The 144179-nt window shown below is 38.3% G+C and overlaps 1 protein-coding gene and 1 long non-coding RNA gene across 17 annotated transcripts in view; one reads left to right on the forward strand and one right to left on the reverse strand.

Moving 5' to 3' along the window:
- Positions 1-16128: 16128 nt before the first annotated feature.
- ERCC6L2 (ERCC excision repair 6 like 2) lies at positions 16129-93836 on the reverse strand. Of its 16 annotated transcripts, XR_008233350.1 has the most exons (20): positions 93505-93836; positions 89098-89522; positions 85897-86016; positions 84214-84407; positions 81795-81956; positions 80376-80583; positions 78818-78958; positions 76023-76136; positions 74391-74510; positions 68065-68136; positions 66309-66454; positions 61050-61145; positions 59591-59690; positions 56154-56306; positions 54942-55022; positions 52043-53228; positions 49033-49187; positions 42437-42800; positions 35437-35606; positions 34074-34261 (listed from the first exon to the last, which is right to left on the reverse strand). XR_008233350.1 is itself a non-coding variant. In XM_052775845.1 (19 exons), exons 1-19 carry the CDS (start codon positions 93521-93523, stop codon positions 31170-31172), a joined length of 4656 nt encoding a protein of 1551 aa, XP_052631805.1. In that variant the 5' UTR covers positions 93524-93836; the 3' UTR covers positions 30899-31169. The 16 variants fall into 16 exon arrangements, 11 of the variants coding, with proteins under 11 accessions (XP_052631809.1, XP_052631805.1, XP_052631806.1 ...); XM_052775845.1 differs by lacking the exons at positions 35437-35606; positions 42437-42800 and adding an exon at positions 30899-32145; XR_008233349.1 differs by lacking the exon at positions 42437-42800.
- A 14876-nt stretch (positions 93837-108712) lies between these two features.
- Positions 108713-144179, forward strand: part of LOC128137267 (uncharacterized) — a 69566-nt gene continuing 34099 nt past the window's right edge. The window contains exons 1-2 of the long non-coding RNA XR_008233645.1: positions 108713-108808; positions 137350-137509. This is a non-coding gene — a long non-coding RNA (uncharacterized LOC128137267). The remainder of the gene's footprint in view (positions 108809-137349; positions 137510-144179) is intronic.

Genomic DNA, 144179 nt, shown 5'->3' on the forward strand with positions numbered 1-144179 from the left:
TCAGCTAGTCAAACAAAAAAATTGTATAGAGGGGAGAGGCAGAAATTTGTCATCTGCACATTGAACAGTGTTCAGACATGTCAGTAGGGTCCTAGTCCGTGTGTCAGTGTGGCTGGGTGTAAACACTGGAAAGTCCTTATGCATATGAAGAAACTTCAACACCTGCTTAGTCCCAAGGAAGCTAAAGGAACCACTTGGGAGTTTAAAGTATGCATGGAAGTCCCTTGTCAACCAGCGAGAGTGGAATTTCTAGGATGAAATCCTGCCACTGGGGATTCATCATATAGAAGCAAATACTGGAGGTTCACATTCATGTTGATTTTCTTTTTTTTTTTTTAAAGTCATATACTGTTTCTGACTCTTCAGTGTCACATTTTAAATCTTGGTCATATTCAGTCTTACAAGATGTAGTTTTTCATCTGGAGATGTATTTTACATGCCCTTATGTCGTACTTAGTGTTTGAAGGCAAGCTAATACTAATGCCTTTAAACATTTACTCTCCCTCCAAATGAAAGACAGTGAAAGTGCAAGTTCTAAATGGACCCAAATTTGGAACAAGACCTCTCTTCTGTAGCTGAACACCATCTGTGCATCAGTTGCGTGCTGAATAGGAATAGGAAAACCACACAAAGATTACCCTAAAAGCCTTGTATTTCCTCGTGTTCTCCAGGCTACCTGTCTGTGGCTCCAGCCTTCCGATCTTCCTGATTGAAGACTTTATTCAAAGCCTGCTCTGAGGCTGATGGAAATCCTTCTGTTGTTCTACCAATGATTTCAGCAGGCACTGGATCACACATAAAGACTGGGAAGAACAAAGACTTCATCCTTTTTTAAAAAATGTAATTATGCAGAGACTGCATAATTGTTATCAAATCAGTTGGGTCACTGGTGCATTTTCAGGTATTTTAAAGCTTGCTTTTATCTTTTTCGAGTTGCTGATGCATGATCTTACCCAGATCCTCAGGATATTTGGAACCTCTTTCTTAAAGCTTCAAACAGCTAAATTGCTGAATCAAGTTTTTTTGTGACTAGTGTCTGGACTCCCTAACTAAAGCTTGGAAACTGTGGTGCAGCCATAAGCCTCAAAGAAAGAAAAATAAAAAGAATGTGACTTCTATGATTATATATTTTTTAACAGTTGATTTAAGGTAGTTTCACAAATTTTTGAGGTTTGATCCATTATCACTTAATTTTTGGAACTGGCAAGAACTGTAATTTCTTCTCTAAACTTCTGTTGTCTAGTCCTCAGCAATACTAGTAATGTCTTCCCTAACTACTCACTCTAAACATCATGCTTAGTGTCTTTTCTGCTAATATCAAGCAACCACATCTCTTCTTCACATCTTCTCAAGGTGGCTTTCAAACTGCACACTGAATGCTGACCTCCTAGCTCTGTCATGTAAGCAGTAGAAGCTATAGGTATTAAGCACATGTGAAAAGGTGCTGTATCGATAGACATGCGATTCAGAGTATGGTGTTAATCAATGCAGGCAACACTTGCAAAAGGAGAAGAAAAAAAAAACCCAGATGATTTGCAGTAGCTGCCTGACCATAAGCCATTTTGTACTTCAAGTCTGTAACGAAGAAATGTTGTCATGAGACTCTGCATGCCACCATCTCCCAGCATCATACATGGAATTCAAAGGTTAGGAGCAGCGGATAGTGGAGGGTTACAGATGTACTAAATTGGGTTTATTAAACTGTCACAGACTATTTATACAGGATGCTCAGGGGAAAACAAAATCTAGTATCTAATGTCACAATGGATGCACCGCTTGCACAGCAGAAATTGGCCAATTCAGATAATACTTCTATTTATCAGTCATATATCATAGCCATTTCAGCATTTCCCGGCAACATAAAGGGCTCTGTTCTCATCTCCCTTGTAAAAATTTGCCACAGATGTAGATGCAGAAACAGCATGTGTCTTTTCTGCTCAGCCAGTAATAGATCACATATGGGAAGACAAACTGCTTTTGTTTTTGTGACTTTCATTAAAATAATGTGATGCTCAAAAAAGGCATTCCTGAAGGCCATTTGATAAACAGCAAGCATTCTAGGCTATTGCCTTGCCAGTGAGATTTAAAGTCTACCAATCTTCTTTGGGAGGCTCAGTGTAATTTTTGCTTCCATCTGCATGGCTACTGGAAAGGGCATCTGTTTAACATCCCATGCAGAACATCATTACCTTTAAAAGAAAATGACCTGTCTACAGCTACGTTTCAGTGTCAGTACAAATACAAGGCCAGCTCCTAACGTACAATCTCAGCTACGTTGCCAGGTGGCCCAGAGTACCTTGCATGAACACATTCCCATGTTTAAAGGGATTTTTCTTTTTCATAATGACGCAAGCGATACATTAACAGAGCATCTGCCTATGCTGAGGGCTGAGTTTAGGACAGTCTCACAGACGACAAATACAGCAGGAAACTCTGTCAGTAAGTACATTAACATAGGAGGATTGGTTGAGTCTGTAATGAAGAGGTGGCACACCTGGTCTGTGAGACTTTACACACTGTCATAACAGGTAAGTTAAGAGCCTCTGGAGCAAAAACAAGGCAGCCCAACCTTTCCACACTCTTGAACTGGTTAGGAAGATTTCGGGGCTGTGGGTATAAAATGCATATGGAACAGAGGAAGGGGGCAAGGGAACTGGGAACAAGAGATTAACTAATTAGAAAAATATCAGAAGCAAAGACTCACATGTGAATATTATTTTTGGAAAAAAAGATTTTGTTAAAGAAATTTTTTTTATAAATGGAAAATGCTTCAAGTTCAAGCCATGCTTAAAAGCATAACCATATGGGACAAGAGAGCAACAGCTGCACTTGAGTATTTTCTTAAGAGATGAACATTCATACTCACTCTGTGCAATATCAAAATAATATTTCTGTATATCAGCTTAGTTCACAAGTGCTTTTGAAAGGGAGTCATTGTTTGTCCTTTCCAAAGCCATTTTTAGCTGGAGCCATTATTGCTCACTCTTCCCTGGTGAGGTACAGTATGCTGGGTCCTCATAAGCAGAGTAAAATATCCCTTTTCTGGCAGTAATGAGGGCATTGGCCACTCAATATTGCCTGAAGAAGAAGAAAGTGAGGAATATGTTCTGCCCACATTATTTTAATATTTATCCATCCTTGAAATAAACATTCAAGTATAATGTTAAAAATAAAATGTTCAAGATCTTGCTCATAAATACTTTATTTATGGCTTTGAAAATATAAGTTGGAATGTCAAACTGAAATACGTCCTGCACTTATCATCATAAATTACACAGCACCATAAATTTACTGGACATTTTACAAATACAGATATTTCCCCTGTCCCAAAGAATTTAAATGTAAATCAGGCATGACAAACAGAAGGCATGGCAGAGGACAATAGTTCAAGACAGGAATGATGAGAAAAGAGTAAACATTGTCTGAAGTGATGGGTTTAAAGGAGAGAGAGAGAAGATGAGGTAAAGGTCTTCTTTTACATGCAGGAGAGTTTTAATTTTAAACGCATATCTGTTCCCCAAAGAAGGAAAAAATACAGCTCTGGAGGTCGTCATTTACGTGCTTACTGATAAGTTCGCTTGCTGAGTTTTGAAGGTTTGGTTGGAACTTGTATATGTTTTGATTGTTAATAGATTATTATTCTAAGTATACTTACAGAAGGACACTGAATTTACACGTGACAGCTTTTGGCTTAGTAACAAAGTTAAAAAGCTCAGCCAGAGGTGGCAGAGGGCTTTGTTTTGCTCTGTGTTCCCAACAGGGAGAGCCTGTGCCAAGTGCAGAGAGGAGCCACAGCCATGGTGCAGAGCTGACTTCACAGCAAGGACGGACAGAGTCAGCAGCATCTGCGCAAAATTGGCTACGCGGGAACCTAGCTGGTGGCAGCCACCCAAAGCTAATTTGTTGCCGTTTCTGGCTGAGAGAAGCAGGGCTGATATCACTGGACAGTATGGGGGTACTGTGGGGTGGGACCTAGCAAAGGGGTGCTGGTAGACCTCAACGGATCTGCAGAGTGCTGCCACTTCTCTCGGTCCCTCTTCTACCAAGGAGGCAAGAATGGGGTTTTAGTGCAGTGGTGGATTAAATCTGTGGTGGGACTAAGTGATCTGGACCTCAGAAAGCTGGGCAATAAATACTTAGAGCTCAAGGCTCAACAAACTCTGTGTGCAGTGCTTTGAAGCAGTCACTTCCCCAAACATGAGCTAAAAGCACGGAGAGTTATCCAACCTTTCTCTGTTGGTCTTTTCATCCCTCTGCAACAATACATGAATCTCCTTCACTTAATAAATGCTTGGGACTGGTAAAAAGCCAGAGCTATTCCTCTACACCACAGCAGGGGTGTTATAGCTAAGGTACCTCATGGGAGACATAGTCCAACTGCAGCAATTAAGCCAACGGCAGTTGCTTCAACACAGGAAACTAGTGTGATTTGAGATACCCTCAGACACCTTAAACCCTTGTAAAGAACTTGTGGGAGCTCTGCAGCCATCTGGGACCACAGCTGCTGGTAAGGTGTGATACCCCATAGCACCTAAAATGACATTAGACATCTATGTTTAAGCAACTGAATTTCTCCCATGATGTCAATCAAAAGCAAAACAGGGGTAAAGCAAAAAATACTGTAATATATGGAGCTGAAATGATACTTTACTTCGGCCATTGTTTCCTGGCTACCAGGAAGCAGTGACGAAACTAGATGAATTCTCAAGCTACAAAATACCCTGTTTATCTACCAGCAGCTGAAGTTGCTGAACCTTTTGAAAGGGCCTCTTGCACCATCATACCCACCTTGGCTTTAGATAAAACCAGCCTCATTTTGTTGGTCTGCAGCAGTAAGTAGAGTAGTTGAGTGATGAAAGGAATATCAAGTTGCCAGAGGTGTGCAGACCAGTCTGAGCCTTGGTGGTCTGACGTGTCTCAGAGAGGTGCTGGACAGATGTGGAGCAGGACACCCGATAAGATGTTGTGTAAGGAGCTCTGGCAATAGATACATTTTGGCAGCAGAGAAATTGCTCACCTCTGCTGACTGAGTCTGACTACATTTCATAGGCTGTCAACGAGGCCAAAGCTCCCCCAACACTACTTGTTCTTCTTCCAAGGAGGACAGCTGTGCATTGCTGTCCGTATGTAGACTGGCTTGGGTGTGCTTGTAGTACAGGGGACACTTACCCCTCTTGACAGCAAGACATAGCCATTGCTACTGCTGACTTGATTAAATGTCCTAGTCTGAAATCTGCATGTAAAGGGCTCTATTCACATTGGTGGATACATACGAACTGCAGACTGTTTACTGCTACCAAGAAAGACATGTTGGACAATTTTTTGACACGTACAGATTTCAGTGATATCTTGTGACTTCCAGTGGGAGACCACAGCCATTTATAGCATATGCCCCTTTTAAAAATGACATTAAGTATGCAATTACCAGCGCAAACATGAGCTCCAGTTGCAGATCCAGGCTACCTTCTCTTTCCTGAAGGGACAGAATAAATTTACACCTGGTTGATGAAATTGCTGTTGTCCTGAGTTATTATCTTGTTTAGATAGAGAGCCTATGCTTAAGGCTGTTTTAATGGTTTATCCAGGTCTCTATCTTTTCTGTTTAGTTCTAACCAAAGATTAGGACAGACACATATGATCTCTCATTACTGCCTGCTGGGAATGCAAACTAGCCAATTTGCTAAAAGTCATGGGGCCGAAGCATCATCGCCCCACAAATATGTCTTTGCACAAAATTATGGTTTTCATTTTCTTAATTGCTGGATGCAGCTGCTGGTTTTGAAAGACATGCACCAAGGTGCCCCTGAGCAAATCAGGGACGAACTGTGCTTTACAGGAAATTCTTGTCATGGATTGTACAACAAAATTTAAAAATGTATCAGGGATAACTAAATTGCTATTCTGGTTACAGTAAATCAGCTTTGCCTATGACAGTATTGGTGTTACCTACAACAAGTCTAATACTGGTTGTACCTAGAAACAAGCAGATTAGAAAAGGCCACTGCCCTCTGCTGAGGTGGAGTGATGAAGCAGATGTCCGATCAGGCAGCAGTGCCACCGAAACTGCCTAGAACTCAGCACTTCTTCGGTTTCCCAAACTGAAGAGAAGAAGGAAAATCATATGAAAACTGCTAATATGCTAAATCCTGGTCTATAAACCTGAATACATGGGCTTAGCACAACAGTGCTGGATGGGGCTATCAGGACAGCTCTTGACCTCCTACAGATGGTAGCAAAGGAACTGCTTCCATTAGGCCACAGCCGTAACATGATAGGTGCTGATGTCCCCACTTAGACGAGTTAAAAACATCCAGTTTGTCAGTATGAGAAAGCTTTGTGGGAATGGGTTGGCTTCCACAAATTCATCTGGAAGTGGTTGGAATATGTAACCTACATTTCTCCATTTTGATTAAGCTTTAGTTGCTCAGATGGTAACAAATACGAAGTTTATATAACACTGCAATATAGAGAGAGACAATGTTAAATAGCTACACATTATGGACATTATCTATCACATAGGCTAATTGAATTTAATTTCTGAAGTTCTGTAGAACTAAAACACTAATACCAAAACAAATTTTTTCTCAGTACTACCACAGTAATCAAACCCTGTCAGACTTTTGTTTGATGGGAGCATGTTAGCATTTTGTTCTGTTTTGGAATAAGCTTTGTTTCAAACCATTGGAATTTCCTTTAGAACAGAAGTCCCAATTCCCAACCATTTTTGTTCCCATTGTTCCTGCATCCCAGATCCCAGCACCCAAGGGCTAAACTTCTTTTTCAGTGCATGTCCCCGTTCCACCTCCCCATGCCCACAAGTCCTGCTGTGTAGTCTCACAGGCTCTCTTTTTGAGAAACAGACTCTGCAGACAGCACAGGCACACAGCCCACTCTTTGGAGAGCAATCGTATTGTGTTAGATTCCTGTGCCTAGGGCTCTTTGTAGCATAATCTCTCACAGCACTAACGTTAACCATCTGGTACTGTTTACCCCAAGGAGAGGCCCTGTGGACTACATTACCCAGAATCCTTGTCAGGGGAGTGGATGAGTAGCTAATGAGTGAAGCATAAATCATGCTGAGTCACTGTGTTCCTCAAAGTCATGCTGTTTTTCTTGCATAAAGGCTACCGGTCAGATGTACACAATGGATGAGGGTGACAGCAGGTAAAAATGTAAACCAGAAACAGGTTGCACTTAGATTGATCTCAATAACAAGTGAAAAATTCAGACCCAGTCTTTCTATTCAGATCCATGTCCCCAGCCATAATGTGAAAAACTTATTTTTGCTATGTCCTGATAGAAATATCCAAAAAGTCACAATTATTGTAAAATTCTAGTAAAAAAGCCCAAATTCTATAAACAAAACACCGAATGAAATTAACCAAAATTAATCCCACTAGGATAGTGGGAGGCAGTGGTTAAACACAGATGACTCTCCAGATGCTGTAGCAAGACACCCCTAATGATTTCATCACAGGCACAGCTGGAGAGATGCCAAACTTCCTCACTGCAACCGCAGCAGGTGATGGGGAATCTCTGGTTCTTCCCTAAGTAGCCACACCACTGACAACTTGGCATTTGCACCCTCTGCTACCAGCTCTTTCAGATCAGAGCACTGCTGCTTTCAATGTTGACAGCAGGCATCCAGTTTCAGAGATGGATCACTATACTTTAAAAAAGCTTCCTTAAAGTTTATGATGGTGGAGATGTCACATAACATTTGGCTTTTGATGTGATGCAGTGTAAATGCTGTAATCATATTTACAAGACATGATTGATAACATGCTGCACATGAATTCCTTCCTTTAAACTTTCCCATAAAACACATTCATTTGCCCTTTCCCAATCTCAACTACCAAAAGATCCAAGTGAAAAAAGAAAAATTAAATAGGTCCAAGCAGGGCAAATAGGTCCTGAACGACTGTTCAGGAGCAGGAGATGAAAGTTCAGCTCCGAATTTGAGTTTGCTGCATTATTATGCTCTTCCTTTAAAAGTCTGTGCAAATTGGGGGTTTGGGGTTTTTTGCTTCTTTCACTGAATGAACTAGACTCACACCACATGTAAGATTAACATGAGATCCCAATGAATGCTAAGTCCCACTGCAAAACTCTCCACTTGATCACCAGTACAATTAATCCTTTTTTTCAGCAGTGTGATCTCACTGATACAGAAAGTTACTCCTGACATCCACTGCTGTACAGGGATCTATGTGAGATGGTGTGCAGGAAGCTATGGAATTCTTGAGCTGCTCTGCTGCCTGATAATACTCTCCCCTTAGCAGCAAACTACAGTAAATCACCCTAAGTGACTGCTAGGTTAACATACCCACCTCTGCCAGCAGGGAATCAGGGAGCACTCTGTTATCAGTCTGTCTCCGGTGATAATCTCTGACACGGGGCAATTGAAAACGGTAGCAGGGAGTAGCCCTGTTAGCTACTAAAGACTTCCACTGCAGCCTTAGGCACTGCAGTCTGCATCTGGGGAGGGAACATTTTACAACTGAGTCAATTAGCTGTGGTCACTTACCTTGCTTGAAACTCTCCTTCAACACCCATACAGGTAAAGTTTGACTCCTGTAGAAGACCATGAATGTAATCAGCTCACACAATAGGAAAGGCATTAAATTCTTGTAACTAGATTATGATGGAACAATTAAACCAACAGTAAAAATGCAAATTTGTCATAGTGAAGGAAGAACATGGTAAATAACCCCAACTGCAATGGAAGATCTTAAAATACATTTGTGTTGCACTAGACTTTCATATGATTCTGAGATTAAGGATACCAAGTAGCATGTGTTAAAAATCTCCAGTTGCGAACAAATCAAATCCAATTTTTGTGTCATACAGAAATGTATTCTTTTGCTATAGCACGTTTGAATCTACAGCCAAGAATGTCTAAAATATGCCACAGACATTTGGGCAAATAGGAGATGAGGTTAAAGTTGAAGCAAAATCATACTCCCAGAAGTCTGGCATGTGGTAAAGTCATGCTGGAATCATTTAAGTTTCTCTCATGTAGTAGTGGAGACACTTCGAATGGCAGAAGGACATCCAGTCCTGCAGATGTTCAGATAACAAATGTTTTCAAGGCACTTTGAAGATGAAGCACATAAATAAAAGGTTTCATTATTAGATATTAGGAGGAGTAATAAAAATAAATACCGTTCATACTAAAGAACATCTGAAGGCTTTTTTATGAGACACAACATAGGGGTCTTTCCAAACTAGTGATTTATTTTTTCACATTACTTCTTTTCATTAGCAGAGTTCAGAAATTAATTTGAAAATTTCTGTTTCATTCAATCCAGCAGTGTCAAACATTTTTGCCAAAAAAAGACATAACTACTAAGACAGCGTAAAGAAGCTTGTAAAAAGCTACTAGACAGAGAAGTTCACTCAACCACTAGCAGCACTGATTGGATCCAGAGCCACAATAAAAACAGATAGACATTATATGCCCTTACCTTAAACCATCTCAAATACCACACAAAGGAAGGGGGGACAAAGGAGCAAAAGAACGTACTGTAGAAAAACAAAATGAAAGCCATACACCTAATATCTCAATTTTGAACAGTTGTGTAAAAACATCTGGAAGTTGCAAATCCTGAAGAACCCAGCAGTCCCCTGGTCTCCTGTTTCACCCAAGGACACCATATTTGGTCTCTATGAACTACAGAACAGGAACAAAAAGAAGCATAGCATGTCAAATCTAGAGATTTGTTGGCTTCATTACAAAATAATCAATTTTCTGTGTGATGAATGAGAAAAGTCCTACAGATTTGGGCTGTGAGAGCAGTGTACTGCAAAATTCCTTTGTTATATGGATAGGCATTGGAAGGGGATCTTACAGCCTGAGGCTTACATCTGTAAGCGTGGTCTTTCAGCCATGTCCCTATAGTTTTGTAAACTTATACTGTATCTAGTCAACCTTTTGCTTTTCCAGTGATGATTATATGTAATGACAATTGTGATGAATATATCTTCAAGAAGGGAAATACCAGTGAGATCACAGAAGTGCCTTTGAAGTAAGGAATATACTGAATGATAGCCATTAAAAATTTATGAGGTTTCCTTTACTGGTAGAAGAGAAAGCTCTGTGGTATTTGGTAGACCTAAAGTGAGACATACTGCCAATTTAAGTACCACTTACAAGAAAAGATGAGAAAGCAACTCATACTGTATTAGGAAAAGAATGTACAACCTTGTGCATAGTATGAGGCAATTTTTGTGAATGTTAATATTATCAGGGAAATCCTTTCATTCAAATAACAGACAAGACATCCTCACAAAGAAGGACAGGGCAGGTAGTAGCGAGGTAGGAACAAAGCAGATGCTAAATAATTGTCAACTGGATAAGTAAATGACCACTTACAGAACTGAGAACCAAAATAGGTAAGACAGGGCAATCCTACAGAATATAAAGCTTTTGATTTTCCTTGTAATTCTGGAGGGAGGGAGAGTGGGTGTGTCTGTGAACAACTGTGTGTCTTATTTCTCTGATTCAGAGAGATTACATGATGTAGAAAACCCACAAGTAGCTTTCTAGTGAAAGAGAAGCCTGGGAATATAAGGAATATTTTAGGAACCTCCAATTACGGTTAGGATTATAAAGGTCCTGAAAAGCAAAGCTATTAGGGACAGCAGTATTTTGCATGTGTGGTGCACACATGTAGAACTAAAAATACACAATGAAGTTGCAGATTCAATTCTTTAAAATTAAGAACACCAGAACTTCCCCCACCCATAAAATCTTCCTTGAGTTCACTTGCATGTGTGCCTCAGGGTACGGTGAGGGCTTACAGACCGGGCTGCTAGTCGTCGGCGTGTCCCATCCCCAATGTTCTGCATGTGCCTTCTGCATAATTCGGACACAACTTTGAAGACTGAAGTGTTAAGTTGCTTGCAGGTCTCTCTGTTTTCCTTCTTATTATAATACTTGAGTGCTTCACAGACTGCATTTATAACAAGCCTATGAAATGAGGAACTAGTATAAAAGACGGGAATTGAAGCACAAACAGACTAATGTCCAAGGGGCCCACCTCTTTTGGATGCCTAAATGAAGGCTCTTAGGATTATTTTTTTCCCAGACTTTTTGGCACTAGCAGCCACTTTACGTTTTCCAGACACCACTTCCATTGACTTCCATGGCTCTTGTGAGTAGTCTGCAGTTCTGCAAGTGAGACCCCTGCAAACAGTGAGCAATTACCTGCTAAATTCTCGGCGATATGCTGCACATTAAATGTGTTAGAGAGAGAATTCAGTTGTCAGTGGCAGCATTCCACCAGCCGAGCTCTGCTTCATTCAGTAAATACCTTCCAGTTTCCTCAACAATGAAGGCTAAAAAAAAAAAGATAACAAAGTCTTTCATTAAAGGGTCCTGTCCCTTGTGCTACTGCACTCAGTGTGCTGAATAGGCCCACTCAGATAGTTGCCGGAAAGAGTGTCCCATGCAAACTGAAAGTAGCAGTTTTCTCCTATTATTCCAATGAGTTTCTTCCCTTTCTTAAAGAATTTCTGAAATCTTACTGAGGAAAAAGAGTCCAGTCATGAAAGATGAACTCCATATTGGAGTTCCCATTGGAAATCCTATTCAACAATTTCAAACTTAAGCAAGGTAGTGGGATGGAGTCTGGAAAATATGGATCCCTGTATTCTTGTTTCCAGGGAAAAAAACATAAAATTAACCGGTTTATGGAAATGAGTTTTCTTGGTTTTGCCATTGTGTGCAGATGAGTAAGAATGGATGATGGAATCGCTCCCCTCAAATCTTGTGTTCTTGATACAGCAAAATAATATGGAAAAATTTGCTGGCTTTTGGATACTAAGATTTGCTAATTATAATGAACATCTGAAGGCTATTTATGCATATGTTGCTCTGGCCAGTCTTGAAAGTATAAAGCACAGTGAAAGCTGTTTAAAGTTCCTGTATTGTAAGTACACTTAATGCACTAATAGCAAATGAAATTCAATGGTTGTGAAAGAAGCTAATGGTCCCTTCTGGCTTCAAACTCTATGAATCTATAAAAAAGATATTAAAAAGTTACAGAAGCATTACTATCAATAAAATAAAATAAAATAAAATAAAATTTCCCGCTTAGCTGTATATGAGTACCTGGCTACCTCTTTCAAAAACTTTTGATTCAGCATCTTCCTAAGACCCTGATGTTGCTTGGAGCGTAAAAGACCCACAATTCACAGGAACAATCATCTGAAAAAACAAGTGAGCTACTCCGGCTTGTTTTCAACTAAAGAAGGCTACAAACAGTTGTTTCTGTATGAGAGTCAAACTTTTTGCCATAACACACTACAGTTTAGCCAATGTGGGGTCATATTAAATCTTGCCCCATCACATCAGACTATGCCATAAAATGACTGTCTCCAGGTCCTTGTCACTATTGCTGCCTCCTGCTTCCACTGGCAAGCAACCAACACTTGCAACTTGATTGATAGCTTGAAATGAATATCGTAACAGCTGGTGCCATAAACGACCACATTTCTCTGTCATTCTCATAAGACCTTTACATGTAGTCCTAGAGCAAGATTTAGAAATTGGTTATTTGCAATAGGAGAAAATAATTTCCTACCCAGCAGCCCTTAGTAGCTGCTAAGTTCCTCTGTCAACACGAGCACAGTGACATTCGCTGATGTGGAAGACTGAAATGCAAGGACGGGAAAGACCTTCCAGCACACGGTATGCCTCTAGTCCATGTGGGAAAACCTACCATGGGTTTCTTGGACTTTGTGAAGTTTTGATCCAACACTGACATACCTGAAACTGGAGCTCCATTTTTATTTGGGTAGGAATTATTTTCTTTTCCTCTTTCTTTCTAAGCCCTTGGGCACTCTGGGCCATATTCACTGACACTGTATGCCTGTTACAGCCTCCAAATTCAAGAGCATAATGAGTGATTCAGACCAAAGCTTAAGCGGGGGGGAAGGCAGTGAGATTCACCTAATTTAGGCTTCATAGAAAGCTGTCTGGATATTCTGTACTTCAGTAGATCAGATGAATATCCTTTTGCCGCTCTCTGCCAAAGAACACAGCACTCCTGCACTTCACGAGTTTTAGCCTCAGCTTTTTACAACTACATGTGAACCTTACTGTAATAACACCCAAGAGAAAGAGATGGATTTCCCCTGTTTAAATTGCTCATAGCATCAAGATTTTTTAAATAGTCATCCCTCTGGGTTGTGATAGTCTAGCTGTGAAGTTAGAGGAAGCATGGAGGATATACCAAGCTCTGTTTTAACTCCTGTTTAATAACGTGGTGATTATTGTTGCATCACGTAGCAGTTGCAGAATTGCTACAAGATTTTCAGCCATTTCTGTGCTGTCACCTGCAACCTGATGAATCCAAAATACCCTGGCATTGTCTTCCTGAAAGGCTCACATTGACCTGCATATTTTTTGAATTTGTTCCAATTTCCAGCAGTTTCTTCAAGGTTTGTTTGAACAAATAAGCATTTGCATTTGAGGCTGTTTCCCACAACAAAAGGACTCAGTCTCTGAATGTGGTCTTTGTGCTTTCTCTTTGACCCCAGTTATTTGTTGCACAGACGACATGCCGCTGTTGCAGTTCCCTGGCATCTGCAGTTACTGTCGCCACTAATCCAGTAATTTCTAGTGCACATTTTAGGGCCATGCCAGCCAATCACTGCTTTTTGATTGCCTGCTTTTGCACACCACACAGTAACCAAGCCTGCAAAACAACATTGAAACTCTACAGCTCTACACAGCTCCATTAATTTTCTTAATTGAATCAAGCAGTCAGAATTTCCTTTGTTTCACTCATTCTCTATTTGGAGACATATTTTTTTACTAATAATACATACGAACTACATAGATTCACCATGATCTTTGATAATTGTACTTAGTAAATACACAGCCTCATGAAGATTAGCTTTTTACAGGCTATCTTGTCTGGCTTCTCAAGTGGGACACAGCAAGCATCAGTAGCCATTCAGATAATTTTAGAAAAGTTCTCACCAAATGTTTGTATGTCACTACACTATGCTTCAGTCTTTTGACCTGACAGCTTCCTGTATGTGCTGAAGAGTATATGCAAATTTTGATAAATAACTGAATTTGTGGTACTTTGATGACATATCTGTAGAACAACAGCACAGAGAAGGAATGACAGGAAATTTTTGCACAGGAGACAGGCATGCTGGAGTGGTGTGGGATCGTTTGTTTTTCCACACAAGACTGGAAGCCTAGCCCTCCTGAAGTCAAAATGAGTTTTGCTGTAGATTACAGCTACAGATCTTGATTATTACAGCATTTTGCTTCCTTCAGTGTTTTTCTAGAATAAGGCTCAACAGAAGCAAATCCCATGACAGATGCATATCCTACCACAGAGGCCTTACTCGACATTTTGCTGCACCCAGTAATATTTGCCATACATGTTTAAATAGTACAAAGGACTTTGTGGGAGAAACTGGTCAACAAATATGTCTTTAACTTAAATGTTAAAATAGCATTTGACGTCAGGATGATCTCCAGACGAGGCTCTTCCCTACACTGAAAGCTCCTGATAGTCACCTGAAAGAGAAAAGGAGAAGCTAATATAAGCATATTCTACAATTATCATATCATTAGGCACAGAGGAATTAAAGATTAGTTTGGGTTGGGTTCCAGCAAGCTGACCTCTCTCCAAGTAGAAAACTGCCAATAGGGTGGTAATGGAGATATCCTGAGGAGACACTTCAACTGGGAGAGAACTGGCCATCAGGAATGGAGGCAAAGGGCCAGAATGAAGCTGAGGACCTGGGGGACATATGCTGTTGGTGTTGGATAAAGGGTATAGATGACTTTGGAACAATAACTCAGGCCTTCACATAGATGTACCAAGATGCCTGCCATGCTCTGAAGTTACAGAAAGGTACACTTTAAGCATTAAGAATATATTAATGTTGAACAAAGCCACAATATTTCCTGAAAACAGTTACTGCTTACAGACCATTATCTATCTTCTGCAGAAAATTGTCAACCTTTCTGTTCAGTGTTTTTCTCAGATTTAATACACATATCCTGAAAAAAAAAACCAACCACAGGGTCTGAGAATGAAGTAGAGAATACAGCAAACCCTTGCAGTGAGTAGAGAAGCAGAAAGCAGAAAAAGCCAAGGAAGATGTGCTGTCTTTCGGGGATTTCAAAACAATGATTTCTTTTTTTTTTTTTGGCATGAGGTAGTTATGCTTTTCAGTGAACATAAGAAGATTCAGGAGAAGAATTCTCAGCATTTAGGAGCCTTTAAATTATGGATAAATGTTATACATAGAATGCTGTATTCTTTTTTCTGCACTTCTCTCTCTCACTCACCCCTCTGGCACTTGTTCCTCAGAGCTTCTCACTTCAGTGGTTGAGAGGCATTTATTGCCAGGATCTTCTACCCCTATTTATTTGAGCAGAAGAAACATACCTTACCTCTATTGCCCAGAGAGAAGGAAAATCATGGAAGTGAAAAAAAGTGTTTCCAAAGAGCTACAAAACCTCACTACTTAAAGGCCTTGCAAAATAGAAAAGAACTACCTGGCAAGAAAATCGAAGAGCAGGCAGTAATGCTTAAAATCCCTAGGTTACTGCTTCAGCCTGCGTATAAATTATCCCTCTAGAGGCCAGCAGAGTATCAAAAAACAGTTACCATGAACTAGACCATAAAACCACTGTAGACCCAACTCTTACCCAAATTATTAACACTTTAAACTTCTTCCAGCTGTCCAAAGGCTGCCTTTTGCATTGAGGCTGAACTGTCCTGCAATTATAGTAGGAACATAGGAAGCATGCCATAGTATTACCTTTATCATGGATCTAAATTCCTTACATGGGGTCATGGATGTTAGTAGAGAGTGCTCACCAAAACAGATACATTGCCTTCATTCATACAGGGAAGATCTTCTCATTTAAACAGTGTGTTTGACATTAGTGCCTACTTAGGAGAAACAGCGTGTATTGTCAGAGTCAAGAATGGGACTCTGCCATATGCTGGCATGGATTTGCTGTCTCTGAACTTTGTGTCTTACCATCTGTAAAACAGATACTGTAATACTTAAAATGCACAGCTGACCTGGCAGAAACACCTCCTGCCCCATAGAAGTGATGGAAACATTAATGACTGTAATCAGTTACATGGAAAAGCTTCAATAAAAAGTGCAATGGGAATGCAAAGCAATGAGACATTTGGCAAATGAAGCAGGTATACGCATGCCTTGGTATTTTTCTTCTAATGAGTGCACTAATCTAGTGCTTTCACTTTGGGCAGGTCTTACTCTAAGGCTTGTTCCTGCAGCCCTCACACAGCCACATTCCCACAGAAGTTTGCTTGAGGAAGGCCTTGAGATTCAGCTTTGTGTGTTTTGTCTTGGTGCCAGGAAATATTATCCCTTTAATTAGCAGGTCCATTTCTTTGATAAGTGTTTAAGTGGCCTCACTGCAATTTCATCTCTTCAGTTGTCATCCAGCACCTGGGAGGTAAGAAAAAAGGAAGCAAGCACTGAATTTTTCCATCAGTTCTACAGAGGCATATTTCTGAGACACTGTACTTGTGTGGGTGGGCGGATGGATGGATAGACAGATGGAAAAGGGAGTTTCCTTTATGGGATTCCAATAATTGGTATGTGGTTTACATTCCATTCATCTGAAAGACTCTTATTTTAATCAGAAACAGGCCTGGGCTACTAAACTACCTCTAGTGTTCAAAACATGCCCCTGCTTTCAGCTGGTGACTTTTCTCACATGCATCTTTTCTTTGACACCCACAGCCCCAAAGAGTAATGTGGTCATTTACCACCAAGAACTCAGCGTCAGGTCCTATAATAGGAGTTGGTTCAGAGCACTCTTCCAGGCAGAGGTTTTCTGATTGCTAGCTTCACAAGCAGAAGCACTTTAGAGTGTGGTATTTGAAGCTGGCATTGATTTCTCGAAGAGGGTTTTGGTTTTGGTGTCTTTTTCCTAGGCTCATCCAACTCTGGAAAAGCCTTGTCTGGACAGTGTCGTGGAGGTCTGGCAGCACAGCTTGGTCTTAGTAGCAAGATGCTAGCACAGACAACTGCTGAGAAAAGCCCCATATTCAGCAGCTGGACTTGCTGCTGTGCATTAAGCACAAATGAATGAGGGGCTAACACCTTGTCCAGAACTAGTCAGACTAAATAAATACCACCACAAGACAAATTTCAGCTTTGGAGCTGGTGAAAATGTAGAGAACTTCAACATCAACTGCTGCCATCCAAGAGCAGGGGAAACATACAATGACTTTTATAGTGCATTGTTATGCTGTTATTCAGAACTCTCTCTGGACCATTTGTGATATGCCTGTAGTACACCTTAAAAATTTCTTCAAATCCCACCCTTCCCCATCAGCTAAGTTGTTCCGCTGTCCAGAGCTGTTTAGCCTTAACTTTTAATTATGCACGCCCCAACACATTTATCTGTTCTGGGCCTATGTTGACTAACCTGTCTAGATTGTAACTGCACACACTTTGGAGATTTCCGTACCATCCATCCTTGACCACACAAAGTGCTTCACGTCACAACCCCCTCCAGTGCTCACCCTTCGGCAGGTCTGTCAACCAGCCCAGCGGGAGATCTGCTGCACGATGCTACACAAGCTAAGAAAGGAAGAACAGTTTCGCAGGTCAGGTCTATGGCAGCCTGAGTCCATCACAGACTTTTTGCATGCAGTGTTTAACTGCCTTGTGCCTCAGTTTCCCCATGGGGAGAGGGTAACTAGGACAGATGCAGATCCAACATCAAAGGGAAGGCTAAACTCGCCCCCTCCTTCCCACATGGAAGATGTGGTGGGGGAGGTCTGTGGCACTGGGCTGTGGACACAGACAAGAACTGCACAGTGTCACCAGTTCTTTCCGGCTCCGTGCACCCTGCAAAGACAACTTGCAACATGGCTTTGGCAATTCATCAGTCTTTGGCCTGCACTAGGCAAGTAAGAATTGCTAATGTCATGAAGGAAGCAAAACCATCAAATGCCTCTTCCTTCTCCCTTGTGATTCAACAGCCTCTTGGCAACATTCATTTTTCCTCTGTTTATTCAGAATGTGAGACCCTTGGGATCTAATTTAACATTGGCATTGGCAGGTGAGAAGTATTTGAAGTTGCGTTTTGGGTTGCAGAGACCTTGGCAAAATCTTCCATCTACAACCTGATGATTTCCTCTCTCATGCCACAATGAAGCAGGAACCTCTCTCCTCGGGCAAACACCTTCAGCCCTGCACTCTGCTAGACCTCTGAGAGGTGTGGGTCCCTCCTGTGTTACCCAGGGCAACTACCATTGCTGCATACCTGTCACAGGATGCCTTAACCAAATTATGTTGCCGTGCTTTGCCCTGCCTGAGCTTTCACAGATCCTGATCAATCAGGCTCCAAGATTTCTGTCTAAGATTCACTTTGAAAGAGATTCTTCCATCTTGATTTAGCTCAGAGCAGTAACAAAGTTAGTCCTGCAAATACATGGGTTGGACAATTGGGGTGTTGGCTACATTGTTAATTTGGTGTAAATCTATCAAGATCAGTGATATTCTGATCACTGAACACTGGATTGAAAACCTAATTTGGAGTATTCAACCCTGTTCTGGCCAAATCATTTCCAATTAGGTGAATAGTAACATTTTGTAAGGCTCCCTGGTACTGTCCTGTCATTTGGGTTTCACCCACAGTTGCTGGTTTGGTTCATTAGCATCCTGACTGCATTCTGGGATTTTTTTTTTGTTGGTTTTGGTTTTGGGGGGGTTTTTTTGTTTGTTTGGGGTTTTTTTTTTTTCTGCTGTGAAATAAACCATAATTTATTTTGGATGCTAAGATTTAGCATTTGCTACAATAATGCTTTGCTGCTGAACACCCATGATTTTCCAGGGTAGAACCATTTACTTATGGTGGACACCAACACAGCTTGATGTAAGGAGTCTTTGGATTCATCTTTTTGGGGGTGACGATAATGAGTGTGCACCACATTTGATTAAAGGAAGGTGAAATGCTGAATAAACTATGACCAGCACACCACACAGGACTCCTAGAAGCACAGTCAGTTCATTTAATCATTCACCGGTGTTCTCTCTGGACTGATCAGACAGCACCTTCACACACCAAGAGCTATAATCCAGCCTTTAATGTTAATTAAGGTGTGATTGCTTAAACTTGTGGCTTTTTCCCCTTCTCTTCCTTTGGCTGGCCACAACTGTTCCAGTGTTGCTGAAGGTTATTCTGTTTAAGTATTAAAAAATGCTTAGCTAAATAGGTTAGCTTATTTGCTTTTGCTGATAGTAGCAGTCCACCCACAGAGCCCTTTCAAATCTCTTCAGTGTTTTGGAAACTGGATAAGGGACTTATTCAGTGACATGCAAGTTTTGCCTTAGCCAGGAATGAAGCGTGCATTTCATGAAATGAGAAATAACCTCAGACCACACACAGAGTGTAATTTCTGAACTCCAGCTCGGGCTCTCTTCCACTCGTCCCTGTGCACACATACACACACTTCTGCTAAAAAACAAGATGATGACTGACATCCCTAAATCCTTTAAGCATTCTTCTACAGCTAAGAGCAGAAGGAGGTTTTCAGAGCTTAGGTGGCTCATTATTAGCAACAAACTGATGAAAAAATGGATTACTACAGTATGTGTATACCATGCTAAAGAGAAATAGCAAAAAGCCTATGCCATCTAAACACAGCTTTTGAGAGGAGAAACTGCTGATGCAAACATATTAAAGCTATTTTTATTGCACAGGGAGATGAGGAAAAGCCTTCCCCACAATTTTCCTAAAGAATAATGTTGATTCTGTGATTCCTTGTTTAGTTAAGCTAAAATCACCGAGTGTTTCAAATATTATTTTCCATTATAATCCAGAGAAGTAAAACAGACAGATAAGTCTATTGCATATAAAAAACTCACATCCTTTCCTCACCCAAGCATAGGAACTATGTAGTATGGCTTTGAGAAAAAACTACACACAGAACAGGCAAAGGGCAAACTTTTCCACAGCTGTTACTCCATTGCTTCAGTATCACCTCCAGAGCTTAAATCTCCACAGCCTTACAGCGAGTGAGTGCACTTAAACACTGAGACATTGGCTAAGCTCCTGCTCAGGTCTCCTTAAATATTTCCTTTATGCTGGTCTAAAAGAAGTAGCTTCATTGTGTTCAACAGGTAAGGAGTTCGTCCTGTGTTAAATTGTAGCACCTCTGCTGAACTGCCCCTGCAGAGCTTAAAATGAACAATCAAAGGTGCTTACAGACTCACTTCAGTACCTCAGTCATTGCTTTGTACCGGATCAGTAATACCATCATACAGCTGAGCCATTGATATCCACTCTATCATCCTGGATATTCTATATCTGCTTATGCATACAAATGTACATGTATCATACACAGTGCTGTTACTTCCACCAATAGTTAAGCTTGCTTAACACTTTCCATTATAGGACCCTGCTTTCAGTTGTTTATAACTTTGCCAAACTCCAAGTGCTCAAGCTGAAATGTTCCACGCTGCATCAGGCTGAATTTTTCTGGTAAGTTTCAACTAAATAGTACAGCTGTTCTGAATATGGGGTTAAAGGGGAGCAATCTCCCTTTTCCCCATGTTTTTCTTACAGCCATTTCACTGAGATCTTTTGCCTGCATGCTTTGGGAGAGATAATGGGCGTGGGAAAAGGGGTTACCTTACTGTAAGGGATCAGACTGTCAGGTTCATGCCCAGCAATAGCCTTCTGAAAACCTGCCAAACTTTGGCCAAGTTACAAAGTTCTAAAAACTGTGTTTTATCCATGCTCCATGTAAGCCTGCTGGAGAGTAGCACCATTATTTTCTGAACACTCCACTGAAACAGAAGATAACCTTGACCTCACACACCTCCTCCATGTCCATCACCAGACTGTGTGTGCATCCTTCCCACAGATGAACTGAGCATCATCCCAGTTACAAAAGGATCTATAGGGCAGTTTGGGACTTCTCATGCAATTTCTGGTCCTGGCCCCCAGGAGCTGCTGTGGCACCAGAACTGAGAGCTGAGAAATTCTGCCTGTTGTACCATCAATACCCGTTGATGGTGCCCATGCAGTACACTTGAGGAAGCTTGTTAGCTTGGAAACAAGCCAAAGAGCTTGGGGTAACAAGAAAGAAATGGAAAAGCAGAGCAGACTCCAAGAGACAGATGCAACATAGCCAGGGCATAATGATCCATTGTGTTAAATACACAGACAGATTGTAGAATAGAACGAAGAATTCACAAATGCCAGCACTCTTTTGCTTTCAACCAGTTTCTGTGACATCCACTAGCAGCTACATCCTTTCTTCCCCTAACTGGCTGGTCCACAGAAGAGATTGTAACCTACTGCTTCCTGCTACTAGCCACTCCAATTGGTCAAGTAATGGAAATTGTGATTCTAAGTGTTGATGATGATCCATGTGGGAATCAATCATTTCCGAGTAACAGAATTCTTTTTTTTTTTTTGTTTTATCTGAAAGTTTTCAAAAAGCACACTGTCAAAACTGCGCTGGAAATATTAAGTTATTAAACCACCCAAAAGTTAGGAAATGCCAGCATCACAAATGCTCAGGCAAACTGGTGTAAATGCATTATAGCATAGTCTTCAACTGTATGCTTACTGATACTAACTTTTTCCCAAGGACATCACGCTTCTTCTCTGCAAAGTACCTCACATTTCTGGAAAGATCCCTTTATTTCTTTCCCTTTCAGATTTGCAGTTTTTCACTATGACTGTCCCAGCACAAAGCCAAGAATGAAGAAATTTCAGGTTGCAACCCAGATCAGCTGCAGCCTCTGCAGCTGTGAAGAGGCCACAGCTGCACAGTGGCTACCATCTCAACTCATCCAAACAAAGCTACTGGGTAGCTATAATCTTTTCTAGTTAATTCCTGGTTCCCTGCCTGAACAAAAACAAAAGGTAAAGCCAGACACATCACAGACTTCATCTGTTACCCTGTAATCCGGCAAAGCTGAAAATGGAAGTTCTCTGCTACCAGGAAGAACAGACTCACTGCAGTTTCCCAGCGGTTCTGAACACTCACTTCTCGCCTCTGAAGGAATGAAACAACAAAAGATAAACCAGTGACATGCTTAAACTATAGTAACTCAATTACAGAGGGTTTTATTGCTTGCTCTGAGTCTTAAACACAAAGTCTTCCATTAAGATAACTCTTGGGATTTCCATGGTGAGGAAAGTAAAATAAAAATGTCTCGTTCTATTTTTTTAAACTCCCTTAAACTTTCTAAAATTATTTTCTTACCATGATTTTTTTTTTCAGACACATCATCCTCAAGACTACCAGGAGACAGCTGTCTCTTCTCATGGTAGAGGCTAAGACTTCATGTATGAGATGAAAAACTGTAACCACACTGAAGCTACCACCATGGCCTAAATACCTAACCATGCAGAGAAAACACTGCAGCATTGCAAAAAGGCCTAAACCTTTACCTTTCTTGAGGTAAGGGTGGCAGAACAGTTTGACATTCTGGACATCATGGTTGCCAGGTGCAAACAGGTTCCATGTCTTCCGCTTTTTCAGTCACTAGCTAGGATATTCCTCCTTTTACTGGTATTCACGAATGTTAATATGCAGAGAGCCTGAACCAAAGGGTAAAGGAAAGGATTAAAAAAACCCAACTTTAAACAGCTTGCGTCATTATTACTGAGGATTTTAACCTTTCCACTACATAAGCAATAGCAAGTCCAACCTTCCCCTTTAAGTGCCTTCCTACTGCTTCTCTCTCTTTCAATAAAGTGGAATCCATGAAGAGAATCCCTTCATACATATCCAGAAATGTTTCAAGAGAAATACCACAGTCTAGGCCAAGCGCATTTTCCTATTTAATTTCTTCTTCCTTGTTCATGTGTGCAGCTTACAAAGAATCAGAGAGATGAATGCCACTGAATTGAGATATTTCCCATGGATGCAAAAGTATGATTTTTCAGTGTTTTCTTAGCAGCCTAAGGTTTCTAAGTTTGAAGCAAAGTGCCATCAGATGGCAAATTACCCAATTACAAAAGTCTGATAGAACCACAAAATTCTAAACGACAAAATTATTCTACATTCCCAAGGTTCAAACAACAGTATGTCAACTATGTAGGTAAAATGCCTATTATTTGTTTTCCCACAGGCTTAAAATATCTATTTCATACAATCAGAATATCCTTCCATGCAAGTTATAAGCTGATTATATTGTATAGATAATCTACAATATAATTGTAATTTATGCTATACATATATATGTTTTATATAACAGTATGTAATACATAGAGTATATATATCATATACATAAGTATATATATCAGTGTATATATATAATGTATTATCTACCTCTAATGATAAGGTCATGTAGTAATGTAAAGTAATAATGTCCATTACAGGGAACTTAGGTTCCGGTTTTCTCAAGTACTGCAAAGAGTGACATGTCAGAGACAGAACAGAACCTTAACATTTGATTAAAGAGAAAATACTCCTTAATATTCCCTCCAAGTATAAGACTCTTAAATTAGAAGTAGTGTATTGTAATACAGCAATATATATAACCACAACTACAAAACAGTGGGGGGCAGAGAGAGAGGCAAGAGGAGCCTGAATTACTCTAGCTATGCTAGTACAGTATCGGCACGTAGAAGGACTAAGCCAGGTTCACATCTGAATCTACTGCAGAGGTGATGAGACCAAAGCACAAAAGAGAAGTTTTAAGAAAACAGCTTTCTCAGAGGTACTTATATTACATTCCCAATTAGACCACGGTATGAATTTGTTTTCTCTGCCATTGAATTATAAACCAGAACAACTAGAAACTGGGCTGGAACTTCCATCACAGCCTGAATCACAGAGAGGCCAGTGCTGCCAATGGTTGTGAGCATTTACCTCAAACAATATAAACAGACATCTGGTATTTGTTTTTAAAGTAATTGGCATAGAATTATTTTCAGGGTGATACAGGAGATCATGTTTACTTGAGCATTCACTTGATGGAAACAACTTAATATCAAACCACAGGGGAAGAAAATCCCTTTAGTATAAACAGTTGTGTTGAAGTAAAACACAGACTCATTCTGAGTTGAGCCAGTATTTGTTTAGCATCTGAGCTATCCCCATGGCTTTGCCATTGTCTTTAATGGGTGCAGCATTAGGGATTGTGAATGTTGATATCAAATATACAACCAATGTTCAGCCATTGGAACATGCTACAATAGACTAGTGCAAATTCTAATGTAATGTGCTGTGTGTGTGCATTTTCAGAAAACAATGCTTTAGCGCAGCAGGCCTGCTCATGCTCCAGTTTGTGTTAAATTATGTGAGCAATCTCAATTCAGTCACACTGCATGTAAACACATAGACACAAGGTCAGGTTCTGACCGCTCGATTCCATCCTCTCAGCTCAAGCAAAGTCAAAGAACAATTGAGATAATCTGTCCTCAAGTATCATGCATATACAACATACCTACATTCAATTATGTCTTTCATTTTAGAGCACAATCCTCCCTCGGTCTTTGAAAAAGGAAATTCAGCTTTTTGGATGCCAACTAAACAAAGGTTAGGATGCCAGGCAAACAACTCTCAAGCCCTCCAATCATCTTGTTTAGATGTACTTTCCTCCTCTTTCAGAGTTACCTGGCAGAGTCACGTAAGAGACAGACTCATTTAGCATCACAAGGATCCTCCTATGATCCACATGTGATCTATAGGAAAAGAGGCATACCTCTTAAATGCTCTGAATCACTGCCTACCTCTCTCATCTGCACATCTAGATGTCCAGTTCGGATAGCAGAAATTGAATTTCCTGAGTTACCTTAAGCCAGTTATCTACTTTTCAGGTGCCTTAATCAGGAATGTAGATGCTGGCATGAAGTCTACTTAGAGGGTCATTACTCTTTTTCTATAGGATGCACCAAGTCAAGATGTACTCAATTGGGGAATGTGCAAATGCAAGGAGAGAGAGTTTTCATAAGAGTATTACCTCATTTGTTGCATAAGCTGGAAGGTATGCAGTGAATAAAATACACAGGGCACTGTGGGAATGGAAAAATACGTAGCAGCAAAGCCAGTTAAATGCTTCTGTGGAAGAACAGAATTCTCCTTCTGCTGTTAAGATTCCTAAGCAAGTAACTTAAACCATCGTTTTCATACATAGTGAATGTATTATCATCTTTGAATTATCCAGTGATACTTTGATTATGCTACTACCAATTTCCCTTCCCTCCTATTAATGCTGCTTTCACTCACTGTGCTGAAGCCATGGCACTGGCATCAGTCTGCCTTTCAGTGCTTGAAGTCACGACCTGCTAAAGCTGAGCAAATACATCCTTTCAAACTGCCTTAACACGTTCATGAAATGTTTGTATGCACACCCTGGCTTTCTCAAACATACTCATTATCTGAAATTATTCATTCTTCCTCCCCCAGACCAAATATGAAATCTGTGTACCACATGGCTACTCCCAAATGTAGTTATAAGCATAGCTCCAGTTTGCAAAACATACTTAAGAGCCGAACTACACTGCAAATCAGGCCCAGGACACACATGGTGTTTTTAACTAAGTCTAGTGACAGTTTTGTAAACAAGTTGCTGACAGAGCTGCATTTGTTAGCATAGGCAGGGTCAGATTTCTTGCTATATCACTGGCAACCTATTTTTTTTTTCCAGTCAAAGAATTTCCATTGAAGGCAATGGGAACTATTGGTACCCCATTAGGTCACAGACCCAGAGCCAGACCCATAGGAACTCCACTGAGTAAAAGAACAAGGAAACTGCAATAAGGAACAGGAAAAACCTAGCAAGCCATTTTCAGCTGAAAGCGATGACAAAAAGGACACCTTTCTCTCCCTGGCTGATTTATATTGAGATCAGGTGATAACTACTATGAAGCTATTTCCTTATGCTAGGAGGCTGTTACAGTTTCCCTATAGCCTTTGCCTCCCTGCAACCGTGCAGGAACTTGCACGCGGAATCCGTATGCACTCCATTCTACCATAATCCTAAACACAGCAACCCCCAAAGCCCCCTTCATTTTTAAAGCCAAACAAAATGATAATCACAGCTTTCCAAGAAGACAAAACTCTTATCTGCTTTTAGTACTTGAAGGATATGCCTTCAAATATAGGTCAAATTCTTCGTTTTTTAATTTGTTCAGATTCTTTAAGTCATACAGACATCTTCTTCTTGACAAAAATACTTTATACACAGATCCCCAGGGTGCTAAATTGCAGTATTTATGGCTTAGGTGATATTCTCTAGTAAAATATGTTAAATTTGCACAGGAAGCTACGGAGTGACGTAAATCTTACTTCAAGACATCTTCCTGTAGCTCAGTTCAATTGCAGATAACAAATGTACTTCCACAAGTATATCATCGGTACTTGGCATACAGGTGAATAAAACACGCACTTTTATGGAGGTTTTGATTTATGCGTATCATCACCTTATAGATGAGAAACATAATTTTCTGATTACTTCAGGAAAATGATGACGACTTTGTATTTGGGAATCAGCCCTACAGTTCAGCCTTCTACCCATACAGTTCCACTGCTCTGAGGTTCTTCTAAAAGAAGTAAGATGAGAAATCTTACCTAAGTCAATCAGATTTTGCCCTCCCCAGTATCTACTGATTCAGACCATGACTGACAAACTAGTGGTGGTCAGATGAAGCCTCTATCTAGTACCCCAATACAAGCTGAAATCAACAAGGTTATTTAGCCCCTTCTGGCCCTCAGACTGAGAAGTTACCAGTCCCTCCATCCGGCCTAAAAAGAAAAGTCAGTTTTACCTATGCAACTTCTAACAGATATTTGTCTCTCCTATTCTTGGTGACGTCCAATATCGGCACTACACAACCTATTACACAACATTTACCTTTATAGAGTTTCCCTATTCTCTAACTTCAATTATCTTTGGTATGGCTTAAGCCACTTAACTCTTCCCTTTTTGCTGTGGACACGAAGGGACTACTCCCTTTCTCTATGCAGCAGACTTTTTACGTATTTGATGACCATATTCTTTATTCCACCAAATCTTCTCTTCTTAGCTAAGCAGCAGTTTGCCTCTCTAAGCAGAAGAACGCTATTCTGTAAAGAAAATCAGTACTGATGTCACCAATAAAAGGCCTTAATTTATTCTGTTTATTCATCAACAAGAAGGGTGCAGATATAACCTGCCTTAAAGTTGACTTCCTTCAGCTGTACATAATTCAAATGTACCAACAACTAACAGTTTATGGCTTTTTATTTTCTCAGTTGAGACTTTTTTTTTAAAAAGCTGTTCCAATTGACTATCCTAAATGTCATTTGAGATCTTAAATACCATTGGGTATAATAAAGTGGTAACAGCATAGATTCAGGGTGAGAAAAACAGTTGGGAAACACATTTATCTTACTTATGTTAGCTGCCTGTAAAGACCAAGGCTTTTACTACTTTATCATGTATGTTAAATACTGAGCTCCTTGTTCCAGGTAGTTAAGTCAGATCTCCCAGTTAGGTTTTTAGATGGCTTCCACTTACAATAAGCGCATAATGGTTAACACAGAGATAAAGCAAACCCTACAACAGCTTCCCATGACCTAAAGTAGAAGCTGCTCCAGATCAAATATAAGCTTATTTTCCAATGGGCAGTCATCCAGACCACAAAAACTACCACCATTCACAGACTGCTGCTGTGCAGCTTCAGTGTCCAAGGTTTTAAAATTTCATAACATTTAGTCTTCACATAAAACAATTTATACAGTATACTCAATGTAAAACCCTACACTAATAGAGCATTACATCTGAGATTTCAAAGCTTACAAAAATCAAAGATTAGGGTTAAGGTTTCCAGAGCAACATGAAGCTCTGGCCTCTTTTCGTTATGTGTTATAAGGTACTCCCTCACATGATCCCATTGTATTGAGAAATGTGACAGACTATTTGGCAAATGAGGTATGGCATTGCTTATCTTATAACCACTCCTCCAATCTGTGAAAAAACAGTTTTCATTTGGAAATTATTACAGCCAGCATTTCAGGACTAAGATGCTAACTTGTCAGTATGCAGAAATTCCTTATTCCATTCATACTGTATTGCATATTCTTAACAACTGACAAGGTGAACCACTCCTTTCTGAAATACTGGTAGTATTGGAATAAAAATGAGATCCAGCAGCTTTTTTTTTTGACCCCCAAGTACACCTTGGAAAGTATTTATTATGTTCTCAGAGATGTATAGATTTTTCTATGTTTTGCATCCAAAATGCTGAACAGAACCCTGAGGTCATGTTCCTCACCATCTTAGGAAGAAGAACAAAGATGTTCTGTTACAGAAGTAGTTGAATGGGGTGCACAACTGGATAAAAAACATTATTATCTACCATTCCATTTGATAACACATGCATTTGATACATGCATCAGAGGAATTATGGTTGAACCTAATCCCAGTTTTACACATCTTCATCCTGAAAGCTTGGGACTGCAACCCTACATAGCACTAGTGAAGTGTTGGGCAAAACTAATGTTCAAAAAGCCCAACATAAAAATTATTTGCTCTGAAAGCTATGAGTACGAAGTAATAGTATAAAAATTTGATGTTATGAGAAGTGTTATGATCATAACCAGGCTCATTCCAACTCCAGTGTTGAGATTAAAGTCAAATGTGGAAGACACATGTAAATAATTTTCTTTGGCTGAAACACAGCAGCCAGAACAGGGACCCAGCAGCTGTCATGCCAAAGCCAGAGGAACACACAATATGCAGCACTACAGACAGAAATCTGCCTACATAGCAGAGGTGGCATGAAGCAGGGACTGGCACCAGTGCTTTCCTCAAGCATATACTGCTGTATAAATAGGCTCAAAGGGTAATGGAGTTAAATAATTTGTCAGGTATGATCAGGAACATGGATTCTCTATGCTTTCAATGGTGGAGGGACCTGTGGTGCACACACCCAGTCTATTCAAGTCAATATTCCTTGAATTACTGGTCATCTGCATAGATGAGATAATGGTCTGACTTGAAACTGGGTGATTGGCTGAACCTTCATAATTGTGACTGATCACTACAGGAGTCCTCCAGGTGGCAATTTTGGATAGCAATTCTCCCCTTCTACTCCACTCTCACAAGACCCCACCTGGAGTACTGCACCCAAACCTGGGGTCCCCAGTACAAGGAAGACATGGATCTGTTAGAGCAGGTTAAGAGGAGAGCCACAAAAAAGGTCAGAGGGATAGACTGAGAGAGTTGGGGTTGTTCAGCCTGAAGAAGAGAAGACTCCAGGGAGACCTTATTGCAGCCTTTCAATACTTGAAGGGATCTTAAAAGAATGACTGAGAAAGACTTTTTACCAGGGCCTGCATGGCAGGACAAGGGGTAATGGTTTTAAACTGAGAGAGGGTAGATTTAGAATAGACATTTGAAGGAGATTCTTTTTACGATGAAGGTGGTGAGACACTAGAACAGGTTGCCCAGAGAAGTTGTGGATGCCCCGTTCTTGGAATTGTTCAAGGTCAGGTTGGACAGGGCTTTGAGCAACCTGATCGAGTGAAAGATGTCCCTGCCCATGGCAGGGGGGGTTGGCCTAGATGATCTTTGAAGGTCCCTTCCAACTCAAACCATTCCATGATTCCATGATCCCATGGTTCTTCAAATTCCCTCAGGCAGCTAACTGCTGTGTCTAGTCCAATTTGTGTACTTCAAATGTGGTAAGCAAAATCCCTGGTGAAATGTCCAAGACACTCACAGGCTGTTCCTGCTGCAGAAACGATTAAAGCATCGTAGTGGAGCAAACTGACATCACACAGCAAGAACTACAATTATGTAAGCATAATATGACTGACAAACTTTTTGACTACCAGCAGAAGCTGAATTCAAGCTGCAATACACTCAACAGTAATATTCAATGTTAACAGCAGACTAATTCAACAGAAGATTAGTTAATTTCATCAAAAAGTTACCTCATTGTGATTTAAGAGTATGGACAGCCTGAGGTTAAAAAAAAAATGTATCCACACAAATGCCCACAAAATTGTTCATACTAAATATTCATGTTTTAAATAATTAAAGAAAAAAAAAATCAATCAACAATCTGCATGGGTAATTGCATGATATTTCTAAGTGCACATGCAATACAATAATGCACTCAAATTTTTTTCAGAATACAATGCTCACAAAATGAAACTTGTTTCATTTCTTAAGCTGAGCAAGAAATAAGAGTTTTCCCAGTATAAACCATATTTGGGGTTTTTTTTCCCTATCAGATGCTCAAATGTATGAAATAAATGGAGACAACAGTGAATCTGAATTACTGAATGGCATTAGAATTTTCCTGAAATTCACTAGGAAAAAGCGTATTTTTTAAAATTTTATTTTAAAAGACTATTGCCTCTCCTCTTCCCTTGCATAGAACAGTGAGTAACAGCAATGCATTGGCCAGACCACATCATCTCACAAAGACATGATGAAAGTCCATAAAAATAAAAAATGGGAGATGAAAGTGCAATGAGAGATGAAATTTGATACCCAGCATCATTTAAGGTGCTGTAGGTCTTGCACTGAAAAAGAGCAAACAAACAAAAATTTGTGATTCTTCACATCAAACAAGCTGAGAAACTCACTGCCATAAGATACTGAAGATAATTAGAAGCGTCACAGCGTCAAAGAGAGACTGAGCAAAATCACAGGGGAACAATAAAAAAGAAAAAAAAAAGGAAAAAAATTCATCAAAGGCTATTAGACGCAAAGATATCCCTGTCTCATGAAGTCCCTGAGTCTCTAGTAGCTCAGAAAATATGTGGAATATCATTGTCAAATCCTGTTAATATCATTATATTCTGCCAAGATGACTGAGGGTGTCTAAATGTATGTAAAGGGGAAAAATTACTTACTAATGCTACTGAGTCTAGGAATATAATCAGAATTCAAGAAAACAAAGTGCAGTCAGAACATTCAAAAAAGTTTATTTTAAAATTAATATATCATAGCTTACAATATATAGTACATAAGCACCATTGTGCACATACGTACTATACATATGTAATTACACATATATTCACATCTATAAAATGTAAATCTGTATCATCATAAATATGAATTCATCACTTTGCCTTTAATTTCATGGAGGTATCACGTTTTGCTGCATACTGCTGAAGTTGTGGATATTCTAGCTGAACATTAAAATAATTACAGTGCAACTCAAAAAACTTTCATTTTACTACATTACAAGATGTAGCAGTGGATGGTTCATCTGAATCATCAGGACTGTATTTTTTCCATAGAAAATTTTCATTTTTTTTCCAAAGAGAACTTTCACACACTTCTCTCTCTTCTGTCACTGGGGGATGAGGTGCTCTTTCACATAGCTTCTCTATGACTGCTATGTCTGTGAGCTTTCTGAGGCTCTCCTCATTCTGCTCATTCAGCATGTCCCAGAAATCTTTTGGTCTCTCCTTTGACTTTTCTGCTTGCCCTGAAGGGAATCTCCTTGGTGATTCTGTAGGTCCATTTCCGTCATTTCTGAATAGGTCATTGAGAATAGAGGTATCTCCAAGCAAGTCCACAAAAGACTTTTTTTTACAAGTCTGAGCTTTTCTCTCCCCATTTTCTGACTGAGACGGGGATCTTTTTCTTGGCAGCTGTGTTCCTTCTGAGTCCTGCTGTCCTTCACAACTTTTTACAGGCAGCACCTCAATTATTTCTGATTTACTGCTTAATGAGCCAGATGCCATAAAATCATTGAATGCCTGACTGTTTCTCCTTTCGATATGTTGAGTAGCAACAGTGGGTGATTGTTTATATTTTGCATTAACACACACATCTTGCAAGTAGGAGTCATTGTGAAGCTGCTCTACTCCTCCTTTACAGCTCTGTTGGCTCTGTGTTTCCGTAGTTTCACTCAGACATAGGCCTTCAGCTGATGAAGATCTAGACTTAGATCTTCCAAAATTTACAATGGATTTTCTTTTTCTGGAGCGTGTTGTACCCAGTTCTCTTTCCTCATAGTCATGTGAAGCTTGCGCTGGTATTTCAACTGGGAAGAAAGACTCCATTTCTGGATGCTTGGAAATGTAGAATTCCTGCAACATCTTCTGCCTTGTTTCTGATGTAGCTTTTGCAATATGTTCTGCGAGTTCTTCCACTGATCCCATATTAAAGTGCGATACCATTTCCTCAAATTGTCTCCTGTAATTATCAAGAAGTAAAAATATGTTATTTTGATACCTTTAGCTAGAAACAAAAGCAGCTTCCAAGCAATTCATTCAATTCACCTACTTCACATATCCCAGAAAGTAATCACTAAAAGTAACTTCCTTATTAGGAGCATTGTTTGCTTTTATTAGCAAAGAGAAGGAAGAACGATGACCTTAGAAGAACTGAAGTGACTTCTGAATCCCAAACTCCAGTGTGATTTCCTCTGCTTATGATCCAAAGAGTTACAGACTTTCAGTGTAGGTAAGATATCACACCAAAGGACCAGATTTCAGAAAGTCTTTAGCTACAAAAAGGATGCAGATGGACAGATGGTTGAATGTTGGGTTTTTTGGGTTTGGGGTTTTTTTGGGGGGGGGGGGGGAGGGGGCACAGGCAGGAAGTAGTAGCTCAAACTCCTTTTAAAAGGCTTGCTAAACAAGAGCTGGAGAAACACATTCACAGGAGGCAGGGACTGTCCCCTCCATCCTATCCAGTAAGCTATGGAATATTTGTTTCCGCTAAGAGGCCAAGCTCTAACTAAAGGAGATCCCCCTAATTGAGTTAGCCACAGTCTAGGGTCAGGTAACCTAACTGGAAGGCTGGAGAGGTGGGTTTATGCTACCTTGTCAGAGAAAGGATATGAAACATGTTGCCTTTCCTGTATGAGGGCTCCAATAAGCAGCGAGATTTAACCCTGTTTGGCCTCAAATACCACTTGACTGGCTAGCTCCAACTATATCCTTTGTGTGTGGTGACTGCAGACAGCTTCCCACTCTCCCTTACAACTACAACACAAACTGAGGCACCTACTCATCCTCATTCATTGCACAGCATAACCAGATGTACTACAAAGTCTAACTGCAAGCCAGGTGCTAACAGATGACCTGCTTAATGTTTAAGAGAGAATTTGCTTAAGCTTTTTGCTAGATAATGGCTTTAGGATCTTAGAATATCACTCTTAGTTATTTCATTGCCTTTGAAAATTTTACCTCAACAAATTACTGATAACTACGATTACAATTTTGAACATTTTTGGCATGAAGGGTTCTCCTCTACCTGCCTCTTAAATATTTAGAATTTTCAGTATCTATAATAGTAAGCAAGTCTGGCACTTCAACGGTAACAGTTTGGACAGCTGAGGCCAGCTGGCTAATACGACAGATTCTGAACACTTACAGGTATTACCTAGATACCAACTATGATATAGTAATTTAACTATCCCAAGGCCAAATTCAAATTATATACCAAATCCCAGTTCTATACGTTTGCCTAGTTAGCTACAGCTTTCCACTTTCTACTTCCACATACCATACGGCTATTGTTAATGAACTTCAATCTATATACCAATGGAATTTAAGTATTTGTATTAATAATAGCAATAGTTTGGGGAAAAAGGGAAAACAATGAGATAGAAAAATTATTATCCTTCCAAAAATGAGGGGGGAAACAAAATGTTAAAAGAAATATTAAAAAATATTGAGCACCAAGTTAAAAAATAAACACAAAGTCCAATTTTTTTTTAATAGTCCTTCAATCAAAGTGATGAGATCTGGGCAAAACCAATAGTCAGTCAGAAGCTCACACTATACAATTTGTTTCTATACAGTTTAAACATTGGTTTGTAGTACTGCATGATGCACATACCAGGAACACTCATGGTGATGATATCTGCACAGCTATGTAATATATGACACATTGAATCAACACATTAAAGTGATTTCTGGGTTCAGTTCATCTTCTTAATCAATTATGGTACTCTTTGTATAGTGTGAGTGTAAGTTTCCCATTAGTTCTGCTCTTGCCATAGAAAATAATCAGTATTCCCTGAGTATGGTTGAAACGAAGACAAAAGCAACTGCCCAGAGGAAAGTTCATTTCAACCTTAGAATTTTATTTGCATCTGACCAAAATAGTCTTACCTGCGGATTCCTTTGGGTGTCTTTCCAACCAAGAAAGTGGTTGAACCTACTCTGTGTACTTTTTTGTTTTTCTGGATCACAGGATGCATAACATACAGGTGATGTTGATTATTGTTTGCCAACATTTCTTGCCCTCCCTTAACAACGTTGTTCTCTGCTGTATTGTCTTCTGTGTTTTCTTCATTTTTCTAGTAAAATGAGACATGGAAATCATCAAAACAGCTGTGTCTCTGACATAATGATGAGTTCTATTGCACTCAATTCTGTCACTCTTAGCTAGCACTCAACCTTGTGAATGTTAAGACTGGGACTGAAAGCTGCAGTGTAGACTGCCTATTGGGTCACAAACACCCAGGGACACTGAACGCAAGTCTTGGTTCTCTAAGAGTAAGGTGGGATATTTTTCCAAACAGGTTAATTGTGAGGCTAAACGAAAGATCTCTGTAAGTTCTCCAATGCAAAACCAGGGGTTATACAAATACTTAATCCTGTGCCACAGGACCCAAATCTCAGTTACAACCTCCAAATATTACTATAAAATAGAAAATGCCTGTGTCAATAGCTTACAGTCTTAATAGATACATAACAACTTCCTGGATTAATTTATAAAGATTAATGGCTAATTTGGATTCACTGCTTCCTGCTTGTTAATGTATGTTACACAATTTTTGCACAGTATATATTCAGAACTCTTAGTTACTTTAGCAAAGTACTAAGTTTGAGTTACTTACTCAAAGAAAAACTAAAAATAATCACAACACCAAATTCAAAGACACCAAAGTTAAGGTATAAACATTTTTGTCAGTATCACAATCTCTAACACACACACACACACACGCACAATTATTCAGAATTGTAAAGATACTTTTGGAAGAGGTATCACTATATTAATGTATAAAGGAACAGGACAAAAAAAATTACACATTTGTTGTAATACTGGTAAGATTAAAACATGATCACATGATGCTTCTTAAATGGAGAATGCCAATTTTATATGTAATAGTCATAAAAAGCTAATGTTTTAATCAAATTCAAGAAGATTGTGCTACAGATCAACTCATCATGCATTGACAGTCAGTGTCTTGCACAAAAATATTATCCTATTTACAACTTAGTTATTTTTAAGAAATCCTCACAAGTTCTCATCAAAATTTTCCCTTTGCCAAAAGGCAAGCCAAGGGAAACATGAAAATTAAAGAACGTGTTTGAAAAGCCAGGCAAAATGGAAAAAAACCAAACCGGAAGAGCAACATTACTTTTTTTTTTTTTTAAATGAGATCAGGGAAAGAATAACTGCTTAGTGACGTCCTCAGTCCCCCTACTAATACTGCTTTAGAGATGAAAACACAAACTGTGTTCACACCTTGTCATCTGCAGTTCAAAATTTGGTTTTGGATCTACAATGTTTCTTCCCAATGTGTTTCTATTTGATCCATGTCCACTTCCTTTATTTCCACAGGCTGTTCACAATGTTCTTGAACTTTAGGATCCCACATCTGTTCTCAATCCATTACTTTGGCAAGTAACCTCAAACTAGCATACAGAGAGAGATGTTAATATTAAGCGACCTACAGGCATAAATTTTCACTCTTTAAGCTAGATGCACAACTCCACAGACTAAAATTTCACTGCACTATTAAAAGTTATACTACACAAAAGTGAAACCAGGGCCCTAATTAAGATAAAAACCTTATTCTCCCAATAATGTTATGATGATAGTAACAAAATTAAGATTGAATTAGCAGATGTTATCTACAGCATAAATATTCTACAGTTATCTTACTAATTCTGTATACATTTAAGATGTTTACAAATTTTATTTTTTTTAAGATATGCATGGATAATACAGAACTTTACTTGGAAAAGGTATTTTAAAAGAAGAAAACAATGCTAGTTTTAAAATATATGTATTTTGATGGAATTTTTGCATGAAAAATATTCATAGTATTCAGCTCGCACTATGATAAGACCTAGTGTATGTGTCACTGTCAGGAAATCAGGATTGTATAATTTAATTCAAGCAAGGATAACTTGCACAGAATACAAGCCTAACCGTGTCAATGCCTGTCTTAAAAGTATTTTAAAACGCCCATAAACGTGCATCCATCTACCTCTTATTAAACAAGACCAAAGTATATGAGGCAGCAATACTTTGGTTTACACATCTGTTCAAACACAGGAGATTAAAAATCTCTTTGGGAAAAAAGCCAAATGTTGTAAACGCACTGAAAGTTGTAAAATTGCTTGTCTTTGCAGAGAACCAGAATTAATGTAAAAACTACTTCTAATTGCAAATAAACTCACAAATGGCATATTTAGTTCTGGAAGTACAAAACTTTTAAGTACATTGACCCACACTGCCAAACCCAAAAGAACAACAGCAAAATTCCACCATATACACACAAAGAGCTCCTCTTCTTCTACCTAAATTAGCTGCTCAAAGTTTTTTCCTTAAGGTAGAAAAAGTTGCTATAAACAAGTTACCCCAGAAGCTTGCAGCAGTTAATGCCAGTGAAAGCCCATGGCCACAGTGAGTTACTCCTGAAAACTTATCTCAGCTCTCTGGAGCAAAGCCAATTGGTTAAATGGCACCCAGTTAGGCTGAAACACAACTGGCTCTGTTGAACTTGTGAACATTTTTGAAAGTTTGCCAACTTAAATCCAGCCCCCAACCCTGAAATCCAATAATATATTTTTAAAAAATGATAAACATTTTGTCAGTAAAACTAAAACACTTATTTCGGTTTTTCTTAAGATGTGTCCATGTTTGCTAAAAGTCAAATCTGAAGTTTGTTACTCTGAGCGACACATGGATGAGGCTCTGGGTAGAGATAAACTTTACACACGTAGATGAAAATATTCCCTGTATCTTTCTACTAGCATTACCATTAAAAAAAGTGAAAACTTCAGTCAACATTCCAGCACTGTCAACATTCCGCACTATTTTGCTTTCTTTTGAATTTGACTTCATCTATTACTTTCCCTAATTATCCCCTCTCATGGCTGCTTTCCTTCTGATTCTCTTCAATATTTGCCTTCTAACTCACTCATTGAAATCTATTTCATGATGAAAATTTCCTTTTAACAGCTCTATTTTCTGTTCCTGAAGCACTGTCTCTACCAAACTATTTTGTATGTGTCCCCATTATTTGCTCCTACATGAAATCCCATGTTGACTTTACAGCACTGGTCTTGTTCAGCTGAATTATCACATATATCATACGTGTAAGACAATCTCACAAAGCAAAACTGAAATTACTAGAATTTGATTCAGCTAGGAACCTCTGACTCCTGTTCTTATATTACTGATACTAGTGCATTTAATCTATTTATATTATTGAATGTCAGACCCTTTATGAATTAATAAATGTTATGACCGAAAGAATGGAGTAATAAAGAGAATAAAAATCCTTCAACACAAGAAGTATTCTGTGCATTTGGAAGTGCACATTATCTTTGTATCTTATTTTTGTTTTATCTTTAATTTAAACAAAGTACTGTATATTAATAAATATACTGAAGTACAAGTGTTGCTGAACTTCTTGAAAGGAGATTGTTATGATACAATATCTGACTACAACGCATTTGAATCATTACTGTAAAACTGGAAAGACGATAATGATCAGTCCACAAGTAGAAAAAAAGAAAGGAGAATTAAGAACAAGTAAATTGTTTTTGTCAAAAAAAATTCAACTCTTTTGCCAAATAGCAAGTCTGGCTTTGCTTTATGGCTCAGCCACATAACTACTGAAAAAATGTTAACCAATTTACACAGGGAGGAAAAAAATAGTTAACTCAAATGGCACAAACAGCAACACAAATTCTTTCTCCTGGAATTAAGATTCCATCCAGTACCTAAATAAGTAATAGCATGTGTTTCTCTCACACTAAAATGTAAATATGCTTAAAAGTTTCAAATATGTGATTATGGGCAAGTTATTCTGAATGAAAACTAATATCACAGTACAGAAATCCAAAAGCATTCTTGCCAAACGTTATACCATCACACATGTACAGTGTGTTAAAACATATTCTTTATGTACTGCATAGTGTGTCTTCTGATGAGCCTTCTGAAATATATGACACAAAGCTAAAGAAATATGTAGTATAGCATACAGTATCTGCTACATGTATTTTAAAAGAATTTTTACAAAAAGATTGACAGCAATCATGAAAGCAGTTAGTGTTTACTAAATGTTTAACTACATTAAAGACAATATGCATTTGTAGTGCATGTTATGAAATATCCATTGTTCAAAGTGGAAAGGTTTCACTTAAACTTGACCACATACTTAGAGGCTGTCTGATAAATTAAGTGCACCTATACTGAATAATCCATAACAGCATTGCACATTTCTGTATTCTTCACATTTTCTCCTTTCTCAAACTAGTACCTTGATAGGGGAAAAAAGGGGCAGCAAAATAATTCCTCTGACATCAAAGATAAAAAAATTTCAATTAAATTACTGAATTTAACATTTTTACTACTTTGTTCAACTTTGTGAACTTCCACTTTGTGAAGAAAAACTTCACACAAAGTTCAAAAGAAATAAACAACTTATTTTCAAAGGCATAGATATAAGACAAAGGCCACAGATGCAAGTTGTTTAGCAGAAGGCAACATTTTTTGGATTCAAAAAATTACATGAGAAAAGGTTACACCACAGAAATTATCCCAGCAAAGGGAAAGAAATAAATTTAATGAAAGTACAGTAAAATGAAATTGTGAAGTGTTACTGCGAACTAGGGAAAATAACATGTATAAGTGCAGCCACTCCTTCCCGTCTTACACTTGTTTTCTTACCCTACCCCCACTTCATTTACTGCACTTACTCTGACAAGGCTTTCCATATATTGCAACAGGATAGAAGAGAGATTATTACATAGTTGTGCAGAAAATAGTTTTTAAAGTATTCAGAAAACTCACGGACTCTTACCACACATGAAAAAATACTTCAAAGAAAGCATTTTTCTTCACCTTTCACGTTTCAATTTAGTCTATGGGTTTTCAACATAAACATGTTATATCCTCCTACCACAGAAGATACTTTCCTCCATTCCTCCTTCTTTTGTTATGTATGTCTCTTATTCTTAAAAGTACGTATCAAGTTTGGGATACCAATAATGAGTTTCCATTTCTTTGAGTTACATACTATATACAGGCTGTAGTCAAAAGTCCAGCAAAAATGGTAGCATCTGCACATTTAGAGTCCCACACCAGTTCACATTTAAGGGTAATGCTCTTCAAGAAGAACGAAAACATGCAGCTGAGCATCAAGCAAAAATTTAAGTGCCACAATGCAGCAGTCACTTCTACTTAGAGATTCCATCTAGAATCTGCAACAACTCTTGGATCTGTTCGCTTCATGTGACAATCTGTCTCCTGCTGCATAGTTACAGAAGTTTTAAAAATAGTATACACCTACCAAAACCAATCTTTGTCTATCTTTGACAGCACAGAACTTCAGTAACTGTTCTTCCTACAACAGGTATAAAGAGGTGGCTCTATGCTCTGGAGCAACAAATGCTAATCCCTGTATAAGCGTTCTCAGACACAGCTGAGATGACTGGACACTTTAAGCCTCTGACTTCCCTCTTCCTCTCTTTAGCCCCTTCAAGAAAGGCAAAAGAGAACAATGTTCATCTTTTTAAGTACAGCAAGATGAAAACATATGGGAGAGCAAGTGAGCGCAGGCTAGCAGTAAGCAGAGCTGTCTCACATTTGTGGCAATTCCTCAAGTCACCAGACTTAAAAGGATAATGAACTTCCTTCAAAAGCCTGAATCTGAAGTTGAAAACACATTTGCATAATTATTCCTCAGCCACAGTTGTACTGTGTCTGAGCATCTTCCTCTCTTTTACTGCCTGACTACCCAAAGTATCACTATGGTAAGTATCTTGACAGATACTGACTTCCAGTCAGCAATAACCCTCTCTGACTTCTCCACTCACAGCTGAAACAGTGTTAACAGGCTTTTCTCTTCAGGTATGCATGAAACAACTGCTGCCAGATATCCAGGATACTTTCCATTGCATAGTTTCATTGTTTGTTTTCATTTCTAAAACAAACAAAAAAGGCTGCCTCAAAACTCTAGCTGCGTTGCAGTCACCTATATCATACAAAAGCATGAAACACACTGAAGTCAGTATGACTGTCCTCTTAAAACACAGCTTACAAGCAAACAACAAACCCTTATGCCATATTCTACTTTTATATTTTCCCACTCCCCTCAAAACCTGAGAAAACACTTGACTTTCCAGATATACTGTGAGTTGCAGTGGGTTTTCGATGATTGTTATTATTTTGATGAAGTGATAATTACTGCATTCCAGTGAATTTATCTACCCAAATTACAGTTCTAAATTATTTCAGCTACTCTTTTTTCCCTTTGTAGTTTTCCTTGTTTTTTTCCCTGGGTGCTTTTCCCATAATATATATGAATTACTATGACCCTTCTGTATGTTTTTCTTAAACATGTTATTCCTAGATATTGGTTTTATCTTACCTATGTTTTCTCTACTTGTCAGGACATATATAAATACTCTGAAATGTTTGCTACCCAACTGCTCATTCTTGGTCTTGTTTCCTTTTCTCCTCTACACGTACACATGTCAAACAAGAATTTCTTCCTAAATTATTCTGCATGCCAAGGAAGACAAAGTCTAATAATGTCCACATAAAACTTCATGTGCTTTCTCTAAAAATGAGGTCCACGTGGTCAAGATAATAAAAAAAGTTATCAAACAATGAGACTGTCTCTACTTTCATGTGATTCTTAAATAAACCAGAATTGCTTTTCTACTTACAGAGGACACACTACTGAACAAACTATATACTTCAGAGGGTTATGATGAGTTACGCACTCCACAGTTTGAAATAAGCCTGAATCTTATCTTATTTTAGAATGGTTTCTGATGTGGACATTAATTTTTCCCTCGAATTTAACTTCCTTAATTGAAAAGCAGTCTCACTCAGACTGAATCTGTCTACTGTTCTAACAAAACAGGATTGTAGAATGAGAATTAGAGGCAATGGTATAGCTAATGGTCAGTACCACAACTGTCTTAGAAAATGAAGCTAACGTCTTAGAAAATGAAGCTAACCTAACTTAAAATTTTAGAATACTCTAGGACAACTGCATTTATAGTTGTACTTTCTGAACTAAACAAAGCTACTCAGGATATTGGCTATGAATACAAAGTTATCTAATATTTGATAGTATCACAGCAGACCAATAGCTGAAATATTCTTCAAGCTACGAAAACGGTTAAGACTTATTCTGGGTCTAAATTACTCATCCAAAAAACTCTGTCAACACCAAAAGACCAGTACTTAGCTATACCTGCTCATAAAAGTAAAGAAATTTTATCAGAGTAATATGTAGTTATTTTCCCCTGTTGTAATATCTAGCTTTTCTGCTTGTATAAACTGAGACCAAGGACATTCCATAAACTTTAATCTTCTGCTTGGTAGCAGAGAACTGACTACTAAGTCAATTGAGGATGGATAGTGTTCCCTCTATTTCCCATTTACTTCTGAGTCTGTTTCTTCTCCAATCAGGTAACAGAGCAAGAATTTATCATTGGGAGCAGTTTTAATCTGTTGACTCTTTAACAAAAATAATTCCTATAAGCCATATCACTTTCTTGCACCAAAAACCTGATCATAAATCAACAGTTATTACTACTGTTCAGAATGAGGGGAGATAATCAGCCTGTCTCAGAATTCAAAGCTAAGGCAATTGCTTACTCCAGCAGAAGCCTGTGGATTTGCACCTATTTTCTTTCACTCTCTCACCCGTCCACCAAACAGTAGCAAAACCAAAAGCCATGCACATACACCATAATAAAATGCAACTACATGCTTCACAGAATGCCACATATGAACACACTGCATCTAAAAAAGACAACTAAAAGCCATACTGAAATGGTTAATTCCATTGTAAACTGAAACACTAAACTCAATAAAGCAGCGTTACAGGCCAATCATTTGGGAACAATTATTTTAAAGCTGAACAGCATTTCCCACCCTAGAAGAGCAAGGATAATGGAATGTTATCTCCCAGAAGTCTAGTCTTTGTAAACAACTATCTAAACTTGTTGAATCTGAAAGCTGTGCAAACACACTGCGATCAGAGTTACTGTAACTGATAGAAAGTCTTTGTTTAAATAATCTACAAAATGTCAATGTAATACAAATAAGATAAAGAGGAGTTCTTAATGACACAACTTTTGTATTTACAGTATTCTCAACAGCACTTAAATCTGCATTGGAGATACAAAAGGCACATTTTTTCCTAGGCTGACAGCGTGCTTAGTTCTCTCATTTACACCACATTGCAATAACATAAAGAGGGGTTTACCATTAATCCAGGTTTTACTACAAAGAATCCCGTTATTTCTCTGTCAAACACTGGCAAGAGTGCCAAATGTCTGTCATCCAATTCAGAGGATTAAGTCTTCTTTTATAGTGTGATTCTTGTACGAATTTAAAAAAATACAGATATAGTTTCTTAGAGCTGGTCACAGTCTATATTTTGGCCTGAATTCATGCCGCAGAGGTTGAATATGACAGCTGGCAGGAAGCTGAGGGGAGAATACATCCTCCCCCTTTTCAGTCACCACATTTCTGTTGCCATAGTGATTAATCCTCAATTGAATGGCTCTCTTTGTATATTTCTTTTCAGTAAAACTTTAAGTAAACTTAAGTTGAAAACATGCAGTTGACTGGAAAAAAAAAAAAAAAAAAGAGTCCATATATTCAACAGGTACAGTACAAGTTCTTGTGACTAACACTTTTCCACATATTAAAAAGTGCAAATTAGGGCTAATGTGGGACTTCATCAGTTTTTTAGATTATTTAGTTTGCCCTGCTCCCATGTTTTGTCTTTTTTGTGAAGCTTCCCAAGCCTCCTCCAAAGTCTTCCCCATGTTCCAACCCCCCACCCCAAGGTTCCTATTGAAGAAATACTACACAAATTCAGCTTTATAGGAACTAGAGAAAGCCTGTTCCAGACTTCTGTACTTGTGTAAAACTTTTCACATAGGCTGGTTTTGCCAATTAACACAAAAATTAATTAGGAAATTAATTAAGGAATACAGTCATTTAATTCAGAATAGACTAGAAATATTAGCAGAAGATATTTCATCTTGCCTCTGGGAGGCTTCTATTTCTTACGGTAGCTAAGAAAAAGCTTCACAAATAACAGTGCAAGTTATCCAAAAACCAAAGTAAGTAAAAAGCTGCACTGAAAATCAGCCAGGTTGCTTTGGAACCTGGAACCCACCAGAAAAAAAGGATCAAAAAAAAAATCAAAACCTCTAAAAATATTTAGTAGATTATTAAGGTCTTAGAGAAGTTGTTAACACTTTCATTTTTTCCCCCAAATTAATAATGTCAGAATAACTTTGAGCAAAATATCACATGAATTACTTGAGACAATTTTTTTTTTTCCTCCTTCCTGAAAGGCTGAAATAACTGTTGGTCTGCTCTGAAAATTATAGTCTGGCTTTGTAAGTCCACCATGTCCAGTCTACAGGTTCATTTCACATGTTTTCTTTTAGAAGCTTTTGTTTTCAATATCCTTCCTTCCGTAGTTACACAAGATAGTACTTCATTTTGGTTTTCAGCTACCTTCACAGACAGCGATGGGGTAAGAGACAATAATCTTCCACTTGTTTCATGAAAAAACAATGAATTTTTAATGAAGTCTATTTGCACACATGTGTAAACAGAAGACGTGAATTTAAACTAAAACGCAGAACACGGATTACTCAATGTCATTAAATCAGGCTAAAACCAACAAAATAATGCAGGGAAAAAAAGTTATTTATTCAAGTAGGCTAACGTTTAATATAATCATCTTCCCTTACACTTCTACACAAAAGACCAGAAAACCCTTCTTAGGAATAATCTTCTGTGAAATAGCATAGCAAGTGTGTTTTGTGGTCATATGCATAAGGAAGCAACAAAGGCCAGCTCTAAGTAATTTTTACTGGAGTGGATATCTGCCACACTAAGTGACATGCATTTTCTACCCTCAGATGTTTAGAATACTGAAGCCTCGTGTGACTCTCCCTGCATCATGGTGTCACAGATCTGACCATAATTTCTGCCTTAACACTTATGACTTCCTATGAAAGATTACAAATAGCCAGAGATCTTAGACTGCAAAGAGATACTTGACCGCTTTCTGAAACACTTAGGTTCTGCGATGTACAGTAACTTCCTAGAACTAAAGAAGAAGTTGAGATGTATTATTAACCTATAATACAGTATAATCTGTATCTCCAAAATTTCTTCAGGACCAGCTGTCTGCCACACTTCTGCATGGAATAGGCTCTTAAACACCTCTAATTATTGATACTTCAGTGCCTTCCACATAACCAGCACCACAGGAAACATCAACTCTTTGAGGGAAGATTATCACACTGTTATTACGTCCTTTCTTCTCAAAATCTACATTGATCTGACACTGCCAGTTGTGGGTCAATGGTCAGAATATGGACAATCTTCAGATACAGGATAACACGTACAATTCAGGAACTGTTGGTAGTAAGTTAAAATATTTTTACTGTAATTCTAAGTATACTACATTTAAGGGATACCAAGTATATAAATGCACTACCTAAAAAAAAAAAAAATTGTTAGCCTTTTTAAGTACCTCCCTGATTATACTTGCAAAATAAAGTATAAGCAGATCTCCCCTGCTATAGATGACTATTTATGAAAGCCCGCTCTATAACAAGACAAAGTATCTCTCTTCATTGAAAATGCTGCTCCAACTCACTTAACAGCTACAGAATCTTCTTCTACCTCCATGCAATCCCATGGACTTCTGTGATAAAGGGAATATATTCCCCAAAACACAATTTATTTTCCTTTCTTCAGAATCATGTGATAAAAAAACCTTTCACATTTGTTTGCTTCTACTACTATCATATACAAACTACCATCAAATAGTTATCTTTAATTCAGATGCTGGACAGGATTTATTTGACTAATGATATTCAACCAAAATATGGTTTATTCTCTTGCTTGTACAATTAATGCATACTTTATACTGTTACTACTTTTAGCTTTTATCTCACCTTTTGTAGCTGATAAATTGTGACAGAGCTATCATGATATCCTATTTTATTTCTCGAGGGCAGACTTCATATTCTGGTTGCTGTTACCTAACTGTGTTTTCAACAGCCGTATAGAATTTATGGAAGGAAATACACACTAAACAAGCATTCAGTACCATAAATGTGAACATTCTAGCTAAACTAGTCCGTCTGCACAATTCCTTTTAAAACAAACAAAAATAGAGAGTATGACTGCGTTCCCTACCACCTCTGGAGAAAGAAAAGTCAAAGGCTCTGCAGCAGTCTTGAAGCCAAGTACCAGGACTGTTATGGAACCTGGAGCACAAAGCAAGCAAGAACAGAAGAAATAGTACCAAGACCTATTTCTCACAAAAAGAACCAAGATTTTGTTCCCTTAAGCCTTTAAAGGTACAGAGCAATAGCAGGTTAAAAACAATATGTTCAGTTACTTCAGAGAAAAGGTAGCTGGGATATATGAAAACCAGCACAGGTAACATTAAGGACAGATGGACTATTTATTACTGGATAAAAAATACACTTGATTAAAACCTACAGTTTAAAAGGTTAAGAGATATTTGACTGAATTACATTAGTGCCAGCTGTCCAGATCCAATGCAGACCTTCTGAAGTCAAATTAAGGAAAGAAACTATCACCAAGACAAACACCTTTTCTTACCCCAAAGTTCAAATCTTACACTTTTAATAATCAATTTAAACCCAAACTTATTTATTCATTAGTTACTCATGTTCTTAAACAAGATGTTCTACACACATTCAAAGCTCTCTTTTGAGGAACAAAACTCTCTGCCCCCACCATTTCTACCTTGGCTCTCAAGGATCTTCTTCCCATGCAAACTCTCTCACTTTGAAGGAAGAGTCCTCACAGATTTTGCAGTCTGCTCCAGATTTAAGCAATTTCTACAACTCAAGTGACTACATTAGTCTCCATGCTTCGGCAATAAAGGAAGGACTAATAAACCTAATTTATACTCCTTTTAGTACTACTACTAGTAGTAGTACTGCAGGGAGAAAACCAGGAATAAGACTTTTTTTTAATATTGCTTTCCAGCAACTTATTTTTGCTGTTACTCATATTCACCTAATTTCCATAAATTAGCTACTGAAACTAAAGAGCTTAACCTAGGATGTAAAAGTTCATGGGAATTTAGTGAAGCCAAATGTGATTAGGTGACTAGTCAACAGCAAGAAATCAACAAAATGTCAATGTTCTTAGAAGAGGTTGCCTTAATTGATTACTTTTGCATATTATTTATTACATTTTACTTATTGCTTATTACAACATTGTTTTTTATGCCTGTCATTCTATACTCACATGTAAGCAGGAAGCAAAAATGTTTCGCTCAGTCTTCAACCAAGATTTGTAGGACAAGCTGTATTTCCCAACTTACAACACATCAACTTCAGTGGAATACTTTGTTATTTTTTAAGTACCCTTGCATCCCTTTCCCAAAGACATCAGTCATTTCTTGAAAAATGTATTTAAACTTTAAGTCAGAAATGCATTATTATAGACAGATTGCAGAGCAAAACTGCAAAGCAGGAAGACAGAGTAGACATAGGTAAAATGAACAGCGCAAAGGATATTTTACTTTTGTCCCAAATAGACCTATCTATGAAATGAAAGGAAGAGATGCCCCCCCCTCCTTTTTTTTGATCCCTCCTACTTAGAAATAAGACAATTTGATTAAGTGTGCTTAAAAAGGGACAGAAATATTATCAGGGCATTATTCAGGAGCCTTCATGATGCTATCAAATAAAGCTTCAATATAAATACACTGTAAAAAAAGCTTCTAAGAATGCAATCATTGATAAGCAGAGCAAACAGAAACAGCTATACAATTTCTGAGAACCACTGTTAGACCAGTGATGCTAGAAAGTGACATCAGCGAGAAAATTTCAGCTGACAAATTTTTTCTTTAAATATCAATTTATAATTAACATTCCAGAATTTAATACTATAATTTTGTTTACCTAAAATAATGATGGAAATTTAAACTGTTCAGCTGTATTTTTAATATTAAACGTAATGCTACTGTAATCTGCTGAAAAACTTTTTTATTAAACTTCACTTGAAATCAGGATTCTCTTTAAAACACAATTAGTTGCTTTGACAGCGAATGTCCTAACTTGAACTGATGGCAAATGAGTGAAAAATGACCAGGAAGGAATGATGGCCAGAAGCACAACAATGATCATGTTTTTCACAGAACACCTTCTAAAATAAAAATAAAATAATGAAGAAAGGAAAATAGTAGCAGTAACATTTTAAGTAGATCATATTTCAAAGTTGTCTATGAAGATCTAGCTGCTCTTTTAAGCAGAGCACAAAAAATTCACAGCTCCACATTTAAGAATAGGCAGCTATCTAGGGATTATTTCTAGATTAGTGCCTATACGTAAAAGAAAGAACAGGAACCAAAGGCAGAGGCAGCCTTCTCCATAATTATTGATGTTTTTCTTCCTACTTAGATCTCCAGGAGGATTGACACTACTGTTGCTTCTGAGTGAAAAATAGATACCTTAGAAAAACTGACTGACAAGTTAATCAAGAGAAGTTCATTTGTAATACTTGCAGTCACACAAACTCTCAACAATGAGACGTAAGTCACATGAACAAGACAAATGAACTCCCCCAAACTAGTTTTGAACATAGGTGGATCAACAGACATTTACTCAAAGTAGTCTCTTCAAGGTTTTCTTTCATTTATATTTAGCTTTATAATGTTGTCATTGCCATTAAGTAAGTACTTTTCTACAGTATTATTGAGTATTTTTGACCAACTTTTCTGTTAATAAGGGACATTCTAATGCAAATGTGTTAGAATTGAAAAGGCCTCACTTTTACTGGTTGGCCTGGTTTGATCTTCCCAGTGTAAAAATTCTTTGGCATCCCTGCTAATGGCTTAATTAAATACAGTACATCAACAACACTGGAAGAAACTCCTCTAGCCACCGTGGATGTTCAACACCCCAGAACAACATAGTCTTATGTCTACAACTTCTATAGTGCTTGCTAACATGTCTGTAAAGACTAAACTGCACGTTCACCAATTACTTATTCTATGCTTGTGGTTTATCTTAAGAATCAGTCTAGGAAACTGCCAATGTTTATTACAAGGCAAACAACAAAGTGTCCAGATAACTAGAGTAGATTAAAACCACTATGTAATATGAACAAAAATCTGGAAGCTGTACCTGAATCTATTCCAGATTTGTATGTATTCCAAATGTAATTAAACAAGATGCACAACCAACAAAAAGCATAAAATGTATCTGTTGCTGCAAATGAGTAACCACAGTAAACTCTAGTTTTACCTTTCAGACATTAAGCATAGACAATTTAACTCATTGTAGCAACTGCATGTGTTCCCTCCCTACCTGCCCCCCCCCAACAAAAAAACAACCAACCCATCTGCAAACTGATTTATGTTTGACTTTCTATGCTACAGAGATTCTGGCATGTACTGTGGCAACTGGATTTTTCTTAACTGGATCCAGGACAAACTTAAGTTTTTTCAAGCCTCAACTTGGGCAAACATGGCACAGAATTTGATTTCAAACACTCAATCTTTAATCTCACCATTTCTCTCACAAAAAAAATCCCACAGAGGGTGCTGTGCTGCTTAATTCCCAACTCTCTCAGAGTTGGCCAATGTAGAAACTACCCCAAAAACCAAAACACAAATGTAATTTATTAGACCTCCATTTGAGCCTCCTCCTCCTCTCTCAGTGGCTTTGATCATTCATGGTGGCCATTAACAGAAAAACAAGTTTGTTAGGGCTTTTTAACATGAAAAATGAGGATAAAAAAGAGTAAAAACAACATTTCCCAAACATTTCTCTTTACCTTGGCACTACAGACTGCTACATTAGCAGGGAGCTGGGAAAACTGCTTCAACTTAAATACATCTCGTACTGCCCACCGGCTCAAGCGATTCTCAGCCTTGCTGGATCCAACCACATTCTGATTCGAATGAATATATGCCACTTCTTGAACACCATCTGATATATTAGGAGAAAGATACAATCAAAGATGTTGATTATTACAAAACCCAAAAGGTACACAGTTGCACTGAAAAAGGATATTCTAATTTTAAAAAGTTTTACATGAAAGTTGTAAGATTTGTTATGATTTCACTCAGCATCAGGTTTCTCAGCTCTATGAAATTAACAATTATACTTATTTAGATTTATCCAGACAGTTTAATACTGCTTCAATTTCAGTGTGGTTTTTTCAGATGGACAAAGAAGTTTGAAAGCATCTACAATTTAACGGCTGCAGTATTGTTTAAAGTCTCTAATAGAATCAAATCCTCTCCACGGTACTTCAAACTCCCAGGTCATGTAGTTTTGGGTTTTTTTTTTTCATAGAATCATAGAACGGTTTGGGTTGGAAAGGACCTTAAAGATCATCTAGTTCCAACCCCCCTGCCATGGGCAGGGACACTTTCCACTAGACCAGGGTGCTCAAAGCCCCATCCAACCTGGCCTTGAACACTTCCAGGGATGGGGCATCCACAGCCTCTCTGGGCAACCTGTGCCAGTACCTCACCACCCTCATAGTGAAGAATTTCCTCCTTACATCTAATACAAATCTACCCTCTTTTCTGTTTAAAGCCATTAGCCCTTGTCCTATTACTACATGCCCTTGCAAAAATCCCTCTCTGGCTTTCTTGCAGGCCCTCTTTAGGGACTGGAAGGCTGCTATAAGGTCTCCCTGGAGCCTTCTCTTCTCCAGGCTGAACAACCCCAGCTCTCTCAGCCTGCCTTCACAGAAGAGGTTCCCCACCCTTCTGATCATCTTCATGGCCCTCCTCTGGACTTGTTCCAACAGGTCCATGCCCTTGTTATGTTGGGGGCCCCAGAGATGAACACAGTACTCCAGGTGGGGTCTCACCACACCAGAGTAGAAGGGGAGAATCACCTCCCTCAACTTGCTGGTTATGCTTCTTTTGATGCAGCCCAGGATGCAACTGGCTTTCTGGGCTGCAAACACACATTGCCGGGTCATGCTGAGCTTCTTGTCAACCAACACCCCCAAGTCCTTCTCCACAGGGCTGCTCTCAATCCAGTTATCACTCAGCCTGTATTTATATACTTGGGATTGCCCCAACCCACGTGCAGGACCTTGCGCTTGGCCTTGTTGAACTTCATGATGTTCGCATGGGCCCACCTCTCAAGCCTGTCAAGGTCCCTCTGGATGGCATCCCTTCCCTCCAGCATGTCAACTGCACCACACAGCTTGGTGTCGTTGGCAAACTTGCTGAGGACGCACACAACCCCACTGTCCATGTCGCTGACAAAGATGTTAAACAGAGCCGGTCCCAATACCGACCCCTGAGGAATGCCACTCATCACTGTCCTCCACTGGGACAAGGAGCCATTGACCACAACTCTCTGAGTGTGACTATCCAGCCAATTCCTTATTCACTGAGTGGTCTATCCATCAAAGCCACGTCTCACCAATTTAGACACAAGGATGTCATGCGGGACAGTGGCAAATGCTTTGCACAAGTCCAGGTAGATGACGTCAGTTGCTCTTCCTTTAACCACCAACGCTGTAAGCCCGTCATAGAAGGCCACCAACTTTGTCAGGCATGATTTGCCCTTAGTGAAGCCATGCTGGCTGTTGCCAATCACCTCCTTGGTTTCCATGTGCCTTAGCATAGTTTCCAGAAAGATCCGCTCCATGATCTTGCTTGGCACAGAGGTGAGGACTGGCCTGCAGTCCCCCAGGTCTTCCTTTTTTCCCCTTTTTAAAAATGGGCGTTACGTTTCCTCTTTTCCAGTTGGTGGGAACTTCTGCAGACTGCCAGAACTTCTGAGATATGAAGGATAGTGGCTTAGCCACTTCATCTGCCAGCTCCCTCAGGACCCAGGGATGCATCTCATCAGGTCCCATGGACCTGTGCACTTTCAGGTTCCTTAGATGGTTTTGAACCTCATCTTTTCCTAGGGTGAGTAGTTCTTCATTCTCCCAGTCCCTGCCTTTGCCTTCTGTGACTTGTGCGGTGCAGCTGGAGCACTTGCTGGTCAAGACTGAGGCAAAAAAGTCATTGAGTACCTCAGCCTTCTCCATGTCCCAGGTAACCAGGTCTCTCATTTCCTTCCTGAGAGGGCCCACATTTTCCCTAGTCTTCCTTTTATCACCAATGTACCTATAGAAACTTTTCTTGTTGCCGTTGATGTCTCTGGCCAGATTTAATTTTATCAGGGCTTTAGCTTTCCTAACTTGATCCCTGGCTGCTTGGACTATTTCTCTATATTCCTCCCACACTACCTGTCCTTGCTTCCACCCTCTGTAGGCTTCCTTTTTGTATTTGAGTTTATCCAGGAGCTCCTTGATCATCTATGCAGCCCTTCTGGTGTTTTTGCCTGACTTCCTCTTTGTTAGGGTGCATCACTCCTGAGCTTGGAGGAGGTAATCCTTGAATATTAACGAGCTTTCTTGGGTCCCACTTCCCTCCAGGGCTTTATCTCATGGTACTCTACCAAGCAGATGTGCACAAGTTTTTATTTAACAGCCCTGTCAAGACTTTCAAGGTTTTACAGGTCAAATATTTAGATTTGTGAATTCTTAATAAATCTTCAGTCTTAGCATCTTTCAACAGACAGTAAGTGTTTAACAAAATACTACAAAGCAGCCCATCAACCCAGAAGACAGGAAAGTAACACTAATAGGTAAAAAGAGAGATACAGAAAGACATTACTAAATAATTTAGCAAAGCATTTATCAGTATCTTGTAACAAAAACATGTATAGCAGGAAGAACTTAAAACCTGCCAACAATCATAAATTAAACATACGTTACTGCTTTAGTTGAAATAAAATCAAAGAAATTAAATTACCATAGTTACCTAAATATCTGTCCATTGATTCCACTTCATGTTCAAATTCAGGTTTACTTGCAGAAGTTCTTCGCATAGCATAATTGCTAGACTTCGTTTGGGCAACAGAGGAATCTTGAATAGGATGAAGCATTTTAGACCCAAACTGAACTCTGCCTTTCTGGCTTTTACACTTATAGCTTTGCTTTCTGGCATGAACTTTCTCAACTGGTAAGTTATCTTCAGACGATGAAAATTCATCTATATTCTGAGAATCACTTTCCTTTCCTTTTCTATTGTGCTTCTTTGATTCTAGCAGAGATTTGGAGATGTTACCTAGTCCGTTGCTATGGGCATCTCTCTTTTTCCATTTTGGAATGCTGAAAGTTCTTAACTTTCTTGATTCAGAATTATGGCAAATTTCAATATCATCAGACTCATCACTTATGTCACTTTCATCTTTCAAATCTCTTGTGCTGTTCTTGAAGTCTTCAGAAGACATGACTTTGCTGAAATTTGACTCAGTACTATGGCATCCAAATTGCCTACTGTCTCCCTTAAATACAAACCCATCTTTTTCCTTTGCTAACTCTTCACAATTTTCAGATGTTGATCTGTATATTTCAACTTTTTTAGTAAGCATTGGTTGCTGGCATGCTGGAACTTGGGCAGGAAAGATGACATCATCATCCTCTTCAGAACTGTTTTCAGTTTCCATGATTATATCACTTTGCTTTGAAATGCCTTGATCCTCACTTTCTCTGTCCCCTTCCTCCTCAGCGCCTGATAAAGCAAGCCAGTCTGTACTACAGGTATCTTGTTTATCAATTCCATCTGGTGACTGAGCAGCTTTCCCATGCTCCAAAACAGGCACATCGTTTTGACATGTGTGAAAATCACTGTGCTTGCTATTTACATTTGTTCTTATAGACTGATCATCAGAACCTGAATGATGAGAGGTATAATCATTATCCCCTTTGGTAGTTTCAATTTCTCTCTGCAACAACTTAGAGAATCCACACTGCATTAAGGAAAGCTGTCCTTTTGTTACCATTAAATTATTTGCATTGCAAGGCTTCCTTCTGTCACATTTTTTCACAGAAGTTTCCAGAATATCATCATCACTAAAGTCACCACAAAAATCCATTTCTTCTCTCTCTAATTGTGCCTGAATGCTTTGGGGATCTCTATCTTCTTTAGAGTCTGGTTGTTCATACTAAGAAGAAAAATAATTGACAGCAAAGGAATTTAAGACATAAATAGTATATGGAACACACCTAATTCCAAAGCAGTGTAAAAAAAAGTGGATTTCTACTATGTTAATCAAAAAAATATACAAAATAGTATCATAATATACAAATAGAAAGCAAATGCAAAACAAATCTTTAAAAGAAATTATATGAAAGTCTTCAGAAGAACAAAATTTTTAGCAGAACAACAATTAAAATAACAAAAAATATTATGTATTTGAGAATATATGCTGCACACTGCTAAAACAACCTATGTCTTCACAATCCACACCCATATTTTTCTAGCTTATACTAATCTTGTTGCAACTTTTCATCCTTCAAAGGTAGTTTGAAAAGTGACTTCATGATTCAAACCTTAATACTGTGTAATGACATTCATAAAAAAAAACACATTCTCACAGCAGTGGTCAACCTCCTTGTATATGGGGGCTAACACAGCTTAAAAGAGCTATGAGTACATAATATTCTGCACTAAAATTAGTTGAGGTCTACTGTAATCAAACAAAAATTACCCCCAGGCAACTTTAAAACATTTTGAAGATACGGAAGTCCAGAATACAGCTCCAAAACTGCCTACTACTAAGCCAAAATTATGACAATATGTAAGTGGAAAGTCAGAAGGGTAAATACTAAACTTTTGTACATGAAGAGAAGTTTTAAAATTAATATATTAATCCTGATATCACCCTGCTTATCAAAAAGCATTTAACATAAGCTAAAAAAGTGACTGTTTGTCACCAAGTCCAATGTGAGATCATGACCATACAGTGATGTATTAGCAATGTGATGTTATGACTAATGCGATGGCATACTGATTTAAATTAATACTGACATCTAGACAGTGGCTAATTTTTAGTACCATTCAGTGTGATTTAATCTAACAATATTTTCATGTTAGAAGCCATATTGTAGACCTAACTGTTCGTTTCCCAAATCACCTGAACACAGTGTTTGGTCAAAAACATTCATAAAAATGCACCCATAAAACCCAACCTTTTCAGGAAAAAAAAAAAAAAAAAAATCTTGTTCCACAAGGAAACTATTAGATATATTATTAAAAAAAAAAAAAAAAAAAAAAAGCCAGCACTGAACAGACCACTGATTTGGTGGGAATGACTGTCTGAGTACATTAACTAAATAGCCCGTGTCTTCCAGAGGGGTCCACAAAACCTGAAGCAAGCTTTCAATCCTCTAAACAAATTGTACTCCTTTTCACAATTCCCTAGCCAAAATCTTCTAAACATCAGTAGGTGTCAGCTTCTCAACCAACTTCTTGACTGGAAAGCTGTCATATCATATCATGTCATATCATATCATAAGGCTGTCACTCAAGACACTACAGAGCAATGCTTCAGTAAACAATATTGCTCTGTAAAAACTGCATGTCAGTAATACCTTCATTCAGACTGAGGATATTCAAGTGTTGTAAACATCACAGAATACCATATAACCAGATGTTCACAATATTCCATTTTAAATACAGAAATACAGACAGCATGACATTATCCAATGCTTTACAATATGTAAAACCAGGGGCAAGCAGACAACAAAAGATGGCAAGTGCAACATAGGGTAAAAGTATTATCAGCCTAATAACATACTGTCCACATTTGCCACTCTAGTATCAGGAACTAGAGGGACTGGCACGCTTTGGTCCATAGTCCAAAAAGACATCTCACCTTTTCTGAGCTGCATGGAGGAGTCTCTTCCTTTAGCCATGTAGTTGCTGTCATGACTCCTGCTTCTACTCGCCCTTCCCTCTAAAACAATCAAGAATGTATGTAATAAAAACTGTATCTGTTCAAGTTAATAAAGGCAAGCCCAGAAAAAAAAAATAGTTTTTCTTTCTTTCTACAAAATGTGTAAGCACTGGACATATAATCAGCAAAGTCCAGACTAAGACTTACATTTTGGCAATACACTTACTGCTCTTTGATCTAACACGTAACCTGCAGGAAAAGTAACATACTGCATAAATTGGGAGGATCTTATACATACACTGTCTTAATAATTTTAAACTTTTCCAAAGCAGAATACCTGCTACAATATTCATATCACATACCATGTTTTAATTTAATTTAGAGAAGATTTGAGCTTAATATCCCCAAAGTACATATTCTTACACCACATTACTCTTTAGGGTATGCTACCTTTATATGGCTATATCACACTCCTCAGCCTCTGCCTAGCATAGGCAAAATAACAAAATGAAGGGAAGGATGGAAAGAAACCTAGAATAAAGCTGCAATAAATTCCAAGATGCAAGTTAGCTGCAGCAAACATGCTGGATAAAAAAAGGTATAATACTGCATATACTTAAAATCCGTTTGCACTATATGCTAAGGAATTGGGCCAACAGTCTTTTTGGAGTAACTAAGAAATTAATCTCAAAATATGAAGCCTCAGTTATTTACTCCCACCCTGTAACATTTTTAAATACAGCATTATAAAATATATTTTATTAAACGGGTTTTGATATCTCAAAATGTACTATAAAAAAGTTACTGTGATCACAAAAAATATTTTTATGATCAGAATTCTGTCTTAAAAGGTCACTCTGAGCTACTGATGAATAAAAGGTATCTGTGCAAAGTTGACAATATGTGAAAGCATCATAAAAATAACTTACAGCATTTTTATTAGGAAAAGAAATATATTAGCAAACTTTTGATTTCCAGTTTTTTGTTTGATTTAAGGAAATTTATCTGGTCTACATCAGAGTGAGAAATTAGCATGCCTATTTCATATAAGGCACTGCATAGACAGGTACTGTTTAAGTTTCACCATTCTTTTTTATAAAGTGTTTCCATACAAAATTATGACAAAATATCTCATGAGGAAAGGAAAAATGTAAAGCTAATATCCAAAAGCAAAAGGGTAGGACTTCACACCTCCAGGATGTCTTTGGTAAGACAGGACCCATGAGTCCTGAGTTTGAAAAGGTTATGCATCCCAAAAAGCTCTCCTTGATGTTCCTTTGATCCTTGCACTGCCTCGAAATACCGCTTAGCATTTTCACTTCCAACCACCGCACAGTGAAGTTGCTAAAACAGAACAACACAAAAGATTTCAAAAAGTGTTTGCTCCAACAACATGTCAGAATTTCCTGGCATCCACATTGTATACACAGCTTTCGTTGGAGCAGGCAGAAATTCCTAAGGGAGGATATTTTGTTTTCATTTCCCTGGCAGATGTTGGTATAATAGATTGTGGTATAATACGAACCTGTTTGGTTTTACTGAGTAAAAAAATAAAAATATTTCAAGTCTTTTACTTCACTGTTGTCCAATATCAGACACCTACTATACACACTACTGCCACTCCTCTATATCTTGACTGCTCATCTTTCCTCGACACTAAATTCTTAGTATTTTTTCATAGTCCTTTGCATTGTATGCTTACTTGGTAAAGACTAAATAAAGCCACCTGATTACTTCTACTGCTCTCTGAATTCAATTTTAATTATCATGCACTCTTGCTAAGTAGACTCAACAGAAGTGACTTCAAAATCTTCCAGGTAAAAAGGAAAGACAAGTAAATAGTTTGTCAGGGAGAATTAAAACATTTTTGAAGTCAGACAGGTTTAGCTGCATTCCAATGACTGCAAATTTTCAACACTTACATAATTGGTCTATTTGACTTTAAGTGGAAGAAAGTCAAATCCGTGGTTTTATGGATACCAGACCTGTAATATTTTTTGTAACTGCCTCTAAGCAGTTGGTAGTTCTTCAGTTCTACTCACTTCTAGTTCTAGCACTGAACAGGTATTTTCCTAGACAGCACATCTCGAATTATGTAGGCCAGTAACTATACAGTCAAGTTCTAGTTTAATTTTAGCTAAGCACAGTTTACGTCTTTCTTGAATTATGCATGGTATTTACAAAAGTATACTTTAGGATACATATATAACTTATTCAGTTTTCTATTATGTTAGAGTTCAGTTTTATTTACATCAGATTCTTCAATCACATATGACTAGGTCAGACAATCAAACACCACTAACAGAAAAAATTCACCAGTTTTAAAATCAAATAGATCTCTCAGTAAGAATACACTACAAACATGACAAAGCATTTTCACATAAATTAATTTCATGAAAAGGATGGATGACAACATTTAGCTCTCTGAGAACACATTCGTATAGTTCACCAAAAGCCACACGTCCACATGCACTCATGGTGTCTGAATTTTCAACAGCAGAAAAATGCATTTTCTTCAAAACTTTCTGAAAATTTCCTAACTGTGCTCAAGTGTCAATAGCAGGAAATGCAATCCAACTGTAAACTAAAAAAAAAAAATATCCCAGATTTACAATTACTCTGTTTACTGCTTCCTAATCAACCTGAAAAACACAAGTCAACTTGAAAAAAAACCACAAGAGCCTTTCCAGAAGTTTTATATGTGCCTTTTGGAAATCCAAACAGACAATATCCAGGTGGTCTTTATCTACAAGATCACCAACTCCAAAGACCTCCATGAAGCATGACTCCCCTTCTTCAGGATTTTAGTGAATATAGTCAGCCGTACTCTGCTATTGCTCATTTTCTTAGCCTTTCTGAGACTTCTCGTACTGACACTTGCTGTTGAAATGAATCCTCAAAAGTACTTTGCACAAGAAAAATTTTGGAACAGGATGCTCTCTAAGCTTTTCTGTGAATGTGGCTATAAAAAAATAAATCAAGCAGGTTTTTTGGAATGAACACTCCTTTAAACCTTGCTAAAGTCATGCCAATACAGCAGTACAATTCCTGCTTCTGATGTGTTCGAAAACTAAATTATTAGCTTTTATGTTTTTAGACCACTGTCCCTCAAGAATAGTTTTTGGACTTACTGTGTTTTATATTTAACTTGCCTCATTAGTATATGATTTCAACTATTAATACAATGTCTTCTTCATTCTGAGCTTCTGACACAGTCTCTGAAAATTGCCCAAATACCTGTGAGCGCTTCAGCCCATCACCTACTTCTTTTAATTTCTTCTTAACAAGTTTCCACTTTTTTATTTAGATAATTTTGTAAAAATTAAACAGGACTCTAATAGCTTTTTGGCTTCTACAAAACACTGAATTTAAATCAGATAGAGTCACTGTTACACTTTTGAAAGTAGCATTTTAAAGCAGGCCATACACATTACTGAGAGCAGCTCAAGATTTGATCTTCCAGCTGTAGGTTTTCTGACTATCTGCTCTGTGAAATCAGATGATCTTAGAACCTTATTCTGATTTGTCACTTACTTAAATCTTAGGAGGATAATGACAATCTGTATACTACTGCATTTCCCACTCAATCAGCCTCCAACCTGCTCCTTGTAAATAACCCAGCTACAAGAGACTGCTTGTCACTGAAGACTCATTACCAAATTTTTCCTATTTATGGCCAAAAATTCAAATTATTAGGTTAATTCATCAAATTTCATAAAGCTTTCTTTAATATATAATATCATTTGCCCACTGAGGTGACCTACTTTGTCTTTTCTATGCAATGCATTCTTCAGGACAACTGTATCTCCATGATTTTCTTCCTTTCTCCAAGTTTCTATGCCTATAATGTCACTATCTTACCTCAAAATCAATCACCTTATTTCTTTAACTTGCAACTTTTGTTGAGAAAAACATGTTCATATTTAATCTAGTTTCTTATTATTCTGCAGCCTGCTCTTTGTTGTTCATGTTCAAGTTTGCCTATTTTTTGTTTTAATTCTGATCTCACCAGGAAACAGTTGCTAGATTATGGGTTCCTCAAACCACACACATTGTTCTTCCCAATCTTAGGTGTTTAAACCTATCAATGCAAGTAGAAAAATTTGGAGAGAGCAAGCGTTTCAGGTTGAGTATTCTGGCAAGCAACATCACTTATCAGCTTTGTAATAGCAGCAACTACAAGCTGTTTCCCCCTCCTTTTATAACCAAGTTTTCACAGTCAGGAGGGTAACGATGCCTTCTTGCTTGTCTTCTATAGCACCAGCAAGATTTTTGCTCTACTTTCTCTAACCTTTCATAAGAAAACGCTGCCTGAATCAGACTGCTGCAGGTACTAACTACAACTCTCGCAGACTTATTTTACAAGTCTTTAAATAAAACACTTCTCTGTATAATCCGATTAATGTTAATTGCATAATTAAACTGTCAAAAGTTACAGAAAAACTTGAATACAAATATAATTCTTTTTTGTTCTTTGACAATTGCTAAATGATATATCTCTGCTTAATAAGATAACAGCATATATCATATAACCAAGGTAAACTACAATTTTGTTATAGGCTAGCTTAGCTTTCAGTCACTGAAACTGCTAAAAACATCTCCCAATTTAAATAGTTTGTGAACTTTACCTGTTTATAAACTTGTCGCAAGTACATCATCTCCTCCACAGTTCCCAAGGATATCAATCTAAACACTTTAACAGCTTTGTATTGGCCAATCCTATAAGCTCTGCAAGGACAGTGGCATATTAAAAACCATTTTTCATCAATAAAAAAGTAAGAGACAGCTCTTAGGGGTAGTAAAATAAATAAATAAAAGCATTCTAATAAAACAGGAGTACTCTAAATGATTTATAAGTTGGTTGTTTGATTATTTTTTTTTATTTTACTTTTCCAAGTTTTCCTCAGTATTTTATTCCCTTTTCCTTTACCCTTAGTTTTCCACGCTTCTTCCCAGGCCTATCCAGCTGAAAAAGCTTCCTCCTCAGTTTGTATCACAAGGCCTGTCTCCCACCTCTCTTGAAAACACATCTTCCACAGTTTTCTCGGTTTTTTTTTTTTCCTCTCTGTCTCCCATCTGCTCTTGCACAAGATATCCTCCTATTTGCATTATATAGGAGTTAGATCACGGATTACTTGGGGCAGCCTGTTCTTTCTTATCTTTATAAAGCACTTTGCAAGTAACAACATCATAAAAACAACTAATGAACTGGCAGTGTTCTATCTAAATGGTAAATTCTGAGACTTCTAATAAACTACATTCCAAAAATTCAAGAGAGGCTGAACCAATTTATAGAAATGTGATCTTGCAAAGATTCTTTAAAGACAGTCCCTTTCAACAATACACATTTCAAACACATATTTCTCTAGAACAGGTGCACATAAACACCTCTCAGAAGTCAGAAAGACCCTTAAAATGGAATTACATAACTGGATGGGACAACAGAAACAAGTTTATTTCTGCTTGTGAAAAGGTACAAATCTACTGGATTTTGAAGGTTTCCAATATTCTTTACATCAGCTATTCAAAAGTCTGTCCTGAATTCCTAGGAAAACATCCTATGGTCAAAAAGCCTTGAAAGAAAAACCCAGATTCCTGGAAATATTCCAATGGCACTTCCATCAGAGATGGAAATGAGTGCTGAAAAGACACTAATCTCCACAAGGGTGAAACAGAAAAGAACATAAATGCTTTTCTTCAAGGATTCTAGAATTCAAAATATCACTTGAACTAGGGTCAACTACAACGTACTCTGTTCTGGCAAACAAAGCAAAAATGTCATCCAGCTACACACACACACACATTCTCAAGATCATAAAAAGTTACACTAACTATGGCTTTTTTTCCTAATGACCCCACCATAACAGTGCCACAAAAATAAAATGGAGAACAAGAAGTAAAATTCAGGGTTAAAAAAAGAACAAAGCTAAAAATAATATAGCTGCACATTTCTTACTGGTTTGTGGACAAGTCAGACTATGTAAAAATTTTCTTCCCTGAGGAAAATTTTAGTTGGACAATCAGATTACAGAATCAAAGCAAAAGAAGAGTACAACACAGATCAAGTTCTGTACTTTGAAAGTGTACCTGTCAATAGCTTGAAGATCATTTGCTGGGTTCCATGTAGGATCAAACAGTATAACAACATTGGCACCAACAAAATTAAGACCCAGTCCACCAGCCCTAAAAAACAACAATTAAAAAATAGAACTATTTGACAGTGAGAAAAACAGAACTTTTTTTTTTTTTTTCAGTGTATTAAGTCCATATTGGCATACCCTTCCACAACATAAAAAAAAAAGAGCACAATAGAGATACTAAAAATAGTGGGGTACAGCTTTGTGTTACTGTTGCGTTAATAACCACCAAGTACTCAAATAACCACTGGTGTAAAATGCAGTCTTCTCACCTAAGTAGCAAGAAGATTACAAACTGTATGACTAGCTGAGTCATAACCAACTGCTATCACCTTAATATAGTAGAAGACCTGATTGCTATTTCATACCCACTGAGCCCTACAGAGACCAACTCCCCCAACAATTATACTGAAATACATAACCACTTTTATGCCAGCTAACATTACAGAAGCAGGAAAACTATAGCTTAAATAAAGAGTCTGCATTAGATTTTACTTCCTCTAATCCCAGTACATAGTTTTGACAATAATGCTGTGCAGCTTCCACTAAAATGGTCACAGTCTAGGGTAAGTCATATCTATAAGAATTAACAACTGTCACAAGTACATTTGTACAGTATGTAAGTCAACCGTTAAAAATGAAGTTGGCCACACAGCTGCCTCTGAGCAACAATCATACCGGTCATTCCAAGCAAAAAAGTCGCTGTAAGAAAATTGTCTACTGTGGGGGTTAGGAGTCACAGGAGTACCAGTTACATCATCTTAAAACATTCAACAGCTGTAGTCTGCTTTCAGGTAAAGCCTGCAAGCCAGTAAAGAATTTGAGCATATGCCTAACCTGATGTACCTAACTAATGCCCTGCTGAATCCAACAAAACTGCTCGGTTACTTGGAGTTTGGCATGTGCATAGCTGAATGATTTGATAGGAACAAAAGTGAGGAATATACCACTTCTCATCCAGCTGCAAAACAAGCAAATACTGAAAATTCTTTTCAACTGGCTCAACCAACATTCCTACAAAAAGAGGCAAGTTCCTAAATAAGTACACGCTAAATACTATTATTAATTTAACTATTAAAACAATTCTTCACATTAACATAGACAGCACTAATTTCAAGTGTGGTTTTTTCCTGAATGAGGTACCACAAAATCAAAAGTCAATCCCATTTAATTTACCAAGCAGCTAGTTTTAACAGATTACATTATATTCTACTTGTTTAAAGCAGTGGGAAAGGTAAAGTTTCCAGGTAAAAGAATGAATGAAGACAAAAACCAAAAGCTTATGGAGCCCGACCGCTTTTTGGTCTTCATGGAATCCTTGTCAATGTAAATACAGTTGTGGCCTCTTCCTTCCAGGTGTGGTGTGGTGTTGGGTTAGCTAAATCTGGAAAGGGAGAGGATGTGGGAACCTGCCAATATTAACAGAGGTTTCCAGAGGATGAGCGTTCTCAAAGTTTGAAATGCTGAATAAAAATCTTTGTATTTTTCAGAATACCTTACTGTATTTTGGAATTTTGGTGTATTTCTTTTTAGTGAGGACAGAATTCAGCCTCTCATCTTACCAAACCAACCTTGCAGTCAGACTGAAACGTTAAGTCAACATGTTTTTCCAAATACTTTCTCATAAGAAATTGCAATATTTGGAACTGAAATATGAATTAAACCTCAGTGCAAAGTCTTAGTGCAAATAAAACAGACTGACTATAAAGATTAACTAAACAGGATACTTAGCTTTATAAAGATTTTACCTTTCCATATTTTTAGGTATGCCGCAAAAATTCAGATACTCCAAAACAGAAAAAGAATGGCTCCTATATCCTTCATGGGCAGAACGAATGCAGTAGTTAGTTTGTGCATTGTAAAGAATATCTTCCATTTTAACTATCATTTCAACTAGCTGCTAGTCATTACTGCAAGATGGTCCATACAAATTACTATAATATGGCTCAAATGAAGATCCCTGTATGAAAGGTCTCATAGCACTTGTGTTACAAACAACAGTTTTCAAAAGATCATCTCACTTAAAACTGCACACTGTGTTAAATAAATGGCTTGTTTTTCTATCCTGCCACTGACAACTTAATACCTCCATGTTCAGAAATTACAAAACAGTATCACATTAGGAAAGTTTCCATGAAAGCTTTGACTATGTAATTCTATTTACTGAGGTAAGTTTTTTATAGTTAATAAGTTCTGTTTGAGCGATATCTCGTAGCTGAGAGTTCTTTTGAATTTGATTGCATGCTCATTAAAAATTATTTGCAACATAGCTGTGAAGAATTAAAGTTAAAAAAAGCCCTGTAAAAGTAGCAGACAGCAGTCCAGTAATTGAGAATGCTGCAGGTAGAATGGAAGTGTATACTGTAATGTTTCATAATAAAAAACTGTCTAAAAATTTCTGTAACCATCATCTCTTTATCATCTAAGCACTTCTCTTTACATAAAAAAAACCCAGAGAAGCAGAAATAGATTTTAATTTGTAATTATCCCAGAGGAATTAATCTAGAGGAAGACTAGCATGGAAAACCTGGAAACAGAAATTTAGCTTTAAAGGTGGGAATACTCACTGCTTTTATTTCTTCCAGAACACTGTGATCGAACAGGACTATGTAGACTTCACTATTGTACATATACAGTTCCCCTTCTTCAGGCTAATCAGTGTCAATAGAGTTGCAAGCTCTGACATTCCCCTATCAAGTTATAGCAACTCCAACAATTATTTTAATGTTTCTAAGCATGCTCCCAAATCCCATTCTCTTCTTCCAAATAATCATATATTTTCCCAGCAACACCAGCACAGGATGGCAGTATTCTGAAACAGATTATACTTAATGAGCCTTAGCAGTTCCAACAGATGTATACCTATTTTTCCATAGAGCTCAAGGCTGAAATTCATGACATATACCTAATGATTTGATGGAATTTACAAGCTCTGAAGAAATCAATCATATTTTCTGTCAACACCCATAAAATATATTTATCCATATAGCTGTATTAGAGTCATAGCTATCTATAAAAGCATTATGGATAGCTATATGACTGTGTTTGATACTAACATTCACCGCAAGACTTGAGGTCAAGCTATACAGATAGACAGATTTTTATTTTTTATTTTATTGTTTAAGGCCCCATTTCTCAAAAAACTCACCAACCAATTAAAATCAGGATTTCCAAATGTTTACGGGCAATACATAGGCAATTCCAGGCAGAAACAGCATTTTGCTGGTATAGAAAAAATGGAATATAAACCAGGAACATTGTAAATTTAATAGTGAATTCATCACCACTGTCTGCACTGTAACTCACTAATTTATAGATTCAGCTTCCTGTTTAAAGTTGTATGTTAACTGTGCCAGTGGAATATAATGGCAGATTCAAGATCACTATGCAGGGAATTCATCCTTTGCAGAATGTATTTCTGTAGCCAAAAGCCTGTGCAAGTATTTTCAGCAAAAATCAACATTTGGCTCTCCAAGCAATGGGACTTTCAGAATACATACAAGTTGACTACACAGAACAGTTAGCCAAAAACTTTGCAAGAAAGTACAGACAGAAGAGTATGACCCAATTCTGTCAACTTACCATAATATACTGTAAAGTCCTAATGCCTGAAATCTGAGTAAGAGGAAAGATGAATCTCTTGCAGAGTAGAACTAGAATAAATCACTTTCTGATTTCCAAACAATTACCAAATTAAAGCTGCTTCCATTACTGTATATCAAGCAAGCAAAAAGATCACTTCTTGTTATTTGTGATAAACTACACAAATAATTGTACCTTCTGTTTTGCTTAGTAAACGCTAGTTATATTGACTGCAATTCCATCATTGTTCGTTCCTTCCATTCACTCAGTAAGATGAGAAACACTAAAAACAACAGAATCAAGACTTGCATCTCAAGCACCACCAGCCGGCACTGAAAGCTCACCAGTCTCTGTATTCACAAGCTCTCACAACAGAGAGGAGAAAGTCCATCTCTGTTTACCTGACCTTCATTTGTATTTCTATATAAGTTAATGGAAAAGAACTGAAAAGGTTATGATCACACAACTAGACTGGTAGAAGCACAAACTAGAGAGTCTTTCCTTATGCTATGGATGTGGTAATTCGCTGCTGTCTTCAGAGACAAGGAACAGGGACTCACAAAGGTCTTAGGGACCCAGGGAAGCTGATGGCCAGATTCCACAGTTGATGGAGATTACAAACAAATGTGCATGACCAATACCACAAACCTCTTAAAACCCTGCCCACATACACCAGAGAGCATCTGAAGACAGTTCTGACATGCACTTGCAATAGTCTTTATGTCTGACTTCTAACTAAACAGAGGTAGTGTGGATCCTCCTATCTAACTCCAACATGCACGCTTTCAGTAAAGGACTAAAGTGACTGTATAGGCAAGAACAGCACTTTCATCGAGTTTCACGGAGTTTTCCTCTGGGCAGGAAGATTAAAGCTTCTCTTTGTTCCCTTTCTGCCCTTGCCTGGTAACAAACTTCATTCAAGATGAAACATAGAAGTAGCCAGAATTAAAAAGAAAAAAAAAAAGAAAAAAGAAAAAAAAATAGTCCTCAATTTCATTAATTTTAGTTGAACATATTGCTCTATTTCAAAAGAATTCACTATCCATCATAGATTGCTAAGCAGATCTAATAGGTAAATACATTTTTAAAAGACAATCAAGGATTGTTTGAAGTATTTTAAGTAGACATATGCTAATTAACATGGTTAATAAATTACAGTAACACCAAGAGATAATTTTTCAGTTCAATATAGCATTTCAAGTTCACACTCACTTGCTAATTCTACTAGTACAGTACAAGAAATTGAGTTTGTGTACAATAAAATGAAAGCTTTTTGTGGATAATGACATAATAATAATAATAATAATAATAAGTAATAATAATGTTTAAAAACTGTTTCCTCGCTCCTACAGCAACTGGAAATTTAAAACTAGGATTCAGAAGACCCATTTGTTTCAGATCTTACAAGTCCTCATAAAGCAGAGGAAAGGGGAAGGGAGGAATTCTCCAGATATTTTAAGAAGCTTCAGACCACAGCAGTGAGTCTGTGTTTACTAACAGACAAGAGAACAATTCACTTCCTTAAAAAAGTGACCCCTCACAAGGTCATCAGTCAAAATGCAGAGTAACCTGTTTACTAAGCACTAGAAAGGCAGAATGAAACAGACTACAAGTTAAATTTTCTTACATTGTAGATACAAGACATATGTTAATTTCTTGAATGCTGTTGAACTCTCTTACAATTCTGATCCTATCTTCTGATTTTGTATTTCCATCAAGTCTTCGGTAATCTAGCCCAGATGCCATACAGTATTGTTCCAGCACATCTAGCAACTGGGTGGAAAAATAAAAAAAAAAAGATTAAGTGCTTACTATTATCTTTTTAATTAAACATAATCACAGAGGCCATGTTTCCCAAATATATTTGCAATAGACCAAGCATTGAAAATGAGAGTAGATCTTCACCATTTTGGTATCAACATCCTTGACTCTCATTAGCTGTGATTTCTACAGCACTCAAGGTGATTAATGTTGGTCTGCTGAGGTCTCACTCAGTCCTCCAACCCTGGCTGCCTGTCCCTTCTCTAAGTGATGCTGAATCAGTTCAACCCAATAAGCTGGCAGACAACTTTTAACAGTTTCATACCATCTTAGCAAGTTACAATGACTTGAAATACAGTAAATGAGCACCAGAGCCAGCACAGAAACACACAGAGTTCAGAGGGATGGAGTGAAAGACCGCAGTAACCAGCAGTCAGTCTGGTCTTGAATACCCTGAAGCACAGCCTAAGACACATGAGCATTTTACTACAGCATCTAAATATTAAACTTGCAGACTTCCTTAAAGCCACAAAATTATTAAATATTTAAGACTCTGACCTGTCATTCACACTATTATTTTTTAACACTTTTTAGTGCTATCATTACAAATATTTAAGTAAAGAAAACTATACTATAGATTGCACCATTTCAGGAAACACATTACTCCCTAACAAGAAAATCAAGGAGCAAGTCCCTTAAAAGTGAAATGCGCATACGCCTCTAGCTCCAATTAAACACTGTTTTAAGTTCAAACCAACTAGTGTAGTAAGTCTCAGGGTGTAAGTTTCATCACTGCTGATGGTCAAAAACCAGCAGAACAGAGGAAATTTAACTACTTTCAGTGCTAACACAAAGATTGTATGATACTTTCATCATAATTTGCTGTGACACTTCTCTAACTCAAGACATACCAGCTGAACTCAGTATGAGCTACTGTCGTGGTTTCAGCCCAGCCGGTAACAAAGGACCACGCAGCCGCTCGCTCACTCCTCCCACCCCCCTCTGGTGGGATAGGGAAGAGACGGAGGAGAGAAAAGAAAAAAAAACCTGTAACCTCGAGGGCTGAGACAAGGGCAGTTTACTGGGACAACACAAAAAAAGGTTACAACAACGGTACTAATGAAAGAATATACAAAAAGAGTGATGCACAGTGCAACTGCTCACCACCCGGAACCCGACGCTCAGCCACTTCCCCCACAGAAAGTCGAGAGAGCTCCCCCCGGCCCGCTCCCCATTTATATACTGAGCATGATGTCACATGGTATGGAATAGCTCCTTGGCTAGTTCAGGTCAGCTGCCCCGGCTATGCCACCCCACCTCCCAGGTTCCTGTAAAAATTAACTCTATCCCAGCTGAACCCAGGACAGCTATCTACACCTGAAGTAATACAAGAATTTTAAAAAGCTCTAAGAAGGCAGAGTGTTACATTTGTTTTGCTGTCACCATTTTTATCAAGAGATAACATAAGGTTTCAATATGCTTCTGGAGTACAGCACGCTGTCCTCATCATTATTTCCTGTAGTACAGAGAGAAAGGAAATGTGGTTGACAGCTGTCATCTTAGTGCTTTACGCTTCAGAACTCACTGCCGCAGTTAATTGATAAAAATCATATGGAGCTCACCTTTGTGGAAAAGGAGAAAAGAAGAACTTTATCCTTGGTTTTTTGGAAGTGATTTAAAAGCTGCTGAAGGACCTGTAAACAAACCACAGAATACAAATGAAGAGGTTTTCTCTACATTTCATCTCACACACACTTACTTGTGTTTTCAACCTTTGAACAGGCTACACTGTAATTAATTGTTTGCAAAGCTAAACAGAGGCATAACAAAAAACATTACTAACATAATGAATGTGCCAAAGGTAATGGAGATGCTGGACCTATGCATTTTTCAGTGATCTACATGGAAATCCTGCTGTAAAAAGGCAATCATATCACTAACAGGTAAATTCAGAAGCTATTTATGTCAGGGCAACAAAATATTATTCATCTCATGCACTAGCTCACCTTGTGAATTTTTGCATTTAACAAATGCACAGAATTCCCCTGAAAACATGAAGGTCTGTTTTAAGTTTTCTGTACTACATCTGAGTTCAGAACTTCTTGGAACTTGTCTTCTTAAAATAATCAGTGAGATCTATGCCCCTCCCCGCTCCCACTCTCCTCTGTTGCTCTGTTTACAGTAGGATCCAGCTTCCCAGACTCTGCACAGACCCTGAAATGCCAATAATCCGCCCACACACAATGTTCTTCTGGTGGGGAAGCAAATAATCCAGAGCCTTGTGTATAATAGTGATACTGTTATTTTCAACAGGAGCATGTCCACATCTGGCAATGGCAGCTCCAGAGTACCATGCAAAAGCAACACACAAAGGGGAAGAAGGAATTTTCTATACCATGTCTGTAGCTTTCTCCCACTGGGCAATAAGTGTTTTAAAATTTATATTTATTCAGTGATAAACAAACAGTTAATCAACACTGATTTCAGTAAAAGCCTAACAAAATCTTTGATAACCAAATAATGATGAATATTTATATTAATTTTTACAGTTCTGGATAATGTCTAGAATATAAAATAGTAATTATACATCACTTACAAGCCCTTTTGTATACGTTAGCCAGCCAGTTTTAAGTGAAAACAAGGTAGAAACAAGGTAATTCTTGCCTGGTTTCATTGTACAAGAACATACAAACCAGGATTTATTTTACTGAGAAAAAATCCGCATCAGGTAATTTAGCAAAAGCTAAATGACTTACATTTGCATTTTATTTAGCCACATTAAGAAAAAGAAACAGAAGAAAAACAGTGACATGCTTTTAAGGTAGAGGAGTTTCACTACTGTATTATTGTTGTTATTATTAAAGTACAGGTCAAATAATTAATTTCCTATAGGAGAACAAACAAACAAATCGACCCAGTTTGTTTAAATAAAATGGATCAATGTTGTGCCCACTGAGATTTCAGATATTCTGGAGTAAAGAACAGCTCTGACAAACAGGGAAAAGTAATGAATGATTTTGCACCAAAGAGAAATAAATTCTGTGCTTGCGCACCAGAGTATTATCCTGAAAGCTGTTGGTCTGAAAAAGAAATACTTCATCGTACCCAAGCAAAAGTTACATGCACTTTGTAAGAGTACACATGGATTCAAATGCCTATCTCCCCATTACTACACATTGTGAGTTGCCTGACTGATGAAATTTTTACCTCTCACATTTGAGAATACCTTATTTGTATACAGATGTCCAAGTTACCCTACAGTGTTTTTAAGCCTTCAAAAAACCATGCCCACCTGGGTTAGGTTTATATTTAATGGCAGAAACTACTATTATTTGCAAGGTGCTCTGACAGACTTCCATTTTCCCACTGAACTAATGATAATAAGCAAGGCAAAAATAAATAAATCAATCCAGGAGATGTGTATTAAGAACAGTATTCCAAAACTGCACAAATGGATGTCTGTGGAAATATTACATGTGTAGTTTAAAAAAAAAAAAAAATTATTTCAAGTCCCAGACATTTAATAGCCCTTTCCAATTAGAAAGCATATAGAGTCTCTCTGAGCCAGAATTTTAACAATCAGACAAGGTAGTAATGAGAATTACTGCAGGCTTTTAAAACTACCCTCATTCATCTTGACTTTTTTTCCAAGCAGTCCCCAATACTTCTGTACGGACAGTCTGCAATCTTTGTGTTTCAAAAGCAATGGAATCATTTATCCTTGCACTTTGCAGGTCCACACTGTCCTATTTCATGATAGAAAAACAGTGGTTTCCAAACAAGGCAGCACACTCCTTTCATTTCAATTCTCAAATATTCAAATATTTCAAGTTAAAAATCTAGGCATGAAATTCACCTTGCAATAAAAAGTGTAAGCAAGTCTTCTGAAAACTCTATGTTCTGCAGTATGATTGAAAATGAGGGGATAATTCCACAAAAAAACCCTGAAGCTTAGATCACGTTACTGCATTATTACCTATTTCCCACTGTAACAAGGACATATTAAGAGTCATAGGTGTACCATCAATGCTTGTATGTGTACATTTGGATTACAGGGACTGTTTCTTCCAGGCTCTTGTTATAATCTTAAATTCACAACAGAAAACCTGGGGTAGCACATTGTAAATGCTACAGCTTGCAAAACACAGAGATGACTGCAGCCACAGCACAAGGTAAGACATGAACACCAATATGCCATTCTCTCACACTTACATTCAAGCAATTCTAGTTTTACTGGTGGCAGTAGGCATATTCCATAATACAAAAAAGTATGTTTCCCTGTGTTTTTTATCTCTGCTTGGTGAGAGAACAGAAGATACTTTAAGTTGATAGGTCAACCTTTTCAGCTCTGCAAAACAGTTAAAACTGCTTAGCTATTAAACTTCATAGACAAAACCCAGCCTTCCCCCCCCCCCAAATAAATTCAAATAAATGCCACAAACTTTTCTTTTGCAAATATGCTCATCTACAAAAGAATAATCACCTGTGCCAAAACTTCTGAGTAGCCTGTAATTTAAAGGATTAGATAATACCTATTCAGTCTATACTATCAGATGAAAGTTACAGAAGTATTTCAATTAGTTCCTAGAATTTATTTATAGAACAGAAAACGTAAAGACTACAGTGGGACATGGCTATGAAAAACATTTTACTATCATTTGTTCATTTATTTCCAAATAAACTTGTTAAAAATATAAAAAGTAGTTTTCAAGCTCTAGTATCTGTTGGCTCTCCTCTGATTACTTTCTGATGGTAAGAGGACCTTCTATATTTAAATACCTTCTGAACAACTTTGATTCCAGAGCATAAAAATCAAAATCATCCCAAACAGATTTTTTTTTTTAAGTTCAAAATAGAAAACAAAAAAGTTAGACAGTATTTTCTCACAGGACAAACCTCCAATGCAATCAGCAGAAAAAAAAAAAACAAAAAAACCAAAAAAACCCAAAAACAACCAAACCACCACACCACCAGACACATATGAACCGATTTTTTGCATCACAATTATTCTGAAGTCAAAATTAATGGACTCAAAAACCACCTTATTTTTCAATGATGGCTACTTGGCCCACTACAGAAAACTCCTTCCAGGCACAGAGATGTCACCACACAATCCAGAATATTCTGTTTACACTAAGATGTATTTCATGAACTGACCCAAAATTCAAGTTCCCCTCAAAAGAGAAAGCAGGCCAATTTCTCTCAATGTAAGCAATTCTGTCAATAATTCTTAGATAAATTGGGTCCAGTTTGCAATGGACTGAAACATACTGTAGATTTCTAAAACAAAGCATCACATATACAAAACCAGAGGTCATCAACAGTGGAAAAATATTCTATAAGTCTACTGGGCTGTCATAAATGCAGCATTTGAAAATGCTTCTATTCTACAATTCATAAAAAAAAAAATCAAACAAGCAGAACCCCTCATAATAACATAAGATCAGAATTTCTTTGGTTGGAGGAAAGAAAGGTCCATATTGCTTTGTACCTTTGCCTACTACTACTGCAGTGTAGTGTCTGATCTGACTTTTTAGAAAGGTCAGAGTAATAGAATGTTCTGTGAAAGAATTACAGCAATTTTTTTTTTATTTCCTTTCTTAGTTTTCTACAGAAATTTATATTGCACTTACCTTTCATCTACCAAACATACTGAAGAAATATTTTTCAATATAACCATTACTTCAAAAACACAAGATCGGATTTTAAAATCCAGTTTCCCATGATATACACTGCACTTTTTTTAAAAAATGGAAAAATCTCCACACCTAGGCTCTTCTCAGGAATATGTGCTTATTTAGGGTTTGGGTTTTGTCTTTTTTGGGGGGACTTGTGGATTTCTTTGTCTTGCTTTGGCTTTTTTTTTACAATTACCTACAACCTATATTAAAAAATACCTTGAAATAAAGGAATATTGATCAGTATAGACTGATAACAAGCTAAAAGATCGAAAATTAAATAAAAAGCATAATATATCAAGAAAGTTTCTAGTGAGATAGAATGAAGATGAACATTAGATGATTCACTGACAACAAAAAAGCCACAGGAGTTATGATCATGCTAGTAGCTCACTATTTTTAATCACGTATTTCTTATCTCTTTCTACTTATGTTTGGGCAAATTATCCAGAAATGTAAATTGGCCTGGCACTTATCTACTGGTAGCTCAGAGACTGATTTTTCTAACTGTGTGGATCTCTTCAACATCAAAAGTAAACATTCAACCTGGCTGACATCTCATCGGTGTCAAGCCATCAGCACAAGCTCAGTGTACTTAAGATGATCCCAGCCTCTGCTCTCTTGCCACCTCAGGTATGCTCTTAGTCTGGCACTACAATAGCAGAACCTTCTTCCTTACTACCCAAGGCCTCTGCACACAAGCATGAGAAGAGCCTTACTGCTACCAGCCAAGGTTACACCCAACCCACACAGCCACAGCCAGCTGCACCCCTGAGAAGACACTGCAGTCTATGTTGTCCCAGAAGCAACTCAGACTTATGGCCACAGTTTGCAACAGATTCCTCCCAATAGGCAGTTCTGTAAGCAGCAGGCTTTAAAGGCACATAATTTTGGAACCTCTGTCTTAACTAAGGCATTTTTGCTTGCCTGTGTTGTTCACTACTGTGTCAAAAAACACATAATGAAAATGTTTTAAGGCGGTGCTGGAGTGAAGTATGCAATAGCCCCAAGAGACAAATTTCTAGAGAAAGGAAAACTAGTTTTAACCAATAAAAGAAGAGCTTCATAAGCACCACCAAAGATCATGGACTTAGTTTTTACAGGTATGTATTAAATATTTGCTGGTAGCTAATTTAACAGTAAAGTTGACTTTCATGAGATAATTAAGTATATATAACCAAGCTAATATGCAGCCCTCTCAGATGTATGTAATAACAGAAAAGAAAGATGTTGCTTGCATAATAACAGATCAATAAAGTGATAACAACCATTTCTGTTAAAAAACCACAGCCCTGCCACTGCCTCCCTGCCAGTCCCAACCAGCAACTGTGAATATCCAGGTTTATAAAGAGCAAAAATATAGTACACTCCATTCTGCATAGCTTGTCACCCTCCAGTTACTCTCAGCGCAGGAACTCTCCTAAACTAGTATGGTTTTCTTTTTCATGAGCTACATTACACATCTTTTTCAGTTATTCATCCTGTTCCCCTCCAAAATCAGAGAAAGGCACAGTTTGTGATGTAAGGAGTTTTACAGGTTTACAGTTAACATGTTTATTTTGTTCATCTTTAGTGTGGCTCCTATTAGCTTCCTTTGATGTCCAAAGGGTTAGAAAAAAGCACTGAGTACATCTTCACCAGTTCCATGCTACTCATGATTGTGTAGGTCCCTCTCAAATCCATCCTAAGACATTTTTTCCAGGCTGGAGAGTCCCAGCCTACTTGGCTGCTTTTGTCCCACAGTACTGATCACTTTAGTGGCCCTTCTCTGAAACTCTTCAATGTCTAACATATGCTTTTTGAGAGAAGGGACTGGAACTACCCACAATACTGAAGGTGTGCACAAATCATTAAGTCCATAATGATTCTGGTTTCCTCTCTTTTACTTTCCCAAATATTTCCGACTGCCACCAAGTTGATGGTTTCGTGGAACTACCTGTCATAATACTATGACCCCAACCCCCTTGACTGTAAGGGCCATTTCCATGCCTATCACTAAATACGTGAAGCTAACGTCTTAGGATACCTTTGCATCATAGATTATTCTTATCCAGTCTTTGCCCACAGGCACCCCATCCATGACAGGAGATACCTGCTGTGGTACCACCACCATAAACAGAATGATTAAAAAACCACAACTATTACGTGTACATTTTCTTATATCCATATACTACAGCAGCAGATCTATTACTATTAGTATTCTTATATCCATATACTACAGCAGCAGATCTATTACTAATACTTATTTTTCTTCTAAAGTGCAGGTTTACCTTCATTTTTCCACTGTACTTTGGATCTGAAATTGTTTCAAAGGCTGCATCTTTGCTTAACTGCACAAAATCCGGAAAACTGGAAAATACCTGGCTGCACACCCGTTTGATATGTGCTTCCTGGAAGAAAAGCAGAAAGTTTGAATAGGCATTAAAAATTAAAGCTACATTGGGATACCACTAAGCCATACAAGGAGTTAAACAGGTTGAAACAAGTGATCTGCTGAAGTAACTCAAGCAGAAAGAGTTACATGTTTTTATTCAGTTCACTACAGAAGTGCTGGATAAAACATCTCCTGAGTGTTTTGGTTTGCTTAATTTAAAAAAAAAAAAAAAAAAAATCTTAATCTGAAACTGTGGATTCTAGTTACTAGAGATGCCCAAAATTTCTTCTCTAGGGCAGAGACTGAAATAGGACTGGCCAGAAGTGTCAGTCTGAAGAACTCTCTTGGGTTGAGGTTTGCTTTACCCAACAGCTGTGTACCAGTATTTCTCTTGACCCTCTGGCATGATAAGCTAATATGGGAATTACATATTGTCCCACCAATATGACCAAAAACATTAAGGGAAATGCATTTAAACTGTTCAAAAGCCATGTAAAGCTCCACTGCTAGAATTTAGGTAGCTCTGAACTTGAACATGACCACACACTTCAAGTCTACTTTTCCAGAGAAAGAGAAAACACCTAATCTCTCACCTAAGAATAACACGTGATGGACTTTAGTATTAGAGGTAAGAAATAGTACAAAATATCAGTGTCTTCACTAGATTTTGGAGAGGTTAATAATTATGTATGCCGTAAAAGACAGTAAGTCTCAAAATACTTATATATTGTTATTTCCATAGCTATTTAAACTCTCCAATGTTGTTATAACAAAAACTACATATACAATATACAAAAAAAACCACTGAAAACATTTGGGTATATACTGCATGTAAGGCCCTGGACACTAATAGTAACATTACCTAAAAAGCAAAACTGCTTTAATGGAACAAACTTGCCAAAATTAGCTAGGATTTTCTCATTTCCATTCCTTTGTGACTTTTGAGAGGTAGTGGTAACACCCCTAAATCCCTTTGCTCATTCTTGGATCTTAAGGTTCACATATAGGCATTTTTAAAAACTCTGCTGTTTGTGGGTCTTGTTACTTGCCACAGTAATAAGATAAACTGATACTGTTCTCTTGTTGAGCATTATCTACTAATACATGTTTCTCATTAATTAAAGAAGCTCAGCTCTGAATATAAAGTACTAGAGAAAAAAACTCCTACACATTCTAATTGCCTATTATTTATTTCTTTGCACAAAGATATTCCTCTTACTAGGCACTTGTCATAAATGGAACAGAAATGGCACTCCTAGAAATCACTGAAAATTACTCTCCCTCCTAAAGTTCTCCAGTGCTTCCATAACCCTTATTTTCAGATATGCATCAACTAAATGAACTTACTGTTGTGTAACATCTCAATCTATAAGGGCTGTGTTCTGAATTACTGAATGGAAAACAAATTTTGCAAAATATCTTAATTTCAGTTAGTTAAGACTTAAAAATGAGGCCAGAAGCAATTTTCATTCAAGAGTTTTCATCGCATTTTCCACAAGTCCATTTTTTAGATACTTCTGAAACTAACCTGCTGCTTGCTAGTGTTGTCCGTCTGCAGCAGTGCAGCATGATTTGCAACCTTCTGTAGGATTGTCAGGTAACTGAAGCACAGTGACTTAATTGTTTCACCATGAGCATTTACCTACAAAAAAAAAAGAAAGAATGTTTATGCAAACAAATATCCCTGAAAATAAAAAATAATCTAAAAAAATGCTATTCTTACAAGGTTTAATGCATTAGCAATTCTAAGTAGTACTATAACTGACCCCGAAGAGATGCATACTGTATTTCTAACAAAAACGCAGCAGGTTTTTTTTTTCCTCAGCTTTGTGATCCTATTAATAGAAAACATCTTCTCAAAAAGAAAAAAGAACTGACAACTATGTTCATAGCTTACTAAACATTTCAGATACCATGATATCTACAGAAATTGCTAAGGTAACCAAGAATTCCTGAGCAGACAGAAAGACAGTAACTTTAAAATCATCACAGATTGGTTTGGGTAGGCTTTGGGTAACCTTGACCTGCTGGTTATGCTTCTTTTGATGCAGCCCAGGATGCAACTGGCTTTCTGGGCTGCAAACACACATTGCCGGGTCATGCTGAGCTTCTTGTCAACCAACACCCCCAAGTCCTTCTCCACAGGGCTGCTCTCAATCCAGTTATCACTCAGCCTGTATTTATATACTTGGGATTGCCCCAACCCACGTGCAGGACCTTGCGCTTGGCCTTGTTGAACTTCATGATGTTCGCATGGGCCCACCTCTCAAGCCTGTCAAGGTCCCTCTGGATGGCATCCCTTCCCTCCAGCATGTCAACTGCACCACACAGCTTGGTGTCGTTGGCAAACTTGCTGAGGACGCACACAACCCCACTGTCCATGTCGCTGACAAAGATGTTAAACAGAGCCGGTCCCAATACCGACCCCTGAGGAATGCCACTCATCACTGTCCTCCACTGGGACAAGGAGCCATTGACCACAACTCTCTGAGTGTGACTATCCAGCCAATTCCTTATTCACTGAGTGGTCTATCCATCAAAGCCACGTCTCACCAATTTAGACACAAGGATGTCATGCGGGACAGTGGCAAATGCTTTGCACAAGTCCAGGTAGATGACGTCAGTTGCTCTTCCTTTAACCACCAACGCTGTAAGCCCGTCATAGAAGGCCACCAACTTTGTCAGGCATGATTTGCCCTTAGTGAAGCCATGCTGGCTGTTGCCAATCACCTCCTTGGTTTCCATGTGCCTTAGCATAGTTTCCAGAAAGATCCGCTCCATGATCTTGCTTGGCACAGAGGTGAGGACTGGCCTGCAGTCCCCCAGGTCTTCCTTTTTTCCCCTTTTTAAAAATGGGCGTTACGTTTCCTCTTTTCCAGTTGGTGGGAACTTCTGCAGACTGCCAGAACTTCTGAGATATGAAGGATAGTGGCTTAGCCACTTCATCTGCCAGCTCCCTCAGGACCCAGGGATGCATCTCATCAGGTCCCATGGACCTGTGCACTTTCAGGTTCCTTAGATGGTTTTGAACCTCATCTTTTCCTAGGGTGAGTAGTTCTTCATTCTCCCAGTCCCTGCCTTTGCCTTCTGTGACTTGTGCGGTGTGGCTGGAGCACTTGCCAGTGATTTAAATGTAAATCACATCGAGAACTGTTTGAATGACTTCTCATGCTACAACAGTAACTTTATACATTTTTGCTGTAGAGAATAGTAAAGCTTTATAAACATCTCAAGTAATGTAATTCAAACAACTTCAAAAGTTCTACAATGCAGCAGCAGCAACGGCATCAGCTATTTTTCTGGTTATGGTTGGCTGATTCGACCAATATTCATTTTCATTTCCCTTCTCAAGTTACTAAATTTCATGGTTAACTTTGAAATAAGACAGTCCATAAGAGCACTTAAGCATCTGCAGGCCTGCCTACTGCCCTTTGTGAATCAAGTTCAACAGCATTTTACTTTTTGTACAAAACATCACAAGAAACAGAGGCCTGCAGAGAACTCATGCCAGTATCCACGGAATATTAAACAGGCTGAGAGGGGGATTGTTTTTAAAGAAAGATGCAGAAGACTGAACAAGCTACATCATTTGGAGAAAAAACCCAAACCACTACACAAGAATCAAAACAGGATAGAAAGAAAATAGGGAGAAGCAAGTATGACACATATGCTTCTAAATGTTTAATAAAAGACGTATTTCATCTGAGCCTACTGAATGATGTGGGCGAAACAAATACAAAGCTAAACTAATCGAGTGTTAAAGAAGTCCAGAGAAGATAGAAGAAATCTGCAAAGCTTTTACTAGTGAACAAAAGTTCTGCTTGTGCTCTATGGCTACTGTTCTCCCTTCAATGAAGCAAAGCAAAGTGCATGTTTAGTGCCGCAGAAAGACACAATCCAACCGCAGTTATAACACAAGCAAAGCCCACATGACCTGCTGGGTCTAGGATGCCAGGATTTGCAGCTTCTGCACGGACCACCTGAGACGCATGGGAGCAGCGCACCTGACATACTGAACATCCCAATGCAATACCCTTGCCAACATAAACTATATCACAGGTGCACTTACTAATACAACACATCCAGAATCTACTGCATAAATAACAACCACTTGCTCAGGGCATGCGAAGCACCTTTGCTGTAATCCCAAAGTACCTAACTCCATCATGCTTGCGATGCAGCCACCCGTCCAGTTTCCAGTCAGGATTTCCCAAACAGATGGCCTATGACCACGGAGCCATTTCAATCAGCTCTTCATCAGCAGAGTCTCTTGAGAAAACCAGAAAGGCTACATTCTACAATCCAAACAGTGCAAGTTCTTACTTTGTAACAACAGTTCTTCCTTTTACGGCCACTGTTGCAGCTACAAGGCTCTCCTGCTCGTAGTACTAAGTTTACATCCTCTGTCTGTAGCACAGCCTGGTACACTGCTTTCTGGAACTCAGTCAGGGAACAGTACACCATCTGCCAAAGAGAACCCCAAAAACACAACTATGTGCAGTATACAATGAAAAGCCAAACAGCACTGCATCAAATAACACAAACCAGGGAACATCGAAAATAAAGTAAAAAACAAGAGTGTATTTGCTTAAATAGTTACAGGAAACACCAAATGAAAAAATGTGGATCTTGACACCAAAATAGAATGAAATTTTAGCCAAAATATATGTATACTTATTTTATTGCCTCACAAAATTCTACAAAAAATATTACCACCAAGCTACAAGAATTTGCTGTTACATTTCTATAAACCTTTCAATCTGGCTTTTCTGGGGGTATAGGAGGAGGGAAAAAGCGAGAGAAATAAATGGATAATTGTAATTACGGATTCCCCTCTGCTTTGCCAGCTGCTTAATTTACACTTTCTTTCCTCTTTTTAGGCACTAGCTGTTGTAGGGCACTACCAAAGGCAGGACAAACAGAATAAGCAATGGGAAGGCAAGGATCTACACGGTGCTATGGCCAAAACTCTTATCCCTCTTCTTAGCGACCATGGGTGGCATCTCCATGACATCTTTAGTCTTAAACAGCAGGAGACAGAAATCCCAAGATCATTCCTCAACCTAGGCCACCCACACAGCAGCGGCACCATGCTGAGCTATAATAATACAGCAGTAACTTGAACATATACTCACATTAACAAGAGAATGAAAAGAATAAAACCTGCTAGATTTAGAAAAGCTATTGACTGACGTTTGTGTTAATCTTTCCTTCCAAAGACAGTTTAGATGACATTATTATACACTGAGAATGAAGAATAAATACCAAATTTTGAGAACAAAACCAGCTGCAAACTGACATATTTGCCTACTTAGGAAGAAAGCACAAATATATGTAATGAGAATTTATCAGAACGCTTACCTATAGTCAAAGTATTATCACTTCATATAATGTTTACATTAGCACTGGATGGCCAGGATTACAGACCTATCAACAATTAGCTTTAGGTTTGGGGGTTTTCTTTTATTTAGTGACCTAAAATGAAGGAGTTAAAAAATAAAAGCATACTGTTCCATGCATAAAGTGTCAAGCTGCAAATTCAGAAGTCCTACATAGAATTTCAAGAGATCTGCATACATTGCATTGGGTTTGCATGGATAAGTACAGAAGTCCACATAAAATACATGTGTAAATCACTAGTCAGAAGTCTAGCTGAGCATTTTCATGCTTGATTAACTGCATTTCAACATGCAATCATAGTAATTATGTGAACAAAGCACACTACTGCTTGTGCATTTTTTTCCAAGGCTCTGGATCTTCTTAAGTCCAAAAGAAAACCATAAACTACTACAGGCATGATGACAGAGAGAAAATACAACAAGAACAAAAAAGAATACATATATTCATTAGCACTGTATTTGAAATGTGCAGGCACTCTTACTCTGTCTTCCTTTTTTGGCAACTGATCACTGATAAGCGCTTTTGTACGTCTCAGAAACCAGCCAGACATTTTTCTTGCTAGCTTCATCATGGCCTTACGACCTGTTGCTAGCTCTCTTTTAGTTGCAGTGTGCCTCTGGCCATGCTCCACTGGATCAGAAAATTTCTTCTTGAAAAGTACTCTGCTACCCAAAAGTCCTGGTACGGCCCTATTAAAAAACAAAGGGGGTTGGTCTGTGTGTGTAGGAATAACAGCATTTTCTTTACTCCCAAGGCAGTCCATCCTTTTCCATTGATTAAAAGCATACCATGAGTTGTTTCTGGCTAACAGAAGGAGACCTTCAATTAACAGTAACTAGAGAAATTAATAAAAATTGTGTATATAAATAGAAACACATACTACTTCCAGACACGCCATTTTGTCATTTACTTTCTGTGACCCTCAAATGTTAAGAGATTCCCCTTAGGAAAAGGGTTGCCATCTCCAGAAAAAAGAAAGCTCAGCAGACTAACAGAAGTCACAAGTACACAGGACCTTTAAACCACAAGGCTGCTACTGTTCAGGAGCCTAACTGGAAGCTAAGCAGTCATGTTTTCAATTTTTACTGTTTTTATTAAAATCATGTTATGCAGATATCACAATTTACTAAATAAAATCTTAAGAAACTCAATAGCAAAAAGAATTTAGTAATCATTAGCAGCACTACATATTGGAACAATCTATTAACAACATCAGCATAGTTTAAATGGACCAGATGCAACACTAAGCTTACTGTTAAAGTACTTTCCTGGTATTTCAATTCAACATGCATATCCTTATATCTAAGGTATGTTTGCTTTTGTTCCTCCTCTGTAAAGCATCCTCAGCAAGTCTTCTATGTTTAGATTTATACCTAGGGTTAGTTCCACCCCTCCCTGTCCATTAAAAGTTTTCCTGGACAAGAATGTTGCTTTGCAAATATGCACGCTTGTGCATTTTGAAAAACAGCAAAATATTATTACTTTCATCTTCCAAGTAAGTCAGAATGACCTGCACATACTGGACAGAGCAAAGGCACAATGTTGTTCAAAGTTGTGTAATGACTGTCCATCTACTGTGTGGAGGACAGAAGAAGAAAAAACCAGTGTCCTTAGAAAAGAAAGGTAAACATGGCGGGGGGAAAGAAAGTAATTTTAACTGTTTCCCAAATTCCCCAAAGAAGCTAGATAAGAGGAGGTCCATATGTATTTAATAACTGTAAAATTTATACCAGGAGCTTACCACCATAGATGTATTGGAAAAACATACTTACATTCTCACAAAATGTTGCGGTTTTTTAGGGGGAGGGCTGTGGTTTGTTGTTGTTTTGACTCTATCCCAGTCCCACTGCATGGTTAACATATAGAGGTGTTTGACCATAAAAAAAGATATTTTATTTACCAGTCCATAACACACCAAAGTTCCTTCATATTGTTTTGAAGAATGGTTCCAGTAAGACCTATGCGAACACTGCATTTTAATGACTTCATGGTTTGAGTTATTTGAGCCTTTGGATTCTTGATTCTATGTGCTTCATCCACTATCACAGCAGACCATTCTATACTGCAGATCAACAAGAAATATTTTATTAACTGAAACTACTTATTCCCTCATCCCACATACACATAAAAAGTGAAGTCAGCCACACAAGTAGCTGTGATTATTATAAGACTCTGTTACTTTTTTATTTTTATGGTTTACATGCTATTATACTACTCAGTTTCTTCATATTCTGTTTAGTAAATTCAGTTGCCATAGTTGAATATAATGGCTAAACTACACAGTCAAATAAATGAACTACTGATAACTGTACCAACTGCTTTCTGTGAAGAAAGCAGCTTCAATCTCTGGAGCAATCAGTCCAGTAAATCTCACCAGCTAATTCCACTCGTACGTAAGATTTAGAAAAATTAAATAAATCTCCAAAGGTAAATTACTGAAACATGCTTAACACAGGTATGCTTCATTTTCTCAACAAAATCTTTCCAGTGTAACTATAAGTAGACTGAAATAATTTCAATCTGCGTGGTTTCCTACATGAATGCATCACTAAACTTCTTTAATATCTATAAGATACCAATATGGCAGGGGAGTTTTAATATTTCATGATTCTGTGACTAGGAGGAACTTATCTAGAAGCAGGGACCGAAAGGTATTTCCCAGCCAAGTTCAGGCATAAAACTTGGAGGTAGAATGACCTGTATACTGTTTAATTCATCAAGTCCCCAGGAAGAGATGTATTAGCTTTATAAGATTGCTTTATAAATATATATATATATACATACACACACACATACATATATATATATATGAATGAGTATTTCAGAACACAATCATATGTACTTTGATGATACTTCAAGCAGCAAAAAGCTGAAACAGACATGTTTAGAAGGAAACCTCTCTCCTGAGCAGGCTGCATTTAGTTCACTAATCTGAAGGCTGATCTTGTGGCATTTTTGATGCCTGCTAAATACATTCATTCATATCAGAGTTCCTTGCATTCCTAAAATCTGCTAAAAATTGGGAGTTTCTGAAAGGAGCCTAACAGATGAACACATGCTAGCTCCTTCAACTTAATCTCTCATTATGCTGATTTACATGCATAACTGAGCCTATGTATTCTTATTAGTGAAAATTAATTAAGACCAGTTTGGGGGGCCAAGCCATCATTCTAGCTAAGCAAGACACATAGCCTCTTCCAGTGTCAACATTATAGGCCCATCCAGTCACATGCTGTGCAGAAACAGTTTAGTAAATCTGTATGCTGAAGCAATGTATTTGCAAGCAGTCAGTCACACATCAGATCTGTTCTGCACACCCACCTATTTCCTGACCACTGTCTATTCAATGACCAAAACTGAAGAGTTTCTCAGAAAGACAACAGCAGGAGTTAGGGTACTGTTAACACAACTCCTTTAGTATTCTATCTGCACTTCTTTTTCAGACCTGAGCACGGAGGCAGATGGAGATCTGACTGTTTTGGTGATGGCTGTCCAGACCACCAGGACACTCTGGAGCCTGGAGCTTTCCCAACACATAAAATGACAAGATCTGCAGATTCACTGACAACACCAGCTACTAAGGGCAGGCTGCTACTACTGGCTATTCACACAACTTGTACCCTACTTCCAAGATGACATAAGGAAAGAGGACCACTAGGATCAGATGAGAGGCTAAGTACTCCTGAACATAGCAAAACAAAAGGCAAAACTCTCCAGTTTGAAAATGCTGACAGCTATGGAGCAAATAAAGCAAGATTTCTAATACAATCTGCTGTCAGAAAGACCTCGATTCTGCTAAGTCCATCAGTGTATTTAAAACTACATACACACACATCTTATATCTCAGAGTTTTTAGGACTCAAGAATTTCATCAAGCTGGTGAAAAGTGCAAATAACAAGGAAATACCTTTTGATTGCTAAATACCTTTTTAGCAAATACGTTTCCTAAAAATTCCAGATTTTTTTTCTCCTTACACTGTACTGAAAGATAGAAATAACTTCTGCATATCTTTTAGCTACCACTGGTTTTCAGGCAGGCAATTCCTGCACCTTTTAGAGGACACTTCATGAATGGATTAACAGCAAAGACTAGCTTTATGAAAACTATTCAAATGCTTACTTCTCCAAAGCATCTCACTACAAAGATAGTAGAGGGTAAACTCCCCAAAGATAGTTAAATAGGATTCTCCTCTTCAGCCCAGTAAGTCACTGGATTTAACAGTAAATACACTGCACAGAAAGAATAAGTACTTGTAAATAACAACCCAAAATTAGACAGTTAAAATTCTGCATGTAGAAAAAGACATTAAAATCATTACCTGTTAAATTCATCCAAATACAGGCGAAGTATCTCATACGTTGTAAGGGCAACTTCACATTTCCCTTGCTTGATACGACTCAAGTCATCATCTTTTTTACTGCCATGTAAGACAGAGACCTTGAAGTACCCCCATGTGTCTAACTCATCCTTCCAGTTGTACAGCACTGAAAGAGGGGCCACTATGAGGAAAGTCTGAAAACAAATAGATGTTACAGTATTACTGGAAAAACTACAACATAGCACTTTCTCAATAAGGAAAAATCAAAATGTTGAGATTTATTTTACTGCCTAGAGCAGTCTGAACTCTTTAATTCTGTCACTTCAAAGCATAATATAGGAAATACCTGAACAGGCAACATAAATTCAAAAGTAATCATTTTACTCAGAGTATGTAAATAGTACAGAAGAAAAATACTGTAACACTAAAAAAAAAAATTACCGAAGTAGTGCTACTTACTCAAGTTATACTCTAACTGCAATAAGACATAAGATACTATCACTTTTCTTTGTTATAGCATCTGTATCTGTACACCATAAAATGTTTTACAGATGGAGAAAACAAAAGAATGAAGAGGGTAAGCAGCTTCCACCAATCCACAAGTCTCATCATCATACGACTTCAAAACAGAAAGGCATGAAAAGGGTTTAGAAATTTAAGACAACACATACAACTCATTTATTATCATAGAATACTAAAATCAGTGAGGTGGGAAGGGACCTCAGGAAGTTTCTAGTCCAACTTTCTGGTCAACACAGGGGCAACACTGAATTCAGACCAGGTCATTTAGGGCTTTCCCAATTCAGGTCTTCCAAACCTCCCAAGGATGAGGGTGGTCCACAACCTCTCTCTGTGACCTGTTCCAATACTTGATTGTCCACTAAGTGAAATTCTTCTTCTTATTCCCAGTCAGAAGCATTCCTGTTTTTTTCATATGAAGTGCTATCCCTTCACCTCTTCCTCTCTGTATTTCCTGAGGAACCTGTATCCATCATTCACAGAGCTATAGTCATATGAATCATTCTGCCTGTCAAATATTCCAATTATTCCAATAAAATAAAAATAGCAATGGAAAATAGAAGTTGCATGGGTCCTGTGATGGGTAAAATTAAAATGAACTTCAGATTTCTCTCATTCACACAGAACTTTTACATGCATCTTTATTTGCTGTAACTGTATTTGATTACCTAGATTATCAGTCAGACTTACTTCTGACATTATTCACAGTCATTCAAGAAAATATGTGAGGTCACAAGAATATTAGCAATAAATTTTCCAAACATATGCATTTGCCTTAATTATTTAAATATCCTGTTAATATAGACACACATGGTTTTTGTACTTTAGAAACACAATCACACGAAACTATAGTTTTCTACTCACCAACACAAGCTTTTCAAAGTATTCTACCCACTAATCTCATTCAGGTATTTCCAAATGTTTTGTGCTAGTGCAGACCAACAGCATTAACAGATCAGACAATAACAGCTAGATAATGCATTATGACAGTCTGGAAAACTGAAGGCTTCCCTAACATTACTAGGGAGGCCATGAACTCCTAATCCACCTAAGTAGCTGAATTTTAAAAATGAATATACATAAACTCCTGAAGCAAACAAACAAAAAAAATCCAAGTATTGCCTTTTACCAAAATCCTTAAGCTTGTATCACTAAAAGCTGTACCTTCTTGGGGTTACACTTTGATTCTTTTTTCATTGTCCTCCGTAAAAATTCTGGCATGTTATTTTCAATATCCTCACGTGTTCCCTTTTTGTGCAACACTGCAGCCAGAAATGAAATTACCTTGAGAAAGAAAACAATACTCAGTGATTATGTACAAAATGCAAACAGAAATTGAGTGAGTTCCACTGAAAATAAACATTTAGGACAAAATCCTGGACAGGATTCAGTAAGGTGGTTTAGGGAGGGGCTTGGGGTTTTGTTTGTTTCAAATCTATCTCAGTTTCTAAAATGGGAAGCCCTTCCCTTGGAGAATCCTGAATTCATGATAAGAGGAATTAATTGCGCTATTTTACTCTTTCATCCTCTCAAGTGGAAAAGTCCCAAAAATACAAAAGAGACTATGAATCAGCCAGGAAAAACTAGAGATGAGGCATGCCTTGCAATTCTCCATTTTCAGAAGGCACTTGAATCTTAGATGAGAAAACAGAAGGAAGAGATACTTGCTAACTGTACTCCCAATGCTACTTCTGCAACTAAGGAAGAAGAGCTTTAAACTAGAGGTTCTATTTTCACTAATACATTGTTTTCTGTATGCCCCATTCCTTCCAATTCCTGTTGCTAGCTTCAAAAGCAGCTCCTTCTTTTGTGTTGGGGCTATATTCTGTCATCTGCCTCAAACAAGTCAAGGTGATTTCACTTTGATTCTGAGACGACGCTTATTATAATACACCACAGCAAGGCCAAACATCCCAGCATAGGCTATTCCAAGCTGCTCCCATGGTAATCCAAACCAGGAAGAAGGCACAGAGATACCTGGCCAGAACATGCAAATCCATAAAATCCGCTTGGGCTAAACAGTATCCATGGGGCTAAGTAGCAGCAAGGACCAGATGCATCATCAGAGAGGTGCCCTTCTTTTGAAAACAGGCCCCTTTTACTCAGAGCAACCAGCTCCAGCCACTTCCTTTTGCAGCTGCTGCACATCTGCTCATAGCAGGGCAGAGGTAAAGCTGTCAGCTGTTGATTTCTGAAAAAGAGGAAATTTCCAGAGCTTTCTCCCGCTAATGATGGTGGGGAAAGAGCCAGCAGAAGTGCAGAAGTGCAGGAAAAATACCTGAGAAGAGTAAAGGTAGATGAGCAGAAGAGAGAGGAAACCCATCACATATGGGGCCACAGAGTGGGAAAGAGGTATGCAGAAGAAAATCAAACATTTTTATGCATGAGATTTCATATAAACTGACGCTGAGAGGAACTGCAAGTTTGCACATTGTTTGCCTTTAATTTTTTTTTTTTTAATCCTTTTGAGAATCAGAATAAAATTCAACCGAACATAAAATCTCCATGTGCCTTCCAGATCCTCCATCTTTGGAAGAATAATGCATCACAAATTTGTAACAATAGCAAAGGCTGTAAAAGGGCAACTCTTATGAGAAACCTTTGGCTCTTGCAGATAAAGCAGGAACCCACCAAAAGGCCTTGACAGGAAACTAACTTACTGCAACCACATTAAGAAACAACATTATTCTACTTGCCTCCACCTCAACTTCAGCTTGAAATGAAAGAGCCGTACAGTCAGGCCAACTTAAGCAAAAATCAGTTCAGAATTACAAAGAACATTAAAATGCAAAAATTTTCTAGGAAAGTCTTTATCATAAATCATCCTGTAATTCAGAAACAATAAGTTTCAGCCAACTGACAAGCATAAAACAAGTTTTCTATAAAACTAAATCAGTTACTTGATGAAGTTTAACTAATATTTCTTCTTTCATACATACTGTCTTTTTTAAACAAGTCCCTTTTACCTCATATCCACTGAACTGCCTTTCCCATACTGAACTTGAAGAACATAAATACTGTGTTCTATAAAAAACACACAAGATATTCTTCAAAACCTCTACCTTTCTTCTGCAAACTTGACAGTATGATTAAAAGAAATAACGAACAGATGTGAATTCCACACAGGAACACACTGTCACTGAGTGATAAACATGACCAGATCACTACAGAATCAGCTCCAAGATTCAAAAAATACAAGAGATGCAAGCAAGGCAAATCAATTTTTTTCCCCCTACAGTTTACTACTATCTTACATAGATGCTTCTTACTATATCAAATCAGATTATTTGCAGTTCTGAGTAGAAACAAACTTCCATAACTACCAAATTCTTAAACAGCCACGGAAAAGAAACATGGCCAAGCTTAGGTAAAACACAAGGTAAATGGATGTTTAGTTTTAATAAACATCTGTTAAAAGATCATCAGCAGCTACACAAATCCATGATGCACCTCTAAATGCTCTATCCAAAGAAGTTTTGCCAGTTTAGTTTACTCACTCTTCTTGTGAAGTTTGCTACAGAACAATACTTCTTTGCACTGAAGGGTGTCTGTCAACATTCTCCTAAATAGAAGGGCAACAGATGCTACAGCCAGTATTTGTCAGTAAAGGAATGAGCTTGCATTTGACACATGGAGGAAGAAAAGACAGGGGGACAAAGACTAGCCACCATAGGATTCAAGCTGCTAACTTAAAACCAGACAGATTAAAGAGAATTTTCAAACATAAAAACACCCACATTTTAGTAAAATAAATAAATCGTTTGGGCCACACTGATTCAAAGCATAATGGAAAAATCCAGCTATACTTTGTCCTTTCATCAACCCGAGTCATATTTCCAAAAGAGTGATAAAAATAACATGGAACATCTAAGCACTTTTTGCAGAGATGGGAGTAAATGTGTCTGCTACTTCTCGTTCCCAGTAGTTAAACTATTTGCTTTCAAGAAAAAAGGAAAAAGACATTTAAAGAGCTACAGTCAGATAAGTGCTGTAAGTACTTTCAGCGTATTCCAGTGCAAATTATTTTCATGATGCACAGGTAGTAATCCTCAAAGGAAATTCAACATAAAATGAATACTAACATTTTAACTACTATAATTACCCATGCTTACACTAAAAGGGGCCACATCCCAGTTTTGTGGCCTGTCAGGAGTGAATCTTAAATCAGCAATGGCTCCTGGCTCTAAGTGCTGTCCTGGATAGTCACATCCTGCCTCCTCGAACTCCACAATAGCAAAGGGAGATTAAGCTCCACTGAGGTATCTTTTCTTAAATACGTTATTTTTTAAAAAGATTTACAACTCACAGAAAACACACTGCCAAAAAAATTATCTATTCTCTCACTGTAACAATCAAAAAGAATACCTGTATTGTCTTTCCAAGGCCCATATCATCTCCAAGAATACACCCCCTTTTATTAGCATAGTGTCCATACAGAAATAGGGCTCCTTCCCTTTGATAATCACGCAGGTATCTGTTAATTGTATATGGGATAAAATCACCGTTGTCAGATAATTTAAAAGCAACTGCAGGTGTTGGAAGATTTCTGTCAGGAAAATAAGGCTTTTCCAGATCACCATCATCAAATACTAAGCTTTTCCAGGGTCCTCTACTGGCTTTGACTCTACAAAGTTTAGTTATTAGTATTTTCCTTTCTTCAGACTCCAAGAATGATACAACAGCAAATGATTTTCCATTCTTGTCCTTTTCAATAGAGGATATTGTTCCTTCATGAAGTTTCCCATCTTCAAGAAGAGGGGCAAGGCATTTCTCCCCAATACGCCAATTATCTATAAAAAAAAACCCAAACACACATAGTGATAAACTGTCCAGATTTATAAAGTATTTCATTTTGTCACACTAATAAAACACCGAATATAAATTTATTTGACAAAATGCATACAACTTAAGATAAAATATTTATTGAAGGTAGCACTAGAATCAGGATACCAATTACTGTTCAGAACCAAATCCCGAGCTAGACATAGAATTACAGTTTGCTGAAACACTGCTATTTCATAAGTGTCTGAAAGAATATATGAAAAAAATCTGATATGAAAGCCAAATTCTGATACATTAAGTTGTTACACAGTGGCTTCACACAGGCAAACACTGATATACTGATGCCTGCAGGTTTAGTGCAGGGCCACGAAGATGATCAGAGGGCTGGAGAACCTCTCCTATGAAGACAGGCTGAGACAGCTGGGATTGTTTAGCCTGGAGAAGAGAAGGCTCCAGGGAGACCTTATAGCAGCCTTCCAGCACCTAAAGGGGGCCTGCAAGAAAGCCAGAGAGGGACTTTTTTACAAGGGCATGCAGAGATAGGACAAGGGGTGATTGCTTTAAACTGAAAGAGGGTAGATTTGTCTCAGATGTAAGGAAGAAATTATTCACTATGAGGGTGGTGAGGCACTGGCACAGGTTGCCCAGAGAGGCTGTGGATGCCCCATCCCTGGACGTGTTCAAGGCCAGGTTGGATGGGGCTTTGAGCACCCTGGTCTAGTGGAAGGTGTCCCTGCCCATGGCAGGGGGGTTGGAACTAGATGATCTTTAAGGTCCCTTCCAACCCAAACCATTCTGTGATTAATGTCTAATTAACAGACCATGTGACCTGGTCAAAAGGCCTTCTGTATAGACACACTTCTGATCTACCTGAATCTAGTACTGCAGTGTTAGTAAATTGTTTATAATCATAATCACATAGGAAAACCTCACCTTTCTCCTAACAACGTCTGGAACAGGTAAAAAACCAAAAACTTATGTTTAGAAAAAACAGAAGTGTATTTTAAGAACATACAGTAGCATATCACTTGCCTATATTGTTCATCAAAGTGGCTAATTACTCAGTAAACTGCTTACATAGCTGTCAGGTCTGGAACTGTTAAAATCTGTTCCTCTATGTGGTCTCACTATAGCCTTAGTACAGCATACCAAATATTAACAACAGAGATAACTGAACTGCTTCATTTTCAGCTATCTCATTTTTACAGTTCAGGCAGAAAGATTATTTTTAAATGGTATGTACACTGCTAACAGAGAAAGGGAAAGATAAGAACAGCAGTGGATCAGAGTCCAAAGAATCCCCATTGTACTGACAATGAAAAACCCAACAAAGTGCCTCTACCAGAAAAAACAAGGTGCTCACTGTTCATAGCAAAAAGAGAAAGACCTCGTAAATAACAGTTGCACACAAATTTTCCAGATCTGAACTGAGGAAGTGTTGCCCTTTTCAGTTTTTGGAAACAATTCCCAACCTTCCCCTTCAGCCATCACTGACACATGATTAATTTCAGAACTTTTATTGTTTCTTATCTATTTGTTGGAATAAGTTCTGCTACTTCTGACAAAGTCATTATCGGTAGCAGTGAGAGGCACCTAAGGATTTTATGGTAAGGAGCAAGACACAGAGAATCTTGCATCAGAGCAAGTATTCATACTTCATACTTATGATCAGTGGTAGTACACCATTCTGGGTGCATCAACCCAGTTACTTTTCAGAGGTAAGGAAAAGAAAAGAGGAAGTCCTGAAGGCAAGAAACTCCAGCTTTCCCCATTTTTATGTCTCTCTGAAAAAAACTCATGGAGAAGATAGGTTCTTCTCACCAGTTACTGAGCTCTTGGACGTGTATGCTCACAGGATTATTCTCCACAACGTATTAGTTAGATCAGCGATAACTATACTTCATTTTTAAAAATTAATTAAATTGTATACACTAAAAGAAAACAAAAACATCCACGTAGCCCACTATTCTGCAAACAGCTGTGGCCATAAGTTGATATCCAGGTAACAATAAAAATAGCACAAGCATACGGAATACCTCTTTTCTAAAATTCTTCGGCCTTAAAGTTTTCTTTTAGCTACAGAGATTTCCTGGGCCAGGTGTAGTTTGTCTGTTTAGCAAACCCCAGTGGACCTCTCTCTTTCAAGTAGCTCCATTCCCCCTTCAACACATGCATATTTCTTGCATTCGGTGTCTTCTGACTACAGATTTTGCAGGTCTGCTCTCTAATACCTGTCAAGCTTTTGCCTGCTATGAACTTGGATCCCACAACCTAAACGGATGGCCCATTAGTTCTTATACTAACAAGATCATAAAATACAACCTCTCTGTTATAGACTCATCATTTTGCAGATCTCTTTCATTATGCCCCCCATCATCCTTACTTGAGAAGTTCAGCCTCAACGCCCTGTGACCTGTACATAAGCTGCTCCATACCTTCAGCCATTCCTGCTGATCTTCACAGAGACTTGAAGCTGAAACATATCTTTTTGAGGCAAAGGACGAAGTATAGACAGCGTCTTCAACAAACCATACGTAACTAATCTCTTAAGCTTTAAGGCATTTGTACTATCTCTGACACATGCTCAAATCGATGCAAAAAAATGTGCACATGAACTCCCAGTAGCACCTAAGTCTTTGAGCATTTTCTCAAAAACAAGAAGCAAAACTGAAAAAATGAAACCAGCTATATAGAGCACACTGTTAAATATGCAAAACAAAGTTTAAAATCAGAGAGCATTTCTGTCATTACTTTCTTTTACAGTAATATCTGAAGTGACATGTGACATTTGTTTAAAGACTCTCAAGTTAAAACTATGACTTAAGATGACAGTGCCTTTAACTAAGCATTTACTTGAGTTTAATGAGTTGCACATGACTTGTCAGAGTTAGAGTTCCAGGTGCAAACTAGAATAAATTGCACTGAGGAATAGTTTCAGTATTACCAAACTCCAAACCTAGTGAGAAACAAGGAACAGAATGAGAAAAAGGGCACGAGAAGAAAAGCAATGGTATTAAGGACACCATTGCTACAAAACCCCAGAAAATAATGCCGTACAAGCCAAAGCAAGAATTGCTACTTTTAACTAGCCTGATTCACTAACTTGGGTTTTGAACCAGAACTATGATTTATGTAGGGTACTATCTTTTAAAGTGAAGAAGATTATCCAGTATGGCTTCCTAGCTTGGGTACAATACACTTGCCATCAATGAAGAAAGCTGATATTTAAGATGCCTGCCTACACTTACCCCTTTTACCACAGTTGAAAAAAATGTGCCATTATATATATTAACCATACTACATCATGCTGATAATGGCCTACTGTCACACACTAGCTCCTTTAAACAACTACTCTACAAAAAAAAAAAAAAAGCTAAACTATCATGAATGCCCTCTAACTATTGAGGTTTGACCACTTAATGTAGCATGGAAACAGGTTTTTTTACACTCCAAAAGTGACTGTAAAAGCAAAATTCAAGGATACTATAAAGAGCATCGCCCTTCTTAAATTATAAAGCTTAACTATAAAGTTGGTAAACAAAAGAAGCTAAAAGCCCCAAAATGTTCTCTCCCAAAAGATAAGAAAGCAGGATGTTTTGAGTTCCTCTAACCACAGATTTCCACTTGTTGCAAGTAACAAAACGTACGCTTGTAACCAGAACCGCTTATAACAAGTCTTATCACTTAATATTTCTAAAACGCATACGCCACCACGCCTCTCCGGTCCAAGCACCTCATCTTTGCCGTTAGGCGAGGCCTGGCAGCACTGCGGCACAGAGATGTGCCCACAAGGCACTGCCGGCCGGCTCCCACGGGCCGGCCGGCCGCCCGCCCCACGGGCGCACTCCTCCCCACGGCGAATGTGCGGGAGCGCCCGCCGTGGATCGCCAAGCACCTCGTAACTTCCCACACCTGCTCTCACTTTCCACCTGAGCAAACGTGAACAAGCGTCTGAACGTCGCTCTGGAAAGATACACGGAAGACGCTTACCTGGGACATCATCACACATTTTTAACTTTTGGCCGTGCAAAGCCCAGCTGAGCCCGTGGGCGCACGCACCCGGCGGCAGGTGGGGACCAGAAGCCGGCCGGGCCGCCGCTCCCGGGGCCTACCGCCACGGGAGAGGGGCGCGGGCCGCTCTAGTGCCCACCCCCCCTCCCTGGAGACCGCACGCTCCCCCGGGCGAGTCACAGGCGGGCAGAGGCTGAGGAAACCCAGGGGCCGCCCAGCAGTCACCCGCCGGGCGCCTCACAGCGTGTCAGCGAAGGAGACCGTCGCTCACCCTCCCTTCCCGCACCGCTGCCGGCCCCGGTAACGGCCGGCCGGCCAGCCTCACCGCTCACCGCCCCCCGCCCCCACCCCGGGGTGCCGGGCAGACGCCGCGCCCGGGGCCGGGGCCGGGGCCGGGGCCAGCGGCCCCTCCGTCCCCCCGTCTGTCGCCCCGCCCCCGCCGCACCGGGCGCGGTAGGCTCGGCCACAGCCGGACCACGGGTGTCGGGGGGGGGCGCGCAACTCTCGCGAGAAAAGCGGCGCGGCGGGACCTCGTTCTTAAAGGAGCCGGCGGTAAGGTGGGAGGAATCGGGAACTATCGCGAGGTTTGCTGGTGGGCGGGGAGGGGTGCGGGGGTGGTGCCCCGCGGCGGGGTGGTGCGCCGCGCGGCGCCGGGGAGGCCGAGGGCGTCCTCATCTGGCCCCGGGCCGAGGGCGGCGGCGGGCGGCAGCTGTGGTGCCGTGGCTCAGAGGGCCCTTGGCCTGAGGGCGGCGGCCCTGGGTGCTGGTGAGGGCCCAGCGCAGGGCCGGGAGTAAGTCGGGTCCGTGCTGCGGGTCCGTGTTACGTGACCCAGATTAAGCGGCCTTTGGCACAGAAACGCACCGTGGTGCGTGTGGCGGTGTCGTTGTAGGGACTGGACCTGTGGCTGGTGAAAGGTGCGGCATTGCCCCTGAGCGTAGCCCATGAGCAGAGCGTTAACTACTCCAGCTGGAACGATTTGGCCCATGTTACCTATATTGTAACTGAGTTTCTTCCTAGTGTAGCCCTTGTTCGTAGCAAAACCTTTAAAGGAGGAGGGGGAAGAAGGGGGTCTAAAGTTATTTTTGGGGGAAGAAATTGCACATCTAAGGAAGCCGGGAAAACAGCTGGTGCAATGGAAGGTGCAACTGGTGCCCTGGCAGAGCACGGCCTTGCAGCTGGCACGGTAGAGAGGAGTTAGCCGGGGAGAAGCGATTGGAGCGTGGTAAGAAACGAATGTGCGGCAAGATCTAGCATTTGGGGAGAAGGCTTCAGTGAGAGACGCCCACTTGCTATAACGGCTCCGCCTCTGCCCATTTTCAGAAGATCTTAACCGGATGCGGTAACACTTTCCAAATTACGAAATCAGTAACAACCATCAACAAACCATCAGTAACAACCAAAAATTTAGCCCCACCAAGACATCTATCCAGATTGCCTCATATCTCAGTAGCAATTTAATAGAATGTTACATTAAGGGCATGACTTCCCAGATACTTGCTATTACTTGGACAAAAGGCTTTCACATGCATTTAATAGCTCAATGCTAAGTAGTTTCACTTACAAAAGTTAAGCGTATATGTGTAAATACCATGCAAGATCTATTTTAAAAGCAACTTTGTTTACTTTTTTAATGCAGAAGACATCAGTTGTGTATGAATCTCTCATTGTTTCTAATTATATTCTAACTTCAATCATTTTAATGATATGTTAAGGAGGAATTAAGCATTACAGGAAAAAAAACAGGATCCTTTCGGCATATGCAGTAAATTCTGCACAATGAAGATGGATCGTCAGACTGGCTAAGCAAAGTTCTACATCCTCCAGTTTTTCAAAAACAAGGCAAGGCAATAAATTTTCTAATATGTGGGTCTCCGTGCTGTTTCTGCATGCAGCTAACCTGCAGGCAGCTATCTGCCTGCTCTAAGAGTAATGAAGTCTTATGCAACCTGGAGCAGCATTAAGTTGCTTCTTTAAGTTGTCTGCTATGAGCCAGAATTTTGTTCTAACATAAGTTAATGAAAGATGGATGGTGTTTGGTCAGCCAGTTATATTAGACTAATGGGAAAATAGCAAGCATGAAAGCACTAATACAGTTGCTGCAACAGTAAACTACATGAATATCAGGCACCACATATGTTGGGGGAGGTTGTTTAAAAATAATAATATAGTACCAGTCAATTACATTGTTTTAAAAATATAGATGTAGTCATGCAGTTAACTGCGTTCATTCCAAAGGAATGTGAGAAGAACTATCATAAAACCAAAGCTGAAAACAGGGTGGCATTTCAGATTTTAAAAATCTGGCAAAATAAACACAATGTAACTTTACCATGACCTCACATACACCTCGGCCCTCAGAGCATCGCGTCTTAGAAAAATCAGCAAGAATATAGGCTCTGATGCTAAGGCAAGCTTTTAAACTGGATCATGTTTGAAGATAAAGGTGTGTTTATACAACAAGGTGTTTATTTAACGAATACTATATTGCATTTGATTCTTCTTGAGATATTTGTGCTTAATAAGGACTCTTCCATGCAGAGTACAGCTGTTATTTTACAGTCACAAATACAGTATTATGACTTCACAATAGAAGGAAATAAGAAACAGATTAAAGTCTTCCTTAAACACTTCAATTTTTCTAATAAACAGGCAGTAAAATTCTGCCTACGCTCCAGGGATCCCATTCTGCTTTTATGTCAGTGGTAAGACCTCAGTGGCTTAGCTGGAAACAGAATTGCACCTGAAAATCCCAATGAAGTCACTAGGATGAGTCTCTATTACAGTTACGTACACTCTTGAAGCTCTTCCCTTCAGGAGGGAGAGTAAAGGGAGGGATGCACCCTTAACAGGAACGGTTGTTTAGCTTTATGTCAACAGGTAGGTTTCCTCTTGCCATTAAAATTTCTCTTGCAAATTATATGCAGTTTCTGTATCTTTACTCCACTTTGGGGGAAAAAAAAAAAAAGAAAGCTAGAAAACAAGCTGGCCCACTGAGATTAGGACTTCTTTCATGCAGTACCCTTATAGGACCAGGCCCATAATGAAAATGTTTTCAGAGGCCAGATAATTCTTTAGCTCTGTCATGTATCATTTTTCAAGTATAAAAGTCCTTCTTTCAGAAGTCTTCCTAGCACAAGTTTGAAGTTATTTGCTAGGATGTCAAAAATGTCTCACACCGTGTTTCTTCAGGGAAAGGTTTGTAAGGGGATTTCATTTTGAAAAGCTGTTGTCATTACTGAAAAGTTGAATATATCCAAGCCCCATATTAAAATTTGAACTTTGCTCATACTTGACTTAGTTTGCATTTCATAAGAGAAGTGTTAGGCTCAGATAACAACCAAAATGAATAGGATAATGAGGATAAGGACTTTTTAAATATGTGCTATATGCCTGAAAGCATTTCACGTGTAACATTGTGGCCTTCCTGTTCACTCTTCTTTGACAGAGAGAGGAGATAAATTAACTGATGTGCATCTAAAAAGAGCAGCTTAGTTACATTTACAGCATCGTCCATGTCAGTATGTCTGAAAACAAAGCAAGCTAGTGATTTTCAGATGCACTCAGCATTTGCAAGTCTAACTGAAACCCACGGAAAGTACAGGCACCTAGAATTTTTGAAAATGTAAGTCAGTTTTTTAATTCTATACTAGAAGAAAGAAGAGGTGGCTCAATTCACTAGTATTAATTAAGCGTGGCAGCATTAAAAGCGCTACAAAGAGGAACTCTGTAATGTGATATGCACTGCATCATTAACATTTTGGAAGGCCTTTTTTCTCTCCAGCAGTTCATTTGACACAGTATTTTCCACATTACTCATTAACAGTATTCAAGAAGCTCTTAGAGTTCATGGAAATGAGCCTAACTGGGTGCTCTGAAGTGTCTGTACACTGTTGTACAAAACAAAGAAGAGGCATTAGAACCCTTGTGTGCAGCTGCAGGGCTACAGTCTCTTTGGGATCACAGATATGTGGTGGGATAGCTCACAGGACTGAGTGCTGCTGTGGGCAGATACGGGCTGTTCAGGAAGGACAGGCCAGGACAATGGGGAGCAGAACTAGCATTTTGTGTGAGAGCAGCAGGGATACATGTGGATCTGTCAGGTCAGTAGTGACCATGAGATGGTGGAGTCGAGGATCTTGAGAGAAGGGAACAAGGCAAGTAGCAGGATCATAACCCTGGCCTTCAGGAGTTCAGACTCATGCGTGCCCAGTCCATTAGCCTTCTACAATGAAATGACTGGCATTGGGACTAGGGGAGAGCAGTGTATGTTGTTTATCTTGACTTCAGCAAGGCTTTCCCTGCTTTGTCCCATAAAAGTCTATGTAGAGCCTGATGAAGTATGGACTAGATAAATGGGCAGTGTGGTTGATTGAATACTGGCTGAACTTCTGGGCTTAAAGGACTGTTATCAGCAGCACAAAGTCCAGCTGCAGTCCTGTTACTAGTGGAATATTCTGGGATCTGACACTGGGGCCAGTATTGGCTATTACATTAATGACTTGGATGGTGGGACAGAGTGCATCCTCAGCAAGTTTACAGATGATACACAATTGGGAGGAGTGGTTGACAGACCAGGTGCTTGCACGGCCGTCTGAGAAGGAGTGCAACAGGCTGGAGAAATGGGCAGGTCAGAATCTCATGAAGTTCAACGAAGTCCTGCACGGGGGGTGGAATAACCCTGTGCAGCAGCGTAGGCTGGAGATCAATTAGTTGGAAGGCAACTTTGCAGAAAAGGACTTGTGGGTCAGCAAGTCGGCCATGAGCCAGCAGTGGACCCCTGCAGCACAGAAGGCCACCAGCATCTTCGGCGATGCTAGGAAGAGCATTGCCCTTCAGATCAAGGAAGGTGATCCTTCCCCTCTGTACAGCCCAGGTGAGACCACATCTGAAGTGCTGTGTCCAGCTTTTGGCTTCCCACAAGAAAGACATGGATATACTGGAGAAGGTCCAAGGCCATAAAGATTAAGAGTTTGGAGCATCTGGCCATGCCAGAAGAGGCTGAGAGGTGGGATTGTGTAGCTTCAAGAAGAGGAGTCTCAGGGCAGATCTTCTTGTCAGTGTGCACAAATACCTGATCAAGTGTATAAAGAGGATGGAGCCATACTTTTCTCAGTGGTGCCCAAGGCAAGAGGCAATGGGTGCAAATTGAAACAGGAAATTCCATTTAAGGATAAGGAAAAAATCTTCAGCTGTGGGGGTGGCCAGTTTGCTCAGAGAGGTTGTGGAATCCCCATACTTGGAGATGCTCAAAACTCATCTGGACACATGCAACCTGAGCAACCTGCTCTAGATGACCCTACTTTGAGTAGGGGAGGTTGGACTGGATGTTCTCTAGAGCCTTCCAACCTCACCCATTCTGTGATTCTCTGAAGAAGTCTGTAGGACAAACTGAGGTCTGACTAACTGCTTATGCTGTCTATTATTTAAAAATTAAGAGCTGTAGATACCAGGCAGACTGCTTAGCCAGAATCCAGTTTGTCCTGAGGCCCAGTGCCAAAAGACATGGCACCAATTCTTACATAGCTATATGCATATTTCCAATCTCATCTTCCAGTTATTCTTAATGACTCATAAGATCATCAAGTCATTCTTCTCTTTCGTATCCTCAATGATAAAAGCCTGAAAATGCTAACTAAGGGTGTCTGGAAGTGCTGCACAACACTTAAATGTGTGCACAACACATAAAAAATAGATAACACCTTGAGAGTTTAACTCAATAAATCAGATATCCCTTGTATTGTTAACTCATTCTCTCTCCAAAAGATTCTGGCCAGTCCTAAATCTTACTAACTCTTAGAAGCCAGGGTAGTACAATTCTTATAACCTGCTGCAAAATTGTACTTTAAAGTTTGTCTGCCAGATGATGTGTTACTCAGCTTGAATAAACCTGAGAGACTGATTCTGCAAGTGTTACAAAGTATTGATTCATTTCCTTTGAGTCTCTGGTTAGAGGGTGACTTGAGGAAAATGTAAAGTTTTGTCCTTAAATAAATATTTTATATAAATGGATCATGTCAGCAACACTCAGATTTCATGATTACCTGGAGTGGGAACTGGATAATGAGACTTGTCAGCTCCACTGGATTTGTAGCAGGTATTTGTGTAGAGCAGTTTTGAATGTTTCAGAAAAATATGTGAACATTTGAAAGGCTTGTGGACCAGTCTCAGTTATGCTCTGGGTCTGGTTAAACCAAATCAGCATAATTGTTCTTCAGAGGATCTTTTATTATGTGTTACACATTTCACTTTACAAACAAAAATTATTTCAGAAATGGAACAGAGCTTTCCATTAGGAGTAGTAGTCATAGAAATGGTTTATGGAGATTACAGTCAAGTTTGGTTCCCGTAATCCCTTTTTTCCTTGAGGAAAAAATAAGAAGTATTTGCTTCCTCAGGTTTGATTTCACCTTTTTGAGTTTTGATTGACAGCAAAACATAAAGGGAAGGACTTAAAAGCAGTGCACACACAGAAAGAGAGCAAAAAGGACTAAAACTGGAAAGACAGAGGTTTTTATTTTATTTTTTGTGGGGCGTAACATGGCAAGCTGTCCTCAAGAGATAAGACAGACATCATTTAAAGCCTCCTAAGCAGATGAGATGCAAATGTAATCTGGTGTGGTAGACTAGGACATGCAACTTTCATAACAAAAACCACAAAACCTGGAATACACAATCCTTGTAAACAGCCATCTGACTTAATCATCAGGTCAAACCTAGACAAAGCATCTCTAATCAAATGAAACTGTAAGGTCATCTTGGAAATGTGGTGCCAGCTGTGAATTGCAAGGCTGCTATGATGATCCAAAAATAAAGAAAAAAGTATATGTAGTTACCCTCTTAAAGATAAAACTTTTTTTCCTTTCTGACCTGTTTTAAGCAATTTACCTCATTAATTGTGTGAGTCATAACCTGATGTGTTATACTTTTGAGGAAATGTGCAGAGGCATACACACAAGAAAAAAAGCATATTAGGAAGCAACTCTGAAGCTCCATTAAAAGATATGACTCCTGTTTAAACAAAAAAATCCTATTCCAGTACTGTGAGTAGAATGCAGTGCTTTATACAAGTTATTTCCTGTGCTATCTCTACAAGAAATCTAGCAAAATAGGGTAGCTTGATGAAGTGGCAGTTTTTAGGGAAATATTTATAGCTGTGTACAAATATGTTTAAGATGTAAACTGGAGCTAGACAAGCTAAACTGGGGGCTTGTCAAACAATTCACCAGTCGGTTCCCCTAAAGCATGTAAGAATGCTGCATGTTCATGTGGAAGGCAGGGATATTTTTGCTCCTGGGGGATTTTTCCCCATATCTGAAGTCAGTTAACCTCTTTTACTAGAAGGATCAGAATGTCTTTGGTGCCAGAAACCACAAACGTCTGGGACCAGTATGTCAGAGATTATTTCTGCTGAATCAGCTCTCAATATAACAAATGTATTAAACCGGTAACCCAAGCACAGAGACATTTCATAACACAATGGGAACTGCACTGCAAAGTATATCTGTTTAGACAAATTCTGAGCCCCTGCCCAATGTTCACTGTTGCATAAAAAAATACAAAACCTTTTGTGACACCAGAAGCAGATTACAATACCAGTAAAACTACTGGTAGACTTTTTCAAGTCTTTGCTTATGAATAAAATGGAAGATGAAATTAAAACAGGAGAAATACCATGATATGATTTCTAAAGCATCAAATGAATTATTAAGCCAGTTATATTACAAGTTAATTTAATTTAAAGGAATCATCAGAAATACATTTTATATTAAAAAGTAAGTTGCCATGCATGCCTTTTACTGAGTTAATATAACTTCAAATTGTTGTCAGGTATCTGATCACTCTAATAGGTAACATCTCTGTTAGTTTTGTTCAAAACAATCTATTGGTTTGTACACATACATGTACATGCATATGCTGTGCCACTGGCCTGCAAACAAACTTGAAACCCATTCCTAGTTTGTAATTAAGGCTGTCCAAATTCAAGTATCAACAATTAAAACCTAATAAAACCACAAAATAGCAAACTTGATTCATACACCATAATAGTGAAATCTTACTGTCCAAATCAAACATATGTAGCTTCCTCATCTGTAAGCAAATTCTCAATTACTTTGAATGCACTGTTCTCTTATTTTCTGATTCACCTTATCCAGTAAATTCTGAGTTGATGCTACATCTTTTTCAAGATGTAGCATATAGAATATGTTACTTATAAACCACAGAAAGAAAGAATACAGCTTACAAAAGGAATGACTGTTAAAAACATACCTGTTTTTTCTACCTTTAGTTTATCTCAAAGCCAGGTAGTAGGTGTCCTTATAAAAAAATTATTGAAACCAAAAAACCAAAATAGTCAGTCTTACTCTGGGGTTGGATCCCAACCCTAATGGTTTTTTTTCTTATTTTAAACAGAACAGATTTATCTTTTTTTTTTTTTTTTGTAGTATTTGCTATTAAATTAGTTCTAAAATACTGGTTTTGCTAGTGCCTTTTAAGGAACATGGCCAAAGAAGGGCAGCATTTATTGGAGTTTGGAAGAATACTTTTGTTTCTGAGGGTGATTGCTTGCGGATTTTAAGTAGACTTGTAATCAAGTTAGTTGCACTGCCGCAGGGCAGCACTGAGCAATGGACCAACCTTCTTCAGCATGGTGCTTTCTTATGTTGACTGCTTCATTTTCCCCACTAAAAAAGAAGGAGATTCATGCCTAAAGTATAGTAAGTAAATAAAGCCAAAAGGAAAAAAAAAAGCCAGAGAGAAAGACAAAAATATACAGCATTCGATTGCTTGTGCTTTCTGTACAACCTACCAGGGTCTTCCCACTACATTCAAGATTACTGCTAGTCCAGAGCTTACCAGCCTTTTTTCAAATTCAGCTGTCCCTTCTGGTCGGTCCTAGGGGCTGATTCTCTCCATGTGGGTCTTCGGTTGTAAGTATAAGGCCCAAGTAACTGACTCCCTAGGCCAATTGTCAAATGTAGTGCATTGACTTTCACCAAAAAAATAAAAGGACATGCTAAGAATCCAAACCTGCAGTCATAGGTATAATTAAAAGGGGAAAAAATAGCTGAAAAAATGTTCCCAAGAGCATTCTTACCACAACCAGTCACTCATATTGCATATCTTTTTTTTTTTCTTAAAGAAGAGATTAACCCAGCTCTGTATGTGTAGGTGGGAGGGGATAATTATGTCTTAATGACAGATGTGCTGTTGTTATGACTTCACTGATGTTTATCATCTAACTACTACAAGTACTGGAGCCATAAAAATAAATGGAGTAGCAGCAGCCACCACAGAAAAGGAGGCAGAGGAGAGATCTTCTAAGCCAAATTGTTGAGGTTCTGTGTCTCCTACATGATATGAATAATGATTGCATTCATTGGCATTTGTGTAATGTTTTCTTAGAATACTTCAGGCAAAATATAGAAAGATCAAAAAATCTCAATTAGTAGGTGGCTGTATTCATTTATGCTTGTATGTATATGAAGTTAATACAGATAGTACAAAGTAGCACAATCAAGTCAGTTTTCTACAGAATCTGGGGTGTTCATTTACAACAGAATATCTGTATAGATATACAGAAGAAAAAAACCTAAGTGCTTAAACTTTTGCTTAATGCACATTTTCTGATCAGTACCATCCTTTCACAACAAAGACAGTAAAACAAATTCTTTTAGCTGAGTGGACTTAAGCCTTAGCTTAAATGACTTTCTAAAACAGAATAAGATTAGTCAGTACATAATGCTAGGACAATTGAGAGCCTAGATTATTATGTCATCTCAGAAAGACCACGGAATGCAGAGAGAATTCCACCTTGGTTCTAAAAAGCCACATAATCTTGATTCCTTTAAAAAAAAAAAAAGAAGGCTACTATTAACTCTTGTGAGGTAATAGGTTGTTTTGACGATGTCATTATTCATATTTATGGGTGTATCTTTCAGCTTCACTCAAGATCTAATTCTCCCCAATCACTCCAAAGGCTCGAGGACTAGTGATTGCTGGAATCCTCCATGGATTACCCCTGATCCTCAAGAACATGAGAGCAATTCCCAATTAACTTCCAAATACATTTATGTAAACTGTGTATCCCACCTCGGAAAGAATAATCCACTACATTCACATATAAACAGAACCTTTAAATATGCAACAGATGTTTCATTTTTTGAAAAGCTCTTGAATTCATTGACAGGCCTTTGGCTAAACTGATGAATTAATTTGTTCGGGGCGGATTTCATAAATCCTCTAATAATTCTTACCCTTACACATCTTGACTTGATTTCTGAGATCTACAGCATGTGTTTTAAATGTTTCAACCTTTACTACTTTAATCAGGTAACATTTATTTCAGGGCTGGATGATGATCAGTCATTGAAAGATATAGTTGGCTAGGAAATAAAATCCAATTTGTCAGTTAAACAAACCTCCACATCTGAAGTAAGAAGAAATCAGTCTGTATTACTGGATCCCTGAAATGCTTAGTGGTTTTGATGTCACTCTCCCTTTCAAGAATATGTAGTGCTGGCTGCTAAGTATTGCTGGATGCAGTGCTGGTATGCGGAAACCACACTTACCATGCTTATGTACAAACGATTTCTTGGGGCAGTTTGAATGTAAGCCTTTACCTCTATACTGAGATTTATTTATATCATTATAAGCTATTTTTCTTTAATATCTAGAGGCTAGATACCAATTTAAACAGTAATGAAATCAGTCTGAAAAACAAATTTTGTCTAAGCTGTTTGCTTTGGAGAGGTCTTCAACTTTGTTAATGCCCCTGATGTAATGTACTAGATTATATCAAATAATTTAAGGTTTTTTTATCAACAGATGTGTTTGTTAGAGTGGAATAAAATGTGGAGGTAAAACTGTATTAGAAAGACTTTTGTCTTCCATTGCTAGACAACTGACATGCCAGCCACCCGCTCAATAAGCCTTCATATATTTTCTTACTATAATGGGACATTCAGAGGTCCAGAAGTCTACAGTCTCTAAGATATGATATGAATATATTACATTTATAATGTTTTTATTTCTGATGAAAGCCATAAACACAGCAAATGGCTGTTTTTTGCCCCTTCCATGATGTTTGCTCATAAGTCTAGGTTTAGCTAGATTTAGAAGTCTGAGTACATCAGTGCTGACTGTAGGTTACTAGTCCCCATCTGTATGAATCCACAGAATTATGAGTGTTACAACATAATTTGAGATGCTGACGTCCATTCTGTAGTGTTTGATGCTTTTTTGCTCTGACGCATTTCTAAATGAACTCTACTGTATTAAGAAAAATGATGGACTTGTGAAAGAATTGCAGGATTAGACAGTACATAGCAAAAACAGACCTGCCCATCTGAATTCAGCCTTCAAAAATGAACTGAATTCTAGTTAAAATCCATCTAGGTGGTTTACATTTATTTGAAAGAGGTCTGCTATTAAAGTTTCTTAATCTGGGCCAGTTATGTATATATGCTTTTCATATCTGTAATGTGAAAATGCTGTTCATGAAGTGGAACTACATTTCATGAGTGAAAAAATAGTTGAAAAATGAAAATTCTGCTTAGCATCTTGTATTTATTCATTTTTCCAAGCTATTCTTGAAACAGGAGACTTAACAAAGCTTATTTTTTATCCTTGATATATTCACCAGGTTCCTTAATGCCAGTTCCTCCATAGGCCATAACAATTTCAGCTATCAGTTGAGTAGCTAACTAGCAGAAGCCAAGCAAAATGTGTACTAGTTGCCTCCCATCTGCCTTTCCTTTAACAATGCCACTCATATTGACCTCTCTACCCAGATGACAAATTTGATTAAATTTTAAAAATGTAATTATAACAGAGATTTTTTAGGAGATGGATAATCCCTTTTTAGAACTATTTAAAACTTGACTGGACAAAATGCTGAGCTTCTAACTTGAAATTAGGCTTCTAGCTTGAAATTAGTTTCTAACTTGAAATTCTTCAAGCTTCTAACTTGAAATTCTAACTTGAAATTAGTCCTGCTTTCAGTAAGAGGTTGGATATATGATTACCCAAAACCTCTTCTGACTAGCTTTGTCAAAGATCCTGTGATTCTGTCTCCCTTTAGTTGAAATTGGCCCAAAGATTTGAGGATTACTAGAGGAGACTAATAGATCATATAATCACATGTTCTTTGCAAAGTCATATGGAAGATTACAATACATATGATGCAATAACCAAGAAAAGATCCAAAGTACAGAGTGCACATGGCTGAATATTAGTTTGTCCTGTGAACTGCCGTGCAGCTTGCACTGGAACAACCAGAATTCATTGTTATTATAGGTCCTTTAAAGGTTATGATCTGGAGAAGTCAGTCAAAATCTCCTGGTGTACAGTTTTTTTCATACATCATATTTGGCACTCTATTCCCACTTCATAAATTATGAGGAATGATTATTCCTAAGAAATGAAGTGCTTTCATCTTATTCACTAGACAGGATTTCCTGCAGGGTAAATCTAGATTACATTATTCTCGGGGATCAGGATTGATGCTAATGTGCTACTCACATTGCAGTAAGAAAGCAACAGATCTTGTGCCTTTGAGTTACTCACCAGAAACAAACCTAGCCACTGGGGAAAATGCTAGAGGAATTTTCAAATTGTTGTCAGACACTCTAGCTTACAAATGCCAAACAAAGGGCAGTATGTTATAGAAACAACTATGTGATTACCCAATTCTCCACTTTGCTGTATTACCAACTTTGGAACATACTAGTGCAAAATATGTGGCAGCATAAACCTACAACTGAAAATCAAGTATACCATGAACTGCATGAAGTTGTTGCTAATTAATTTTCTTCAAATACTTTAATAGTAACAATACCTTCTGTCACAGCATCTCTGATACCTGATCAGTAACATACTGCAGCATATACTGAGGGCAGTGAAGTATTTCACAGCTAAGCAATCGAATAGGAGGAGGTTGAGTGAAAGACTTGCCCCAGAGAAAAAAGAATTTTTACAGTAGCCAGGAATAAAGTGTCTTTTGATTCTTAGTTTCTCATTTGTAAACTCCAAATTTGCACTGCTAAAAAATTTTAAGATCAACTTTTACTGGTAGTGTGTTGTTTTCTACTAAAAAATTGAGTTTCATACAGAAGTCAAAGGACCCTAAACTCAGCTGCAAGCTTAGCTGCAGAAATACAAAATATACAAATCTGCAGTGAAACAGCATCATTCATGCCAAGAAAACAATCTTATATAAACACAGAAGTCACTCTCCTATATCAACTAAAGTGGGTGTGGCCATTTCTATAAGATAACCAGAAAAGACGATACTGCTCAGTGCTTGACGCTGCACTCTTTGTTTTGGGATGAATATGCCTCTAAGATAAGAAAATGGAGTACAGTTTTACTTAGTTTACATACCATTTTAGATTAAAATACACCACCAAACCTAGGTGCTGTCATCTGACAAAGGCATTTTCATTTGGCAAAAACAGCTAGTCCACATGTATACCGAAAACTTCTCCCAGTATTGTAATAGAAGTAATATGATTTCTAACAATACATTTTGACTAAGAAATTACTTAATTAATTTGTTTAGGTAAATAGGGTAAGTTATTACCCCAAAAGTACTCTCTTGACAGTGTGGGTGGTTTTATATTAGAAGAGTCCCCAAGTGTGGCTATATTATAGTAATTATACCAGGAAATGTATTCTTCAGCTTGTCTACAATAACCTAGCTTTAAATTAGCTAATCTGGATATCAAGTAGCAGTTCAGCCACATCAGAAAAGAGCTTAGTAAGGGTGGGCTTTTGTATTTTTTCCAGTAGGCTTTGCAGCCTGTGTTGTGCTCTGTCTTGTTGAAATGATACTGTTAACTGCACCCAAGCAAGCCAGTTTAAAGGTATCTTAGATTATTCAGTGTCCAGTCATAGATGAAACTCTTAGATGAGTATGTAATACCTACCTAGTTTATTGATATTGCTGTGTGTTTACTTTCAGTTGCATCATAGAGTGAGTTATGATGAGTTAGGCTGTGGCCTCATGGAGTGAGTTAAGGCCCAGGCATTTAGACAGGGAGAAAAGACTTGTCAATGTGGCTAGTTCCTACAGAACTCCTATTTTTCCCTGAGGGAAAAAAAAATATTATTCTGATTGAACAATCATAACTGGCTGCCACTTTCAAACATTGCCTTGACATTGGAGTTGACTAAGAAAAATGCTTAAGGCATAGGAACTAACCTTTGAAAAGTCTTCCAGTCACATTACAATCCTGTATTTTATAGAGAGACTTTTTCTAACCTCTGAGTGATATAAAACAGTTCATTTAACTGGGATGAAGACATAGGTTATGATCTCTCTTTTTTTTCTTTCTCACCTTCCCTTTCACCTGTTTTCCTTCTGACTTCAGGAGGGATTCATAGGACCAGAGGGGAGCTAGAATTAGAGACTTAGTTTGTAGACTGGAGGCTTTCAAAAACAGGTACAAGAAATCCCAGAGCTGAGAGACATATCCATATGTATATTTGCTGACTCACAAAATTATTTATGTGCAAGCTTCCTACAGATGGAGCTATAATGCAGTTTGTAAGGGCCTGTTTTCTTTCACAGCAGATAAAGGGATGGCATCTCCACAAGTGGGCTTCTTGTTTAGATGTCTTGTGTTTCCAATTTACTTGTCTTTTAGTGAATAAGTATTTTTCAGAAAAGGTTAGTTTAAAAGGTACAGCTTCTGCTATGTCGAGTTTTATGCAAAAAAAAAAAAAGGCTTTTGAGGTTGATGAGCTTCATTTTATTCCCGTTTAAAGCTAGTGCATTTAGCTTATTTCCTTCAATCCTTTCTTCAATATAACCGTTAATACAGAAGGAGAAAAAAAAATGAAGAACATATTTGAAGAAAACAGACAAAGACACAGGCTCAGTGTCATTGCTGTATCATTCGACTCTTGTTGAATGCCTTCTGCTATTTTGCCTTTTCTGTTATCTGCCTTTACTGTAGGCTTTTGGGACCAAAGCCATTTTCTCCACATGTGGAGTTATGTGAATAGCATTGAAAAGCCTTTGTTTTAGAAAAGGGACAAATGGCTGCCATTTGATTTTTCTTGGTTTCCTCCAGAGGGTTAAAGAGACATCTTACATTGTGTCTTTCAGACTCCTCAGATACTTTACCCCTAAATATTCATACTTTCTGATCTTCTGTTGTGCCACTTACCTAGCAGACAGCAAGTAAGACAGTGCCTGGGCTGGCACCATGGACAGAGGCCCCCCATGAAGTGGCTGGAGTTGTAGACAGTACATTCCTGCCAAATCTTACTCACGTATGTAAGTGAAACAATTTTTTTGGTTAGATTAACTGAATTAGCTGCATTGGTAGATTTTGAGGGTGGATAATTCTTCTCTCGAAACTGGAAAAAACAACAATTCCTCTTCTATGGAATATCTGTAATTTGGGGGAGTTTCAGATTGACAACTGGTAGCTGAAAAATTCCGCAGTTGTATTCCCTACCGCATAAACTGAGAATAACAGTAACCACATGAATCGATAGTCTAATCCTGTAGCATGACACTAGCAGACCACTTTTTGGTAGTGGTCTTCTGTCCTCCAAAATACATTTTCAGCTCCCTGCAGTGTTCTCCATTGCTAAATCTAATAAATACATACAGCTCTAGCCCTAGGAGGACACAATCCAGATGCACTCCCTGTGTGGCGTGGGGGGGCTTCCATTTTTCTTTTCCTCATGAGGAATGGATTGGAGCTGGAAGACATTTCCTGTCCCCAAAGGATACTATAATTCAAACACAGCTTCCAGAATTTCAGCAATGCATTGTAATTAGCCATTCTCACTGACCTGAAAAAAGAGAATAAGGTGGGGGGGTGTGGTGTGTGTGTCCTAAAATTATTATTATTATTATCCGTTTCATATTCAACAGTTTGTCACACATCTATAGCTGCAGACTCCTTGCTAATACACTGGGACTTCTTAGTCACATACAGCCCTACATCAGCCACACTTGCAAGACTTGTGCAAGTGGGTTCTCAAGACTAGGTAGAGACAAGGCACTCCTCAGCCCTGAAACAAAGCACTGCATCCTAACACAGTGCCACTTGCTAAAGCTTTTTGCATATGAATGTAGGCTTCTTTTGCTTAGTGTTGGCTTCTGTGAGATTATATTTTTTTCATCGTATGCAAAATACAAGCAAAAAATCCTCTGCCAGAGGCCCTGGGAGTCCATTTTGGGGGACTGCTAGTTTTGCCTAAAACCTAAGGGCTGAGGAGAGATTCAGGAGTGGAAAAGAGATTCTTGCTGGTCAAGAATATAGGCATGAGGCCTCCAGAATAGCAGGGAGAATAACTTCTGGTTGAATTTATGATCCCTGGTGGTGGTAAGGTTAGGCTGCAGTCCCTGCATTGTGTTTTATAGTAAATGCTTCTGTATTACTGCAGAAGATGATCTATTTGTGGCCAATGTCTATTTATCTGCCACTCTCCAAACAATGGAAATGCTTCCTGTCTGGCGAGGTGGGCCTTAAAAGTGACCCCTGTGACTAAAACTAACAAAAATGCTTCTCAGTGGACCTCATATGAACCAATTGCATGTATGGGCCTATTAGTCTTGCGCTCATGGAGCAAAATAGAATAACACTTGGAAATATAAGCGGAACATGGAAATAATTTTCTGTGTAAAACAAGCTCTTCAAGATGTGAATCACAAAATACCTGAACATCTGAATCCCAAGTGGTCCTTGACTGAGAGATTCCATTGGTAATTATAAGTTTGTATAATGATGACTTTGGGAAATTTCAGGTACTGAGAAGACAAAGCCTATTTCATATATTCTATCCCATATATCATGAGTTAAGCCAGTTCTTCATTTTGATCATACACTAAAGTTTGCACTTGTTGCCAATACCAGTGAACCTTCTCTGACAGATATTATCAAGAGTATGAACCAAAGATAATTTGATGGTAAAAAATTTATGTATTTTGCTTCTTGAAAGGCAGCTTGTGTTGGTAACAGGTCCTTTTCTATGTAAATGATACTAAAATTTTATCCCCCAGGGACATGGTCCTAATATAGAACTGAAGGCATACTCAAAACCCCAAAATTTATGCTATCTCCCAACTAAACTGAAAGGTGCCCAGAAAAAAAAAGTTTATGATGCAATTGAGATGTTGGCTTTAGAGTTCCTTGTATTTTGTTTAAGGATTACTTTTTTCTGTGTTACAGTAATGCCTGTATGTGATGAAGGAAACTCTCTGCCTTTCCTTCTCCTTGCTGCTTGAGGCACCATTATTTATCATTTCAGAGTTGTACCTTTCAAGTTCATAGGAAGTCCACACAACCTTAATCTTGTGAGGGCTAGTGAATCAGACCTGGTGGTGAGACTGTAGGCTCTGTCTTGACATTGGACTGTGTAGTGGACAGTTTATTTCTGAATACCTGTAGGAAACACACTAAAGATTGTAAGCTCCTATGACAGTAGAGGCAGGCTATACAAAGGGAGGATACTAAACTGGGTAGTAGAAGAATTGAAACACAAGGAGCAGGTTGCATGCAGCTTCTGTGTACTTCATACTCTTTTTCTTGCTTTGGTTGGGGAAAATGGCTGCAGTCTTCCCCAGGATCCTGACACTGCTATGTAAGTCTCCTATGGGTACTACTTGTAAAGTTTACACTGTGTATAAACTAGCTGGAAGGTCGAGTGCTCTGAAAAAGTAGTCTGCCACAAAACTAAAGTAGCTGTCAGAAGAAGGAGAATGATCTGCTGTGCCAGATTCAGGCCCAAGGATTAATTACTTCTCCTCTTGCTGGCCTCTCTAAAATTTAGCACATCCTTGGTCCCTGCAATCTATCAAAGAGTTTGTTTGCTTTTTAACTAGAGAGAACTAATATGCTATCATCATATCAACTTACCACAGTCTGACTATTACATCTTGCAATTCTAACTGCTGTAGACTTTTGTGTCTCAGTTTGCATTTTCTTCCCTAAACTATTTAGGTCTAACACCTTACCTCTATGCATACAGCTCCTAGTATAGAGGGCTTGAAGCTGGTCTGTACTATTAAAATACAAAATTAAAAGCAGCCTGAGAATATCTGATAATTGATAACATTTGGTTTCAGTATTGTTCCAGTTCTTCATGGCTTCCTCAGTAGCTGAGGAGGATTCTTATCTAAAGCTTATTGGAAGCCATAGGACCAACTTCTACTCTTTTCAGTTAGGTGTATTTCATTAGAAACTGTATCAGGCCCTAGACCCAAACTTTATACACAGTTACAATCCATTGGCTGTACAGGTTTATAAAGATGTGCATTCAAGTGTTACAGATAAAGATCTGTTTTCAGATTAGAAACTTAAGGCGTACAGATTATTTCTGCATCAAATAACTCATCTTTCATATTCTGTGCCACATAGCCTCCAGAAGAATCCAACTCAGCAGCCAAAAGAAATCACTCTACACCTGCTTGATATTTAACACCAGGATTTGGGAGGGCAACCTAGGTGTCGAGTGAGAGGAAATGGCAACACCTCATTTAGCTAGAGTGCACCATCCAATCTTATGTCTCTTTTCTGCTTCTTGTCAAGCGAGTTCTCAATTTTGGTTTGAAATGTCTGCTTTTTTTCCTTCATAAACAACTCCCACTTGGAAGGTGGAGTGCTGAAGTACAAGCCTAGGCTCAAGAAGAAAGCTTCCTGTCCTCGGTCAGTTAACATGGAGAGCATCCAAGTACAGGAAGATAAGGAGAAAAGGCTTGAAAGCAATCCTCCAATGGATCTATGCCACATTAGTCTTGTGAAAGATACTAGATGATAAACAAACCATGAAAATGGGTGGAAAGGAAAAGTGGGAGCTAAAATCAAAAGCTTTATCTGGAACAGAAGGTACATGCAATGCAAGATGTAGAGGTCACTCAGACATGAATGTTCTTTCCATCTTACTTTCCTTTTAGTCTGATATAGAAATAAAATGATGATTTTTTATATTAACCATATTTTAAACCAACAACCAAGCAGCAGAAAAAAGATTAATAATAGCATAATTCAAGCCCGTGTTCCTTTTTTTCTTTCCCTAGATAAAACTTCTGCCTTTGGCATGGCATAATTTCCATTTCAGCATATTCTTCTGATATTTCCTGTTCCTGCCTGCTTCTTAAGGGTGAACTTGCACATTTAAAATATTTATTGATTTCAGACTGTCTCCACAAACCTCAGTGTCTTTTAGAATAACAACTGAACATGCTATCTGTCTCTGAAATGTAGGCTCTTAATTGGATATGGGACCACTAATTCTGGGGAAGGAAAGAGTTTGAATCATTAAGTACATTATATCCAATTGTAGGGTAATCCTATCACATATGGGCTGCAAAGGTAGCATTGTTAGCCACAGAAAGCATGGAAGGCTGAAGACAAGATCTGCTTCCAGGAGGGATGTATAACTGAAGAAAAGAAAGCATAAACCTGGGTTATTTTGATGTACTAGTTTCTAGGACCTCTCTTGGGAACACAGAGAAACCTGTTCAGTACACTGCAGGAACACCAGATCACAGAAAGCAAAAGCTTCATATGTAGTCTTTCCTTGACTGTGCTTAGAACTTCCTTGCTATAACTAAGTATATAGGTCAGGAAGTCCATATTGCATCCAGCTAATTAAATTGAATAAAATATTCAGTAAGTATCAGATAATTAGATACTCTTGACTGGATTTTGGTCAGAAAGCCATAGCAGCCATGGTAACTCTTGCAAAAAAAAAAAAAAAAAAAAAAAAAAAGGTGATAAAGATGATAGGTCCTTTAATTATCATAACTATTCAAAATGTACTGTTTCAGTCTCATTTAAAAAATGCTGTCTGCGATGGCACAATGTTTGCAATATATACAAAGGATGTTGTAAATATGTAAATTGTAACAAGGCATTGCACTCCAAGTACTGGTGAGGAGCTGCTTCGATCTGTACAATATCATTCTTTGGCTAAGAATACCCCAAACACTTTATTCACTGTGAAAGTTTGTTTGGGGTTTTTTTCTATATAGATTCACAGAATGCTTGAGAAGAAGCTGTTCTGTTACTAAGACTGAGTAACTTTACGATATATTATGATTCATAATTACATCACATATAGGAAGCAGCCAACCAACACTAGAGGGCTTTTACTTAAACCTCTGGCCATGTTCTATTACTTGAAAGACGTGTGTGTCATGTGTGGAAGTAGGATAGCTTGGCAAAAATGTTTAATAGTAACGTTGCTGGTTTCTCAGAACTTGTTCTTACAATTGCAATACTTCCTGCTGCTGTAGCCAAGTTGTCATTACGGAGTTGTCCACCAATAGGAGCAAGCATATGAGGCATTCAATTGCATTTAAGAATCAACAGTGACATAATCCTGTGATCTGCAGTGGAGCTGGCACAGCCAATATATAGGAAATCTTTCAGTAAGTGTCCTGGTTTCAGCTGGGATAGAGTTAACTGTCTTCCTAGTAGCTGGTACAGTGCTGTGTTTTGAGCTCAGTATGCGAAGAACGTTGGTAACACTGATGTTTTCAGTTGTTGCTCAGTAGTGTTTAGTCTAAAGTCAAGGATCTTTCAGCTTCTCATGCCCAGTTGGAGGGGCACAAGAAGTTGGCACAGGACACAGCCAGGGCAGCTGACCCAAACTGGCCAACGGGGTATTCCATACCACGTGACGCCACATCTAGTGTACAAACTGGGGGGAGTGGGGGCGGGAAATCTCTGCTCAGGGACTAACTGGGTGTCGGTCGGCGGGTGGTGAGCAATTGCACTGCGCATCATTTGTACATTCCAATCCTTTTATTATTACTGTTGTCATTTTATTAGTGTTATCATTATCATTATTAGTTTCTTCTTTTCTGTTCTATTAAACCATTCTTATCTCAACCCACGAGTTTTACTTCTTTTACTGATTTTCTCCCCCATCCCACTGGGTGGGGGGGGAGTGAGTGAGTGGCTACATGGTGCTTAGTTGCTGGCTGGGGTTAAACCACGACAGTAAGCAGCAAAATAAACAAACAAAAAGATCTATACAATGGAGATTTTTTTTTGCGACGTACATATTAAATTGGATGTGGAAGGTACTGACAGCCTGAAGCACTATTTTACATAATAAACATTGATAGTAAAACTTGAGCTGTTAGGGCAAATCAGCACCGCTGTGTCAACAAATGCCAGTATAGGTGGATCTTACTGTGTGGTATAACTGATATATGGAGATATATGCTGCCAGAGTTTTGGCATATAGTTAGAGCTTCCCAGACCACCTTTATGTGTTAGTTCTAATTTATGGTAGGATTGGAACAGCAAGCAGCAATCACAGTATCAGAAAATCTTACCAGATTGTTTCCTTTGTACACCTACCCTGTGAACCCCGTACTCTTACCTGTTAGAGCTTTCCTGTCTATATCTCAGCTAACACCAGGATGAAAGCTGTTTGGTCTAATTACTGCCACATGTCTATCTTTGTAATTTCCTTGGTACAATGAAGTATTTGGAATACTTGTTCCTCCATCCCTTCTTGCACATTCCCCGGTATGTTTGTATATATAGTATAGGTGCAATCTATACACTTTAAGACACTTCTTGAAATTATTTGCATCAAAATCTGTGGTGTGAGCCAATGCAAGATGATGTAGTCTTCATTTTCACTTCTGCTAGAAACATCTTTTCCTTTTAGAAAAAAGGCATCCCATCTTTATTTTTCTTGAATTAGGCATTCCAAGGTTCAGACAACTCTAGTGGGATTTGTCACCCTTACATAAGAGATATACGGTGAGCCTCAAGAAGTCTTCATTAGCTTTGGAGTGGCTTAGACCAGTATTAAGCCTCTTGGGGGATTCAAAGGGAGAAGCCTAGCTCTGGTTGGTTTTTTTTTTGCTTTGAGAATGGGAAGAAGAGAGTTTTTTTAATCTGTTACTGTGGGAGTAAAAGCACTGGCTGAGTGCCAGGACCTAAGGAAGATTGCTCCCTGTGGAAAGGTAGAGTTTGATAGGAGATGATTACTTATTTAGCTGCCAAAAATCAACTTAGGCTTGCCTGAACCTGGGAAGGATAGAAGCATTTGTAGGGTCTATTGGCAGTGAAGAGTCTAATGAAAGTCTGGGTCCAAAAGTGGGGAAAGAGTTTGGGGTTTTGTGCTTATTTTGGACTAGCAGTATCCAAGAAGGGACAGAATTTTATATGACCCCATAAGAGAACTGTTCTGGAGGCCAGATGTATAAGCTGAAAGGTCAAGAAGAAAAAAGGAGTTCTCACAATGACCTGCCAAGAGTAAGAGTACAGTAAAAACATTTGTACTCTTCTTCAGTGTCACTTTAGAGTGCTGTGCATACCTATCCCAGCTCTGTGTGAGTGACATTTAATGAGAGGGATCATCAGGATGATGATTTCATTTTTCTTTTTACTACATGGATCTGATAAACACAGAAGAAATCTAAACCCTTGGATACAGAAATATGCCATGAAGAATTTGTCTGCCTTGTATATGGTCCATATGCCTTCTTATGCTCAAATGCACATTCTTGAATTCATTATTCTTTCAAAACTATCGATTATATACTTATTTGATCATCCAACAAGATGGGTCTCTTCTGTGACTATTCATGCTAGCATCTTTCCCATCTATTAAGAACCATACACTGGGAAATAAAAAGATTGCTTTTCAAAATTTTACACAAGTAGAATTCTCCATTATGTCTCAATATGTTAACTGAATATACAGTGGAAATATTTATGCTTTATATTGACCAAGAATGGTGACTTGTCCTGTGCTTTCAAGTTTAATTTTTTAAAGAAGTGTTTAATCATTATTAAGCCTAGTGTTTCAGTATTATTCCTAGTGCCTAATGCTGTAATAGATTGTCAACACAGTCCTCACCTTCATGTCAGATCTGCCGCTTTTAGTAGGAAACTGATGTGAATTCTGTTTTCACCTACATTGGTGAGTAATGTTACTGGATTGAATTTACCACCCTTGCTTTGTTCTGTCTTTCTTAAAACGTGTTGTCACACAAAATCCAAAGTCATTAGAAACATTTTATTAGCAGTGATGCAGTTTCCCGGGGGTGGGAGAGTGGACAACTGACTCTAATTGCTAACAACTGCCCAATGCTCCAGGCAGGACATATCGCCTAAAACCCCCTTATCTCTCCACAGTAGAAGAACTAAGGTTTCAGGAGTGAACACCATTTGAAACAAGGCTATACTTCCAAAAATTTTAAGATGTTGCTCTGTCAGAGCCAAGGACTGCAATTTGGTTCAGTTTGCATACAAAAATGGCAGGCAAGTCAAGCAGAGTTAAAGTTGAAAGTAAAGCCAAAAGCGTATCTAAAAAATGTAAACGCATGAGTAATGACATCTAAAAATAAGATACACATTGGGTGGTAAATCAGACTTCCAGCATGATGTCTTACAATTATTTTTACTGTTTGCACAAAAATTAGTTGGCCATCCTTAACAAGTTTTAATATTGTCAGAAACATAAACAATTCCTAAGGAAAAATAAAAAAGATATGTGCTATAAAAATACTAAAAATTGATAAGAAGCAAAGCTTATTATGTACTTTATATAAAAACTACTGTGTTATCTAAACAGTAATGAAAATACAAGTCATGTTCTTTAAATAAAGTTAAAGTTACACATCTTTTTTTCATGACTAGTATTTTCTTTGTTTACTGAGTGGATCTGAAAGACAGATGAAAGGAATGCTATAGCATTCAGTTATAATGACCATGGATTCATGAAGTATGTGCACTTTAAAAGTTGAACCTTTAATTGTAAGAAGTATGGTCTAGATTTTTGACAGGGAGAGCATAAACTGCTTTATATTTTATTTCTCTGCTCAGTGGTGATAAGATGGTAGTGAAATGAATATTAACCTAAGTCCTTTGGAGACAATATGAACTATGTCGTACTGTCAGGAATTTTGTAAATAATGATCTTCTCAACTTCCTGGCTACAAATTCATAAGAAGGTAACAGGAATAACATGAATGGAGACTAAATTATTGTCCAAGATTCAAGTCATTTCAGTAGATACTGATTTAAATATCCATTAACACTCACATGAGGCACTCAGGCCTTCTTTTTCATACCAACAAAGCATTCTTAATTTGAAATTAAATGCCCACAAAAAAATGATCCAGCAATGTCTCTCAGAAAAGAGCATCTTAACTTCATTCAGTTTATCTGTCTCCAAAGGGAGGCAATTATACTGATCTACATTAGCACTGTGAAATTAAATCATTACCAGTTGAAGCTTTTTGTTCTAAAGTAGTCTGAAGTCTTTTGACATGAGATATTATTACTCTATTAAAATCGTGCTTATTCATCTTCAGTTTATACAACCAAAATTTTAACCTGGAAATCAATACTCAACTTGCTTTCATTAACATGAAAGGTTTTCACACTTTTCCAAACTACTGGACATGTTTTCCCCTGTTGCTGATGAGGGAGAACTTATCATTGATGACAGTTCAAATTGCAAGGATTTAAATTAAATCTGACATTGCTTTCGGCTATGGTGGGAGCTTTTTGTATCACAGACAATGTAAAGGTCACAGTAGGCTTTCTTTATTAGCAAAATAGCTCCTTTTGTGTTAAACATTGTCCAGAGTCTCCAAAAAGAGGAAGTCAAGGTTAGCCTTAATTCCATACAAAAGAAACTCTTAGGCACGTTTAAAAATCCTGAACATTGAACATCTAATTTCTATGATTCTATTCTTAAAAGATTTTCCACATTACAGAGTTTGATGGGGCTAGACCTATTTCATCAAATACTGAACATGTCATTAAAGTAGTGAAGCGTTAGGTGAGAAATACAAAGCTTTGATTACAGGATGGGGTCCTATCTATAACAGATAGATTTTTTTTTAATCACTTAATTTTTGCATGATACAAAGGGAATTGGAAAGAAGGAATTTCTGGTAAGCACCATGAAAACATAGAAGAAGGTGATTCAAGAAATAGATTTGAGACCATTCCAACTCCAAATTTAATTGCAGTCTCATCTTTCTGTCCACCTTATCATTAAGAACTTTTCTTTCTTGTCCTCATGTATACAGACATTTAGGATTAAAAGAATAATTGCATGTGATCTTACATTTGTGGCATGAAGTGTTGTTTCTAATGCTGAGGAATTTCATTCTCCCCACCTTGTGACATGTGGGGAAGCTGCAGCTGCAGACTGCTAGTTCAACGTAAATAATATCAGTGTAAGTCCTAGGTTCTCCAGGCTGCTGAAGGAGTGGGTAGTGTTGTCCAGGAGGGGGCATGACTAGGATGTCTAACAAAGATGTTGACTTGGAGCCTACTGCCAGCAGTGCTCTCACGGAACACCAAATACCCCTCCACAGTGATGAATTGCCCCCTCTGGCATAAGAGGGTTGGCTGATGTTAGCAAGTGCAAATTACACCTCCCTGTGGCAGCTTGTCTAAATCTGAACCTTTAATTGTAATTAAGTGATGGATACATTCCCTTCATTTTTGTTTTGTTTTGGTGAATTCAGCTCTGATAAAGGTGACATATTAATTGCACTGGGGAATGAAGTCATTGAAGCTGGTTGAGAAATGGTTCAAAAAGTATTTCATTAACTTTTTTTTTTCTTGAATTATCTAAAAAACATTTCAGCTAGGTCTAAAAATCACAGCTTAGTAACAGCAGGAGAGCCTTTCCCTTCTACGCACATCCAGATATCTGTACCACACCTGGAAATGCTATTTGTGTAATACAGACAGCACAAGCTACAGGTATTTTTCTATGCTCTATAGGACAAGGATCTCAAAAATATTTCAGTATGGTCAGACAGATGTTCACGTGGAAATCTCTCCTCCTGACGATTCACGGGATTTTTCCTGTTCTTTAAAAGAAGAGATAAAAATCTCAGAATGTTTACAAAAGCAAATTGAAATGACCAGCAAATATATACTCATGTCTGTGACACTTTACTTGGACCAATAGTTGTGAATGGTGTGTGGCAGAAAGCTCCTCTCTACAGTCACTGGTAGTTTAAGTTCCTTTCCCCTGAAAGCTTGAGAAGAGGACAGTCTAGCAAAGATCTGGTGGCCTCCTCCAGGGCCCTCTCTGGTACAAGAAGATGGCATGCAGGCAGGGTGCTGCTTCCCTTTGCTCATCTACCCCAGAAGAGGTGTCATCCCCCTCTGTTCCCAAATGGGGAGGGGAGATTGAGGATCATTAAAAGAAGCTGCCATATCCTAATCGCTAGACTTTAACTTATTATTTTATCTTTTGGGGGCTTGTCTGCTGCATAAACTAAGCAGAGAAGGAGAGTAAGGACGTGTAAGGAGGTAAATCATGATTTAGAAATCGTTACAGAGCATCTTCTGGTCTTCTAGTATTACTCCACAGAGGTTGCCTTTCGTATAGGAACACTTTAACCAGGAGAAACATATTAGGATAAGCAAGGGAACATCTAGCAAATTATACCAGAGGTGATAAATAATGTGATAATTGATTATATGTGTCCATTTTATTCCATGAGCCTAACATGAAGAGGCAGCTTTGTGCGGTGTGTGGAGTCACACAAAGTAATGGTTGCCACCAAGTTAATGCTTTGTATGACGCGGAATTCTGGTTCAACATATGAAGTTTAGATAAGTGACAAAGGATCAAATCTTTTATGACCAAACATTTCTGCTAGTGTGTATTTTCCATCTTATCTACTCCATTTCTTTTTTTTGAGCAAGTTGTTTTTATTGGACTATGAGTAGCAAATTCCTACAATTTTATAGCCATGTGACATTGTTGTCATTGCTTTTAGCACAGGAAATGGTACATCTGTTAGTAAAGAGACCAAAAGAACTCTCCCATGAGTCACCAAAAAGCATTTGCCAAAACTAATTAAACTAATGCCAAATATGACAAGTCAGTTTAAGACCTGTAACAATTTACAGTACACTGACTTTGCGGGAAAGGGGTAGACTATGGGGATGAAGGTAGTAGGAGGTTAGGGTAAGGATCTGAAGTATAATTTCACAGAAGAAGTAAAGCTCTCTTGTCTGATTTTTTTTCTCAATATTATTCACCTACCTATAAGCTAGCCCAAGAACCATTTTCAAAGCCTTTGTTTTCCAGTTTTATTCATTTACCCTTAAATTGCAAGTAACAGAAAAACTGTTCATTCTGTTTGAACTCACATTTTATATTTCTCCAGGTATGAAATTCTAATTATTATTCTAGATGAGAACTGTTTTAAAATAAAATTTGATTTATCCTTGTATGTAACATTTGCTAGGAGTTTCACTAAATTTTATGGGACTGTCATGAGAATCTGCTAAAGAGATGCTTTGATCTTGATTTTCTTAAGGAAATTCAGAATGAAATACAGAATTCTTTTAAGTAATTAGCTGAAGAATACACCAAGAAAAGCAATGTGAGTTTTGATAATAAAGACTGCAGAACTATTTTTTTTTCCATTATGCCTGTGAAAGCAAAATATTACATGTCTAGCTAAGGTCTGCAGTCTGATTTTAACTTCAGAAAAGCATGTAAACAATGCATCAAGAAAGCTAAAATATCAATAATAATGAACCTGATTTCTGCAAGCAGTTGTATATAATACTTAAGAAAATTACTCCTTTTGAATTAAATAAATAGTCTACGTATTGTATGCTTACAGTTTCTGAAATGAGAATTTCTTTCCATTTGTATAGCAAATATAATTATTAAAATGCAGCTATAAGAGTATTGTAGAATTATTTCACCTATATGAGCCATTAGATTTATTTTCTATTCTTAAAGGCATTATTGTGTGGTTACAGTTTTTGGACCACGATGCATTGTGGAAGCAATGAAGCACACAAGGAGTAAAGATGGGTTTTCTGGAGACAATACTAAGGCCCTATCACACTTGACTTTTTAAGTTGCCAAAAGACCCTCCAACAAAACTAGCTTGCATCATCTACCACCCCAAGTCTCATATCAAAAGAGTGTGGAGAATTGAGCCCCTGTTTTTATCTTACCTTGCATTTGTCTCCAATGTCTGTTCTAACTGCCAAACTTTGTGCTGCCAGGGCTCTTTGCTTTCTCACTTTTCTGCAACAAAAGTATTACTTTCAGTGATATTTTAGCCCACCAAGCTAACACTAACCATCAGAAAACCCTTTAGTAATATATATTCTACTCCATTCTTGCATAGTTCTATTGACACTTCAGTGATTTGTCACTCTCCACCTTTGTTTCAGAATACCTTTGTGTCCTCAGCCTTCCTGTTCATGTTGATATATCTGCTAAATTAACTTGAGCGAGTCCAAACAATTATTATGAACTAGTTTCTTCCCTCTTTCCAACCTAGTTTAAAACCAGTGTAGCAGGTCTTACTTGTTTCAAATCTGGGAGTTTGTACTTTTCACTCAAATGAGGATTTTGTGATATCTGAAAAAGTTCTTTTCAGAAAAAAAATTCCAAGCTCTCATCACCATTGCCATGAGCTGTTGATCAGTCTTCAGCACTAATCATGTGATAAATTTCTGGTGCAAGTAGGTGGCATCTGCAGGTGTCTCTCTAGCACCCTGAAAAATTTCTCGCTAAGTTTTCCATAACTTCTCACCCTGCTGCAGCTCCGTCCTGCACACAGATTTCCTGTTTATAAAGTGAACATCTTCTGATAATTTAGGATTTTTAGTGTTCCTAAATTAATATCTAATCCCATTATGTGGAAGTATGTCATGCTACTTTCATTAACTAAATTGAAACTTCTGTAGCCCAAAGTTCCCTGGCATGGACTCAGTGATAAAGATCTCCTTAATCTTCTTGGTGGTTCATGATTGTTTTTCTCTGATAGGAACTCCTGGTCCTAACATCTCCTGTTTGGATTAGTGTGGTCATCTTAACCAGGACTAAATGATGATTCTCATTTAAAAATACAGCTAGCTCAAATTATAAAACGTTTTCTATGACATGCAAACTACTTAGAAACCTACAGTAATACTGCTGTAGACATAACTGTTCACATACACATTAAGTTCACTGTATGGAGGTTAGAAATTCTTAATGTCTGAGCATTGGTTTCTGAAACTGTTCCTTTTTCTAACCCCATAACTTGATGATGGACTTGTTCTTCATCCTTTTGTTACCAAAAGTGCTCCAAACTCACTGATTCTAGGAACATAGGATACAGATCATCCATTCCCTGAATTTCTCCTGACAGGTGTGATAAATGAGTTCTGGTTTTATAGCAATGGAATTCCCCATCTTAAGGAAAGGATAATCCTGCCTACTGGAATTTATTTTTTAAATAAGCAAAACTATAGGGAAAGAAAATAAGGCAGATAATTACTTTACTTGTAGTTAAAGCTACAATATAAACTGATTCTCCATCTAGTTGCAAAAATAGTATTTTTTGGTCAAGATCAAAGATGAAAATCTACTGTAGTAAGAGATAGAACATTATGTAAATGAGGAAATGCAATATTTTATGTAGAAATAAAAACATTTATACTCTAAAAGGAGACTGAGACTAAATGTTATTCTTCTCTGACATAGACATAGTTTGGCTTATGTTTTTCTTGTAAATAGAAGAGGACTCCAAGATTTCCTTAGAATTCTGTGTGAGGTGTAGATAGCAGAGTAACTTCAGAAGACACTCTTATCAATCACACCACCCTTACAGCTTGTACAAAGTAAAAAACCATGGTAGTCAGGCAAAGTCCCCAGTGACAGGAAAAAGGGAAACATCATAACCATTTTTTAAAAGGGTAAAAAGGAAAACCCTGGGAACTATCAACCAGTCATCCTTATCTCTGTACCCTGTATCTGTAAGATAATGGAGCAGAGCCTACTGGAAGCTATGTCAAGGCATATGGATGACAGGGACATGATCAGAGGCAAGCAACATTGGCTTCACAAAGGGAAAATAGTGCCTCACTGATCTGGTGGCCTTCTAAGATGGAGTGAGTGCATTGGTGGATAAGGGAAGAGCGACTGATGTAATCTATCTTGACTTCTGTAATGCCTTTGACACAGTCCCACACAACATCCTTGTCACTAAATTGGAGAGATGTGGATTTGATGGATGGACTATTCGATGGCTAAGGGATTGGCTAACTACATCCAAAGAGTTGTGGTCAATGGCTCAATGTCCGAATGGAGATCAGTTACAAGTGGTGTCCCTCAGGGGTCTGTATTGGGCTCAGTGTCTTTATTAATGATATAGGCAGTGGGATTGGGTGCACTCTCAGCAAGTTTGCAGATGACACCAAGCTGAGTGCTGCAGTTGATAACGCTTGAGGAAAGGGGTGCCATCCAGAGAGACCTTGACAGGCTTAAGGGATGGGCCAAAGTAAACCTCATGAAGTTCAACAAGGCCAAGTGCAAGGTCCTGCACCTGGGTCAGGGCAATCCCTAGCATCGATACAGACTGGGGGATGAAGGGATTGAGATCAGCCCTGAGGAGAAGGACTTAGGGATATTGCTCGATGAAAAATTGCATATGAGCTGGCAATGCGCTCTTGCAGCCCAGAAAACCAACCATATCCTGGGCTGCATCAAAAGGTGCATGGCCAGCAGGTCGAGGGAGGTGAGTCTGCCCCTCAATTCCACTATGGTGAGACCCCACTTGGAGCACGGTGTCCAGATCTGGGGTCTCCAGCCCTGGGGTCTCCAGCACAAGAAAGACATGGACCTGTTAGAGTAGATCCAGAGGAAAATGGTCAGAGGGATGGAACACCTCTCCTATGAAGAAAGGCTGAGAGTTGGGGTTGTTCAGCTTGGAGAAGAGAAGGCTCCAGGGAGACCTTGTTGCAGCCTTTTAATACTTGAAGGGATCTTAAAAGAAAGACTGAGAGACTTTTTACCAGGGCCTGCAGTGACAGGACAAGGGGTAATGGTTTTAAACTGAGAGAGGGTAGATTTAGAATAGACATGAGAAGGAGATTCTTTTTACGATGAAGGTGGTGAGACACTGGAACAGGTTGCCCAGAGAAGTTGTGGATGCCCCATCCTTGGAAATGTTCAAGGTCAGGTTGGACGGGGCTTTGAGTAACCTGATCTAGTGAAAGATGTCTCTGCCCATGGCATGGGGGTTGGCCTAGATGATCTTTGAAGGTCCCTTCCAACCCAAACTAATCTTTGGTTTTATGATTCTATCTAGAAGTATAGCACATTATAGCACGCAATTTTACATGTTAAGGCCTCATTTAAGAAATTAATGCCTTACTACTAACTTTACACAATATTAGGCAGAAATCGATTGGTAATCCACAAATTAGAGTACTATTTGATATATGATGACTTTTAGGAGTGAGATTTTTACTGGGGAGGAAAACAGTACCTTGTGGAATGAAGGAGAGCCTAGCTGATTTTGTAAATATACGAAAAGCCTTTTAAATGGTTTTGGTAGAATCATGATCCTCTCAACACAAGAAGTATAAAATAAAGACATAGTATAAAATTAGGACTAAAGGCAGGGGAAAGCCAAGCAGTTCCTTTGAAGAGTGAGACACTTCTATTTGTAATTCTTTGTTAGTCATAAATTAAGGAGTACTGATTATATCTAGATAAAGCTGTTTATCACATTTATATATGTTAATACTTCAAGTGTGTACTATATGCCTGTAAAACCAGAGGAAGTCCACTGACTTCATTAGAGTTTTTTGGTACTATATCTTACAACTGAAAGTAGGATTTGGCTCAATGTATTTTTCAAAGAAAAAAATTTAAAACAGTAACATCTGTGTTAGAAGCCATGTAAGTTCATGTATCATCCCGTTCTTTTTCTTCCGAATGAAAGCGTAATAAATAAAATGCTATAAAAATGCATAGAATAAAAAAAATTTAAATTATGATAAAAAAGCAGAGGCTATTTTCTTACTATCAGCTTTCAAAAAAATTCCCAAAGAGCATGTTAAAATGAATTAAATCTCCAGTGAATGCTGTTCTTTTTCATAACAAGAAAACAAAAAAATTACAAAACACATACCAACTTTCAAAATAAGGTTGTGATTTAGCAGAACAAAACCAAAGCTTTTGGTATTGTATTTGTTTATTTGCTTTGGCACTAGCATAATTTTTTGATTGTGCTTCAAATACTCAGTTTTGCCCATATCTATTTCTTGCTAGTTTAGTTGGGTTTGGAAAATAGGAAATCTCCTGAAAACAGGTTTTGGATAAAATTGAATAGTAAACATAACTGTCTGTGAAAACCAGCTATCAGATGGACATTAATCTGATTTATTTGTAGTCTAGCATCATACTTGAAAGAAAAACAGAAATACAGAAGTTTAGGGGTTTTTTGCTCTAGTTATTCTGTTTTCTCTGTTCCAGACTCATTTAAAGCTTCTAAAGTCCTCTATTATGGAACAAACTATACTCAAAAGAAATAGAAAATTTGTAGGACTTCTACAACTGTGATATTACTGTGTCCTGAAGAGAGAGGTTGAATTCTACATCTTGTTACATAAAGATTTTTTTAATTCACCGAATGAAAAGACTTAAGTTCCTGAGCCCCTTGTAAATAGACCCTTTTGACTGCATAAGCTGAAGTTTTCCTTTAACTTTTTTTCAGTTATGCTTAAATGTTAAAAGCTCTTGTGCTTTCTTTGGCAGGGATAATGAAGGGGTGTAGATTCATAAATGGAAAAGAGATGCTTACTGGAGTTTTCTCGGCAGTGGTGTGGGATCAGAGAAATCAGCTATACATCTAACACGCTTGTTAAATTCTGCAGTACATCATGGTGAATCATCCTGACAAATCTCTGAAATCCTTAAATTTGACCTTGTCTTTATTGCTGTGATTATGGAGAGAGAATCTTTTATACTGCAGGAGACGTGCAGGCTCCCCACTCCCCCCCAGGAAAAGCATTGTCAAAGTACGATCATGTAGGCTGTGTCACCAGCTAGAGAGAAGCAAAAGCCACACCCACGTTCTTTTAAAAGCTTTTTTCCCCCTCACAGAATTTTTTTGTTTTTAACAATAGTCAAAGAAAATAAAATCTCAATTGAAAACAGAAGTCAGAAGCCTCCCTGCTTTCACCAGCCAGAGCAGGGAAGGGAGGAAAAGACACCCATTCGCCAAAGCTCCCCACCTCCATTTTCTAATACAAGCACAGCCACAGAAGAGCCAGACTGCAGACTTTTCCATGCAGCTTTTTTTTTTTGATGTGATGCCAGTTGATAAGCTATTGTGCAGTTAGAAAAAGCTGTAGTGGGTCAGACACCCAGCTGTAGTGGGTTCAGAACAAGCAGAGATGGGGAACACCTAGACTTGATTGATTTTTGAGGAATGAGCAGGGCTGGAGGTTAGTGAGTTATTTGCTCAAGGAAATATTTCATGTTCGGCCTCTTTTGGTGACACATTTTTGAGGTAGTGCCTTGTGAAAGGTTTGAAACCCTACCATTATGCCTGGGTCTAAACAGTGCACTACAAGTGCAGGTCTGTGTTTAAAGGAAGAAAAATCTGACTAATTCCAAAGAAACTGTAGTCATCAGGCACCAGGAATTTCCCACCAGAGGTAGAAAAAGGGGGTTGGATGATCAAAGCCATGGGAAGACGCAGACATGTTCTGGAAGTCCAGGAAGAGAATAAGTGAAATCATGCAAAACGCTGAGAACAGAAGAAGCATGAGGGTTATACTGAAAGGTACTGGTGTTTCTAAAACTAAATATTTTGCACAGTAACCTGGCCGTATATTGCTATAAAGTACCTTGTTAATGTGCTGTTATGTTAGTGTTAGAATTTGCCAAGAAAATCTGTCTGTATGTTTCCTTACTTAGGAACCCAATAGGGTATATTTTCCAAGTGCTTTATTTTAGCAATGTAGTTGCAAAGACTTATCTGACACTGGAAATGTGGCACCGGAAAATATTTTTCATTTCTACTGCAAGCTCAGACCAGCATCATATAAAACAGGAAAAAAATATACTACTAAAGTCTTTGGAATACTTACAGCAATCTCTAATCGCTTGTTTCTGTGTATCTACCTGTAAACTTGAGGAGCAATGTATATACAGAGACAAGAAGACAGGAGAGCAAAAGCAGAACTGAGATATGCCAAAAAGCTGGGATTATTCAAGGAGAAGAGGCTGCCAAAGATTTTGAGTTAAGATTTTTTAATGCAACAGGCTTCTTTAAATCCCATTGTACTGAAGAAATATTGAAATAAGGCTGAATAATTTTAAATTAACTTTTAATTTTGTTTTGTCTGTAAGTTGCAGTGAGACAGATGTAGACATCTCCAGCTGAAAATAAAACTTTGTTTATGCTAGTTCACAGCTTTGATTAGATGATTAGTATGAAGTCTCCTATAATCTTCAGTTCAGAACAAAACGCTTTTCGGTTTTTTGGTGATGTTTGTGAAAGCAAATCCAATTTTGGAATCCTAAAATATTCTGTACCCTTACATTTAATCGTACTGTCTGAATATTTTGCATTAACCCCCCTAAAAGGTAGCATGCAGTAGTTCAAATCCTAAACTTCAACCCAGAAACTAGAAGAAATACAGTATTTTGAGCCAGGTTCAAAATCAAAACATAAAGTCCATACGGAAGGTATCGGTGAAACCACGCTATGTTATAAGCCTGCAGACCTGGAAGTTGGCCTGGCATTCTGGTGACAGACTGAACTCTGTAGACCAATTTGAAAATTTGCCTTTATATGGAAGAGCAAACCAACCTTACTGTTGCTAGCCCAGTGTGTCTTTTGTTGGTGTTTGGCACCTCAGATTTTACATACTTGCAAGCACCCCAGGAAAGCAAATTTTTGAAAACCTAAAGAGTTTAATTTTGAAGGACAAACAAAACAGGATTCATTCACATAATATTGAGTGTGCAGAAATGCAACAAAGCTCAAAGCAGAGATCACCAATTAAGATTAAAGAGGGTAATGACAGGCAGTTGACATCACAGCCAGTGTCGAATATATCAGAAAGCCTGCTTCCCATGAAACAGCAATGCTGAGACAACTGATGACAAAAATTATTTTTCTCCTCAAATGATGATGTTGCAAAGTGTTGACCTGAATTGGGGCACTCCTCTTTGTTCTGCACTGGGACGGAAACATTGAAAATGTATTTACAACTGAACTATGGCTCATTATACAGTGACCTCGTACAGAGACCTTTTGTTTAGCAGCAGAGACAAAGTGAGCATGCCAGCCAGGGAGTATAACTGCCTGCTTCTTCTGTCTGTGCATGAAAGGCTATTGAGTCTCCTTGGGCTGCAGACAAGATACAGTCACATCTGAAATTGGGTGGAATGCCATCGATGTGAGTGAATATCCCACACAAGAGTCTGCTAGGCTCAGACATGCTATGCTCAGTTAATTCCTGAGGTCACACTAACATAAAAACGCTCATGAAATGCTCATTTCACAATGCTCCTCCCGTCTTGTCCTCTCTCCCATTTTCCCTTGCCCTAGTTTTTTGGCATTGGCTAATGGGAAGCACAGGGGAGAGGAACTGCAGTGAGTATGGTACCTGGGTTGTATTGAGAAACACAGGAACACTTCTTAAAAGATCAGTTCTTTTCAATGTCTTACAGCAGAACAGATAGTAGACCTTCCTTCTGTTCTTCTTCCATAAGGTGACCTTTTGGGGGAAGGGAAATTCTTATTAACAGGTGCTAAATGCATGACTTTTAACATTTTTTTACTGTTGAGTTCGTTTCGTGGCTCCCATCCTCAAACTTACCTAATTCTTACATCATGTTCTGGTTCTCTTCCGGGTGGTTGGCACCCCCCACCACCTGGGACAACAGCAAATGCTTTTACCTTTACAACTATTAGTGATCTTGTAATAAACTTAAAAAAATATTCAATTTATCCTTGGAATGGATTTCCAGAAAGAATTCCTTTCAAGTGAATGGTTTTATTTTAGCCAAGTGCTTCCTCTTTCAGCATAACTCATTGTGTTCTCCTATATAGTTAGTGTTTTCCACATCTTAAAATTCTGATATTAATCATATACCATTTCATTTCTGATATGCCATCATACCAAATGTCTTACTAAATCTGGATGAATTAAATCTACCACCTTTTGTACTTTAGAAATAATGGTTTTCTCATTAAAAGATAAACACTGAGTTAACATGGTACAGCCTAGTCTCCTTAAGTATAAACTAATGCTGGTTAAGCTAGACAGTTTTAAATGCAAACAACTAGCTCTGCCTCCTAGTTTTCAAAGTCCCTGATTCTGCAAATGCTTATGTATAGATCAAACTGCAAAAGTGGTCTCACATATGACAGGGTGGCTCATGGGAGAATACTTCTGGTGAAAGTTAAGGATCTGTGTAAATTCTTGCCAGTGTCAGGACCAAAATCATATAGGTGAAACTTCAAGATGTGGCCACTGACCCTGACCAAAAAAAAAAGTAAATAGAAGTAACTGCTAAAATGAACAGAGATGGATCTGTTTAAAGTGCAAGTGAGAAGAGGCCTATAGAATAATTCTAAGGTGTTAAAAGTGAGACAGATACAAGTTTGGCTCAGGCTCTCTAGGCTTTTAAAATCCAGATTTTGGTGTGTAGTATGGTGAACAGGATGCTTAGTATGGTGCCTCTCCCATTCCCTGCCTCTAAAAGCTGAACCAGAATGCTTGCTTTCAATTAGAATTCTAGCTGTTTCATGAATTTAGCTTACCTGTGCCCATTTTTAGGCCCCCTCTAGGTTCTTCTTCCATAAATTGCCATAACTGAAGTCTGCACAGAGCTAAATTTGCAATCTGTAAAAGAAAATAATGCTCTTTGCTACTGAAAATCAGGCATTTCTGGCATAGAGGTATTTCCAACTTTTTCCTAAAGAAATGTGTTCCAGAGGGAGGCATTAGTAATTTTGAGAATTATTCAAGTTTTAAAACATTTTTACAGAGTTCTTTGCAATAAAAAATATTTTTGCCTGTCATAAATTATCAGAAGCATAAAGTGTATATAGATCTATTATTAAAGATTGATTTCTTTTTTACTGACACCATTGTCCTAACTGCTAAGTGGTATTAAGCCAGGTCATCAGTACTGGGACATTGACCTTCACTATGCAGAAGTGACACAAATCATCTAGAGGTGTAAGATGTGCCTCCAGAAAGGGGCTTTCAAAAGGCTAGAAGTTGGAACTTTTTTCTGTTCCCTGGCTGGAGATTTCACTACCTACACATTTAGCCAGCAGTTATGACAAGCTTTCTGAGTACCTTACTGTACTAAGGAGTTGTTTCCCATGACTGAGTTTTCTTGTCTTTTGGCAATATCTGACATCCATTTAAATAAAATAAGCCAATTTCATATGTCATTTATGCAGAAATTGCACCAAGAAATGCAACCTTTTTCTGAATTTGCTCCTGACTCCTTAGAAATTAAGTGCAGTAAAAGTTGGATCTCACTAAATGAGACAATTACTTCATCATTTTTGCTGCTGATGCTGTTACAAGCATACTTCAAGGGAACTTCTTGTGGGCTTTAACAAACTGTTCTATGGGCATAAGATTTCTGAAGGAAGGAGAGCATATTCCTGAACCATAAACCATGAATGTCTGTCTGTTCTCAGGGAAGGCAAAGAGGGGTACAAATGAATGCAAGCTTTTCTTTCTGAAGATGCTACCCTTTGTATTGGCAGTGCCTTTGTACTCTGGGAAGTCAAAATCTTAAGATTTTGATAAGCAATCAGTGGAATCAAGTTCTCTTTCCATATCCATCTCATTCTGCACATCTCCCTCTTCAGAATCCCAAATGGAGTACCAGAGGCAACACAATTTTAAGTACTGGTTGACTTCTAAATTACCACACTACCAAATAGTTACTTGTCTTAGTCTTTCTGTTAAAAATGGCTCGATTTTTTTTGAAGTTACAGCATCTCTTTGAAATTTTTTGCTAAATGCCAGTTTTCTGGTATTAACACCTGTCAACATTTTTGTTTTCTAAATAACATGTAATATCCGTTAACCCAGGCTAAAATTTGTAAAACATTAGAAGTATGGAATAAAACTAAAAACATTTATTAAAAATTTGAAGTGTTAGTGAGTACTTTAATTATCTATAAAAACTACAGATCTTCTGCCTTTTTTCAGAGCTCTGAAGTGGCTGCTTTGAAGAACACACATCAGATGAGCTATGTTTGTGCCTATGCCCATGGGAAAGTGTATATGGAGAAGAAAAAAGCACTTCTGAGAACAATTCTGAGTGCCCTCCAGTTGAAAATAGAGAAAAAGCTAGAGAAGTCTGGAGTATTAGTAGCAATAATAATTAAATGAGCTGATAGAGTCCCAGAGTGAAGGGAGCTCTCAGTCACAAATCAGGTCTGCTATTAAGGTCTAGAGTAAAGATCCCTTGAAGTAGTAACCATTCTCTGAAAAGTACGGAGAAAAACACAATATACATGTGTAATGCACTCATTCAAGACAAATTGGCATGAGTTTTGATTATTTGGTGTTCTCTAAAGTGTGTTGCTGGTATCTGCTAGATTAAATGATACATGAATTTCTTCTATGAAATAGGTGCAGCTGTGCTTTCATCAGTGACCAATTCCAGATGCACCAAAACCAGAACCTCCTATTCTAAATCTCTGCTAGCTTGAAAAGTTAAATTGTTCACTTAAATAATTGCATTCTGGAGTGGATTGACCCTGGCCAGCAGCTAAGCTAAGCTTTGGTTAGTTTGAGTCAGCTGTCCGGATTCCATCGCCTCCCAACATCTTGCCCACCCCTGGCCTATTTGCTGGGAGGGCAGTGAGGGAAAAAGAAAAAGCCTTGATGCTGTGCAAGTGCTGCTCAGCAACAACCAAAACACTGATGTCTTATCAACAGTTTTAGCCACAAATCCAAAACATGGCACCTATGAAGAAAGTTAACTCCATCCCAGCCAGTCCCAGTTCACATTCCTAACTACACAAGCTTACCTGTAGTGAATAAGTGCAGTAAAAATAATGACAGGTAGGGAAGGTGATGGCACAGGAAGAACAGGGGTCTAACTTGTACTTAATTTTGCTGTGTGCTTTCCTGAACCCCTGAGCTGTGTTCTCTTAGTGGGAACTTAGACATTGCATGAAGTGCCTAACTGTAGGCATTGCTGAACATTTCATGCAACCCCTTTTCAAAAACTGAGTTGGAGTTTCTCAGCCTCCTTTTAAAAAATAAACTGTCCTAGGCTTCCGGCAGTGTGAAACAGCATATAATTCAGTGTGAATTCCTGAGGTACCTCGGAGCTACCTGGTGGATCAACACAATGTGGCTCAGCACCATGCAGGGAGCTCTGTATGAGCAGGCTCTTGAGCTTGCCAACTCAAGCTGCAAAAGCAGTACAGTGCAGGTAACATCATACTCAATGATGCCGAGACTCTCATCACAAGCATATAAAAGTCAGAAAAGCAAATAACTTGCTTGCCACTTCTTAAAGCAAAAGCCAGTGCAATTATAACTTCTATGTGTCAGAATGGTGCCTGTCAGAAAACAGTAGTGGATGACAGTTATGCCCCTGTTTTTTGTAAATTGTCATTTTCAATGAAGAACCCGTACTGATTTCTTCTTCTTTGCTTGTGCCGTATAACTACCATTGGATAAGCAATCAATCAATACCAATAGCACAAGAAATTTTTCCTTATATCTGTACTGAAAACAAAGTAGATCGAGGATAGTTTCTTAGTTCATATAATCATCCTCTACTTTTGTCCACTGGTGTGGGTTCTTTTAATCTATGAGGGGGAAAAAAGTGAAAGAATTTGAGAATTTATTTCAATTTATTTAATAAAAATAAGCCCCAGAACAGCCAGAGGTCTACCACTCATCCTTAGCTAAGGAATTCAGAGCTACTGGTGTGCCTGCTGGGTACCTGACTCCTGGTGCTATGGTGTTGCCTCAGAAAGAGGCACTTTCATTTCAGCCAAAGTGGTATGGATGTATTAAAGGAGCATGACAAGATGAGAGAAGTGGAAAAGCTTAAAGATAAGAATTTTGATAGATATACTTCAGTTGCCAGCTCTTGCCTATGAGGTGTGACCCCTGTATACGCTTGATGCTGTTCAAAAAATTCATGAAGTGCATTCCACAGTAAGGGGAAATGGATGGGTCGGTTCACTTGCCAACAATGAAATACAGGTATTTGTAGGGTGGAGTGAAGCTGCTATTTAACAGTGCATGAGGTGCTACACAACCTTTTGGTCAGGGTGGGAAGAATGCAGTAACAATTTGAAAGCACAGAGGAAATGACAGACTATAATTACTCACTGCAAGCAGGAAAATGGGGCTAGTGCCGCACCTCTCGCACAAAGCGGTAAGAGTCCTTTACTAAAGCATTTTATTGTTTTTTTCTTGAGAGCAAAAAGCTGAGCAGTATAACACTGAGGCGGTAGCTCAGTACTTACTCAGTGGTTGCAAATGGAGGAGCAATGAATTACCTGCCATTGCGGTTCCAGACTGGTGACAATACAAAGGGAGGCTGTACTGCAGGGAGGAATCTGCTGCCCAGGCTACACTGGCAGGTGCAGCATAACACTTAGATTAAACAGCAAAAATGGCCTTTCATTATGCTGCATCTTCTACAACTGCAGCTACTACTCATCAGCTGTAATGGTGTAGTATAACAGATTACAAACCTGTGGTATAAACACAAGTTAGTGCTACCTGCTGAATAATCAGCACCACTTTTATCCAATATTTTTTACATGGATGGATGATAGAAAACATCTAACCTTATTCTCCAGAGGGGCTGTACTTTGTCTTAAAATACAGCTGTAGGCAAACTCCATGTGTGTAAACCACTAAACTGTACTGCGTATAACACCAAAATTATAAACACGTGCAGGACTATTTTGCAGAACACCTACTGTAAATGTAACAAATTTTTAAGAATTTTAATAAATGGCATGAAAAAACTCCAAAATTGGCATCTTAGGTTTCTAAATTCATTGTGAATCAATAGCTTCATATCATATTTACTTACATTAAATATAAAAAGAGTTATTTTGAAACACAGTGGTTAAGCTTGTATATGAGCCTATAATAAAAAATATTAAATCAAAAGTAAGAAAGTTTTGATGGTGCAATGTCCAGAAAAGGCTACAGGTTACTCTGACAGATTACACTGTCTTTTTATTTCCTTTCCACAAGATTACATTTTTCCATTGAAACTCATAAATGGGGTTCTGAGAGATTTATTTACCTCTGACTTCGAAAAATGCTGAGTTACTTCTTTGGCATACTTTCAAAGATAAAAGGATTTAGAACTGGAACTAAGTGCACTCAAGTTTCAGATGATGACTCCACTATGTTAGTTTTATTTTCATTATTAAATTGTTTACATCAATGACTGGCAAGTAATTACCAGGGTGCCTTTCTTTCACAATTTCCCAAACAGTAAGGGATATTTATCTTGCCAAAGGCAAGATAAAAAAACATTCAGTCCCAGTCTGCTTCTTCATGCACCAGCTCTCCTCTCACAGGTGTGCTTCCCTGATTCTCTGTGGTAAAATTTTCTTGATCTTTGTAAGTGGAAAAGGAATGTCTGAAATAAAGGTGCCAAGTGTCATCAGTCTGAAGGTACACAGACATAGACCACTTTAAATGTAGATGGATAAGTACATCCTGTGTTACAAAACAATTGAGAGAAAAGGGGAAGTCTGGGATCCACTGAGGTAAATGGTGAAAGGACGTAGGTTTCCACCAAAAGCGTTGGTTCAATTTCACCAGCAGGTATTGTGATCTACTGCTTATCTGTATTGTACTGGGAGGTGGAAGTACTGGCACCAGTTTCCTAGATGACTGTGCATCCTTCACGTTTTCTCAATTTTTTTCCTCGCTCACAAAAGTAAGTGCTGTGTGCAGAGTTTGATGTAGTAGTAAAATATGACAAGCACCCAGCTTTGGAAGGAGGAAGAACTTGTGGTACCTGGCCATGTGCTTAATCATTTCAAAGCAGCTTTGAGGTTGAAAGAATCTGAGCAATCTGCCTTCCCAAACTGGAAGCAATATAGGGTAATGGAAAGCCATTAGACCAGGAAGAGTCTCAAATACTTATGAAAATCATTTATCTTCCCTCTACCACAGTTTCCTTAGCAGAAAAATGGGGATAAAACACTTACCACTTTTTGTGATAATAAAATTAAAAGAAAGACAGTGTTCAAATACTATGTATTGTGCTCTGGAACAGGAATTGGGTTTGTGGACTACTCCCAGTAAGGTGGATAACAACTATCTCAGATTCCAAGATGGAAAAAATTAATTTTCATTGTACTAACAGTGAAGTGGAAGCATTATTATGCCAGTGAACTTTATATGCCAGCAACATCTTGATTAAAATTCTAAAAAGTATTCTAAATTCTAAAAACAGCTGTATGACTATTAGAGCATTGACCCAAGGCTTTACAGTGAAGTATAAAACTGCTTGCACTGGTAGTTAAATGAACTGTGTAGATTGCTAGCTGCAAGCATGCATGAGAAAGAAAGAAATCAAACAAATCACTTCCAAAGTTTTATAGCAATCACATTAAGAGGGTGGTTCTGTGAGCTATTAGTTTGTGATGGTTTTATTTCATGTCTCTCTCATTTGTTCAGAAGGAACAGTTTAATGGGATAGAAAAATACAGTGTTTTCATGGCCCATGAAGCAGAGCTCCTATGTCACTCTGTAAGAAGTACAGCCATGCAACCTCTGAGGAATGAAAATTAAACCTGTGAAAAGTGCTGGAGAAGAGCAGCACAAGCGAGGGAGATACAGTAAACAGGGTAGCAATAGAGTGCAGGAGGGATGAACGTGCATGGAAGAGCAGCTTCGGCGAGTCTTGGTGTAGTGGGGAAGGAGTTTGAAGTGGTTGCTGTATGAGACAAGGAGCGGTAGTGTGCTTCCAGTGCCTTGTTCCTCTCTTCTCGGCTCCACTGTGCCTGTGCAGTAACACAAGGGGCGCGGCTAAACTGCAGAGGAGGTTCACGGAGGGCCAGGGTGGATGCATATAAAAGAAAGAATGGACAAATAACTATTTTAATTCTGCTTAGCTGCAGTAGGGAGATGTTTTCTACACAGGCAGAGAGGGTGGTTTAGAGAGCCTTCAGGGTAAATGGCAGTCAGTATTCACACAGGCCACACACAGGGGTCATGCACACATATGCACACAAACGCTTGTGAAAACAAATCCTTTGCAGAGGCTGTCTCAGCAAACATCTTAAAAATATGCATTTCACCCCCCATGCCGAAGGATGCTTTAGGACCTTTATGATTGTTGTTCAGGCAGCACTGCAGACCATGTCAAGAAACACAGCATGTAAAACAGAGAAAGAGGTGGAACAAAATAGAAAGCACAAACTTTACATTGGAAATAAACATAGAATATGCTTGCTGCGTACGCAAAATGTTCCTTGGACAGGTGGGCTTTCAGGCATTTCAAGACAAGGATGACATATCTCTGCCTATTTCAGTTTTTCCATGCAGATGTAATAGTGTGTCATCATTAACTCTACCCAGCAGGCCTTAAGCTAGACGTGCATTTTTTGTCTGTGTATGCTATAACTAGAAAATGAAGTAAAGCTGAACAGCCTAGTGCTATGTTGGTTGTGTATGAGGCAAGTAAAACCAACTGCAAGAAGGAAAGTCCCACAACATTTCAAGGTATTATGTAAGAGCCCAATCACTTTTATTTGTAAAATGGTATTTTTCTTTTTGGCTCTTGTGACCAAATGCTTTACCAGAGTTACCTGAAATAAGACACACAAGGAAGTATTAGTCTGTACTACTCTTCTCATGCAATCTGGAAATCAGTAACTGTGGGTTAAGTGGGGCACAAGCTTTGTGTGTCTTCTGTATATAACTCCCTATCTACTGTCCCTCTGCTCTCTCATTGTTTTGAACCTGCAACCCCATGCTCCATAGTCAGCACTTAGAGAAAACCAATAAGGAATTTGTCAATAAAATGCATCTTTTTCTTTTCCAGAACATTCTTCCTGAGAGCCCACACCCATCTCCAGCCCACGTGGGATTTTGTGCCTAAAGCAGAGAGCCCTTTCCAAACAAGAGCAGCCCACGGCCTCACTGGAGACCAGGTGGCAGAGCGTTTGGCACAGGGACATCAGCCCAAGTTTCCCACCTTCCAAGTAAGGGGAAGAGCTATTGGTTATTCAAGGTGGGTCTGGTACAACTAATAAGCAGGAGATACTAGTAACGCCAGGACTTTAATCTTGTTTCCATACCTCAGTTCAATACCACAACTTCTGAGGATGAGTTCTTGCACTATTTCTCCCCTTTACCATTATTTAATTTAGATCAAATCTATATCACTCTTTAAACAAAAATTTGGCTGCAGAAATATTGCCGAAGAGATTTAAGGATGTTACCTTTTCGTTCTAATGATTTGTTGTTGCTGGTGCTGAAGAATGAATCAAAGACTGTATGGCAAAGTGGTCACCAAGTGAGGGTTCACTGCCTGGCTCCCATGCCCCCAGGCAGCTGGGGGTGAGTGGTGTTTCCTGCTCCCAGAAGTGATGGAGCCCTGTGAGGGTTGGAAGGTGATCAGGATGTTAAAACAGAGCCTATTAAAGCAGAGCGGTCATTATAATGCTGTACCTACTTGAGGAGATGGTTGAATTCTGGGAAAAACTGCAGATCTGGGTGTCATCTGCTGAAAAAAAACACAAAACAGGGAAGACTGTAGTTTAGGTAGCTGGTTGCAATAAGGAGACAGAAAACTACTTCCGTTCAAGCTAAAGAAAAAAAAGTTGAACAGTGTGGAAGTCCAGAACTGTTCATGATCACTTCACAGCCATCTTGTGGAAATCAAAGGCCAGATTTACTTTCTGTATCTCTTCCCTGTGCTGTAGGTACAGGAAGAATCAGTCTTATAAATAAGCATTCATCCTATACTGTCTGTGTAAATAAGTTGTGCCATTGTTCAGTTCATACACATTTTAAAAAGGAAAAGAAAAACTACTCAGATTGAAATTCCTGAAAGAGGTATGATTTTAGAGGGGGAGAGAGAGATGTACTTGATGTATATGTGATATATGTACTTAATTTTTTTGCCTCATGATACAAGCAGGCAAACTTTGCTAAATTATTATCAACGGAGAATTAGAGACAAGAACAGACCATGCAAGAAGGTGTCACTACCACTCTGGAGTAACTCATAGCAAATGCAGTTCTTCCTCAAATGTGGAGCCAGTTACATGCTTTTACTACAGTGGTTTGCAGTGCTCAGTCTGAAAGGCCATAGTAAGCAGTCCACTGCCAGTCTGCTCAACCACACTGAGTAATGTATTAATAGTAATGCATCAGTTCTGCCTGGCCACTCAGATGACCAGAGACCTTCAACCTTGACAGTGATGGACTGTTCCCAACCACCTAAAGAATAACAAGAAAACATGCAAACAGTTGATTTTCTTTAAAGTTCATGATGTCTGTATTCTTTCTGGATGCAATTAATGCTCGAAGAGTACGTAAGACACTACTCCATTATTTGGTATCCTTTCTGAGTGAATCCAGTAGAGTGTCTCCTTGAATGGAATCCATATAACAATTAAAGATTAGAGTGTGATATGCGTAGGGGTTGGATACACTGCCAATGTAACTATATCTTGCTTTTAAATTAGTAAGGGTTGATGTTCCCCTTTTTGTTTACGAGCAATACACTGCAGGTAATGGCAGAGCATCTCTCCACCTAGCTCTCACTTTGCTGAGCTGGATCCTAGGAAGGACTGAAAGAGAAATTAAGTCATAGTATTCCTACTCCACAATAAAATCCACATAGTTTTCGGTAATGAAAAGCTTTCTGTACTCCTTAACCCATCTTTAACAGACTACACAATTGTTTCCATGTCATAATGAGCTTCAGTGACTGCTATCCTGGCCTGGATTCAAGTTGATGATCTGCATCTGTCTATTTCCAATTCACAGCTATAAAAGTTCATTGTTTGTTATCAATTCTTTTCTGCAACTGCATGCTCAAGGACACAGACTTGCATCCAGGTTTGCATATGAAAAATTCTGGACATCCAAAGGATATTTGTTCTGTTTTGGATTGGGGTTTGGCTTTTTTTCCCCCTTGCTTTAGCTGTTGCTGCACACACTAATGAGAAATTAAGTTGTTTGAGAAGTAACAGTCTGCCTGATTGCTTAACAAAATAAGTGCAAAACTTTGCCTAGGTGTCAGAAACTTCGTTCAGTTTCCAAGCTTCCTTCCACCTGACTCTTATCAGGTTATACTGAAATCTGTGTGGGTTCAGCACTTGCTGCCTGAGTGCTCTTGAAGCAGAATTCCAGAGCTTCACCAAAGCCACAGAGGATATACTCACCATAAATGTTTGATGGTGGATATTTAAAGTTATTGCAATAAATCAGGGATAGTAAGAAGTAGGAGAAGCTCCTTCACTAGAGATCAGTGGAGAAGAGGATGGCTAGGGTAGCCTGAGGGCAAAAGCCTCTTGTTTAGTAAAAGAAAAAAAAATGTCAAATTTGTTGATTCTTTACAAATGACATAATGATGCAATGCATTCTGAAGGCTATGAGATTCATGATCAAATTAGATAAACACTTTCAAAACACAGTCAGCCATAAGTGAAAGTAGAAGATACCCTTCTTACTAAGGGTCAGGGGTTGAAGCTAGTGGAAGAAGCAGCAAGAAGGGAGAGGCAGTGGATACAAGGAGGCAGAACATCGCTCAAAGTTCAGATAAGAGCCACCTTTAAAATAAAAAAAAAAGCTTGCCAAACAATTGTTTTTAAAGTTCTCTTTTTAAAGTTCTGAAATTTTCAGGTTATTTCCTCAAAATATATTGCCTCATACAACTGAATGTGTTCTGTTAGAAACGTATGAAATATTTGCAATGAAAGTAACAGTTTTCAGCAGTTTTCACACTTCATTTCTGCCTGTAAATGAGCCTATCTTGCCAAAAACATTGTTTTATTTTGTGAATGTTTTAAAAGGGGCTTTGCTAATGGAAAAATATCTCCTTTCCAGGAAAACTGATGTTCATCTGAACAGAAAGTACTGCTGAAATTAGAAAGGTTAGCACGGCACAAGAGCTTTAGCCGGGAGAATTAGTAAGAGCCTCTTGTGATCTCTGCAGGCACAAAGTCTCAAACTTTCATTCCTCAGCTAACTAGTGCAAAACAGAAATTGTCCACACTGAAAAGCAATATTATCAGCATTGCAAAACAATGTAACTTACAGAATTGCTGCAATAATTTGGACCCAAGTCCACCTAGCCCCACAGACAGTCTTGAAAAGTGTCTGGTATATTTATGGTGAGGATAGCGTGACTGTTCCTACCATACATTGCCCAGCCTTCAGTAGCCAGTGTTTGAGACATTTATATCTCAAGCCTCCAAGTTCCACGACTTGGAGGTGTGGAGAAAGTCGGTACTTCTTCTGTTAGTGTTAAATCTGTGTATGATAATTTCACTGCATGTTCCTGATGCTAATTTCATTAGATCCTTCTTTATGCCTCTTCAGTACAGTAATAATTTCATCAACCTCTGTGATTCCTTTCCCCTTCCTTCTTCCTGCCTCAATCCTCACTTCCCAAACTGAAGCATAATTTTTACTCAACTTTTCCTGTATGACCACTGTTTTATACTGCTCTTCATTCTGTTACCCTTCTCTGTTTTTTTTTTTTCTTATTCTGCAATAGTCTTTTTGAGATAGCAGTACCAAAGCTGCACAAAATTGTCAAATCTGGATACATAGTAGATTTCTATAGCGTAACACTTCTTGTGTCATCTGGATGATGCTCTGAGAGTAAAACTTGAGAATTTAATTCCTAATTAAATTGTCAAGCAGTCATCACAAATAAATGCACTCTTCAAACACTGTGCAGTGCTCCATCAGTGAGTGGCTGTTTGGTAAATATTAGTACCAGTACTCACACTTTGCCTAAGGAATGAAAAACAAATTCTTGTAGCTGATAACATGGAACAGTAAGGGATACTTTCAGTGCTAAATTGCACTAACCTTGGTAGTTTGTCACTGGATGTCTGCAGAGTTGCGTAACTACAAATTACAGCTTTCACAAGATTTCCGGGTGAGAATAGTTTTATCACATATAGAACCATAACTTGGGGGGCTGAAATTCCAAAACTGATGCAGTAAGCAATTTATGGAAAATTTTTCAACATAATTTTTACCAGTCATAATTGTCAAGGGTTTATAGTAGATGCTTCTATATCACAAATGAGCTTTTGACTAGTATTTTTATAATATCAGACCTTCTCTATTTTTTATAATATAATCTTACTAATAAAAGACTGTTACAGGCAAGAATTCACACCCCTGACAATTTACACTGAAACCAAGAAGAGGCCAGTACATATTAATACAATTTCAAGCATAAGTTCACTGAAAGCATAAACTAAAATTCTGTCAATTTTTTCTGGAATGAGATATGCAAAGCTGAAAGGGCTAACTTCTTTTTCTCTCTTGGAAATCAGTCAGTTCTGATCTTTGGGCTTAAGTAACAAATAGGAACAGATTTAAGTCATGGGGAAATAACGTTGATATTCACAACATATTCAACATAATCCTAATAAACGCTTTTTTGACATCACATATCATACCAAATATCAAGTTCTAGAAGAGACTGATCACAAATAATTTTCATTCAGATTAGCAGTGACAGAGGAACTACTTCTGAAATAAGTTCTAAAGAAAATGCATTTAAACAATAATGTAGGAAATATATAGCTGTAATTGATCTGGAGATACTTTCCTCTTCTTCATATTCACCTGAGGCATACATATAAAATATGTTTTCCACGTAGTTTTACTCAATTTATTCTAATAGTCTGGGCAAGGTTACCTTTTTTTTTTTTCAAGATTAATTTTATTGACGTCACTAGAGATAGAGGTATCAGAATTTCCACACTAAGTAAACATCTGTGAAGGCTATGAAATGACTGAAGATGGTAGGCACCCTTACGGATTTTTTGTAAACTAAACCAAGCTTTCACACTTAGGCAGCACACTGGGGTAAAAATGAAGCAGAAAAGGCAAGGAAAAGATAGCATTATCTTTGACATGATCTGTTAAACAAGAAATAACGCCTGCCTGCATTCTCCTTTATCCCCCCAACACACATATCCCCCACCCCAAAACAGCAACTGTGACATCCTGTAACTTGAAACCAATAGTTTAAAGCAGTTTAGTGTTGTGTAAATTACAGTCTGCTACACAAATAATTTGCACTGAAATGTTTATCAGCTCTCTGACATAGCTGCTTCCATTTATAGCTTATAAACTGTTTTTTACTGGTTCCTTCACATCTGATAACGTGGCGTGAGAACAGGTGGTGAAAATGTTAGGCAATTATGAAAGCCTCTGTTTGCATGTGTGTGGTCTCTTGGTTTGCAAGGCCACTGACCACATATGAAGGCATTGTAAAAGTCTCAAAGTTAGATTATCAGCCTCTGTTGTTGAGTGCTGCCCTAACTGCAGCTGGAGTCTTTCTGGACTGTAAACAGCTTTGTTGAAGGGTTAAAAGTTCAGAATTATCAAAACCTATGTTTAAGAACAAAATTTACTCAAAGTAAATCACAAAATAATTTTAAATCTTACTGTGTAAGTAGTGTGGCTGGGTAACTGTCCAGTATTCCAGTGTAAGGTGGGTTTCTTAGTAAGGCTCAGAGTGATATGCTGGCCAGGCAGGAGCAGTTATTTTTGTTGTATGTTACCATTGCACCTTTAGAGAATTTGCAGCAAACTCTGCTGGAATAAGTTGGCTGTCCAGAGATAAATTAGTAAGAGTTGTTTAATTTTCTTTGCAAGGAGGGATAAAACCCTTCTGCAATTTTGTCATGAAAATATCCTCCAGGAGAGTCCTTGCAAATTCTTCTTACTCAATTAAAAATATCTACCTTTAGCAGCGGAATACAGTCTAATTCAAGATTCAGATTTTTATTTTAGCAAAACAAGAATAAAGTGTTGTGATTAGTAATCTCTGATCAAGAAAAGATCAAACCAATGGTAAAATCTTGCAAATTATTATTTACAGGTATAAAGCCTTTTAGCCAGAATAAAGGCTTTTTGTAATTCAAAATGCTTTCAAATTTTAATGCCATTATTGCTAAGAACTTGTTTGCCTTGGAAGGTGTAAGTGCTGCAGGACTGTTTCTCGCCAGTCGGTATAGTCCAGCTCAGAGTATTTTTCACTATTCTCCTGCATTTGGATGTGACAGGTGCCATTTGCCATTATACAGAAACAAAAATAACTTCAAGTATTTGCCCTACAGCCACAATAGGGATGCACATGTTGGGTTTCAGCAGCCATTAAAATAATCTTTGTAGAATTGAAAGGAACAAAGAAGAAATAGGGAGGATATTCTACAGATGGTGCAGTCTTGCATTAGTGCTTTCATCACTGTATTCCTTCCCAACACATCTGTATTTATCCAGGTCCCCCTCCCATTTAGTGTGCAGTCATAACCTCCAGAAAAAGAACATGCACTCTAGTCCAGGATTTTAAGTACAATGAGGTCTCTTCCATCTACAATGCATATACTTTCAAGAGGAATTCAACAACAGGTCTATGTAGTTTATTTTATCAAAATGCCCCCAGCACGTTTCCAGTACTGTTGACTGAGTTGGGAAAAGGGTGGCAGTTCTGTACATGAAAAGTTCATGAACCATAATCATTTTGAAAGAAGCATGTATCAGAAAGGTTAACTGCTTGACCTTCACAGAATTCCTTTGGGATCCGGTAAAATACAATATACCCTGAGATCATTGTACTCAAGTTTCTGAGGACTAATTTTGCTTTTTGCATTTTCCTTTCTTGCA

The sequence above is a fragment of the Harpia harpyja genome, chromosome Z, assembly GCF_026419915.1.
Source record: "Harpia harpyja isolate bHarHar1 chromosome Z, bHarHar1 primary haplotype, whole genome shotgun sequence".
NCBI classification, from domain to species: domain Eukaryota; kingdom Metazoa; phylum Chordata; class Aves; order Accipitriformes; family Accipitridae; genus Harpia; species Harpia harpyja.

Excerpts from the sequence above, each read along its gene's own strand:
- ERCC6L2 (XM_052775845.1), bottom strand. Across the intron at positions 84,408-85,896 it reads CAAAGTGTAACCCCAAGAAG|ACTTTCCTCATAGTGGCCCC; the intron begins GTACAGCTTTTA and ends ATTTGTTTTCAG. Across the intron at positions 59,691-61,049 it reads GATCTTCAAGCTATTGACAG|AGCTTATAGGATTGGCCAAT; the intron begins GTACACTTTCAA and ends CTGTCCTTGCAG.